The sequence below is a fragment of the Lupinus angustifolius genome, chromosome LG10 (genome assembly GCF_001865875.1).
Source record: "Lupinus angustifolius cultivar Tanjil chromosome LG10, LupAngTanjil_v1.0, whole genome shotgun sequence".
In the NCBI taxonomy this organism is placed as follows: domain Eukaryota; kingdom Viridiplantae; phylum Streptophyta; class Magnoliopsida; order Fabales; family Fabaceae; genus Lupinus; species Lupinus angustifolius.
Window position 1 is genome coordinate 3513432 of NC_032018.1, and position 104024 is coordinate 3617455.

The 104024-nt window shown below is 31.5% G+C and overlaps 6 protein-coding genes and 1 pseudogene across 12 annotated transcripts; 2 read left to right on the plus strand and 5 right to left on the minus strand.

The window, feature by feature from the left end:
* LOC109358104 (probable auxin efflux carrier component 1c) lies at positions 16139-19951 on the plus strand. Its single transcript, XM_019602180.1, has 6 exons — positions 16139-17239; positions 17366-17576; positions 17693-17778; positions 18019-18176; positions 19596-19672; positions 19791-19951. Exons 1-6 carry the CDS (start codon positions 16177-16179, stop codon positions 19855-19857), a joined length of 1662 nt encoding a protein of 553 aa, XP_019457725.1. The 5' UTR covers positions 16139-16176; the 3' UTR covers positions 19858-19951.
* LOC109358257 (aldose 1-epimerase-like) lies at positions 42674-45601 on the minus strand. The gene is made up of 4 exons (XM_019602390.1): positions 45372-45601; positions 44291-44417; positions 43499-43603; positions 42674-43427 (listed from the first exon to the last, which is right to left on the minus strand). Exons 1-4 carry the CDS (start codon positions 45528-45530, stop codon positions 42805-42807), a joined length of 1014 nt encoding a protein of 337 aa, XP_019457935.1. The 5' UTR covers positions 45531-45601; the 3' UTR covers positions 42674-42804.
* LOC109358255 lies at positions 46759-65998 on the minus strand. Its single transcript, XM_019602383.1, has 43 exons — positions 65880-65998; positions 65629-65779; positions 63457-63532; positions 62545-62625; positions 62382-62462; positions 62103-62179; positions 61926-61980; positions 61767-61815; positions 61412-61549; positions 61006-61084; positions 60467-60545; positions 60296-60354; positions 59989-60183; positions 58841-58916; positions 58170-58250; positions 58008-58088; positions 57669-57745; positions 57530-57584; positions 57375-57423; positions 57096-57233; positions 56425-56506; positions 56238-56316; positions 55497-55543; positions 54697-54908; positions 54416-54503; positions 52629-52748; positions 52423-52541; positions 52259-52331; positions 52037-52156; positions 51683-51751; positions 51419-51589; positions 51286-51333; positions 50969-51110; positions 50674-50771; positions 50006-50150; positions 49768-49856; positions 49581-49691; positions 49361-49435; positions 48805-48870; positions 48472-48660; positions 48275-48385; positions 47401-47481; positions 46759-47149 (listed from the first exon to the last, which is right to left on the minus strand). The coding sequence occupies exons 2-43, from the start codon at positions 65728-65730 to the stop codon at positions 46970-46972; spliced, it is 4143 nt and encodes a 1380-aa protein (XP_019457928.1). The 5' UTR covers positions 65731-65779; positions 65880-65998; the 3' UTR covers positions 46759-46969.
* Positions 67792-70573, minus strand: LOC109358259 (annotated as a pseudogene).
* LOC109358258 (non-specific lipid-transfer protein-like protein At2g13820) lies at positions 71309-72907 on the minus strand. 2 transcript variants are annotated; one of them, XM_019602392.1, is made up of 3 exons: positions 72493-72907; positions 72172-72204; positions 71309-71619 (listed from the first exon to the last, which is right to left on the minus strand). In XM_019602392.1, exons 1-3 carry the CDS (start codon positions 72857-72859, stop codon positions 71495-71497), a joined length of 525 nt encoding a protein of 174 aa, XP_019457937.1. In that variant the 5' UTR covers positions 72860-72907; the 3' UTR covers positions 71309-71494. The 2 variants fall into 2 exon arrangements, with proteins under 2 accessions (XP_019457937.1, XP_019457936.1); XM_019602391.1 differs by having other exon boundaries at positions 71309-71643.
* LOC109358256 (protein TIFY 6B-like) lies at positions 74526-77725 on the minus strand. 5 transcript variants are annotated; one of them, XM_019602388.1, is made up of 8 exons: positions 77624-77725; positions 76996-77186; positions 76422-76425; positions 76142-76391; positions 75961-76051; positions 75544-75856; positions 75376-75439; positions 74526-74906 (listed from the first exon to the last, which is right to left on the minus strand). In XM_019602388.1, the coding sequence occupies exons 1-8, from the start codon at positions 77709-77711 to the stop codon at positions 74783-74785; spliced, it is 1125 nt and encodes a 374-aa protein (XP_019457933.1). In that variant the 5' UTR covers positions 77712-77725; the 3' UTR covers positions 74526-74782. The 5 variants fall into 5 exon arrangements, with proteins under 5 accessions (XP_019457933.1, XP_019457932.1, XP_019457930.1 ...); XM_019602387.1 differs by having other exon boundaries at positions 76990-77186; XM_019602385.1 differs by having other exon boundaries at positions 76142-76425.
* On the plus strand, positions 87633-100802 carry LOC109358410 (probable serine/threonine protein kinase IREH1). 2 transcript variants are annotated; one of them, XM_019602613.1, is made up of 19 exons: positions 87633-88173; positions 90196-90409; positions 91505-91569; positions 91701-91883; positions 91975-93345; positions 94438-94610; positions 95293-95539; positions 96118-96210; positions 96295-96435; positions 96534-96626; positions 97232-97436; positions 97760-97845; positions 97966-98054; positions 99050-99101; positions 99221-99277; positions 99391-99564; positions 99661-99738; positions 100287-100469; positions 100555-100802. In XM_019602613.1, the coding sequence occupies exons 1-18, from the start codon at positions 87805-87807 to the stop codon at positions 100368-100370; spliced, it is 3774 nt and encodes a 1257-aa protein (XP_019458158.1). In that variant the 5' UTR covers positions 87633-87804; the 3' UTR covers positions 100371-100469; positions 100555-100802. The 2 variants fall into 2 exon arrangements, with proteins under 2 accessions (XP_019458158.1, XP_019458159.1); XM_019602614.1 differs by lacking the exons at positions 90196-90409; positions 91505-91569; positions 91701-91883 and adding exons at positions 89483-89547; positions 89679-89861 and having other exon boundaries at positions 87633-88387.

Below are 104024 nucleotides of genomic sequence, written 5' to 3' on the forward strand. Positions count from 1 at the left end.
GGGTAAAGTCAATGGTTTTCAAAAAGTAGTTTGTGTAAGAGATAGGTGAGTGATTTTATGGATTTTGTGTAAGAGAATATGTACTTTTGATTGTTCCACAAGCAAGCCTCTTACATGGAAGCGATGTGACCTATTCGGTGACACATTCGCGAATAAACCATGCTTGATTATTGTCGGCTAATATTCGTTCAGATATTAAAAATCTCCCGACTTCCGTTTACGGTTAGAACTTCGAAACACGGAATTCGGAGTGAAAAATATTTAGAAATATGTTCTAGACAAACTTGATGTCTGTCTTGACTCGAAATAATATTTCGAAGCCAATGGCGCAATCGGAAATCGATTCCGAGTTAACGAACTTAAAAATACATTATAGGGCCGAATTCGGGCGAATTTGGGCCCGACAGTAGCTCAAAAACTTTAAGTCACATAAAATTACGAAAATTTACCAAAAAATAGGAAACCACAAAAAAAGACTAACACTAAACTACAGTTTAGTCTAATTCAATACCGATTAAGTTCTAAAATTAATTGTTGTTAAAATAAATAATTAATAAAACATACATAGAAAATTCACGGTGTTACAGGACTTGCCAAGTTCTCCTTTAAAAGTAGATTATTTTACCAATACAACAATCAATACTGAGCATTTGAAAATGGATGATACACTATCTTCTCAAGAAAAGCATATTCACTCTGATTTACCAAAAGAATGGAGAACTTATCGAGATCATCCTATTGACAACATCATTGACGACATAAGTAAGGGTGTCACTACTCGTTTGAAACTAAATGATGCTTGTTTAAACATGGCATTTGTTTCTCAAATAGAATCTTCAAAGATTGATTATGCAATCGATGATGAACACTAGATTTTTGCCATGCAGGAAAGGTTAAACTAGTTTGAGAGAAATGAAGTTTGGGAACTTATTCCTAGACTTGAAAATAGACATGTTATAGGAACTCGTTGGGTATTCTATAATAAATCGGATGAAAATATAAATATTGTTAGAAATAAAGCTAGACTAGTAGCATAAGGATACAATCAGGAAAAGGAATAGATTTTGATGAAACATTTCCTCTTGTTCTTAGACTTGAAGCTATTCGATTGTTACTTGCACATGTTTGCTCTTTAAATTTTCAGTTATATCAAATGGATGTAAAGAGTGCATTCATTAATGGTTATATACAAGAAGAAGTGTTTGTAGAACAACCTTCAGGCTTTGAAGACTACAAACATCATTCTCATGTGTATAAACTAAAGAAAGCTCTCTATGACTTAAAGCAAGCTCTCTATGACTTAAAGCAAGCTCCTCGTGTTTAGTACGATCGTCTAACAAAATTTCTACTTGAAAAAAGGTTTTACCAAAGGAAAGGTCAATACTACACTTTTTATTAAGAAAATAAATCATCATACTCTTGTTTTTCAAATATATGTAGATGATATTATTTTTGGTTCTACTAATGAGATTTTGTGTAGTGATTTTGGCCAAATGATGCACGGGGAATTTGAAATGTCTATGATGGGGAATTTAAATTACTTCATTCGATTGCAAATCAAACAACTCAAGGATTATATTTTTGTAAGACAATCCAAATACTTCGGAGATTTGTTGAAAAGATTTGAAATGGATGACTGCAAGCAAATTGTCGCTCCTATGGGTTCTGGTACATACATTGATATAAATGAAGCTGGAAAATGCATTGACATATCAAAGTATCGAGGTACAATTGGTTCCCTACTTTATTTAACTGCTAGTAGACCTAATATAATAATAGTGTCTGTTTGTGTGCATGGTATCAATCAAAACTAAAAGAATCACATTTAGTTGTTGTCAAAAGAATCACATTTAGTTGTTGTTAAAAGAATCATTAAATATCTAAAAGGCACAATTGACGTTGGATTATCGTATCCAAAAGGAAGTATATGTGATTTGGTAGGATATTCAGATTCAGATTTTGATGGATGCAAAACTGAGAGAAAACGTACAAGTGATACATGTCATATATTAGAAAATGCACTAGTATCATGGTCATGCAAGAAACAAGCATGTGTTATCCTAAGTACTGCTGAGGCAGAATACATAGCGGCAGATAGATGTTGTGCCCAAATGTTGTGGCTTAAACAACAATTGTGAGATTATGGATTAGACTTAGGCTGCATTCCCCTAAAATGTGACAATACTAGTACTATAAATCTCATAAAGATCCAATAATGCATTTGAGAACCAAACACATAGATATAAGACATCACTTCCTTAGGGACCATGTCCAAAAGAAATATGTGTCTGCATAATTTGTTGATACTCATGACCAACTAGCATATATATTTACTAAACCTTTGGCAAAATAACATTTCTATAAAATTAGACGAGAATTAGGCATACTTGATGAAGTTTACTTATCTTAAATGCTTTTTCATGATTATATGTTTGCTTCATTGTGTTTATATTATGCCTACTTATACTTAAAATTGCTTAATTTTATTCAAAATTTTCAAATTCTTGGGTGTGTAATCGATTACATATGTTCAGTAACCGATTATCAGGCATTAGTATGCCTGAAATTTGAAAGGTTGGGGACAATAACCGATTACTCTAGAGAGTAACCGATTACAACATGGAGTGGGAACTTTCAGTAACCGATTACCCGCCTATGTAATTGATTACCTAAGATGACTGTTTGAAATCTAGGAATTTTTTATGTTGAGTAACTGATTACTCACTTGGAGTAATCGATTACTCTGACCAGTATTTAAGTTTCCCTCGTCATTTTTCAAACACCTCTTCCTCGTCCTCAAACCTCTATTTTCATGTTTACCCTAGTGTTTCTCTAAAAACCTCATTTTTTATGTGATTTGCATGATTTTTGAGTCGTTTCATATCACGTTTTCAATTCTAAACACTTCTATTCCATAAATTTCATGTTTAGTGGCCTTAATAAAAAAAATCCCCAAATCTTTCAAACCTCAAACCTAACTTTTTTAAAACTTCCATCAATGGTTTCATCATCAAGGGCTAAGAAGCAACATACCAATGTGTCTCAAAAGAAGCAAGGTACTTCATATTCTAAAGCTAACCCTCTGGATTTGGCATGCCTTCTTGCCAATGATGAACAACACAATGTTTCCTCAAAGCATTTCCTTGGACACTCCATATTTGCTCCCAAGTATGGCAATGTAAGTAACTTTCAGTTTGATGATTTCCATTTCCCTACTCTACTAAGACAACAAGATCTTTTTGATTTTTGTGAGAAATCAAATGCTTATTATCCTGAACTTGTTAAAGTATTTTACTGCAACTTGAACTTTAGGAAAAATCGTCTAACATCCTATGTGAAAGGAAAATAAATTGTTTTATATGTAAAGACATTCAGTTCAATATGTTGTAATATACATTCTCAAGATAGCGTAAAAGATTTCGGTCTTGCGTGTGAATGAGATAATTATGATAGAAAATAGTTCTACTACTCTATGTGTAAATTCTCTAAAAACGAAATCGAAATGCGTAAGCAACTGGCTTTAGTGAAACTGTAAAGAGTAGAGATATCCTTGCTGTAGGAAATCTCAATCTCGAAGATTGTTTGCTTCATTACTTTCTGAGCCATGTCCTTCTTCCAAAATTTTCAAACCATTCTCAAATTAATGACATGGAACTACAATTGATGTATGCTCTTAATCATAACCTTTCAATCAATTAGGCTAACACAGTAATGAGACATATGTGGTCTATTCGAGATATTCACAGCTCTTTGCCTTATGCAATCTTTATAACCAACATACTTGAGTATTTTGGTATATCCACTGCTAGTGAATCCAAAGTCACACTTGATGCACGCGACTGCAAAATCGATGTGGATGTGATCCAAAAAATGGGCTTCTTTTGAGATCCATTGATAGACTTTATAAGCATCAAAGTGATAGACAGGTTGCACCTGCTAATCCAACTACAAATGTCTCTACTAACCCTCCTGAATATCAACCTTCTGAGTTTCATGTTGAGTCTTCTTCATCTGTTGCCATGCCTACCAATCAGATGATCATGGATGAGTTATTCTCTCTTCAAGGCTATATCTCTAATCGGATGGATGCTCTTGATGCTCAGAATCAATAAGTCCAATTCGAGCTTCAACGTATTTCTTATAAGATCAATATTATGGATCTTGATGACGATAACACTGAGCTTGAGTCTTAGAATATTTGTTGTCTAGGATTTATCATTGTAATGTTGCATGATTGTTGACATTTGTTGTCTTGTTTTTTCTGATTATGTTTTGAACAATGTTTGAACATCTTTTAATTTTATGTTATACTATGTTCCTTTTATGTTTCTTATATACATATTGTATGTGTGTTGGACTATTGGCTTTTCTTATTTTTGATGAAGTCAAAAGGGGGAGAAAAGTTGGGAGAAGTGTATTTTCAGTTTAAAATTCTTTCAGGAACATAACTCCAAATCAAATGGGATCATACAAAATAGGGGGAGCATACTCAAGACAAGTCAGAATATCACAAAGTATGCTACTCTCAGAAAACTACATTGTCAAAAAGATATTGGTTTGTCATCATCAAAACGGGGGAGATTGTGAAGAAGATCTTGCTCCTGACCTTGACACGGTTTTGATGAAGATATCAACATAACATAAAGAAGAAAATGAAGAATACTTATGAAGACAATGAAGATAAAGTTGCGCTTCAAGGATTTAGAATCTAAGTCTTTAGGTACTTCTATCCTTATACTCTATTATATACAAATAGTAGTAATGCCCAAAAGTATTTTAAAAGAAAATTGAAAAATACAAGTATAAATAAAAACAATTTTCAAAATATTGTGTAACAGGTTACTGTGACTAAGTAAGAGGTTACCAGAACTAAGTAATAGGTTACATGAGTGAGAAACAAGTTATCCAATAAAAATTGATCAGGGTAATCGATTACACCTCTTTGAGTAACTGATTACACAATACGATAAACAATTACTCTTTTAGACAGAACAATTGGGTAATCGATTACAACCTGTGAGTAATCGTTTACAGCATGTGAGTAATCGTTTACAACCTGTGAAAATCAATTACTCAGTTGGATGAAATGTTTGGGTAATCGATTACTGAGAGTTGTTGAACTAGTTTTCATAGTCAAACTACGCAACTTTCACCCCAAACGAAATGATTTCATTCCAATCAATTCCTACGTTTTCGTATAGGTGGTATGGCTGATTGGAAAGCCTATTTAAAGGCATTGAAACTCATAATTCATAAGATATAATTTACATACACAATCTGTACTTTTCTGAAATACTTGCTCTACACTTCTTGCAACTTGTTCTTAACTTTCATAATATATTTTCTGAAGTTGCCTTAAGTGTTGTTTCAAAGTTATTCAAACCTTTGAGCATTAGTACTAAAGTTTATGAAGAGTTATTGGATTGCAAGAGTTCATAGTCTCAAATCTTGTAAAGACAACCCTTGCCATAGTTAAAGTTTTCTTCATTCAATTTGTTGAATTACTTTCTTTCACAAGCGTGTTATAAGAAAGGGGATAAAGTCACTTGGAAATGGTGTTTTCCAAAAAGTGATATAGGTATTAGAGAGTGAGTAAGGTACAAGGAAATCTCGGGGTGAGAATTTGTAATTACTACTCTTAATATCTAGTGAAGAAATATCTTGTGCTGCAAGAGTACAAGACGTAACCTTTAGTGGACAAGAAGGTAAACCAGTATAAAATCTCTGAGTACTCTCTTCTCCCTTAACTCCTTAAACTTACTTGATATTTTCTGCATAATTTTTCCACTGCTATTAACTATTGAATTTTGTAGAAAACATTGTCCTAGTTTTTAAACAACTAATTCATCCCCCCCTCCCTCTTAGTTGCAATTTCAGTCTTACATCATCATATTTTTTGAACATATATTCTTGAGCAGGGACAGTGCCATGTGATGGTTGCAAATGCACACCCTGATTTTTTTAAAACGTATACATGTTTAAGAGAAAATATATACATTAATAGTGTAAGAGTTTTATACATTGTTAGTACACTATACACCATTCATTTTTAATCATTATTGATTCTTCGAAAAAAGTAAATCGAATGAATAGTGGATGATGCAGTGTATATAAATCTTTACACTAACAATGGATAAATATTGTATTATATTTTGTAATCCTTAGTATTATACATTATTACCCATATAATTTTTTTTTTAAATTATATATTGCCTACATATAAGAAATTTACTCAGGAAAAGAAAGGTCAACATAAATTAGTAGTTAAAACTTTGAATAACACACAAATGTTAGAGTTTTATTTCATACACATATCAAGTATTGCTTTCAAACGCTATTTTATTTCTTAGCTAGTTGGTTTTTTATATAGCTCTTTAGCATTTTTCATTTATTGTTTCTATTCTACATTTCATTTTTTTTATTATCGTAACATTGTTTCTATTTCATTGTTTCAATTTTATTGTTTCTATTTGTTACATTCAAATAAATCTATTTATTTTTATTATTTGCTTGTTTCATTAAATTTTCATTTCATTGTTTGGATATATATTTAACATTATTTTCATTTCACTATTTCTATTTATTGCCTTCAAACGGTGTTTCATTGCTTTTATTCTTTGTTTGCTTCATTGTTTCTATTATGTTTTATTTTGTTTGTAAGGATTTTAGATGTTGTCACAATAACTGTAGAAAGATAGTTTTTAACTATGAAGATTACGAAAATAGGTAGCATAACTGAATAGGATATGTATGGATGAATGATTTCTTATTGATTTGTATTGAGTGGTAAGTGTTTAACAAACTTAACATTAATTTATATGGAGTGTTTAATTTATTTTAATAGTTATATTTAAATTTTAGTGATTTTGATATTAATGTTTTCATGTTTATATGTATAGGGAGTTACACAAGTGAGAATAATTCTCATATAAAAATTGTGAGAACAATAAATCTGTTTGGTGGTTTTGATATTAATGTTTTCATGTTATATATATATATATATATATAATTTTAGAAGATTAAAATGTTTTTTTGTGTTGAATGTATTTTATGTTATAATTTTTTTATTTATGATAATCTTCAATTTATAGCGGGATAAATGGTTATTGTGTTAAGGGTAGCTACCTATGATCATATGGTTTTTTTAGAAATTAAAAAATGTTAAGAGTAAAATAGAAAATTGGAAATTAGTCTAGAGTGGTAGTTAAAACATGTTTTGCTTTAATATGGTATAAAAATATATATGATATTTAATATTTTAATTTTTAATATATATTGTACACCCTACTCTTGGATCTTAGAATCGTCACTATTCTCGAGTCGCATCCTATCAAGAGTTATATCAATATTGTATTTATATTTATTGACATAAACAACATGTGTTTCCTTGAAACATTGAATATGAGAATATTTAAGACGCATGTACCAAGTGGTGACAACTCTAACCGGTTAGGCTTTCTTTAAAGAAATACTATAAACTTATTATCTTTGATATATGAAGTCATTTTCCTAGTATACATTAGGGGTGAGCATGGGTCAGGTCAGGACGGGTTATGATTTGTTCTTACTTGATCCTAAATGTTGATTGAGTCATTTTTTGAACCCAAGCGTGACCCTAAACTCGAATGTAACCCGGTCCTAAATATGGACTAAGTCACCCTTTAAACCCAAATTCGACCCTAGACCAGATTAAATATAATGCATACTCATTTTAGATAAAGTTTTCTTAATATTATTTATTATTATGAATATGTAATTTGACATATAAAATAATATATATTTATTTATTTATATGATAAAAAAAATAGAGAATCAGTGATACTTTCTACCAAAAAAGTAACATTATTATGTATACATTTGAATAGAAGCACATACAAATATGATGAGTGAGTGACTATGGGGCAAGATGGGACAGGTCATGCCTTGAATCGCATCTGGAAAAGATACAGATTCTTTCTAACACCGTGAATTTTACGAATTTGAATTATAAGATTTTACTAATATTTTCATTAATTATATATTCGAAAATGAATTTCTGGGAATTTTCGGTAAAGCATTAGACGAAAATCTAGATGAGTTTTAGTCTTGTAATTTTATTTCCGATTTTGTGGTAAATTTTGGTAATTTTCGGAGACAGACGGATTTGAACCACTGTCGGGGCCAAAATACACCCGGTACGGCTTAAAAAGCGTGGCCGAAATCCGCACGGTACGGCTCAAAACGTGTCTTTTTGAGTTCCGTAACTCGGAATCGAATTCCGGTCGCGCCATTGGATTCGTAATTTAATTTTGAGTCCATATAGACCCTGAATACAGTCATACCTATTTTCTAAATATTTTTCACTCGGAATGCCGAAATCCGAAATTCTAATCGGATATTAGGATCGGGCGATTTAAAATACCCGATCGAGTATTGGCCTATAATACTCGGGCATGGGTATCACACGTGTTCACGAGTTGATCATTTCGCATTGGGATGAGATATTTGACTTCCATAAAGCAAATCTCCCATCACTTTCACCATATCTCATGAGCTCATCATTAGCCACCCTAGGAGATTTGTCATTATTGCCTAGAGGAAATCTGATTTCCCTCTCTCCTTAAACCCTCACACTCCACACTTCACTCACTCACTCTTGCATTTTCAAAGAAGAGGTAAATCCTCTCTCAATTTTTCTCTCATTTTTCTCATGTCTTCTTCCATCTTCAATCTTTGATCTCTCAACATTCAACCAATGGATGTTGATGAGATTTAAGTATGTTGTTCATGAGTATGTCAAGAACATATTCAACCGTTGAAATTTTCTAAAACGCTTTCTAACTCATTTTCTTCTCAAAGCCGAAAATGACGATGTTCTTGAACTTATGAAAATATTTTGTTGAAACCATGAACAACTTGTGTTCATGGAGTTGTTATAATGTTATATTACATACATTTTGTTGTTTTAGCCAAAGGGGTGATGATAAAATCAAAGGAACCTTTAGGAAGTATTTTGGAAAAATAAGAATGTATGTATTCTATTTGTTTTAGCCTTAAAACCATGGCTTGGAACAAGTTGGAAAAGTGGAAATCTTTGCTAAAAATGATGTTAAATTTTATGAGTATATGAATGCCTCATAAAACTCTTAAAGGATACTTTGAATAACTTACTTTAAAGTGGTAAGATTATCGAAGGATGTCTTAAAGCGGAATATGTAGTTTTACTAAAAACTGTACGTTTAAAATGACTTCATTAAGGTGAGAGAGAACACATCGTGACATAGTGGTGTCCGAATATGACACCCGGATCTCCTAAACCATCTCAAAGGTTTTGGAGTTAACTTGGATTTTAAGAAACCCAATATTTTTATGTTTGGATGTTTGTAAAGATATATGATTGTTGATGAAATGTGTTGAATATTGTATATGAATGTTGTTGGGAACTTTTCTGGGTGCAGGTGTTTGAAAAACCATGTTTAAATGTGTTTCAGTTGTCAAAAAGGGCAAAAATTGGCATTCTGTCCAAGTCCTTGTTGCTTGGGCGCGCAAGGCGTCGCCCGGGCGAGCAAAAGCCCGATTGGGCGAAAAAAAAAGAAAAAAAAATCTCCTGGGCGAGCAAAAACCCGCTTCGGCAAAAAAAAAAGAAAAATCCAGAATTTAATGACTTTCTAGAACTCTCTCGCCTGGGCGAGAAGAGACCTCGCTTGGGCGATAATACCTTCGCTTGGGCGATAATACCTTCGCCTGGGCGAGGAAAGCTTCAGTTTATTTGAGACTTAAAGACGAACCGTCACTTGAGCGACTAGTCCCCGCTTGGGCGAGGGACAGTATGGGAAGATTGGAATAAAATGATGTTGTGAAAAATGTGATGAACCCAGGTAGGGTGTGTTGCAATATAAAGGTTGTGGAATGAGATCATGGCTTAGATGTGAAGCATGACTCCACAAAGGTATGAAAGCGTTGTTTGTGTTTATGCCTTGTTGGGCAAGTATCCGACTTGAGGTCGTGAACTAGGGGGTACCCTAGTAACGATACATGCTATCACTGAACAACGATCGACCAACTGTAAGAGGCTTGGTCATGTGACCGTCCAGGAGTATTCGGTGATGGGTTGTTGTGATTGAGATGTTACCTGGAGCATGTACGGTTGACGTACTATCGGGTCCCACGAGAAGCATTCCTTGTCGGGAGATGGCTTAAGGATGGGCCGATCATGTGTTTGATTAATACATTTGCATTTGATTCTGATTAAGAATGCATTGCATTGTGACCATGAAGTAGTGGAGAGGAAATAGACGGGACGACTTATAGCACCATGATGTAAGTAGGGACGTCACTGATTGGGCGGTGATTCGCCAACAATGTCTTGAGGGAGAGTCTGGGTGAGACGAGTCCCTTGTATTCCTGGGGAGGTACCCTGTTGGATCGGACAGTTCTCACAGGCCAAACTAGGTAATCTCTGACAACCCCTGGATTGCATTCGAGATCGATGAGAGGGATGCCCAGAAAGCGTTTGTACGACCTAGGTCCGAGTAGGGCTGTTCCTGAGGGAACCGATCGATCTATTTTTAATTCCTTGCGAGGATATGTTATTTCGGGTGGTACAAAACGGCTTGGTACGGGACCTGTACTCTCGATTATTTCTGATTAGGATGTTGGATGGATATTGGTGTAAGGTGGATAATCATGACATATCATGCATACATTATCATTGTGAAAGCGAATTCCCATATGTGAGCTACAATTATTGTATACTCCTACGTTTATGTATGTGATGTGCTTATGAGTAGAATGTCAATTATATTACTTGATATATATGTTGGAATAATTGGTAAGTTATATATTACTTCATGATGTTGATGATAACTGATGATTTATATGTTTAAATATATTTTATGTCTGAGTGTGATATTCTGAGTAAGTCCACGCCGTTAATGAATTTATGTTCATTAGATGTCTTACTCTCTCTGTTGTATTGTTTCTTGTTTTGTATATGTTTACTATGCAGATGGCCTACAACAGCACCCACATTCGCGGCTACCACTTCACGATGTCCCCGGCGGGACAATGGGTCAGTGATGGGCACCGATACACTTACACAGGCCCCTGCGGTCTGTCGTTGCACATGGAGTGCAATGGGTCATCGATGATGATCCCTCATCCCGACGCTTACATTGATGCTTCCTTCACATTACCGCCAAAGGGACTGATGTCTCCAGATGTAGGACTCCGACACCCGCCAGTCAGAAGTGATGGCGCGGTTCCCTCCCACAGTCATAGGACGTGGGCAGATGGTTTGGATGCTCCGTCATCCAGCAGAGCCCAGAGGAGCCGGGTTCTTGGAGGAGGTCCTTGCAAGAAGACTCCGAGTCTAAGAATGTCATCTCCACCAAATTATGCCGCTGGGTTATGGCATAACGAAGTGGAGGAAGAGAGGAGGAGGACGAGGTCATTGAACTCGTAAGATCAACCTCGTGTCGGACTCAGAAGAGGAGGAGGACCCGAGTGAGGGGTCCAGCATTCCTGGAATCTTCTGAGTCAGCTTGGGGGCCAGCCGATGTCCTCTTTTTGGTTTTTGATGGGGGCTGTGTATCTGGTGATTTTGTACATGTAGTGGCGATGTAGATTACGCCTTTGATGATGTAGTTTGTATGAACTAATTTTGACTTAACTGATTATATGCATTGTGTTATTCAGGAAATTGTGAATCAGGTTAAGTTATCATTCGATAACGATAAGTTGATTTTCCGCATTCGAGTTACTTAAAGTGATGTCCCGGAAAAGGAAGGTTTTAAAAAGGAAACAATTTTAGACATCACCATTTCAAAAAAAAAATTTACCCATTTTTCCGCAATGTTTTTGAGAAGTATTTTTCGGGGCGTTACACTTGGTCCATACTCACTCCTAAATATTGATTGGATTTAATATTTAAAACTGAACCTAGTCTTAGACCCGATGAGACCTGATCCTATTTGGACTCAATCATGAGTTCATATCAGGTGAGCATATAGGGTCGGGTCATGCTCACCCATAGTATACATAGTCAAATGATTTTTGGGACAAGTTCTGTCTCGGTATTAGTCAAACACAATCACCTTGAGGTTTGATGTAAACACTACATTTGAGACTAAACATATGTCTCTAACATCCTTCAAACCATAGGAACTTGCTTCCTCATTAACTTTGATTCTTTTATCTATGGCATTTGTTATCTCTTGATCATGAGGATTCACATCATTACATGGAGTGGAAGAGGGGTTGGGATTGACTTGGAAAAGTGAGGTTTTCATATGAGAGTAATTTTTCAAACTAGTCTCTAGTTAATCTGAGGTATGAGACAATGTATCATCCTATGCGACAGACTTAGCCCCTATGGTCTTGGTCGCAAAAAAAAATCCTTATAATTGGGCTCCTATATACCCTCATGTATTACTTCAATTTCAACTTGATTGCCTTCGGTTGAGTATAATAATAGTGCCTTCAAAATCAACCTTCAATTGATGAGTATCTTTGGTAATGCATCATTAAATGTACATCTAGCAAATGATTTTTGTTTACGAATTAGGGCATGAAATTGTCGGAATTCCTCTATTTTTTATCAATGTTGCATGGATTGAAATGCAACCAGCAGTTTGAATGATGCATTAAATACATGAAAGGCTAACTCTAAGCATATACTACTTTGAAAATGCATGACATACATCTTAAGAATCATTTGATTTGATTATGGACGTTTGGATTAAATGATACTTTCCTTTGTTTACCTATATGATGCATGGAATTGCATGATCAGCTAAAGAATGCATATAATTTTTTCTTCTTTTTTGAATGCATAAGACTGTTTCAATATGATGTATGTGATTTGAAATGCATTCCTTAGTTGCCTAACTTTGTGTTACCCATATTTTTAAAACAAAAAATAAATAACATATATTAAAAATTATAAAAAATATATAATAAAAAATGGGATCACTTTATTAACAAAAGTAGGATTTTAAGATTTGATATTCATAAAAGAATTTCAAGATCTGGATTTGAAAATATAATCTTATAAAGTAAATAATTTACATTTCAAATTTCTCATTCATATAAAAAATGGTTTAAGTAACTTAATGAGTGTATATTGGATTAATAATGACGATATATTATTTCAAAGTCAATTTATCCCCTCCATTATCATTTTAAAGTAAAAAGGTTTCTAAGTGTCTTAATGGACACTTATTAACTTTAATGGAGAGATTTCATTTCAAACAACATGTATCCCTTTAATTTTTGTGAAACAAAAAAATAATCTAGTCATTTTCTGTGACATTATGAAAGCCAAATAAATTTTACCCATTTGGGGATAATAAAATAATTGTTTGAATTTTATATAGTTGTTAGTGAATTTCTTTCAAAAAAATTTCAAGATCTGGATTTGAAAAAATAATTTTATAAAGTAAATAATTTATATTTCAAATTTCTCACTCATATAAAAAATGGTTTAAGTGACTTAATGAGCATATATTGGATAATAATGATATACTATTTTAAAGTCAATTTATCCCCTCCATTATCATTTTAAAGTAAAAAGGGTTGTAAGTAGTATTTTGAGAACCAGACTGTATTGGATGGTCTGACCGATTTGATCGCTGACCGGACTTGAAAACGGTTCTGGTTTACCGTCTTAACCGAGTGAGGATTGGACTGCTTTGAACCGAAGAAATTCCGGTCCGACCATGTTAAACTCAGTTAAACCGAATTAACCCGGGAAGTAAACTGGATGATTCACTTAAAAATTTAAAAAATGGAACACTACTCTAATCTTTTGTTTCACTTCAGTCCAAAAAAATAAAGAGACATTACTTACTTCAAAGTAATTATACATGATTATTAATTATATAAAATTTAACATTTATAAATAATTATATATCTATAGATAAAAAGTATTAATTATGTATAAGATCATCTGGTCAGACCAAACAGTTTAACCGGATAAACTTATTATCATACATCTTCTGGTTTGACGTTTGGCTCGGGTTTCACAATATTGATTGTAAGTAGATTAATGGACATTTATTAACTCTAATGGAGAGATTTCATTTCAAACAATATGTCCCTCTAATATTTGTGAAACAAAAAAGTAGTTAGTCATTTTCTATGACATTACGAAAGACAAATAATTTTTAACCATTCGCTGATAATGAAATAATTGTTTGAATTTTATATTAGTTGTTAGTAAATTTCTTTCAAAAATGAGCGTCGTGAGTACTTCAAGTAAAATAATTATTTTTATAAACTATAATAACTTTTGCAGCTTTATAAAAATTATTAATTTATTTTTATAACAAATGCATTTTTCATGTCGTCGAACCAATATGATAATAAATTTTAAACATAAAAGCAAAATAGAATGGAAAACGACTGAGTCTAACTCTCTTTAAAATATACTGAGTGGAGTGTTGTGCCTTGGCTTTTGGTTGAACATCGATTATAAGACTTGTGAGGAGGAAGGAGGGAGATTATATCCTCTTCTTAATGAGTTGATATCACCACCACATTTTTTAAGTCAAACCTTTGAAAATATTCATTATGCTCATTGTTGGAAGACATTGGTCTTTAATTTAGATATATAAACTCGAGAGTAATTATAGATCAAAAAATATATTAGGACATTGTCCACTCGTACCATACAAAATCTGCACTAATTATATGGACTAATTTAAACTCTAAAGTTGTTTGATTGTTTATTTATTTATAAAGAACAATCTTATTTTATTTTATTTTTGTGTCTAACAAGATTTTATCTTGTTCCAGTTATCTCTTGAGCAATGAGGAATTAAGACTTTATAGTACTAAGTATTTTTTTTTTGTTCATTGTGGTGATTTTTGTTATGTAAAGAGTAAGAGCTAACAAACAATGATTAATCATAATTGGTCATCCTCACCTTAAGAGAGTGAAGAATGAGCCCTATGTGTGTTGTTATTTCAATCTTTAAATATTTTTATTATAGAGGAGGGATCCACTTACTCCAAGATTAAGTTATTTAAACTTACTCTCAATCTTAGTCATTAATTCTATAGATATCTAATAGTTTAGATTTACTTACTAATTCAAACCATTTGATTTCCGTAGAGTTGATAACTATGATGAAGAAAATTTTTACTCTTAAAGTATTTAAAAAATTTACTCTTAAAATAAGTTTAAAAATTTTACTGAGTAAGTGGATATCTCCCCTTTATTATAAGCTTAAACAAAAATATATTGATTTCCGTAGAGTTGATAACTATGATGAAGAAAAAATTTACTCTTAAAGTATTTAAAAATTTACTCTTAAAGTATTTAAAAAATTTACTCTTAAAATAAGTTTAAAAAATTTACTGAATAAGTAGATATCTCCCATTTATTATAAGCTTAAACAAAAATCTAACATTTATCATCATCATGCTTGAAATATTTATCATTGAAGCTACCATGTCTCAAATTGAAAGATATTACCTTAGTGGTTATAGTTATTTTAATCTTTATTGCGTTAAATAGTAAAAAGAAGATATGCAACATTAACCTTGAATCATGTTTTTAATTTTTATTAGTTAATATTTTATTTTTTACTATTTAAATATGATGTATTTACTTAATTATATAAAATACTAAAATTATTACATTTTTATTGTATATGTAAAAAATATTTATTTATTTTTAAATGGAAATTTACTTAATTAGTTAGTATTTATAATAAAATAAGTACTATTTAATTATATAATTAAAATAATCTGTATAATTATCTATATAAAAAATGAAATTTTAATTAAAATTCCTAAAATAAATAAAAAGAGAATTTTTATATAAAATGCGTTTCTACATTCCTGTCACTATGTTTGAATGAAAGTAAGAGAAATTGTTGAATGAAGAAGAGAAATAATACAAATTTAGAAATAGCCCTTTTGGACTCTTGTGTTTCTCTATGGTGCTTCTTCTTGGTGTGTTTTTTTTTAATTTACGTTATAAGATTATTATGTAAGATTTCAAAATATTTCTTTCTTTACATAGTATGAGACCTCATAACAAAATATTTCCTTATTAAGATGTTATTCCCTCAAAATCCCAATTCACCTTTCTATATATTCTTCACGGGTCCTTCATCAATCTCATTCTGCTGTTGCTACTATTTATGTTTCTCCTAGTTAGGTTCTCATAAATAACAAACCTTAGCAAACATGATCACAGGAAAAGACTTCTACAATGTCATGACAGCAATGGTGCCACTTTATGTGGCTATGGTCTTAGCCTATGGCTCAATAAAATGGTGGAGAATCTTCTCACCTGAGCAATGCGCTGGCATAAACCGTTTTGTGGCAACCTTTGCAGTGCCACTCCTTTCTTTCAACTTCATTGCCTCAAACAACCCTTACAAGATGAACCTTCGGTTCATAGGTGCAGATACCTTACAAAAGGCAATAATTCTTGTTGTTTTAGCCATTTGGAGCAACGTGACCAAAAGAGGCTGTTTGGAATGGGCCATAACACTCTTCTCTCTATCTACCCTACCAAATACCCTTGTTATGGGCATCCCTTTATTCAAAGGGATGTATGGTGATTCCTCAGGGACTTTAATGGTACAAATTGTGTTCTTTCAAGGCATCGTTTGGTACACTCTGCTGCTCTTTTTGTTTGAGCTTAGAACAGCTAGAATGTTATTCTCTGAACAGTTTCCTGACACTGCTGACTCCATTGTCTCAATCCACGTTGATTCTGATGTCATTTCATTAGATGGAAGACAAGAACCTATAGAAACTGAAACTGATATCAAAGAAGACGGGAAACTTCATGTCACTGTGAGAAGGTCCAGTTCTTCAAGAAGGTTTAGGAATCTTTCTTTCATAACTACAGTACCTTCAAACCTTAGCAATAATGTAGAGATATACTCTTTGCATCATTCCACTAGGAACCCTATGCAAAGAGTTTCTAGTTCAAACTACCCTGATTTTTATTCAACCACGGCTTCTGGTGGTGGAAGAAACTCTAACTTTGGTGCCTTGAATGTTTTTGGTCGCTCAGCATCAGTTGGTGGTAACCCTAGGTTAAATTATCAAGGTGGAACTGGAATAGGAGATTACCCTTCACCAAACCCTGAAATGTTCTCTCACACTAGTGCTATGCCCAAAAATGTTGCTTCTAATGTTATTGTTGATGGTCAATCACAGCAGAAACAAGAGGACCTTCGTATACATGGAGCCCATGATCACAAAGAAATTGAATTGACAGTGTCTCCACGAAAAGGTTGGTTTCTATTTTCTTTCTTTCCCTTGTTTTTTTTTAAATTGGTTTTCTTTTCTACATCTTATTCTTTTTTTCAATTTTCATTTTCATTTTAAACATTCCTTGTGGTGTTTGATGATTAACCAGTGGAGAGTAATAGAAAAACTTTAGTCGAGTGCCAAGAGAAAGATAATGAACATGAAGAAGGAGAGAAAGTTATAGAGGAGAAGCCAAAAACTAATCCACGGGCAAGTGTAATGATAAGGGTTTTATTGACTATGGTGTGGAGAAAACTCATCAGAAACCCAAACACCTACGCTAGCATAATTGGCCTCATTTGGTCTCTTGTTTCATACAGGTATATGTCATTTCTTGGAAAAAGGTTACATTTCAAATACAATTCATTCTTGTTTCTAGTGGGTTTTTTTCCTTCATTTTGATTGAATATGGTTTCGGTGGTGTTGTTCCTTGCAGGTGGAATGTTAAGATGCCTGCCATAATAGCACAGTCTATTTCCATAATGTCAAATACAGGGCTTGGCATGTCGATGTTTAGTCTAGGTCAGTATAATCTATTAAAACTTATGACCAATGTCCACAACTAACTCAACAGACAAGTTTGTCGGGTGATAATTGTTTGCCAAGTTTGTGTTACTTGGTGGTGCTAATAATGAAAGGTCTTTCACATTGGGTGATTTACTATGATATAGAGATCATATGGGCATGCTTGTTTGCACACTTTGTTCTGCTTTGCTTTTGCATATTTTGATGGATGATGATGTTGCTTTTGATGAATGACAGGTCTTTTCATGGCTTTGCAACCAAGGATCATATCATGTGGAAAGAGGGTAGCAGTTTCTGCTATGGCTGTTAAATTCCTTCTAGGTCCAGGTGTCATGGCTGCTGCTTCCTTTGCTGTTGGGCTCAGAGGTGTTATCTTACAGATTGCCATTGTTCAGGTAACAAACATTTTCTTCCCTCTCAATAGTCATGGGTACTCATGATAATTACATAATTCATCTCTCACTTTTCTATACCTATACTAACATTTCCTAGTTTTTATATTTTGATTATACTGACCAAAGTTAAGTAAAACATGGTATATTGTGGAGACAAATCTAAATAATATACAAATCAATGTATCTTTATTAATAAAGAGATATTGACTCATATATTATTTGGACTTGTCTCCACAACATATCATATTTTGTTTAACTTAATTGCATTTATCACATCTTTTGTTTAAAATATTACACTTATTTTTTATGCAGAGTTTGTGTAAGTGTAAAAAAAGTATGGATAATTTGCATAATTTTACTAAAACTAAGTATTGGATACTCACTATCCATTGTTATACTTCTTGTTCAGTAACAACAATCTTATAAAAATAAAAATTAAAGTGCGATAACCTTATTGCATTACATGGAGTCTCATCTTTAAAAATGAAAAAAAAACGAGTAATTGGAGTAAATATGAATAATTAATTGAGATTGTGGATAATTTTTCTTAAATGGTTGATGGTCTATGGAAATACCATTAATTGTCTAAGAAATAAAGAAGTACCTCGTAACTGAACTCTATTTGGTGGGGGAAAGGGTGCCTATGTTGCCTTTTAATTTTTTATTTTAGAATACAATTAGGGATGACAATAAAAACCGAACCCGTGGATACCCGTCCGAACCGAACTCGAATTTAATGGGAGAAACCCAATGTGATTGGGTTCGGGTTCAGGTTTTATCCGGGTTTAAATTTTGGGTTCAGGTTTGGTATAGCAAAGACCATAACCCGCCCCCGCCCCGAAGTAAGGTAATTCAATTTAAAATTGAAATTTCTATTATTTGTCATTTGTTTTTAATTTCTAATTTTACTTTACATACTTTTGGATCTTCAAACATAACAGAAATGAAATAGTACAGGAGAAAATAGAAATTTTAGAGTAAAATTACACGAAAATAATATCATATTTTCCTTAATACTTTATCATTTTCAGGATTTTTTCGGGTTACCCGAAACCCGACGGTTTCGGGGTTGATATTTTTATTTTCAACTCCGTTGAGTTTGGGTTCGGATTCAGGTTTTGAATTCCGGGTTCGGGTTTGGATATGTGCAAACCCGACCTCGACCCGCCCTGTTGCCATTCCTAAATACAATTCATGAAAGAGATAGTTGAAGTTAATATATTCATTAACTAATACAGTACATCTTATAAAAATGATAAGAGAATATTGAGAAATAAATGACAATAAGCAAATTGAAAAACAATTATAGATACAAATGATCTTAATATTAATATTGAGAAATTTATCTCATTTATTTTTTTATTGTACAACAAACATTTGAAACCACAATTGACATGTCTATTTGGAATAAAATTACAGGCAGCTCTTCCACTAGGAATTGTCCCATTTGTCTTTGCCAAGGAGTACAATCTACATCCTGAAATACTTAGTACATCGTGAGTATTTATAATTCTTCTTGCTAAAATAAGACTTTTATTTTAGCACTCTTCTTTTTCTTCATTCAATTTCTTCTCTTTCAACGCTAACAAATGTAACTTCTTTAATTTAATGCAGTGTTATTTTTGGTATGGTGGTTACATTGCCCGTAACACTTATCTACTACATCTTGTTAGGGCTATGAATTAAATGTTATATGGATAATACAGAAGATTCACATTAGCATGATCCATAAAGGCAAGCATGGTTGAAGCTTTAAAATGTTCAAAGAAATACAACCAAAAAAACATCACATGAATTTTTGGACTACGTTTCTCAATTATTTGACAACTGGGATGATAGGGTGATATAGATGTTTTGAGTGATAAAGTATAAACTTGTGAAACTTAAAATAAAAATGATGTTACAATACATCTAGCAGCCAAAATTATCAAGAGTCCTAACACACTATAGACTAATTATAACAAAAAATAATAATTGTAATGCATCATAAGTGTAGAAGTTTTTGACAGTCTGAACCGATCACGATGACATAATGGGTGCATACTTGAATATTCTAAAAAAGAGTATGCACTATAAGATAGTAAACAAAATTAATTAAATGTGTATTATATTATGTTATTTAATATATTAGGATTAGATATTTAATAACACACTTTATATTAAATTTATACCTCTTAGGACATAAGTACATAGATTAACATAACTAGTTTACATAGATGCCACTTATTTTCCTTATAGCTGATTGCTTTTGTCCTTTTTCATTTAATTTCAAATATCTTAATATTTTAAAAGGAAAATACTTAATTATAGATTTTTTTCAACTATATCATTACTTATTAAATTTCTTTTTCAAAATAATACTTATCTTTTTCTCTTAAGAAAAAATAGATAAAAATTAGATGAGTGTATTTCAGTCAAGATGTGCCAAGATATCATTTAGATATTTCTTAATCTATGTACAGTTATCAATGTTGTTGGGCATAATTAATTATGGTATGACATGAGTATTTTTATTTTAATAAAGGTTGTATGATATGTTCGAAATGACTAAATATGTAATTATAACTAACAAAATGGTTTTGGTAATCACAAAAAATAAAATGGTTTGATTAGAAACCAACTTGGAGATCATACAATTTCCAAAAATAAAAAGTTAGTGAGATAACTTAGATCATGATTAGCAAATCTCATATAATCTAATTACTGTTTAATAATAGTGTTTAAGTGGGTGGTAGCAAATATAAGAGTATTTTTATGTCCACTCACATGTATGTTTCATAGGATAGGATCCTTTTCAAGGCATTCAGTTTAATATTTATGTATTATTGTATAATTTTTTTAGAGTAAGTCATTGATAGCATTTAACATATGGATCATGCATAAACAATATAACAAACTCTTATAATATTATTATATAAATATTAAACTCTTGATAATATGACCAAACAAGCTCTCCCAATTATAATTTCATCCATATATATAACATTTCAACCCATGGGGTCTACTTAATAAGTAAGAGTAATATTATATTATCTTACTAAATTCTCTTAATAATCTTTTTACATATAAAAAAATGACATATGTTATTATAAACAAATCACTAATGAATAAAGTATTATCTTATAGCATTTATCAATTTCTTGTGAGTAAAAAGATTAGTAAGGGAATGTATAATTTTTCTAATAGAAACAAGCATGTAGTAGTTGAAAACAAAGTCCACTCATACAAATATTAAAAAGGTAATAATTTATTTGTCTTAAAATTAACAATTTTTATATTAATTATCGTTACTTAAAATGAGATTATTTTAAACAAATAAAGTATTGTTCAAAATTCACATTCAATAACATATCATGATGATTTATGCTACTTAAAATAAAGATCACATCAACGTTCAAAAATCTTCTATCAAATGAGTGGTAAATAACAGATGTCCCTATGAAAATTTTGATTCCACAAAGTATCAGCTACATATATGTTATTCATATATTTTTTATTCAGGGGGTAAGAAATTATCATTTGTGTATATTATTTAAGGAGTTTTTTCGCCAGGGATGTTCTCACAACAAAGATTAATCAGAAATAAATAAAAACGCATTTGATCTCTTCCAACAATTATTTGATGGTCAGGCTTAATATTTTCTATGAAAAGGAAAGTTGATCTAATTTGTACAAAATCAGCTCATAATTACTTATAAGGATATAAATTTAAATGTAGCTGTTAATGTGAGTATCTCAGTGGTAGGTAATTTTTAAATATACTTATATAAACAGTTAAAGTTTAAGGGATCTGCCTTGACATAAAGAGGCTTAACAACCATCTCAAAAAAAAATCTGTTCTAAAATAATTAAAAGAAATCTCTAAGCAATCATTTAGTCTAAAAGGTCTAAAAGAAATCTTATTTTATCTTGATTCATTAATTATACACGTTATGGATCTGATATCTAGATTCCCACTATTAAAAAATTAATATCGAAAAGACCCCCCTTTATTACCTTATAAAAAAATACTATAAATCAAGAAAGTGCTTTTTAAAATTTTGGTAAGGTTCTATTTGATCTCAAAAAGATTAAAAGATCAATAGTGAAATGTTTGATTCATGTGAATGATATTTGCTGAGAAAGATAAACACAAATGTTGAAAAAAAGATTAATTTCTTACTTAGAAGGTGTAAAGATACCTTATAGTAAAAAAAAACTTTGAGCAAATAACTGCTCGGGCTTAATTTAGCAACATACATCCTTTTCTAATTAATTTCTTAACGAGAAAGATATTCACAGGATCATATCTAGTGACTGATGTTATTATCTAAAAGTGCTGAGAAGCAGTTCAGCACATAGCCTGATATAGTATCATATGATTAAAACGATTCAAATATCATATTGAATTGCGTTGATTGATTGAAACTTTCATTATGTTAGAGTTATAATATTTAAATGACTGTAGGCAAAGATTACGCGCTTGCCTTAGCCAAAAAATAAATAAAGGGTTAAATATGTTTTTAATACACGAGTCAAAATGAATTCTCTCAAATTTAAAATTAACATTATGTGGTCAAGATTATGCTTTCACTGATTATTTATTTAGATCTCATTTTAAAAATAGAAATATATTGTATTATCATACAACAAAATATAAATTATGTAAAGGACGTGATTTTATTCTAAAATCATTTAGAGAATCTTAATCAAGACATAACTCTAAATGTGTTACTATTATATTTCTTTTTTATCCCTTCCTTTGAACCTGAGGTGTAGTTGCACCTTTGCTTAACAAAAAAAAATGTGTTACTTTACTTTATATGCATGTATTTTATGAATCTTTCTTTTTTATTCTTTGTAGTTCGTTTGCATCTTCTGATTTGGAATTCAACATCAACAAAGACAAAATAAGTAATATATTTCATTTATCTAACCCCTTTCATAAATAAGCTTTTTCGACCAACAATATTATCTCTTTTTTATAAATAAAATTCCCGTTTTTGATTTTTTGTTTGTATCTTTTGAGTTAACTTTTGATTCTTTATAGTCTCTATTTCTTCATACCCAATAACAAATAATCAAATCTTTTAAGTGACTTTCTCTTTATTTTTCTATGAGTTGCTTTTATTTCTTTGATTTCTAGTGAAAAACATGGTTTCCTAACCAAAAGTTAATATTTTCAAATAAGTGTCAAAACAGATTAAAAATTATTGACTTATTCTTTATGGTAATCTAATTATTTTGTAAGAATTTCGAGCATATAATGACTGACTTATTTCTAAGTGATAAGAATGTGAGTTGTCTCATGGTTAAGAACACATATTACACGTTTATTCATATGGTTAAGAACACACATATTATCCATACATTTTGTATGGTTAAAACATACATGTTACTCATACATTCATATTAAGAACAAACATGTGACATGTTCATTTTAATGGTTAAAACATATATGTTATCCGTACATTTGCATTGCTACAAAAATACATATTACATCTACATTCGCATAGTTAAAGCACACATACATATTACTCATACATTCGCATTATTAAGAACACATGTGTTACCCGTATTACCAATACAAGTCTAATTTTATAAAATAATTACATTTTTATCAATAAAACTATTCAACTCCAATGACCAATATTAATTATATTCATCAGACAAAGTAAAAGATAACATTTTGAAATAGACCCGCTTGAGAAAAAAAGGTATATCAGTCTAAATAACCGTGTCAACATCCATGCATGATGTTATATTTTGGTGAACTTTTTCAATATAATATTTTGAATGAAATTGAACACATTTCATTATCAAAAAATATATTCATGATGAGCATTGTCTCAAATTTATACTCATAATGAGTATTGCCTGAAATTAAGCAAGCATAAATAAATCAAAAAATATATTTAAACCAAATACAAAACAAATCAATTCATTATTACAATCAAATCAAATTAAATATATTATTTTTAAGCCATAAATACAGGTAGAAGAATAATATGATTGCAAAATAATTTTATTCCTTTAGACATATGTAACTCTTTTATCACAATAAAATCAATTCTCATAGTGTTACTCATTTAGACAACTCATTTTGTTGTGATTTGAACAAATTAATAAATAAAAAATATTAATATACATAGTTGCAATAATAATATAAAAATATTATCATCTAATAGATATAATATTATTATCTTTAATTTTATTCACTAATTTTATTTTTAAGTCAAACTGAATATCAATAGATTTCCTTGTTAATTGTAACATCATAGTTCACTTATTCGTAATAAGAATGAATTCCTACTATTTAAGTTTTAAAAATAATTAAATAATATGATTGAGAACTTTTTAAGATTTATTTAAATAATTAGTATTAAAAAAAGATTATTTTAAAATAAATTCATTGTCTATCATTTTTCAAGCGATTTAAAATATCAACAAAATTCCTTATTAATTGTAATATCATAGTCCATTCTATTAATAATAACAATGAATTCTTAATATTAAGTTTAAAAATGATTACTTGAGAACGTTTCAATATTTACTATTTAAATGTGTAATTACTACACATTACTTGAGAACGTTTCAAGATTTACTATTTAAATAATTATTATTAAAAATGATTATTTTGAAATAATTCATTGTCTATTATTTTTTAACCGATATAGAATATCAACAGAATTATTTATTCATTCTAATATCATAGCTCAGTCTATTAAAAATAACAATGACTTCCTACTATTTAAGTTTTAAAAAATAAATAAATGATATTAACTGAGAACATTTTAATATGTACAATTTAAGTACGCAATTACTATTACCCTATTTAGTGTTTTAAAATTTTAAAAATGATTAGATGATATTAATTGAGAATATCTTAATGAGATTGAATTTCTACTTTTTAGTTTTAAAACTAATAAAATTATACTAATTGAGAACATTTTAATATCTATTTAAATAATTAGTATTAAAAATGATTATATTTAAATAAATTCATTGTATATTATTTTTTAAGCAATGTAAAATATCAAGATATTTCCTTATTATTTGTAATATCATAGTCTATTCTATTAATAGTAACAATGAATTTCTACTATTTAAGTTTTTAAAGAAGATTAAATCTACTATTTAAAATTTTAAATACACAATTTCTACATACCCTATTTAGAATTTTAAAATTTGAAAAAAAATGTTTAGATGATATTAACTGAGAATATTTTAATAAGATTGAATTCATACTATTTAAGTTTTAAAAATAATTAAATAATATTAATTGAGAAAATTTTAAGATCTATTTAAATGATTATTATTAAAAATGATTATTTTGAAATAAATTCATTGTCTCTTATTTTTTAAGCAAAATTGAATATCAACATATTTCTTTATTAATTATAATATTATAGCTCATTCTATTAATAATAACAATTGGTTCATACTATTTAAGTTTTAAAAATGGATAAATGATATTAATTGAGAAAATTTTAAGATCTACTATTTAAATGCGTAATTACTATATATTCTATTTAGCGTTTTAAAATTTTAAAGATAAATAATGATATTAATTGAGAATGTTTTGATAAGATTGAAATCCTATTATTTAAGTTTTAAAAAAATTTAATAATATTAATTCAGAACATTTTAAGATCTATTTAAATAATTAATATAAAAATGATTATTTTGAAATAAATTCTCTGTCAATCATTTTTCAAGCGATATAGAATATTAACAGAATTCTTTATTAATTGTAATATCATAGCCCATTCTATTAATAATAATCTATGAAGCATGAATTCGTCAAACACTTTTACGTATCGGTGTCCGACACGTATCTGACACGGATACGTTCAGATTCGCGAAGGATACGTATCTAAAGAGTATCCAAAAATTTAAAAAATAAAATAAAATAAATAAATTTAAGACACGTATCCGATTCATTTTCAATAAAATATAGGATATATGGATTCGTTTTCAGTCAAGTATAGGATATATAGATTCGTCTCCAATAAAACATGATAAGATAGATTTGTTCGTTTTCAACAAAACATGATAAGATAGATTCGTTTCCAATAAAACATGATAAGATAGATTCGTTTTCATTAAAATATGATAAAATATATTTGTTATGGAGGGCAATGATTTTAGGATAGATTTGTTTTCATTAAAATAAGATAAGATAGATTTGTTATGGAGGGCAATGATTTTAAATTTCCATTATATTTTTTTACTTTGGATATTTTGATTTACACTTATAATTTTATCATATTTTATGTATTTTTATTATTTTATACGCGTATCCCTGAATGTATCGTATCCTTTATTTTGGAAAAAATGCGTGTCAATGTATCAGATACGTATTGTACCCGACACACTATCAGTATTTGTGCTTCATAGATAATAATAATAATGACTTCCTAATATTTAAGTTTAAAAAAATAATTAAATTATATTAATTGAGAATGTTTTAATATGTACTTTTTAAAAGTGCAATTACTATATATTTTATTTAGTGTTATAAAATCTAAAAAATGATTAGATGATATTAATTGAGAATATCTTAATAAGATTTAATTCCTATTATTTCAGTTCTAAAAATAATAAAATTATATTAATTGAGAACATTTCAAGATCTATTGAAATAATTAGTATTAAAAATGATTATTTTTAACATAACTCATTGGATATTATTTTTTAAGCAATGTAGAATATCAAGAGATTTCCTGATTATTTGTAATATCATAACTAATTCAATTAATAATAAAAATTGATTCATACTATTTAAGTTTTAAAAAATGGATAAATGATATTAAATTATAAATATTTAAGATCTACTATTTAAATGCGTAATTATTGCATATTCTATTTAGCGTTTTAAAATTTTAAAGATGATTAAATTATATTAATTGAGAATGTTTTAATAAACTGAATCACTACTATTTAAGTTTTACAAATAATTAAATAATATTAATTGAGAACGTTTTAAGATCTATTTAAATAATTAGTATAAAATAAACAAATTAGATATATTTAAGTCATAAAATATAAATACAATGGAAACCTTGTTGGGTTGATCCAGCCTAATGAAGCAAGTTGGAATATAGATATATGTCCAAGGCAAAAGATTAGCAGTCAAATCACAACCACATGGAAAAAGTGAATTATTTAACTGTATGCATATGAGTTTATAGTATAATTATATGTGAAAGTCTAAAATAACTGTAGCTAACGTTATTTTGAAGTCAGTTCAATGAATAGAACTATATGAATGTGAAAAACACACCAACATACTATCCTATCCCTCAAATCCTTGTGGGATTGAGGGGGGAAACACAAACTTGGTTGACAATGTATTTCTTACCAATTTAACGCATCTATCTATTTTTAGGCATCAAATTAGTTTTTTAATTAAAATAAAAATTCAATCCTTATTTTTAATTGTTTTTTAAAGACGTAGAATAAATTGTTAGAAAATTTAGGGTTAACTCCATAAAAAAATCAATTTATGAGGTGAGTAACAGATATATAAAAAAATCAACTCCTATTGATGTAAGAGATATATTTAACATCTTAAAATTTGTCAACGAGAGATCCATTAGTAATATAGTATTGTGATAAGTTCTAATATCATAATGTTATACGTAATTTTTAATTGATTTATTTATTCAATAAATATGAACTCGATAAATAGAACTCTTTCACCCCAAAGAGTAAAACCTACTAGGGTAGGAGTTGTTAAAGGGTGAGTATGGATTAGGTAAGAATTGTCTTTTATCTGACCTATATGTTAATCAGTTTATGTTTTTTAATATGAATCCAACCCTAAATTTGAAAGATAATCCGACCCTAAATATCAATCGAAATAGTTTTTAAACTTAAACTCAACTCTAGATCTGATTAAATATAATACATACTTTTTTAGATAAAAAAATTATGAATATTACTTATTATTGATATGTAATAAAATATATGTTACTTATTAATATTGCTGTGTAAATATTTTGTTCATCAGTTACATATATATGCAACTCATATGATAGAAAAAATTATAAAATCAATGATGTATTAAATGATATACATATTGTGACAATAAATCATTTGTACAAAAATGTCCTAAAAACTAGCAAAGATTAAAAAAACAATTAAAAATATGAAAGTATGTTAATAGATAAATTGTTATAACAAAATTCATTATCTACTTTGGGTCAAAAAGATGTCAGTATTCTGTATACAATTGAATATGTATATACAAACATGAATAGTGAGTCACCATGAATAGGGATATAAGTGGTTCTAGTTTAAATAACCAAATTGGTATGACCGAACTGAAAAATATGGTTCGATTTCAATGTTCGGTTCAATTCCTTTTTGAATGAATCATTTAAGATTGGTTCGGTTTGTGGTTCTATAGATTCAGGAACCACTCAAATCAAACCACATATTTAAAAAACATTCCCATTATTTCATATAAGGTAAATGAATAAAGGAATTGTTATATTCTAGATTTAGAGGTTGACTTCATAAGATGTTTTGATATTATTATTGGTGCATAATATGAAAGCTTTGATTTATCACAAGTTAGTTTTGTTGTTGTCTTGTAGTTATAAAAACTGAATTTGATATCACGATTATCATTACATGTGACTCCTTAGTTATATGATTTTGTTCTTGTGAGATGTAAAGAATTTTCATTTTTTTCTAGAATAATTATGTTTATGATCATGAGTTTGCTTACTTCCTAAAAAAAAGTATACATGATTGATTTAGTATATTATATAATTTTTTTCCTATAATTCGAGCAAGGTTAATCTTCTTTACTTTTCACATATAATTATTTATTTGATTTGAAATTTTTATATTGCAAACTTAAAATTAGTATTCACCCATATTATGAAGTATAATAGCCAAACATATTAATAATTAGAGTATCTTATATTTGTGAACACTCATTTTTGTCCGGCCCAGAAAAAGCCCAAAACTTTTTAAATAAAAAATAATAGAATTCTGAAAATGGTTTTCTAAAATTAATAAAACTAAATCAGTTCTTAAGGTTCCTAAATCTAAGCGATTAGGATAACCACAATAACAAAGCCAAAATAAGAAGATCAAATCAATGTTGTTAAGGTTCCTAAACCTAAGTGATTGGGTTAAACAAAAATTCAAAAAATAATAATACTAAATCTATGTTGATAAGGTTCCTAAATTTAAGTGATTGAGTTAACTGAAAATTAAAAAATAATAATAAATAAATCAAGGTTGTTAGGGTTCCTAAATCTAAGCGATTAGGTTAACCAAATGTTCAAAACTAAATTAAATTAATTCACAAAAATAATTTTTTAGAAAATAAAATTTTGAATTAGGAATGGGCCAATATGAGCCCACATTCTTTTTCTCAAAAAGAAAGGAAAAAAATGTTTTTCTACTTATTTATTTCGATTTCTCAAAATTTTGAATATTAAATGTGTAAAAATAATTAAATTTTATTTTATCCATTTTTTATAAAGATTTTCGGATTAATTAAAATAACTAAATAAGTAATATACAATAACAACCTAATTTGAATTTGAAACATAAAAATTATTAAAATAACATTAAAATAGGATGGTCAAATCATTTATGTTAAGATCTCTTAAATTAAGTGATTAGATTTATCCAGAGTTGAAAATTTGTTAACTTAAGTTTAGGTATTAGTGGTTAAATTTCATTATAAATAGATCCTAGGGTGAACATAAGAAACAACACTGTAAATACACTTAAAACATTGCAAACACTGAAACACACTACGTAACACTCCAGCCCTGACATGCGACCTTCCAGGCCCATGAATATACTAAGTGTGTCATCCCCAAGCTTAAATACCCCATGCAGTATTTTATTCCCCTCCTAGGGGAGCCTTCCGTAACTCGAACTCGTGACCTTAGGGATAAATAATCACTATACCACTGAGTCGCCACAACTCAATGGTAGCAACTCAGTGGTATAGTGACTATTTATCCCTGAGGTCACGAGTTCGAGTGACGGAAGGCTCCCCTAGGAGGAGAATAAAATACTGCATAGGGTATTTAAGTTTGGGGGTGACACGCTCAGTATATTTATAGGTCTGGGAGGTCGCATGTCATAATTGGGGTGTTACAAAAAAGGCACAGGGAGCCTTCCCCGCTTAATGGTAGCGACTCAATGGTATAATGACTATTTGTCCTTGAGGTCACGGGTTCGAGTCGCAGAAGGCTCCCCTAGGAGGGGAATAAAATAATGTAGAGTGTATTTAAGCTTAATAAGTGGCACGCTCAGTATATTCATGGGCCTGAAAGGTCGCATGTCAGAACTGAGGTGTTACACACTGTAAGAATGCATTTTGTTTGAGAAAATACGTTGGGACTCAAACACGTTGGGAGAGAGAAAGTGCAAAGCTTAGAGATATAGTGTGGATGAGAGCAGTTTGGCTCTACGCATTCGTTTTGACAGCAATCCAGAACCATGGATTTTGCATATTTTTTCATGCCATCACGTTGACTCCACTCTGTCCAATCATAAGGCGAAACACGTCCCAGTTACACTGCACCCAACTCTACTGGATCTACCCTCCTTCTTCTGGTGCATTATTCCATGTGGACATGCCTACAACTGGCTCGATGCATCCTTTCTTTCAACCAGTCCCACAGTGGCACGTGTCCCAATCAACATTGCATCACTTTTAAGCCATTAAGAAGCAGACACATGACTTTTCATATCTGCATTTTTTTTTTCATTGGACCATTGCTCTCACCAGATTTTATTTTTCTTCTCTTTTTTCATAATGTTTCTATTTGCATGTTATAAAATTAACACCATTTAGTAAATAAAAATGTAATTTTTTTAATATCAAACAAAGGTTCAATCACATAAATAAAAATAAATAAATAATTTTTTATATGGAATAAATAACTAATAACAAAATGATCATTTTTAGCAATTAATTCACAAACTTTTTCTTAATAAATAACAAAAAAAGATCAAAATCCCTTTAATATAGCTAATAATTAACAAATATTTTTATGATTTTTTAGCAATTAACTAATCTTTTATTTTCTGGAAATAATTAAAAAGTTTCAATAATAAAAGTAATTACATTATGTCCATTATAAAAAAGATTATTAATAAAATTACATGAAACTCATTATAATGAAATAATTTTAGGACTTAATCAAAGATGGAGAGACGGTCGCCTTGTAGACTTCTTTCTTCTCAACTCATCTTCGAAATGTCACGTTACGCTGCTTTCTTTCACTGGATTCCCAAAATCAATAAAAAACACCATTTTCAATTAAATTAACAATTAATTAAAACATTTTTTCACTAATAATAACTATCAAAATAAATATTTTTTGCAAGAAATAAAATTCGCCAAACACATAAAGGATGGACGGACAGTCACCCTGGAGGCTTCTTTCTTCTCAATTCATCCTTCGGACGGTCACGCTAAGCCGCTTCTATCCTTAATTAAAATACCCAACCAACAAACATTTTTCTACTAAAGAACTACGTAGCCTTGATTCTCCATCTAAAAGTGGGATACGTAGGACCAAGGTTCATCTTGTCAAGCACAATAATAAAAATAAATAAAATTTTCCCTTTCAATAATTAATTAAATAACCAAATAAATATAAAAATATAATAAAGTCATATAATTTAATGAAGGGTACCACCTAAGGCGGACAGGTAGGGTGCTAATACATTCCCTACTCTATAACCGAATCCCGAGCATGGATATCAAAAATCAAAGCCAAATGTTATTGGGCTTAAAATATTTTTCTACATTTTTAACTATAAAATGTAGTGGCGACTCTAATAAAATCGTGTAGCTGAAAATCGGGGAGCGACAATTGACGATTCTGTTGAGGACTTTTTTTAGAGAGTCCGACCCATAATAAATTAATGTGTGACTGCTTGTTTATTATTATTTTTTTCTATTTGGTTAATTAGTTAATTTTCAACAACACGAAAATTGCATGCTTAATTATTAATCGTATGTTATGATATCAATATGAATTACATGCTTAATTGTATGTTATAAATATGAATCGTATGCTTAATTATTAATTGTATGTTATAGATATGAATTGCATGCTTAATTAATAATTATATGTTGTATGTATGAAATATATGTTATAAATATTAAGTGTAAGTTTTATGTATGTATTATTTTTATTATTTGGTGATATATCATGTACACATTTTAGGCACACACATATGCCCTACACCTGAGTATTAGTAATACCTTTTTTGAATAGAAGGGACACTAGCCTCACTGGTCACAGTCTTTGCCGCTTCTAAGTGTTGGTGATGTGGACCACTCATATTATTACCTCTTATTATGAGTAAGCTGCTCGAGCTGATCTCCTGTTTCTGACATCATAACATTTGAGTTTCTTTATTGGAGAGAAATGCAATATGAAAACTATAGAGGAAGTCTAGAACTTGTCAAGGACGTTCATTGTACGTTAGAATCCTATTCTAGAAAGTTGTACTTGTTGTGAATCTTGTGATTTGTACCATGTTTGTATTACAACATATTATTTGGAATTTTGTCATCATGTAAAATATCGCACCCTTGAGGGGAAGTGTTGTTCCCCTACCAAGGGGATTGTTACAAAGATAAATAGGGCAATGCATTTTTCCCCTAAGTTAGCCAAAATGATAGAAAATCATTTTTAAAAAATATATCTTTACTCATTAATCGCAATGATGACTAAACCAGCCCTAAGATAGGGTCCATTATCCTAAAGGGCATATATTTTGCGTTGTAAACATTTCATTCATCATGTATTAATAAAAACATATCATTAAAAAAACATTAATGGACGCATAAACATAAAAAGTACATATTCAAACATTCATTTATGCATTCGAAAAATAAAAATCTTCAGTGATTGACTTATGCATTAAAAAATAAAAATTCCTATTGATTGACAATGCATTCATTCATGCATCTCAAAAGAAATTTTTATTCATTGACTTATACATATATACACACATAGATATATGGAAATCTCATTCACTATTTATGCATACATTCATTCGTTCATTCATCATAAATATATACATTAAAAAACATATCATTCAAATAAATTCATTTCATCCATGCATACGCTAACTCAAAAAATAATATCATTCACAATAATTCATTCTTGCATACATTACTCATACATTCTTTTAATTAGCTATTCATATATGTATTTTAAAAAATAAAAATAAAAAATACATCATTCATACATTCTCTTATTTATTCACATATTTATCCATTCACTCATGCATAAAAAAAATCATGCATTCATTCGTTCATTCAATTATCCATGCATACATTATTCATACATTCCTCTACTTATTCATTCATTAATTCATGCTTACATGCATTTAAAATAAATAAATAAATTATACATCATTCATACACTCATTTAAAAAATAAAAATACAATGATCATACATTCATCTACGTTTTTATTCATTCACTCAATCATTCTAAAAAAATTTCATTCATGTATTCAAAAAGAAAAGTAATCATTCATTGACTTAGGCATTCACTCATGTATACATGCAATTTAAAAAATAAACATGTTACTCATACATACATTCACTTATGCATACATTCCTAAAAAATATAAAAAAAATCATTCAAAATCTTATATTTCACGTATTATCATATCATACATTTTAATTTTGTTGCATTCATTATCGCAAACCTTCTCATCTCATCATAAAAAGAAAAAAATATTTCATATATATTCACATAGTCTTCATGCATTCAAAGTCATATACATCATAAATTGCATTTTCTAAGAGTCCTATGCACTAAAAAAAGAAAACTACATGCATTCCATAGTTGCATCCCATGTGCTTTCATACGAATTTGCATTTCTCACATCATTTATACATCCCAAATCAATCAAATACATCCTCATATGCACGTCATGCATTTTAAGGTAGTATGAGCTCAAAGTTAGCATACTTGCATTCCACGAATATTTCGAGTTATAGGTTCCATTTCATCCATATAACATAAAGAAAAAGAAGGTTCACTTCATGCATATCATGTATAAATAAGATGATTTTTCTGCATGCATTTCTTGATCCCACTGCTAAGGACACTCATCAATTGAAGATTGGTTTTAACAACAATACTGTTAGACTCGACTGAAAGCAATCAATATTGAAACTGAAGAAATTTAAGCAGATAGAGAACTCCCAGTTTGTGGTTGAGTCCATACTCGATAGTGCATTATCTTCAACCCCAGAAAAGTTGGAGACCAATTTGAAAAATTCTCTTCAATTGAGGATCGCAGTTAAGGTTAAACCATTCAAGCATTCACTCGGAAAGATTTACTTTCACATGCATATCTTTTTAACAAGTATATACTAATGTATTGATCATGCAAATTTCAACATCTCATACATCACCCTAACATCTCACACTAAACTTTACCAATCATATTTACCTGAAAAAGAGAACATAACCCAAATAAAATTAACCAATGAATTAATATGAGATATTTGATCAAAAAATGATTCAAAAATAAAATGAGGATGATGCAAATGTAAGAACCAAAAAAATAATGTACATCTTCAAGCAAATTTTTCTAATGACACAAGGCATTTTTTTGTAATTCCTAAACATCTTGGAGATATCCCTAGTCACCTCAGTTGAGCACAGACATCATAAAATGAGATAATTTTTAAATAACCCTCAATATTTTAATAGTCCGAGGAGGGTAGTTTTTTTAACAGTTTTCATTGACATTTAATTATTAAAGAAAAATATTCTTTTACATCAATCATTTGACTAAAGGATAAGAAAATACAAAGAATGTTCCTTGCTAAAAAAACAAAACAAAAAAAAGAAGTAAAAAAAGTCCGATGAGAATCCTCAATTAATATCTCAGTCAAAAGTTAGAGCAAAAGTGCAATATCAATGACCACAATAGGAACCCTTCATGAAAAATTATCGCCTTAATCATAGGTCATCCTTATCAAAACTTGAAAAATTCTTTTAGTAGTTGAATGTCATGTTTGAAAAATGTTGAAAATAGGATAAAAAAGAAAGGTGAATGGTGGGTATGGGAAACACAAGTTTTGAGCCTTATATCCTTTTCTTGAAAACCCTAGCCAAACCACGATACAAGCTTAAAAAGACCTTGTCGATGACTTATTTGCCTAAGATGTGCATCATGACCAAAAAATGATGACTCCACAAATCTCGTAAAATTTTGATAAAATGTCGCATCTTTAATGCATAAGTTAAAATTCATTATCACCATCATCATATCAACACAAGCCAAAACACAAATTAAATGTCATCAACAAAAATCAAAGCTCAACCCTCTATCCTTCATAACTTCACCATCACTCATAAGCCAAACTCAAATTCAATTCTATAATAGCCACCACCACATCTACTATTAGTCAAATCCAAATTGAGTTCTATCATAGCCACCGCCACATCTACTATTAGCAAAACCCAAATTGAATTCTATCATCACCATCATGTCTACTCAAGCCAAACCCAAATTCAATTTTATTATCACTATCATATCATCACTCATAGCCCAAACACTTACCAAAATTTGCATGATCATGGTTTTATAAAAAGTTATGCATGAAATAAAGAACACTAAGAGCAAAGGAAAATTGGAAGCCTCAAACTAGGGCATGTTTTAAGATGATTCATGGTCTAGAGTCTTACAATCTAAGCTTACCAAATCAATATGGATATAAGAATGACTTGGATAATCTCATACTAGGGCAGTGGAAAGTCATAAGAAGACCAAACTAGGGCAAATTTTGGGGTTGATCATATTTTCTAGTGGAAAGTCACAATAAGCCCAAATTGAGGCAGTTTTTGGGTTGATCCCATTTTTCTTGCAGAAATTTAAAAAGAGCCCAAACCTGGAGCAATGCCGAAATGATTTCTCATGGTTGTATTAGTTGAATCAATCACAAGAAGTTAAAATCTCTCAATCAGACACAAGAAACGATTACCAAGCATCTTGAAGAAAGAACGACTCATTATTCAAGGCTTCTACTTTCCATCGAATCAAGACAACTAAGGGTGTTAAAAGAAAAGATCAAAATAAAAAAATAAAAAAAAATAAAAAACCAAAAGAAGAAGAGAAAAAGAGAGTGTTAGATTGAAAACCCACATGGGCAGCCTAGGAAAAGGAGAGTGGTCCTAAGTTGAAAACCTGCAACGACGACTTGGGATCATAATAAAATGAGAGAATATTCGACATATGCCTACATAAGATATTATGGGCAAAAATTAGAGAAAATTAAATGAACACCCTCAATGTTAAGACTTACTACCATAAATCCTCAATCACCCAAACAATGGCAGCTTTTTGGAGAATCTAAATTGTAGTCTTTTAGGTGAAGAAAAATAGGCACACTGGGCAATTTTTGCTGTTCCAAAAAGCATTAACACTTTTGAGAAAAATTATATGCAAACCTACACTATGGCATCAATCATCATCAAGTAACAAAGGTCGCTTCAGTCGAGTTTATAAAAAATGATTAGTGTCATCTGGAAAAATGTTGTAACATTTGTGCATGGGTCTTACTCATCATTCCATTACATTCAAACAAAACATATAGTACTCATATCATACACGACACATATACATTAAAACATAACTATATCTATCAATGCATAGTCACATTCATACACTAATCATTATAGCACAACAAACAAAACATTGTATAACCATTAATTGCATATAACCAAGTATTCAAACATATATGTCTACAGTATTCTTCCAATAAACACAAACAAGACATTGCATTGCATATAACCAAACATTCTAACATATATCTCTACATTATTCTTTCAATAAGCACAAACAAGATATTGCATTTCATATAATAAAACATTCAAACATGAATCTCTACATTACTCTTCCAATAAGAAAAAACAAACAAACAAACAAACAAAATATTGCATCACATATAACCATGCATTCAAACATACATCTCTACATTACCCTTCTAATAAACATATACAAACAAACTAGAAGTTGCATAGCATATAACCATGCATTCGAACATGCATTTTCTACACCATGTCTTCATAAACAATCACTGCAGAACATTCTATTTCACAAGTGAATTTTATAGCCTCACCATGATTCCTTATGGCAACACGAATGCCTCAGCAAATCCATGATTCCTTTTGGCAGCACGGGTGCCTCAGCAAATCCCTGATCATTTATGGCAGCAAGGGTGCCTAATCAAATCCATGATCCTTTATGGCAGCACGGGTGCCTCAACAAATTCCTTATCCTTTATGACAACATGGGTACCTCAGCAAATCCCTGATCCTTTATGGCAGCACAGGTGTCTCAGCAAATCCCTGATCCTTTATGGCAGCAAGGGTGCCTCACCAAATCCCTGATCTTTTATAGCAGCACGGATGCCTCAGCAAATTCCTGATCCTTTATGGCAGCATGGGTACCTCAGCAAATCCATGACCCTTTATGACAGCATAGATGTTTCAGCAAATTCCTGATCCTTTATGGCAGCACGAATGCCTCAACAAATCCTTGATCCTATATGGCAATATGAGTGCCTTAGAAAATCTCTGATCCTTTACAGCAGTATGGGTGCCTCAGCAAATCCCTAATCCTTTATGGTAGCATGAGTGCCTCAGCATATCCCTGATCCTTTGTGACAGCACGGATGCCTCAGCAACTCCATAATCCTTTATGGCAGTACGGGTGCCACAGCAAATCCCAAAAAAATTTCAATAAAAAATAGTAGAGTTCCGAAGATGGTTTTCTAAAAATAATAAAACTAAATCAGTTGTTAAGGTTCCTAATTCTAAGCGATTATGTTAACCAAAATAAGAAGGTCAAATAAATGTTGTTAAGGTTCCTAAATCTAAGTGATTGGGTTAAATAAAAATTCAAAAAATAATAATACTAAATCTATGTTAATAAGGTTCCCAAATCTAAGTGATTGGGTTAACCGAAAATTCAATAATAATAATAAATAAATCAAGATTGTTAAGGTTCCTAATCTAAGTGATTAGGTTAACCAAAAGTTCAAAACTAAATTAAATTAATTCACAAAAAATGATTTTTTAGAAAATCAAAATTAGAATTAGGAATGGGCCATTATGAGTCCACATTCTTTTTCTTAAAAAAAGAGAGAGAAAAAGAGGAAAAAATGTTTTTCTACTTATTTATTTCGATTTTTTTGAAATTTTGAATATTAAATTTGTAAAAAATAATTATATTTTATTTTATCCATTTTTCATAAAGATTTTTGGATTAATTAAAATAACTAAATAAGTAATAACAATAACAATCTAATTTGAATTTGAAAATGAGTTAACAGAAAAATTATTAAAATAACATTAAAATAGGAAGATTAAATCATTTTCTGTTAAGATCTCTTAAATTAAGTGATTATATTTTTCGAGAGTTGAAATTTAGTTAACTTAAACTTAGAGATTAAATGGTTGAAATTTCACTGTAAATAGAGCATCGGGTGAACATAAGATACATCATTGTAAATACACTGGAAACACTGCAGACACTGAAAGTGCAAAGCTTAGAGATCTAGTATGGATGATAGCACTTTTGGCTCTATGCATTCGTTTTGATAGCAATCCAGAACCATGGATTCTGCCTACTTTTTTCTGCCATCATGTTGACTCCACTCTATCCGATCACAAGGCGAAACACGTTTACACTGCACCCAACTGCACTAGATCTACCCTCATTCTTCTGGTGCATTATTCTCTGCGGACGTGCCTACAACTGGCTTGGTGCATCCTTTCTTTCAACCAGTCCCACAACAACACGTGTCCCAGTCAACATTGCATCACTTTCAAGCTATTAAGAAGCTGACATATGGCTTTTCATATATGCATTTGTTTTCACTGGATCATTGCTCTCACCGGGTTTTATTTTTATTCTTTTTTTGCATTATGTTTTTATATACATGTTATAAAATCACATTATTTAGTAAATAAAAATGTAATTTTTTTAATATCAAACAGATGTTCAATCACATAAATAAATAATATTTTATATGGAATAAATAACTAATAACAAAATGATTCTTTTAGCAATTAATTAACAAACTTTTTCTTAATAAATAACAAAAAATATCAAAATCCCTTTAATATGGCTAATAATTAACAAACATTTTTATGATTTTTTAGCAATTAACTAATCTTTTATTTTCTGTAAATAATTAAAAAGTTTCAATAATAAAAGTAATTAGCTTATGTCCATTATAAAAAGGATTATTAATAAAATTACATGAAACTCATTATAATGAAATAATTTTAGGAATTAATCAAAGATAGAGAGAATGTCGCATTGTAGGCTTTTTTCTTCTCAATTCATCTTCGAAAGGTCGTACTATGTCACTTCCTTTCACTCGATTCCCAAAATCAATAACAAAAATATCATTTTCAATTAAATTAACAATCAATTAAAACATTTTTTCATTAATAAATAACTACCAAAATAAATACTTTTCACAAGAAATAAAATTTGTCAACCACATCAAGCATGGAGGGACGGTCGCCTTATGGGCTTCTTTCTTCTCAACTCATCATTCGGACGGTCGCGCTACGTCGCTTCTATCCTTAATTAAAATATCCAACCAACAAATGTTTTTCTACTAAAGAACTATGTAACTTTGATTTCCTATTTAAAAGAGGAATACGTAAGATCAAAGTTCATCTTGTCAGATACAATAATAAAAATAAAAAAATTTGTTCCTTTCAATAATTAATTAAATAACTAAATAAATATAAAAATATAATAAAGTCATATAATTTAATGAAGGGTACCGCCTAAGGCGGGCGAGTAGGGTACTAATTTCTTCCTATCCTGTAGCCGGCTCCCGAACCTAGATATCAAAAATCCAAAGCCCAATGTAATTGGGCTTAAAATATTTTTTTACATTTTAATTATAAAATGTAGTGGTAACTCTAATAAAGTCGTGCAGCCAAAAATCGGGGCGTGATAATAATCAATAGTGTACAAAATATATTAATAATCAAAAGTTTATCTTTTATTATAATGAAAATATTGACGATTTTGCTGAAAAATATTTCAACTATGAATACTTGTAAACTTTATATTAATTCTTTAATATTTGTTAGTTTCTTCTGAAAACATATATTTATTTTTATAAAATATCTATGATGATACTACATTTGAGATGTTATATAAGTGGTCCAATTTTTCTTTTAGACAATTTAAGAAGTAAGAATATATTACTAATTACATGACTTTACTAAAATAATTAAGCATATAAGAACACCATGTTGGTATTTCAATATTATTTTATCATTTTCATTGTACTAGTCTTTTGTTACTTTTGTTAATTAAGCATATAAGCATATCAATTGTGTTTTAAATTTTGGAGTATGTATGTTAGTTTGAAAAAAGAGAATATTATTTATAACATAAATATTTATAAATTACAATAATGTTATAAAGTGAAGCGTGATATTATTCGTCATATTTTGCTGGATGTCCTTTTAAGCACAAAAACAATGTCATATATCAAATCAAATAAAAAGAAACATTAAACCATTTAGACTTCAGGTTTCATTTCTTAATTCTATATTTATTTAGGTTTAATTTTCACAAAAAAATAATAAAGAAGAATAACTTTTACAAAAAAAACTAAAAAACAACATAATTATTTACCATATAACTCTATACAACCAAATTTTACTAGTACCAGATTACAATAAATATGTAGATAATAAGCATACAAAAGATCTCTTTATAGAAAGTGAAGAATGATGATCATATATTATGATGATAATTATACTTTGACATATATAGTTTCTTTTGAATTTGAGTCTATAGTATCATTACTATAAAACTAAATTAACATGATATTATTCTTGATAGTGTTCAAATATTTATAAATTAAAGTGAAACTATAAATTATGTTGTGTTAGAAAGTGATAGTCCAATAGGAATGATAGATTTAATAAATGAGATATTTTTAAAATTATATAAGTGAATTTGACATTACATCTTAATTAATACATAAGGCATTAAATATATGAGTTTAGTTGAATTGAGATAAACAATGTTTTAAAATAATTTATACATTAATATCAAATTACATATATTTTTAAAAATAAATTAAATAAGTTACACTTCAAATAACTTTTTTAATATTAAATGGACCTACCTATCATAAGCCACAATCCAATATTTGAGTTACAATTTGATATATAAAATTATATCCCGATTTTTTAGCCTAATCTAGTAGCTCAAACTCTATATGAGCTAATTCAAGTCCATTTTAACAGGTCTTGATTGGTGACAAAACAATTGTGTACTGAATTGATTAAATAATTAAAATACCTATGATTTAATTTGAAGGAAAGGTGGTCAATGCACCTCACTTTAAAAAGTCATACTCTAGTTATTGGTGATTCTAGCATTACAATACAACTCATATTCAATATTGAGTACGGAGAGGAGAGGAGATTATTGAAACTCATAGACAACTTTTTTATGATAATTATTTTGAAAGAGTGAGTGAACAAAAATAAAAAACTGCCTTATTAAAATCTATATGTTAGTTTTCCAACATTAAATGACCTTTTTATAACAAACCTAGGGAGAAAGTCAATAAATTTCAAAACCGCCTAATAATAAAAAAATATTTGGGTACTTTACTTCAAACTATTACTTGTAAATAGGTAAGAACGACTGGTTCTCATTGAAACAACCATACTTCTGATTTTAATGACACCTTTATTATTATGATTTTCAGTTCTAGTGGCATCCCTACAAATAGCTATATTTTATATTCTTAATTGAATGAAAGTTAGACTCTTTTGAATTAGAGATATTTTGGTTCAACTATGTTAAATCTGATTAAACCGGAATAACTTAAGAAGTAAATTGAACGGTTCACTTAAAATCTATATAATTATACATAATCATAAATTTATATATAATTACATATTTATAGATAAAAATTATTAACTATATATAAAATCATCCAGTTCAATCGAACATAACCACTTAAATCAATTAAGCCTAATACGAGACCTCTTCCTGTTTAACGTGCTGCTGAAGTTTCACATTGCTTAAAATATATGATTTCATATCATAATATTTTATTCTCACTCTCCCTAATTTTGTATGTGATATATAATAGAAATGCTTAAGCAATGAGTTTTTATGGTTGAAATTTTACAACAAAATGTACAAAAAAACAGACATCTAGCAGCTAAAAATGGAAACAGATTCCTCAAAGGAGATGTTTTTTCTCTTGGTTTTAATGATACATTTGTCATATCATTATATTTAAGAGGTAGAAGTATTACAGCACATCGTTTTTCTTTTTCTTTTGCTTTCAATGCTCTATAGTTTCATAGCAAAATCCTTAGGAAAAATATTGAGGATTTGACATCTTTCATAAAGTGGGATACTTTATATGTTTTGCATTTTAATCTCTACATTTAGGAGTGATAAAAAATAGCTCATAATGTGAAAAGAAGCAATGATTTAAACACAAACGTTTATTTGTTTTAGGAGACACCAAAGTTCTGGCTCAGAATCTTAGTATGCAAAAAACAAAAAGTCTACTTCATTGCAAAGCCACTCCAAACAATATTAACTTCACTCAATAGAAAACTCATACAACATTGAATGCTGATATCTCTCACCAGGTCTAACCACAATAGATGGGAAATTTGGCTGGTTTATAGAATTGGGGAACCCCTGTGTCTCCAGACACAACCCAGCATGCTTTTCATAGACAGCACCTCCCTTTCCCACAACGCCGTTAACGTAATTCGCAGTGTAAAACTGCATGCCAGGGGCAGTTGTCCACAAGTTTAGCACCCTCGAACTTGATGGATCTCTCACTTTTGCAGCATGTCTCAAGCCTGCTTTCTCCTCTCCACAATCAATGACATAATTGTGGTCATATCCTAGTCCAACCTCATTGATTGTGTTGCCTATTCTCTTTTCAGAAGTGAAATCAAAGGGGGTACCCTTCACAGGCATAATTTCACCAGTTGGCACAGTATTCTGATCAACAGGAGTTACGTGATTAGCCGGTATCCGAATCGAATGGTCGAGTATGTTCCCTTTGTCGTGGCCGGCTAAGTTCCAGTATGTATGCTGAGCTAAGTTGATTATGATTGGTTTGTCCTTTGGCACACCTTCCATGTCAAGCCTCAGGGTTGTGCTTGAGGTGAGTGTGTAAGTTGCAGTAACAGTTATATCCCCAGGATAACCTTACATAATAGAAAACATAAATCGGATAAAGATCATGGAAGAGCAAAAATGAGATGAGAATAATCAGTACCTTCCTCTCCATCATGACTGTGATACTTGAAAGTGATTGATGGGGTTTCACCTTTCCTATATTCAACTACCTCCCATACCTTCTTATCATACCCAACATGTCCACCTAAATTTGAGAGAGGGATATGAGATCATAGAAGAATAACAGCAAAGCAAATCATATTATATAGTTGCAACAATGTTCATCAGTAAATTCCCTTGGTATACAATAGTGTTATTTGTACCTCTGTTTTGTACACCTCACCCTATACGTACCACTTTGGGTAAGGAAAATATTGAAAAATGATTTCTCATTCTTGCTATTTCCCTTTTTCTTTCCCAAAAAGGTAAATAAAGGGTTAGTGAACAAACCGGGTGTACAATTAACATTATTGGGTTAAGAAGATTTCAAATTCTTATTAGTTTGCAGTTACTTTTGTCAAGTTTTGATGGAATGGAAGAGACAGTCATATATATTTGTTAGAGAATAACATATCTGCTCATACCAGAAGATAATTTATCTTCTTAAATTCACTAAATATACATGTGTCTTATTTTTTTTTTTTATGATATATTTTAAAATGAAAACTTTTTGAAGGAAGGGAAACAAGACATGTTAAATACTGAATGAACTTAAGGAGATAAATTATCTTCTGGTATGAGAAAATACTTTATTTAAAGTCACATAATTTATAACCATATAGTATGACTCTAATCAAATGCATGTGTTTGAATCTATAGATTTCATGATTTCATTAACATACTATACATGTTTAGCACAACATAAAGACTAAACAAAAAGCAGAATTGATACCATGGAGACTGTTTGGAGGCCTGTTGATAGGTAAAGAGTATTCAACCCCATCAAGTGTAAACTTCCCATCCTTGATTCGATTTGCAACACGACCAACAATGCAGCCAAAATAAGGAGCAAGACCTTTCTACTTGCAAGCAACATAAACTAAGAAAATCAATCATCACAGTTAAACTGAAAACTATATATATTTAGCCAGAATTTTTGCCAAATTAAACTGACATTACATTTAACCATTGGATCAATGAATGGTTTCACTTGAACTATTTCCACTTACAAAACTATCATTCTACCTTGAATCTTAGTAAATCGTGATATATATATATATATATATATATATATATTATACACAATATAAAGCATAGATTCACCATTTTGGAACTGTGTATGCATGGTACACATGTATCTGACATGACACACTTACAGCACGTGTCAAATACACGTCCATACATATCTAATTTGTCATTTTTTTTCTCCTGCTGATACAAGCTACAACAAAAGGGGGCACAACATATTTTGAGGGGGAAAATGTTGTTTGTGTTTGGCTACCATAATTGGAGTATGAAAATCTGATTGGTTTAAAATAATTACAAACATATTTCAAATAAGCTTCAAAATATAAAAGTGATTCTTTTATCTATCTCATAAGAAATTATCTTAAAATCACCTATCAGCTAACACATCCAGACATTAAATTGATTATATTATAATTGATTATTGAAACCTTATCAAAAAAATTGATTATTGAAACAATGTATTTTTAGCAGCTAATCCAAACATATGAATTATGAATCTATTATACATCAAATATAAATCCCGTTCCTTAAATTTTCAATCATATAATAATATCTGTCGCATCCTGTTCCAACAATTTTGCGGAATTTGATTTGTGCATGTGCTCCAAAGTATATATAAAACATAATAAAACCAAAATTTCTCAAATGCATGCATTACAAATGATTGCCATTGTTTTGAAAAAACACAGAACATAAATTACAAATTCAGAACGTTTGAGATGAGATAATTGAAATAAAAAAGGGTTAGTTATTGTGATGGGGTAAATTAATGAAAATAATAATACCTGATAAGAATCAAGAGAGTCGAGACCAAGAACAACATCGGATAATACCCCATCTTTGTCGGGTACAGATAATGAGGTAATTATGCAGCCAAGATTGGAAACGAGAACTTGCATGGTTCCATTGTTGAGCTCAAAGATCTCTGGTTTCAGATTCGCCATTGCAATGCACTTGAATAGAAGAGAGAGAAAGAGTGCAGAATGCGATTTGATTGAAGTGAATCAGCGGTTTTTGTTTTATCTTATGTGGTGTGTTGTTGTTGTAGTAATGAGTCAGCGGTGACTGTTATTTGTAACTGTTGCTCTATCTTCACTTCTTATATTTTACTTCTTAGATAGGATTGCATATGGAAATTAGATAGGATTGCATTGGAAACTATCATACCCGTACGACAGTATAGTATAGAAGTTTTATTCATGTAATTAATTGTATCATTTTTCATTCATATTTAAATTTAACCATTATTGTTTCATTAGAAAATGTAATACAAGTAAATAAATAATGATGTATTTTTTGTACTACCAATGATATTCTTTCACTATTTTAAGTAATAAATTAATTTCTCTCAAATTGTGAAGTTTCTCTTGTCAATAAGTGATACTCATAAGAATGAAATCTTTAATCTACTGACCGTACAAATATATTACACTCAAAGCTATATGTGTAATTTTAAAATTGTTCACATATTTATTTTTATGAAAATTGATGACTTTTGTTATAATATTGAAATAATACATGTGTCACTTTTGTTATAATAACCGCACCATGGTATTCCACCAGAAGCTCCATTTTGATTTTTGAGACATTTGATTGATTGACACATCCAAGATCCAACATTAAGAGTGAGGGACTCAAGTTAACCTAATTGTCTTACTCTTATAAATTACTTTAATTTTAATTTCTTGTTTCTTTCATTTTTATAATTTAATTATGGATATTTTAAATTTGGGAGGAATCTACTTATTCTCACTGTCCTATGCATCAATTCTAGAAAAATCAAATGGTTTAAATTAGTGAATAAATCTAAACTATTAGATATTCACAGAATTGATGACTAAGATAGATAATAAGTTCGGAGTAAGTGGATTCCCACGTTTTAAATTTATATATTATATTAAGTCATTAGATGGATCTAATAACAGCACAATTATTATTGGCTTATAGTTAGATCTAATTTTAATTGGACACAACTTATATTTTATTAAGTACTAACAGAAGAAAATTATTTTTTGGACTACATATTTTTAAATCCGGACCCTAATTTTTTTTTTTGAAAGATCCCTTACTGCCCCTAAAACAAAATACATTTCGATATGCATACCTCTGAATGAAAAAATATTCTAACATGTATATGTCTGATAGTAAAAAAAATACATTGCAACATATACCTTATTGTTGGGAACCATATTCCCTTAAGTGTTATTATTGGGAATATTATATCCTGAATATTTTCTAAAACATGTTTGATTGATAGTCAATAATTTAAATCTAACAACTTCTCTTAGCCTTATACAATTTATTGACTATCAGAAGATAACATAACACTAAAATCATACATAATTTATAGTCACCATAATCCAAGCTGATAAATATGCAGAAATCATGCCCTTCCTGCTGAGCCAAAGAGATGAATCTTTTCTGCAACCACAGCTTTCATGGCATCCTTGGCAGAAGCCATAACATGAACTAGATCACTCTTGGGAGTAATGAGAGAGTCCATGTATGCCTTTCTCACTTCAGTGTTGACATTGAACTTTCTAACACCAAGGTTTATGCATTCCTGTTAATAATCAAGAAGCTCTTGTCTTGTGAGGTTAGCAATATAAACTGCAAAAACTACTAAACTTCATTGTACATTACATACATGTGTAATGATAAGAAGTTCAAATATAAATGATAACATCCTATATGTGTAATGTATTAAAACTTTACCTTGAGCTCAATGCACATAACTTGTACATCTTATTTTGAAGGACAAAACATTAAGGGTAAGGTCCATAATCTGTGATGTATTAGAACTGCAAACTGTACCTTAATAAGCTCTTTGGACAAGCCTGACGCACCGTGAAGCACCAGAAAAACTCCTTTCTTCAAGCTCAAGGCATGCAGTTCCTAAACACAGTAGAATGTCAAAATTACACATTGAGATTGGTAATTGCAACTCAGTATCACCATGTTGTTATTTCACAAATTCATATTCATGTTAAATTGAACTAACACCATATTGATTAGAACATTAATTTATCTGAGAATTTAGGTTACCACGAGCTAGGAAGCACCGACAACTATGTTGATTGACATGCCAAAGTGTTAAACACGACACTGACATCTCTAAGACAAGTGTCTTGGCTCATACACTTAACCGAGACTGGAAAATGGCTAGTCATCTTAGAAGACAACAATATAGGAAATTCACAAAATAACTAATTTCCAAAAGTTAACAAGGGGAAAAGGCTTAAATAGACTAGATATTTTCTTAATATTTTGGTTGCACAGGAAAGGATTAAGAGTCAATATTAGGAATCCCACATTGAGTAGAATAGCAAACTCAATGTGGTACTTAAGCCATGAAGCTCTTTCACCTAATAGACTAGTCTTTTGGTTGGGCTCTCCTCACGTGCTTAAGTCCTAACAATTGGTGTCTTTCATTGAGAGTTGTGTCACGGAAAGGGCTACCATCGGGTCAGTGCCGCTAGAGGGAAAGCCATTATGGACGTCAACCCTTAAAGGAGGCGGCAATGTTAGGAGTCCCACATTGAGGAGAATAGCAAACTCAATGTGGTACTTAAGCTATAAGGCTCTCCTACCTAATTGACTAGTCTTTTGGGTTGAGCTCTCCTCATGTGCTTAAGTAAGAAAGTATCTACCAAATGAATAAAGAATACAAAGAGAAAAGTATTGTCACCTTAAGCAAATCAAGCCTGAGTTTTGGACCACTTGCCGGGTATTTTCCATGCACATTTCCAATACAGACTGCCAAAGCATCTATGCCAGTCTCATCAATGAATTTCTGTGCCTGAAATGAATGAGACCATTGTTAATATATTTACCACTGGCAAGCATACAAGAAAAGTGAGTTTTTAGCATAGAAGAGATGGCAACCAAATTTGCATCAGTTAGCTTGGCTTCATATTCTTCAACCGTTAAATCATCTTCCGTCCCTGACAGTCTCCCGAGCTCAGCTTCGACCAAAATATCTTTGGAGTGAGCCACTGATGATATAAATTTTGTGTAGCTAGCATTTTCATTGAAAGATAGATGTGAACCATCAACCATCACAGAACTGAATCCCTGGGATTGTAGCATTGATTGCAGTTTCACTTTAGAGAAATGTGGATAATAAAGCAATAACTAACCACAAATGCTGGCGGAATCATATTTGAGATTGGATATTATCTATAAGTGCAATAATTTGCAAGTAAAAAAGCAAAATACCAGCTCAAGAGCTTCCACAAGATCTTGCTTTGAAGTTCCATGATCAAAGTGAACAGTAATGGGAACCTGCCACATGTTTATAAGATACTCAGTAACATACATGTTGTATTAGTCTATAAATAAATATAGGAATTAATATGCTTTCAGCATTGAAGATGTTTAAGTGATGCTTGTTAATATCTTACAAAAACTGGTTAAATAGAGGCTGAAAACATTCAGCTCATAGAGATTACTAGAAGCTTTCTCTAATGACTCTACTCAAAACACACTATTAACTTAATGACAATGGCTATGGTTTTTCCCAACACAACATCCTCATTTGTTTTATTCAATGATACTTCTTTCGTGTTGACATCATTGTGAACACCGGGATTTCAAGCTATACATATTCAATTTTATAGATTTTCAAACACAACCCAAATCAGTCTTGAAGTTCAGAGATAATATTTTTCAGCTTTGTCAAACATACTCTATTCCAGATTGACAAAAAACTTTGCATTCTTATGTACTTATATTATATATCTCCATTTGCTTCAAATAACATTTTTCCACTTACACTGGCTTGCTCTGCAGCAGAAATGCAACAAGCAACCAAGGGAATTCCGCCTTGCTTCAAGGCACCAGGATGGATCTGAAAATTATGTAAGTAATTAACAACTACTTTAGAGGAACCAAACCTTTGTATGAGAAAATAAAAATAAAAGGTAATATCAGGTTATATATGTTCACAATACTGAAAAGGGGTGTATAACATTTTGAACTGTCTTGTTTCAGACCTGTAATATAGCAGGGCTTTGTTCTTCCTCTGCAGCAGAAACAACAGCCTCAACACCTTCCAAATTATAGACGTTAAATGCTCCAACAGCATATCCACCCTTTTCTGCATTCTTCAATCCAAAAAAGAGATAAAAGTCAGTATCAAAGGAGAACAATTTGATAAACCTTAAACCAGATGATCCTTACGTTAAGAATATCTTTTGTTGAAGAAAGTCTGGTTGGACGAGTCCAAGACCTCACAACTTCTGCCAATGCTCTGCTGTCACCAACATTACCTATCAAAGGCAGATTATCTTTATAATTAAATAAGAAATCTACCGAAGACAGGAGGATATAGATTTACAGCACCAGATACTCAAGTTCAGTCAGGAAACTGTAATTAATATTAAGATAGAGGGGGAAGCCAAAAGTTACTTAATTTTACCCGGGAAAACAATGTACGGAACTCCAGGATGTCTACTTTCAGTGCCTAATTGCCACAAGGGAATGCCGGCAAGTGCTTGTCCAACTATCTTGGCACATTTCACACCAAGGGCTTTTGTAGCAAGGTCTGAAGAGGTAATACCACCCTAGAAAAGGTAGTATTTGTCAGTGTTTAATTAAAGTCTCGGTTGCATGAAATTTCATTTTTTTTCTGACTTATAAAAAGGAGGAAGGTTGGTGGATAAGTAATAAAGGTGTTGTTTTATTATTTTGGTACATGATGAATAAGTTTTAAATATTAACTCTGATCCAAACTCAAGAAACAAATTAAAAAACATAATTTTTTTTAAAGGAACAAATTTCTTGCATTTTTTATCATGCTAGCTTGTGTCAACTTGAGTTTGAGTCCCTGTAGGATTTATTTTTATAAATGAACCTATTAGGCTATGACTAACAATACAATTCTCAAGTCTATCTTCCAAAGGTCCATATAGCTAACAACATGATCTTGTAGTGAACAGGGTCATGATGATCAGCCTAAAAAGTATAATTATACTGGTAAATGTTTACAACACTGACCATATATAAAGTACTGCCTATTTTTAAAAAGATGACAAGACAATGGAAAGATCACATTTTCCACATCAAAATGCAGGTTTGATAAAGTACCTTTGCTAGTATATAGCGAGGTTTTGTAGTTATTCTTTTCACTATTTCCACCAAAGCAGAACTGACTTTGAAGTTTATGTCCAAACTTTCAGAGGCAGCTGCACATTCGAAAATAAACTGGCAGATTAAATTGAGGGACAAAATTATGTTTCCACCATTTAAATACATATACTATTCTTTAAATGTTCAAAAGAAGAATATCAAAGCTATCTTCAGATGATAGTGAATGCTTAAACAATTTTAACCCAGCTAAGCAAGAGGTGGAAAGAAAAGGAAGCAAAGTGCAGAAAGTCACTTTTCCCAGTTATGAGATTCCGGCTAGTCAATATAAGAGTGTCTTTATGAGCTTTAAGATATACATCTGCCAATTGAGCTGTTTTACTGATTTCTTCCTCCCTTTCCTCAATAGGCTGCATGACAAGTTTTTCAACTGATACCTATTACCAGGAAGCCCTTATCAGAACAGAAATAAACACTTTAAAAGAAATTTATTTTCATTACGCATAAAAGTTAATGCGTTTTGCTAAAAAAACAAATTTGTTTTCATTTTCTTCATCAGAGGATTAACAGCTAAAATGAAAATGATGAAGATAAATTTAGGATGCTGTTCACCTCAATGCTTCTTAAAAACTGACCACAGTGTAATTTAAGCTCTTCAACCTGCAGATTACTAGAGTGAGTGAAAACAAAATGGGTATACTAAGGAGTTTTGATTTCATTAGCTTATCTCAATTTCTTTTTTCACCTGCTTGGTTGTTTTTGGAACATATGATCCCACAACTATCAAACCACCATTCCTTTCTCTAGCTATTCCAAGATCCTTTGGCAATATTGGAGGCTTAGAGATGATTCCGATGCGGGAAGAAACAAAACTAGCAGCAGTACGACTTAAGAAACGCTTCTTCTTCAATTCTGCCTGTTAATAAAACAAAACCATAAAAGAACATTTGCATCTGAAACAAGACATGCCAAAAGGGCCAAAAATGCTCAACAGAGAAAGAAGTTTTGCCTTGATCATTCCAAGTGCAAATACAGCCATATCTCTTTCACTAGCAGAATTAACTATACATATTGATCCCTGCTTCATACAATAGACACAATGATAGTAAGTAAGTTGATTGATTAGACCTACTAATTACAAATGTCTTACACATACATAATAAAGCCACCAGTTTACTTCATAAAAAAGGGTGGCGCACAAGGCTCCCAACCTGGGAAGGATAGATCTACGAAGAGACCGTTTCCAGGATTTGAAGTTTTGAACCCATGACCTCCACGTCACAAGGCAAACAACCTTAACATTGCGTTGAGGCTCACCCTCTCACCAGTTCGCTTCATAAAACTTAAAAGATGAAACTTATACCTTCTTCAAATTGCATAGTTGCTGACAAACTGCATCTGGTCCCCCTTTCCTCAAAAGTTGGATAGAAATGGATTCAACAGCACTTGCAGGTATTCGCCCATCAGTCTTCTCCTCTACCCACTATATGTGAATAAAAAGCATTCCATAAATTTATTATATTTACTAAAAATTTGTAATATAAATCACCACAACCAATTTGGAAAAACTGATCAAATTGTTTACATTGCGCAGATTTGAAGATTTGTAGCCAAAGGCAGCATCTTTAGCAAACTCTGTGTCCCCAGCAGGAAGAAGGCTGCATACAAAAAGTTAAATAATGCATGACCTAATGTAGTGTTCATGCATAATTCTTTACAGCTCGATCATGAATGGGAAGACATACGTACATATCAGAATCAGCAACATAGTGTATGTCTTCGATAGTGTAACGGCCACCTTGAAGGAAAAAGGGACAAATTATCCATGCATCCATTTCACCCAATACTGAAACAGCAGCATCCGCTTCCTGTAGACAACAGTCGAGTGTCACTTTGCAAATTGACGCTCAAGTCTCCATATCATTGATTAGAAAGTTAAAAATTATCATCCTTGCCTCTGGAAAATGACCACGCAAAGTTGAATCTCCCCTCAAAACTACAGTATAATCAATGTTGTCAATTGATTTTGCTGCAGTAGCTAGATTTCTGCAAATTTCTCTTATCAATTCACTTGCCTGTCAAAGATCAAACTTGAATTTACAATAATTATACAAGTCCGTATTTCTGACCATTGAAATATCCAATAACTTGGAAGTTTTGATCATCAGTGAACAAAAGAAAGCTATCAGATGAGGAATCTGTTTTTCCTATTTATATGAATAAAAGATTTATGGATTTATTGGTACATGTAGGTAAAGATATTTACCTTCTCAGAACTCAGTGACCTGGAGTTTGTCAAAATGAAAAAGCATTTTGGACTTTTTCTAAACTGCTCGTTCAGTGACTCAATACTCCTGCAGAGGAACATGTTCAACCGAGTAACTTGAGATATTTCTTCAGGCAGAGATCTTACTTTCAGTTCCAATCTCATGATGAAGGTTGAACGTGTTACTAATAGAGAATGTGACTAATAATTGAAGTTCAATTGGAAGTTTGGATTGATTCTGACAAGAAATTGGAAATGACAAGAAAATAAAGTACACTTACCATTCTGTTAATACCTCAATATCATGAACAGTTTGTGTTCCTGTTGGATCATCGTCTAGAACAATTAAAACCTTTGAGCTTATTTCGTTTAGTCTCTTTATATCAGGAAGAGGATCTTGTGGCCACTCGGGTGGAAGAGAATGCAACACAACATCTTTCTTAAGAGCTTGTGGTTTTCCTTCAACTCTAACACCAGTTAATGTTTCATAAACCTATATAAAAGTTCAGAAAGCCCTTTATAATCATTCCTGTCGCAAATTTAGATGTAAAAAATGGTTTTCAGAGACTTAAGATCAGGGGAGAAGGCTAGAACAGGAACATGGAATAATAACTGTTGGCAAAATCACAAAATCATCTTAGAATTTCAGATTTTAAGGTTTAGAACAGGAACATGGAATAATAACTGATGACTGTTACTTGTTAATGCCAATGCAGACCTGGACGAAATGGAGGATTAGGAGGGAGCAGAGGAGATGGAAGAAAAGAGAGGGAACCAAAAAATAGACAAACCAAAATAGAGTAACATGGTGTCTTTGTATCAGCAAGTATTGTACTCATATCATTACTAATACTGTGAACATAATTTCATTCAGAACAGAATCATTAGTATCCTATTTCTTTTCCTCTATGTAATGATTAAAATTACAATTTCAAATTGGAAGGATGTATGTTTTTCATTATTTTGTGAGGACCACAATACACAAGCTGCATCATAGTTGAAATATAAGAAATCTCAAATCAACAATGAAATAGAAACATAAGATGCAGAAATCTATGCGATTTGCTAGCAGAGTGTTTACCTTCACCACACCAGCATCATCTTGACGTCCCCAACCAGCAGCAGAACCTTCACAGTTGCATAACAAGTTTGACATCATTTATTTGTATAGTTTTATAAAATTCATTTTTTTCTTCCCTGCTTCTATCTTGTATCATTTTCTGAAAACTACACAGTTATTTTTGGTAGCTAGATTTCTGCAAATTTCTCTTATCAATTCACTTGCCTGTCAAAGATCAAACTTGAATTTACAATAATTATACAAGTCCGTATTTCTGACCATTGAAATATCCAATAACTTGGAAGTTTTGATCATCAGTGAACAAAAGAAAGCTATCAGATGAGGAATCTGTTTTTCCTATTTATATGAATAAAAGATTTATGGATTTATTGGTACATGTAGGTAAAGATATTTACCTTCTCAGAACTCAGTGACCTGGAGTTTGTCAAAATGAAAAAGCATTTTGGACTTTTTCTAAACTGCTCGTTCAGTGACTCAATACTCCTGCAGAGGAACATGTTCAACCGAGTAACTTGAGATATTTCTTCAGGCAGAGATCTTACTTTCAGTTCCAATCTCATGATGAAGGTTGAACGTGTTACTAATAGAGAATGTGACTAATAATTGAAGTTCAATTGGAAGTTTGGATTGATTCTGACAAGAAATTGGAAATGACAAGAAAATAAAGTACACTTACCATTCTGTTAATACCTCAATATCATGAACAGTTTGTGTTCCTGTTGGATCATCGTCTAGAACAATTAAAACCTTTGAGCTTATTTCGTTTAGTCTCTTTATATCAGGAAGAGGATCTTGTGGCCACTCGGGTGGAAGAGAATGCAACACAACATCTTTCTTAAGAGCTTGTGGTTTTCCTTCAACTCTAACACCAGTTAATGTTTCATAAACCTATATAAAAGTTCAGAAAGCCCTTTATAATCATTCCTGTCGCAAATTTAGATGTAAAAAATGGTTTTCAGAGACTTAAGATCAGGGGAGAAGGCTAGAACAGGAACATGGAATAATAACTGTTGGCAAAATCACAAAATCATCTTAGAATTTCAGATTTTAAGGTTTAGAACAGGAACATGGAATAATAACTGATGACTGTTACTTGTTAATGCCAATGCAGACCTGGACGAAATGGAGGATTAGGAGGGAGCAGAGGAGATGGAAGAAAAGAGAGGGAACCAAAAAATAGACAAACCAAAATAGAGTAACATGGTGTCTTTGTATCAGCAAGTATTGTACTCATATCATTACTAATACTGTGAACATAATTTCATTCAGAACAGAATCATTAGTATCCTATTTCTTTTCCTCTATGTAATGATTAAAATTACAATTTCAAATTGGAAGGATGTATGTTTTTCATTATTTTGTGAGGACCACAATACACAAGCTGCATCATAGTTGAAATATAAGAAATCTCAAATCAACAATGAAATAGAAACATAAGATGCAGAAATCTATGCGATTTGCTAGCAGAGTGTTTACCTTCACCACACCAGCATCATCTTGACGTCCCCAACCAGCAGCAGAACCTTCACAGTTGCATAACAAGTTTGACATCATTTATTTGTATAGTTTTATAAAATTCATTTTTTTCTTCCCTGCTTCTATCTTGTATCATTTTCTGAAAACTACACAGTTATTTTTGGTACAATGAGGCTTGAATCTATGATCCCGTACAAACTCCCCCCCCCCCCAACTGAAAACTACATAGATAACTTCTACCATTTACATTTGTCTGGGCACAATAACAACATGGACATTTAATATAAGGCCTCTAGTGAACTACTCAAATCCATTACAAGTACTACACTCCTATGGCTTACTATTTACACATCAAAATATATATCCTCTGGCATATTGAGATTTTCATTACAGAAATTTTAACCTCCTAGAATTGTTCAACTGTTTCAGAGACCATGACCTCAATTTAAGTAATAGAGGGTCTTTCACAATAAGAGTATGAATAAATAGATTCTACATGCATTACCCTTCATCCATAAGACATTATGTCAGATGGACAAGCTTTACTCCGTCTCTCTTTTCTTCCTCTAGTTTAATATGATTTAAATTAAGGGTTCCAATCTCCTTCCCCAGTCCCAAAATGTAACAAGGCTTTATTGGATCTTTTGGTCATTAAAAAGTATGTAATAGGGAAGACCAAGTTGAAGTGAAGAAAACATATGACCATATGTATCATAAGGATTCAAAGTAAATATAGAACACCTGATAGATATAGTTGGTGAGCAGTAGCTGATAGGTGAAGTGGTACTTTCCAAGAAGATGATTCACGGGTAACAATTCCCTGTACATGAAAATAGATATTAAATGCATAAAATTATGATGATTTATTTAAATACTGTTTCCACAATGTTTCCGCTAAACATAGAATAAACAATATCCTTATTTTTACCAGGTCCTTAACAAAGATATCAAGTGCTGAATATGGTGTGTAATCATTGTCTAGCATGTGCGGGACACGATTTTCAAACATCCTGCAACATAACATGTCTTTTAAGCCTAGCAATAACACTTTCTATTCATATCAATAATGTGCTTTTGTATAAAAGAATAATGTATTCAGAGAAAGAAAGACAAGCAAGGGCAACTGGGTGTGGATAAGAAACTCTAGATAGAGTATGGACAGCTGTACTGCTGAGTGCTGATGTGTAAAGTTAGTTAAAGATTCATTTAAGACTCGGTAGCTTAAGTCCTAGAATGTTCTGGCCTTGTGTATATGAACTGAAATCAGAATCAGTCGATGAAAGACAGTTACAGTTTTCTCTCTCACTTTCCGACTCTTTCCCTCACTTTCTCATTCTTTCTCCGAGATCATCATTTGTAATAGAGAATTCCAAAAATGATTGATGAAAAAAAACAGCAAGCTATGACAAAAAAATTTAATATCCATGAGTAGAGCATCAGAGAAATTCCGTAAGTACAACCATAACCATGAAAGATAGATTACAAAAATCAAAATTGTTCAAAACTTAACCAAAAAAGAAAATCAGCAGCTTTGTTTTATTTTTCTTGTTTGGTCTGGGGAAGAGGGGGGTAGGAGATTACTTTGTGGAAGACACGTACCAGGATGTTCCCCCACTTATGGTTATATAATCAAACAGCGTTCTCGTATTCAGACCCAATCGTGCTGCAAAAGCCATTGCCTCAGCTGCTGATGCTATATGAACTCCAGCAAGCAATTGGTTGACCATCTTTATTCCACTAAAAACAAAACAAACAAAAATAATATACAATTTCATTGTTGGAATCAGAATACATTGCATGACTTGTTTCATGCATACAGAACAGCTAAAGGACAAAAAATCAATAAAGAATAATTGACTTAAAAACTCAAAAAAATACCTTCCAGAACCACAACCATCTTTGATAACATAAAGCTTCTCACTCAAGGCTGATTATAAAGAATCGATGTCAATCAAGTAGAAAGTTTTTTCTGAAACCATTTAACTCCAAAATTGTAATTAATATTATTCACTTCTACGCTTAGTACTTCTTACCTGCTAAGACTAAACCAGCATCCTTAAGGGCAGCATTGGATCCCGAAGCCATTATCTGAGAAATATACATGACTTCAATGGCACAGTACACAAAATAAAAAGAGCAATTTCAATAAAAACCCAAATACATATTTCACACCGTAAGTGTTCCCAATGAGGCCCTCTTAACACCGCCAGAAACAGGGGCATCCACCAGCTTCAAATTCTTACCTTCATCTGTAATATTTTCATGTCAATGGTTACATAGTCACATCTTTATTGAAGTAAAAAAAATGTAATAGAGAAAATGAGAAAGGAATTGAAGATGAAGGATGAAGGAATAATATTCCATACGAGCATCATAAATGTACAGGCCCAAAATTAAAGAGATTTTATAACATCAACAAATTAACAGGCCCAAATTTGATTTGAAAGAAAAAAAGAAATTCAGATATCACAACACAGATTAGCTAACCATATTACTGGAGTAGTGACATACTATGTAATCTGCGCTCTAGCTGACTCACATATGCAGGAGAAACAGTAGAAGAAAGAATGACAGATGCTCCCGGTGGAAGAACTGCATTGTTCAGAAAGAAGGATCAGTTCAGTACAGATAAAAAGACACAATAATATAGGTAGTTGACATACTCGTGTGTACCTGAAACTGCACCATATTCTCCATATAAAGCACTCTCTGCTTGAGCTTCGTTTGTGACCATGATTATGAGAACATCAACATCTGGAAGAAATAATATGTAAATACTTTCTTCATGCACTGGATCCCAATGAGCCTGAGATATTTTTATTTGTAGGAATCTAGCACATTCTCTTATACAATCAAAACTTAGCATTATAACTAGTACACACAAGAAGGACATATACAAGATCAAGAACATAAAAACTTTACAACAACTCCTAATGACATCCTTAATCCTTACAAACTCAAATTCCAAATAAAACAAAATGGTATAATTATTCCTGTATTCAATAATATGATTATTGAACTTACATACCAAAAGAGTTGAGAACTTTTCACCAAATCATAAATTTTGCAATTCATCATGGCATGGGAATCAATAGTTGTCTATGTTTAAAGAGTAGAGAGTACCCTCATAAGTCATAACAAAAATCATGTTAAACTATGACTTATTTTACATTATGTACAACTTTAGGAAATCAAGTTCTAGTGCCATGACCAAAATCTCAGGCAATTTCATTTTTACACTAGGTAAGACTTCAACCAAGAAATGGGTTGAAAGCCATAATGTTTTCATCTTGTTCACTGCTTTATCAGCTTATTTTTATGTCTACATGTATGTATCAATTTACCTTTACCCACTTCTTCTGGAGAATTTCCAATCAAGCCACCAGCATTTGCAAATCGAATTAGAGTTGGTTTATACACCTAGAAACAAAAACAAAATACATATTGAAAAGATGCTTATGGTGGACATTTCAGCTTTCTGCCATGATATACTACAAGTAATATTTTGATATTCTTACTGTAACTGCCAGATTCTAGCCCATGCACAAATATGCTGCCCATTATACACATTGATGTCTACATAAGTATCCATATACCGGCATAAATACAACAGAAGAGAAAAATTAAAGAGACATGGAGTGCATACAGATACCACACTTTTAGGCCCATAACTAAAACTTATTCTGTGAAATTGAAGCATGGCATTAGGAGGGAGAACAGTGGGAATGCAGGATCCATTACTGACATGGAAACTGACAACATATTAATTGCAGACCAATTTGAGAATAATGAAACTATTGAATTCACAGAATGTGAAAGATAAGAGTAGAAGACATGAAGGTAGAATGGGAGGACAGAGGCTTTTAAAAAGAGTTTCAAAAGAAATTCAGAAAAGGGGAATTGTGAAATCTGATTCTTGGTTTTAGGGTAGACCTTTCTATGGGGCTCAATGTTACAATGAGTAATTTTCATTTCCTCATTTCTATTCTGTTATTTCATCTTGTGTTTTGGATTCAATCAAAACCAGACCAGAATTTACAAGTCTGAGCAGAATATTGCAAAGTCTTTTTCGCAGGTGCTCTGGTTTCCTTATCTTAATTTTATCCATTTTAAAGTACACAACACAAATTATCCTTGTAAACTGAATAAGGTGAGGAACAACTTAATATTGAATTTTGATGCAAATCATGCTACCAGCTCATTTCTTTTAATTGGTGATTGAAATTTTTTGCCACTATCTTGTTATTTTCAGTCAAATCAGTATAAATATATATTCTAAGGGCTTCTAAAAGATTATACTTTTGTCGGACTTTTGATTTTCCAATTCCAGATAGAAAACAGAAATTTTACAAGTGGATATCAGTGCTATCTATCTATCATGTGGACAAAATTTTGCATTAGCTCAGTAGTGTGATACTATTATCAAATCCCATGCAAATTTACCATTTGCTATATGCGATATAGATTAAAATTGAAAAGAGAGAGAAATTACATCATAACCAACTACGCTGAAATTTGAACTCAGCAAGTGAGTTGCCATGCCAAATCCCATCGCTCCAAGGCCAATAAAACCAACCCGTCTTACACTCTTAGAATCAGCTGTAATTTCAGATGCCAGTTTTTCAGGGCTGTATGCATCTGCATTTGCAGCATCTGAAAATTTCACCCCATAAATGCTTTCCCAAACCTGTCAAGAAAAAGATAATGTCAAATGCATAAAAAAACGCATCTAATAGAACTAATCTAAAAAACATTTTCTTGTTATTGAAACTACTTAAACAGATGCCCATGAGATTAACCTTAATCAGCGCTGTACCATCATCATCATCTTCACAACAAACAGTTGAAACTGAAACACCTGAAACATGAATTTCTAATCTTTGTGAGCCTCAAACAGGTTGCATTTAATAATCTGGAGAATTACTGAGTGTATGAATATTTTATAGTTTACTGAAATTTTTATTTTGTACCTTGAATAAGTTGTTGATGAGTAGCAGCCAAAAGTGGAAGTGGAAAAGTAAGTAACTTGGCCATATCCAAAATGATTTCCTTTAAGAAAGCAAAGTTTTCAATTTCCAACATTAAATGTTGCAAAAGAATAATGGCAACAACAATAAGAATAAAAAGCAATACTATAAGCCAAACAAAATGTCAATTTTGAAATCAAGAGTCACATGGGACTCTTTTCCAACGAAAAAGAAATATGTTAATATATTTTTTAAGTCGGACTCTATACTTAAAAAACATTTTAAGTGAGTCATCCAATTTGTTAATGTTATCAAAGTAGTCACTGCTGCCAGGATTTGATTGTTATTTAGTTATAAATACCCTATAAATACATGATGTAATATATGACCTTTTACTTCAAGCATGGAGTTGCTTGTTTATCCTTGAGGTTTAGTCAAGTGCAAGGCTTGTTTACCATACTTAACTCATTGGACCAATTAGACAAGCCAAAACACAGTGCATATAGGAAGACTTAATTGCTACAGATGTTTATAGATCTTACCAGCTCCTTAACAAGAGATTTTAGAATGTGATGCTTAACCTCTCCCTTTAACAATAGAGGAACATTATTCTTGAATACCCTACAATGTAAATTTAAGTGTCATCATCCTGGGGGGGTGGGCGGAAGTTAAATTAGAAAAGGTTTGAACTAATCCTAGGTAGCAAATTTTGATATTAGCATTTGGTTGGTGTAAAAGCAAGAACATCTGAGTTATAGACCACGAACAACATATGTGATCATACCAGCCTCCTACAATATTTTAGTTAATTCCATGCCTTCAGAATAATTCTTTTTTTAAGTGAATAAATATCTTAAGTGTCAAGGCGTCCACAAGAATATGTATGAGTGCAAGGATATTTTTATTGTAGATTAGCTAATTAATATTAAATAAACAGTAAAGACGCACCACGAATTTCCAGCAGCATTGGAAATTATATCATAGATTATCCACGGATGAATACCAGCTCTAGTACCAAGAGAAAGAGCCTCCACAGAAGCAATGAAGTGAATGGCCTCTAGCAGCTCAGTAACCATTTTAACCTTACTGCAATGCAAAAGGTGGAAACATTTAATAAGCTCAATACACCTGACAGTGGTTGATATCGATAATAGTAACAGAGGATAACTATCTGAGTTAATTATGAAGCATGTAGTTTTACACTTCATGAATAGAACTTGAGAGGCTTTGTCGAATTGAAATGGTGAATTTAAAGAAATTAATCTAATGGTAAAATTAAGACTAGCAAGAGAAAGAAGTAAACCTGGCACCACCAATTTCACCATCAAAAGTGAAAAGCTTTTCACACATTGCTGTCAACAAAAGCAACACAATTAACTATGAAAAAACAAAAAACTGACATTTTCATTAAGACATAAATCAAGTTCAAGTACTGTATAACTAATAGATCCCAAAACTATACCAGAAAGCAAAGGCCTTGCTCTTGCGATGGCATCTGGTCTTCCGGACGATGCAATCTATGTTGTTCAAGCATCAATTATCAATGCAAGGTTAGTGCTAATCATAAACAGGGGGTTTGTTCAAAGTCAACAACTGAGCAAGATATTATACATGCAACAATATTAAGACAATAACTTACAATAACTTTTCCATTCATAGCATCAGAACTCCCCTGAGAGACATATGCGTCAACAATATAAGCTATCTCATGAATTTCTACAAGATAAACAAATATGGTTATGGGACCCCCTATCACTACATTCCTGGGAAAGGTAAAAACAGAAGTCCAAAGATATTCATTCTAGAATATATGTATATGAGCGCACAAAAGATATAGTACCCAGATGGAGAATAAGCATGGTTTGTCAGGAATTCCTTTTACAAATATAAAGCTAAAAATGTGGAAAGCATTTGTTACCTGCCAGATCCTTCTCCAGTTTATGGAGAGCTGATGGTAATATGGTTGAACGGAGAATAAGAACTGTATCCGATTTTAGGGCTGCATATTAAAAAATGAATTTTACATGAACCAAGAACCTAGGAAATAAATTATGTCGAGTTTCAACAAGGTTTGTACAAACCTTTCAAAACACCCTCATCACCAAAAATTAGATCTTTAATTTGATCCACGTGAGAAATTAGGACAACTAAAGCAGCAACGTCTACAAGTGAGAAAGAGGAAATTTTGCATTAATTTATATAAACTGAGAAGTAAGAACCACACACACATCAGAATTTTAACTGCTTTAATGCAAGACAGATGTAGAGTACAAGGTACTACGCCTGTTTTAGCTTTGCAGTTCAACAAACTTGAGAGGCAAGCTGTCAATAAAAAAAATTTGTGAAACCAAATTAAGGGGGTAGATGTTGTCAAAAATGTTCTATTTCAATTCAGTCTACCTATGCAGTTTCAAGTCTATAACATAGTCACATGGTTATCCCATTTAGCCTATATACTGTGTATTACTTATCGGGTGCCTTATAAAAGAAGTTTTGTAATAATAATGTAAAAAGTGAAAAACCGTATAGAACCGGATACCACCTACCAGAACCATTACCGTGGAGGCATGGACCATGTAACTATGATCTAAAAGCTTGATAAGCATCCTGACAGAGTGTTCACTAATAAATTCCCCAACTATTCCACACATACAAGACTCACCTTTTGTTGGTTATGACCTCCAATCAATCAAAAAAAATTCTACAACATGAAATTTTTAGGTTGAGACTGGTGACATGTTCTGAACAGTGACATACCTTAATCCCTCAAATGATGTTTTATGAATTTTGATATGATAACAAACATTTGATTACAAAATTTCAAAAGTACATAAGTTATTGAATTTGAACGACATCACATACTGCAACTATTTTAACACAAATTAAATAGTGTATTGCAACAAACCAAAGCAGAGGTTATCTTGCCATGTAGGCCATGACTATAGTTTATGCCTTTATGAATGGTCAAGCAGATAGCTGAAATGCCAATTTACCTCTCCCTGCTTCACAAGGGCTTGAACATCTAGTTCCACCAAGCTTCAAGAGTTCTTCTATCGTGGGATCACTTATCTACATAAAAATCCATTCCATTTGAACAAATTATTAGTAAACACTAAACACTACATTGGCATGAAACAAAAGTCCAAAAATAGTCTCTATAAAGAAGTCGAAAGCAGAAACAAACTGGAGGGAATAATCATAAAGGATGACTGATTTATTGACACAAGTTAGCAGGTCATTATCTCATGGCTAATAATTCATTTTTCCTAGACAAGAATTACATTCGTCTTATCACATTCTAACATATTTTCATAATCAAGATAGTATTCAATTTGGATCCTTTGACAATTAAAAGCTTGAGAGTCAACAGATGCAATTGTGTTAACCTGGATGGTTAATCCTTCTAAATTGTCTGCATTAAATTAAAAACTATCTAATAATCAGATTATTTTTTAATCTGAATCAAACACATCCCACTAAGAAAACATCATTTACATGCTGTGGCTATTAGAAGTGACTTCTGAGTTCTGTCCAAAACAAAATTTAGAAATTCAGCCACTTGGATGGGTTGGTCCAGTACTATTACAATGCTACATTAAAATCAATATATTTTGGATAATTTTCTAATGTTCAGTCACCTTATTGAAATAAAAATTACTTAAATAAGTTACGAGATATTTAATGCTTATACAATTTTCTTTTTAAAAATCTCGAGTTCTTGATTTTATAATTTTAGCAAGTTATTTATTAAACTGTACTTGGTTTTAATTTTTAAAGTGATAATATATTTTTTATCCATTGGCCATCAGTAAAGTTTTTGTATAATATCCTTTTTAATTTTTATGGTTCAAATCATATCATTTGATTATACAACAATAAAAGCATTTTCTCATTACGTCCTAGGTCTAATTTATTTCTAGTGGTTTCAGTTCCAGACTTTTATTTCCTTTTAAATACCTTCCTTCGCCCCAAAAAATCTTCCTATATGTTGTAATATATCTACATAAGTTAAACCCATTGAGCTATTATTTGTGTCTTAAATTTGAAGTACTTTTATGGTATTGATATATAGTGTAGGATATTTTTTATGTTAATGTTAATACTCTTGTATATGTTTACTTTAGCCCCTGCTAACTTTTTTATTTATTGACAAGTTCAATAGAACCAGATCAACTTCTCTTATTTTTTTGTCCGTACAAACTTCTAAATTGTGTTAGAAAACAATTATAATAAATTATAATTGTACTAATAATGTTCATGATATTAGTACGTTAACATTTAATATTTTTTAAGATTCGGTAATGAAGTGCCTTCAAAAAACTAATTAAATAATCAAATAGATTAATTAAAAATTAAATTATTTTATATACAAAAAAACCCAGATCAAGATCACAAGTGATTTTGACTATAAATTGATCTAGAAAGAGTTTAGATTTCAGAATTTGGTGCATTTATATCCCATTATTATTCACCCCTAAAGTGGAACAAGCATCAGGACGGGTTGTGGTTACTTTACTCATAGTTATGAGAAAAACTTGTATGGAGACGCATGTAACACATTACACATTTGGAGACAAGTATATTCTATGGTTTTTCATACTATTATTTAAGATTAAATTTAATCAGATTAAAATATTAATATGTTATCAAAATCTTATTAGTTGTCTCTACATGGTTTCATCTCTACAAAAGTCTTTCTCCATAGCACATCTATATCCACACAAATAATGGATATTTATGATAATGATCAAGTTTATGTATAATATTTATACATTTTATAATAATTAATATAAAAAACTAATTATTATATGAATAATACATATGTGGTCAAGTTAATCACTAAAATTAGCATAAATTTATAATTATAGGGTTAGTTGTAGCCATAGGGAAGTAGACACTTATAAACTATTATGGATGTCCATGTATTCACTCATAGATAGTTTTGACATCCATGGACTTGAATAGAAATCATATATTAGATTAATTTGTATCACTCCTCTTTTACTTTGTTAAAAATTATGATAAGTAAGTTATTTCAATGAAAGTTAATATATTTTTTTCACAATTGTTAGTAGATTGAGTGATATATTAGTGTACAGAGAATTTTTATATTAGTGTTAAAAAAGAATATGGGTAGAAAGAAAAATAATAAATAAAAAAAGAACCTCAAAAGCTTGGAGAGCATAGCCATGGGAAATGAGCGATGACGCCATGTTGAGGCTTAATTGATCCAACCCAACGAACCCAACCACTTTCCCAGACTCCATTGCAGCCACTCTTCAGGACTCAAACACTTTCTAATTTTTTGGAATCTCTCTGAGATTAAGAAATAGAAACAAGTGAATCAAAACTTGAGCAATCAAATCTATAATCTATGCAAAAATAGGAATAAATAAAGGTGAGAGTGAGGGGGCACCGGAAGGAAAGAGTAATGGAATTACGTCTTCTTGATCTGATTGCCAAATTTGTGTCGTGTTCTTACACAACTCCTTCTCCTTTCTATTTCTTCTTATTTCAATCTCAATACTTTCTAACTCTTCAATTTTCAAATATTATCCATACGTATATATCTGATGTTGTGAATACTGATCTTAATGTTGTACCTCTTTCAATTATCATAAATTCATAATTCTAATTCTACTTTTCAAAATTGATTAAATCAAACCGGAATGAAGAATTAGTCTTATATTTTGTTTATTCCAATAAATATAGAGAGATATTAGTCTAATATTATTACACATAATTAACAATTTTACAGTATTATATTTTATATAATTATTAAGTATACATGACCTCAATCTATTCAACCCGAGAGTTTAATATGATAAAACCTAATATGAATTGTGGTTTGGTGACTGGAGTTTCATAACCTTGATTGTTATGGTAGTAATATTCATAATTATCATTATTAAAATTATAAAGTAAAATAATATTTATCAATTGTCAATGCATAAAATAAATTAAAGAGTATTCTACTGCACCTATTTGTCCCAAAAAATAAAATAGAAACTAATAATCAAAGATTTCAAATATGACCAAGTTAATCATTCGTGAGTGTAGCACCATATAAATAATCAAACTTCACAAACCATTTTCTGAGATAAAGGCTTATTATACTAAAAAAAAAGTCTTGTAAAAGACTAATATACATATATTTAAATAGACTAATTGATTTACTCTTAACTACGTTCATCAACTCTAATAATTGAATTATATTATATATATACTTTTATATTAAAATTATATATATAAATAATATTATTTATATTAAAATAACTAGCATGTTGACAGACACTCTCGTGCCTGTCAACCCGCTTTCCTATTATTTATAAGGTATAATTTATATGCTATAAATATCAAATGTAATAATTTATATGCAACAATTTCTTTGAATGTGATAGTTTTTGAAAAAATAACTAACATGCAGTTTTTTTTAAATTAATTTAAATGGGAGGTTTTAAAATGTTCTCAAAAAAAATGTGGTTAAAAAGTAATAAATATGACAATTTTTGAAAACTAAATAATAATGTGAATGAAGGGAACATTGTGTATATAGTTTTTTTGGTAGAAAATAGAAAATAATGAGGGTAAAATAGGGAACTATAAATTACACCATGAATAGTTAGTTATTTTATGTTTTTGTTTTATAAGTAGTATAGATATAACATGAATATTATTATATAATATAATTAAATAGTTCAATCTAATATATTTAATAGACCTTTTATATCGGTAAAGTATGACTTGTTAAGTTAAATATGTTGTAGTGAAACAAAGTAATTGTAAGAGGTTACACACTTCTTTCTTTCATAAATTATTATGAGAAAATGACAATGACACATAACAATTTAAAAGATGTGATGATAATGATGTTGAGTCATTCCTGTGTCATCCAAACTCACTTGCTCATTGCTTAGTCATGCATCCACGTGTCTCACCAATAGCCCCTTACAATATTAGACTATTATATCGTGTTTCAAAATCCATGAAACAAATTCTCATATATGAAAACTGAATCAACCCAACCACACCATGCCAAATAAACGTAAAAAAAAGTCCTTCCCACTCAATAGTATTGAATCTCCTTCTTCACATATCCATCACAATCTATAGCTTCCTCGTCCTTCCCACTCAATAGTATATAATTGAATCTCCTCTTCAATTATATACTATTAGCAGTATCATTTTAATAGCAAACTAATTACTATTAAACAACCATAGCTAGGTACCATAAATACTACAACTACAGTTTGTTTTAAGGTGTGGGAAAATGACAAGAGGCAGAGACAACCTCAATGATAACAGACTTTTGAGACCAAAACTTCCACCAAGATTTAGTTCCATCAGCCTGTGTAGGGGAAGGTAGAGCATCTGCAAACTGGAAAACACAGACTGGAAGAAACAATACACAGTATAAAAATTAAACAAACTAAAAAAAACAACACAATTAACCTAATAAACCGGTAAGTTATGAAAAAGTAGTAATTGATTCCTTATGATAAAGATAAAATTCATGTTCATACAACTGTATAGAGTTTTACACCTGCATTGGGTGAAATGTAAGCTCTAACAATAAACACAAGCTAAAACTTACAAGACAATGTAACAAAATAAAATTCAAATAACTTGATGTATTACTTTCATTCATAAAGCTACTAATGCTTACGCTTTACCTGTCCGGATAATTGTGAACCGGCATAAGAGGTGTTATAACATAGTAACCATTTTCAGTAACCCCTGAAATGCTTCTTGTGCGTGGCCCGACAAAGATTGATTTTTTATCATCGAAAACTCCTTGACAGACCACCTTCCTAAATTCCAGAGAATCTAATTCCTCACTTGATGGATTAGCACTGCTGAATTTTAGAGGTTCCATTTGCAACCTCTTCTCTCGATATTCCAACATTTTAATCTGTAACATTAGAGACAGTAGGACTCTTCAATGAACTTGATCAATATCTAAGTAGTGAATCCCAGATGACCACAAAAATGGGATAGTGGAATGGCCAGGATAGGGATGTTAGAGAAACAAAATAAAAAATTTAGACTACACGCATATAAATTATAATACACAAAATTAAAGACCAAAGCTCAAGATCAATGACATAACTCAAATATAATAAAAGTAAGTACTAAGTACTAGGTATTAGATTACTAGTCTATTCTAAGCATTCAAAATAATATAGTGAGTAAGGTTGGTGGCTCAAATGGTAGTGGCTGAGATGATGCCATGGTTGATGGCTCACAATGTTGCAAGGGTCAAAGAGGAAGAAGTCGCAGGGTTGAGGAAGGAGAAATAGTACGAGCTAGTCACTGGAAAATGAAGCTTGCCGCAATGCCGCTGGAAGGAGAAGTATTTGGGGGTTGAGAGCTGCTAATCCAAGGTCCAGTTGTTCGAAAGGGTTGAGAGTTGCTCACTCAGGTCCTTCTGTTCGAATTAGGTTTAGGGGTTTGTCGAAATGACCAAAAGGAACCAAAAATAGGGGACACAACATTTTAAAAATGAGGGCAAATGGGATTTTAGCCCCGTCGTCCCTTTCCCAATGAGATCCCACTGGGAAACTGTGTGGGATGGAATAGCAAACCACATCTCAGCGCCATGCCAAACTGGGATAGGATCCCAGGATTGCATGGGACCTCATTGGGATCGACAATGAAGATCAGTATATCTGATACCGAAACATAAAATAAACTCAATCCCCTAATTATTTACAAATATTTATAACAAACCAGGTTGAACATGAACAAGACCAACACCTTCTAAATCTTCAATATCTAATACATGCTACCTACTATAGTCTATAATACATAACGAGATTAACTCCTGTTACCTTGAAATTGTCAACCCTATGCATTTATTCAATCTATCCACTAACCATGGAGATGGAAAATGAAGAAGGCAGAATCTAGAACATGAGCCTGTCATTAGAAGTCTTTTTGATGCCAATGGGTTTGGATAGTGAGTGAACAGAGAGACATAAAAGTACTAACTCAATGACAAGTAAAATGCAGTTATGTTTTTATTGCTTAATGCATCAAACTCATTTTAAGTTACCTAGACAGTTAATATCAACAGAAAATTATTCAGAGTTTCACATAGTGGACATTCACAAACAATTGAAACACTTTCGGCTACAGAAGTTAATTGAAATAAGTTTAAAAAAGTTTATATAGGAGGACAATAAACTATTTTTATCAATGATTTACATAAGCCCAAATAACTCTGAATGCCCCATCAATACATATGTCCAAGGCTCAACTACAATAGCACCCTATATCCAAATTCGCATTTTAAGATAAAATACCAAACTTGTAATTTTTTAAACTGAGCCCTTGATCCTCATCACATAGCACAAATTTTCATTTTCCTGATTAACTTCCCAATTCCAGCATTCAGTTGCAAAAACAATACTACTATAAATAACTATGAAATCAATGCCAAAAGGATAAACATGAGATCACAATTAGCTAGTAGAATTGCAAATCAAATAGCATCACAACTCAAGACAAATTTATAAGTTAATAAACCCCTCAAAAAAAGTCATCACCTTTTCTTGTCTTCTGAAAATCTGCCAAGTGCCAAGGCCAAATGTGATTGCCCCAGGTAGAAACAGCAACCATTTAGATGCTTTTCCTTTCATATACCAAATAAATAAAACATCAATGAAGTTTGGATTTTTATGAAAAGAGATTCAGCATTGCAAAAAACAAGAGTGACCCAGATTGAGAATCAATGGAAGGAACATTAATTCATACCCTATGATTCAGAAGAAGGGGAAACAGTAGGGTGGGAATCAGACGCAGACGAAGTGGCAACTGCGGCGGAGGAGCTGAAAGGCCGGACTGAAAGTAGATAGGCGGAGTTCATACCGCCGCGAGTGGCGGGGGCGCGCCGGAGCTCTGATAGTGTTCTTGCGGGGGAAGGCATTGAGAAAGGTGATGTGAGAAAAGCAAAGAGATTATGAAGAATTGAAGATGAAGAAGAAGGGTTTATGGGCCATGATCTAGTGCGTGCGGGTGAACCTATCCTTGGTGGAATTTCTATGAACAATCCATTACCAAATTGTTAAATAATACAAGTAGGATTACGCTAGGATTTTTCATTGTGTTTTTTTTTTTTGTTACTAAACAGTCCTCACCTGTTCTATACTCTCTTTTAGAATCGAATATTTTAGCCATCTTATAAATTTAGTGGACTTTATACTATTAGACAAAGCAAAAATAAATGGATTATAAGTTCATCTTTTCCAATTTTTATTTTATCTTTTCATCTTAATTTACATCCTGTTTTCTATACCTTAAACTGCATATATAACTCTAACCATCTAATCTTTCTTACAAATATTTAATAGATTATTTGCCCATAAACAAGTCTATAGCCTCTATTTCATTGGCAAAAAAATAATGAGTTTATAAGTGTTTGAAATGTTAATTAAATTGGCTTGTGTATGAGTTATTGATTTTTCTTTTACATTGTAACTCCATTTTTCAATCTCTTAACATCTATATTCTTCACAACTAAAGAGAGAGTTTCCAGAAAACAACTCAGTTAATGTTTTCCTAAAAAGTTCTTGAGTGATCTCTTACTCTTATATGTTACAATGATATAATATCTTGTATTTTTAATATTGTAATCCATCACTCTTTCTACCTCATCGATTGATATTTCCCCATTAAGCTAAACATAAGGAGGATTCAGTGTAAAAGACACCCTAATAATATATATAGTTTTAAATTGCTTCTAATAAAAAGATGTTCATATTATTGATAATAACTCAGTATTCAGTAAACAGAATTTAGAAGGAACAACCTTCAAAAACTACTTAATAAAATTTGGATTTGATCAATCAGAAAATGTCAGTAAACATCTGCTAATGCAAAATAGGAAATCAGAATACATTACACTTTGATAGTTCTACATTCATGCTCATTTTGTAATTCATGGCATGGAATTTCATTGAACCAAATCCCAAGAGAAATTTAAATAAACAAAACTCTTACATCAGACTAGTTTTTATTAGAATCTTAAGCCTAGTATGCAGAAAATACAAGAGCAGTCCACAATGTAACAAAACCAGGTACACAAAAATGAATGCTTTCATATGGAGTAACCATTTTTGTTGAACTTTTAGAATCTTCAGCTGGAGGAGCTTTGTCTGCAGGGACTGTGGGGGTTAAATCTGGAAGTAGCAAATATAGTGCTAGTTACATGTTCATGTCACTAATTCACAATAACAAATCTAGGTGCAAGGTATATATTGATAGATTCATGAACTAGCATAATTCATATTATGGATGTATTTAATAAAATAGTGTAAAAATTTATATGAATATATCATTTACCATTCATTTGTATTACTTAAATTTAAAAATCAATGATTATTATAACTTGTCTTCATTGTCATCTTTTCCAGGTAATGCTTAACAACTGTTTACAAAATCATACATACCTAACTTTTGGATTAAATTAATCTATATTTCAGCTAGCATATCTATCATAAACTTAGTACTCCAACCACAACTAGCAGAACAAACTTTTCCATTAGCTTCTCTGGTTTGAATTAATTTGGTATCAAATAAATACTTCAAAGCATATTTACTGATAATTTATTCCAAATTTTATTTAACTTGATCTAGATTATAATTTTTCATCAATTTTATATGTTCTAGTTGTGGTCATGAGAACAATCTATTAGGTGGTGATTTACCTGCTGATGTAGGGCTTGGTGATGAACTTGATTCTGCAATGAAAAGGAACAAATACAAGTTAAAAGTTAACACAAAGATTTGGCAACCAAAGTTATCAAAAACAGTTCAAACTCATGAAATAGTACACAAATCGTAAATAATTAACAATCATGATTTTCACAACACATTTTTCCTCACCTTTTATTTCTCATAGTTTATAACTATTCATAGACTATTGATGAGTAAAAAGCGGTGAATAATAGATACTTAGGGTTCAGATGTAAAAAGTGATTTAACAAAAAAAGTGATAAAATTATAATTATTGAAGAATCAATTATTACCTTTGTCACATATAGAAATGTCAGCCTTTAAACCACAAGAATCAGGAAGTTTCAAAAGATCATCCTTGGTAACATTCATGGACGCAAGTAGCTTAGGGTTATTAATGAAACTACATAGACATTCAGTATTATTGGTTAAGATCTCATTCAATGGAATACAACATGTAGGAGAAGGGTTGATAATTGTTGAAGAATTCATAGCTGTTTTGCATGGAATCAGTTTCTGCATGCATTGTGCATCATGTAGAGCAGAAATTTGTTTAAGGCCCCCCAAAAGCTGATCAAGATCATTGGAGTCAGAAGAGAATGCTTGATGAATATATGAAGAGAAGATGATGCAGATTGAAAAGAGGGTCTTGGAAGCCATGATCTTTTCACCAAAAAAGGAAAGAAAGGAAAAAGGCTTGGTTTGTTATATTTCCTTCTATTTTTAAAATATATATATATATATATATATATATTTATTTTGGTCTACATCTATGTGATGTACCACAAGAAAGAAGTGTGTTACTTCTTGTGACATTTCCTCTAATTGGCTATAAAACATATATTTCAGTTTAAAATTTAATAATAAAATAACTTTTTGACTATTCAGAGAAAGTGATTCATGAAATGACACATTTTTTAGACAGAAGATTTGCTCCCCATATATATAAAGGAAATTGACAAGATCACATATCCCAAAAAAACATGTCTCCTAATTGGGAAAGGATCCTCTCAAGTAACAAAGAGACATATTATCACTTTTGTATATAGAGAGGATAATGTTTCATTCTAGCCAATAAAAACTAACAAATAATACAAAAATATTAGTTTATATTTTTATAATTTTTATTTTAATTGGATAAAATATAAAGGTGATAAAAAATTGGTTCATTGTCTCTACATTTTCAAATTATGTTGTTGTTGTCATTAAGACTATAATTATAAGAAATATTAAATGAGAATAAAAGTGTGATATTATTTTAAAACATTAATAAAATATGTTAGTTAAAAATATTTTATAAATAGGACGAAAGAGAATAAAGGGAATATTATATATGTTAGCTCTCAAATTCTCTATTCATCTGGCCATGCCAAGCTATTGTTATGTAAGGATGTGGTTGATGGATAAAGATCTCTTGTAATTATTGGTATCTTTAATAATGTACCAAATTAATTGAAATCTATTATTTAATTGGAATAAATTATAAAAAATATAAATTAATATTTTATATTATTTTGAAAAATGTTATTGGCTAAGAATATGAGAAAAAATCTTTTTAAAACCGATGATATTTTTCTATGGTTGATAGTATGTTATGTCAATCTCATCCCATGGCAGCCAATCACAACAACTGATACCACATGTTTATTCATGTGATTTTTACATATTTTTTAATATGTGCATTTAAAATTTATACATAATTAATATATTATTCATTATTTATTTGTATTATTTTTTAGTTGAATTAATAATAATTAAAAATAAATAGTAGATGATAGACTATATTATATATAATTCTTCCATATATTTATATTTTCTCATTTTCTTAACAAAAAAAAATTCCATTGCTATAGTATTTTCTATTCCACTGTATTTTTCCCATGTTTTATAAATAAATTCACGTGCCATTGATTATCGTGGGTGCCACGTGACTACACCGAAGTGGCACATCCTCTGTTATATTATTATCACTTGACCATAAATTTTGGATGAAAGAATCTAACATCTTAAACTTTATCGGAATAAAATAGTCCCAAAAAAACTTACATGGATTACTCAAAAAAGTTGTCCTATTTTTATAAGTACAAAAAAAGTTATTTAATCCTTAAGTTATAACTTATAACCATACATGGAGGAGAAGGAATGAGATGAAGGGAGAAAGAATATTTGAGAGTTATACATGACTCTGAAGTTTTTTTTTTCTTTTTCATTTCATTGTAAAGCTGAACTCATAAACAGAATATAAATGTGGAACTTAAATATATTAACCAAATTTGTACTATGCAATTATGCAAGTCTAAATTTGAATTGAACACCAACAACATAATGAATCAGAAGATTATTCATTGCCATTGTTATCCTATAATAGAAGTAGTAATTATACAAGATATGAAAGTAATAAGTGATAATGACTTGCAAGATCTTATAAACAAAAGTAGAATACCACAAAAAAGTAATAACTTTCTAAAAGATAAAGGAACAAAGAAAATATTGAAAACAAAAAAACTTGAAAAAAATGCATAGGAAATTGATCTAAAGATCAAAAGAATTAATCTTACAATTTCAAAAGTAACATCATAAGGGCTAGTTAATGGCCGGTAGAGGACAAGAATCAGAGGAAGTGATTGAGAAACTAAAACCACTTGATCCATTATTGCTGCATTCAGGTGATTTCTTGTTCATATAATATGGAGATGTGATAATCACCCTGATCAAATACAAAAGCATGAATCAGCCTAAGAAACTTGCATTATCATAGAATTGAATAAAGTAGATGCCATGAAGTTACTGAATTTTGTAAACACATGCTTGTTCATGTGGGTTTGTGTACTTTCCAACTACAGATAACTCATTTGGCACTAACAAAGCTGACAAAAGTATAAAACATAACTAATGAAGAACATGGAAACACCTAGTCAATGAAAAGAAAGAACTAGGGTAGTATTCGTCTATTCGATATGCGGATAGAATAAGATGGAACAACATGACAGAACGGGATGTTCTTTGGTTTCACCCATTTCGGTGAAACCAAAATATTTTTCATTCAGTCATTTGTCATGTTCTATTTTGTTTATAACTTTAATATTACAATGTATATACATATAACAAAATTCATTTTCAGTCCAATTCTGACATGTCTATCAAATGTTAGCAAGAAGTTTACACGTTTTCTATACCTTTCCTTTCGCTTCTCCAAAAATCGAGCTAAAGATGCTTTTCGTGCCTGAGGCAAGCCACCAACTGAAAATACAACAATACTTTGTTATTAATACATACCTTATGTACCTAGAAGTTATTATTTACAAAAATACTTAGAGACCAAGCATATATACATTAACACATACCTTGTTGAACCATTTTTGTAGCTGCAGAACCAACAACTTTAGGAGATTGCAAATGGTTACTAGGGGTAGTTGAAGGTCCTGTTGGTCTTAGCATTGTGAGTTCATTGCTGCTAGAAGATCCAACACATGGCCGAGAAGCGGCGCGAGAGGTCAATGGGAGAGGGCTTGGCAGGGGTGAGGGAAAGGATTGGCCTATAATGATACAATCATCATTGGAGTGAGTGGTGATTTCTGATTGCAATTTCGGTGTGGAAAGTGTCATGTTCTGAATTGGTTTTGTACCATTTCCAGCTAGTAACATGATAGCTTGAGCCTGAAGGAAAGTGAAAATCAGAAAACTATAGAAATATATATTTCACTAATAAGGGCTAGCTTAGAAATTTGCACAGAATTCAGAGATATTTAGAGAAAAGATACCTTCTCAGGCGATACATCATCATAAACACATACAGAACCACCATAGAAAATGGTCAGCTGAGCAGGTGTGACAGAGGATTTGGAAGAATTCCTATAAGGAAACTCAGATTTTAGTACATTACACAATATTTTAGGCGAAATCGAAAATTACAACACCTCAGATGTTTTAAATTTATAATACCTTAAGTCAGTAGAGCCAACAATGCAGCCTATAGATGGAAGGGCAGATACAGGTGTGGCAGAGGATTTGGAACCAAAAGGTTGTGGTTTTATGGCTGAATTGATCATTTTCGATCCGGTATTAGTAAGACTAGATTGAAGAACAGGACTAGCTTGATTTGATTGGTTTGAAACTGAAAAGATTACTGATTCCTGATGGCTAGATGAATGTGCATCAAAACATTGTTGTGGATAGACTGTGATTCCATGTTGGTTTCCTGTTTGCTTTCCTATGGAAAAGTTTCTCTACAAAAAATCAAGGTAAGAAGGGAAAGTTAGTTGCAAACAGCATAAAATTTGTCTGTCACCTTTTCCAATTCACACTTCACTTATAACAAAAGTGATTATAAGATACCTTGCACAATTATAAGGCAAGGGATAAAACATTCAAATGTTCTACTTGAAGGTGAAAGTTTTTTTGCTATATGTGACTAAGCCATTTTTAGTAATAAAAGCTAGTCTTCTCAAATTAAACTTTAAAGCTTCTTTTTTTTGTGTGCATTAAGTTATGCTATGATGATTGTTTTAGGCCTTATTGTTGGACCTAGTTGCGATCCAAGCCTCAAACCACTAGGGAGTTTCATTATTAGTAGAAATACACTTGTGAGATGACTTCCAAGTCTTCTTTTTCCTTTCATTCCCCTCCAAAATTCAACTCTCAAACAAACTCTAAGACAATGGTTTCACTAGTCTTTTCCATTGATAATTTTTTTCACTCATCCCCTCATATACAACACGAGACTTCACACTTCAATAACCCAACTCCGACACTTATTGTACTTAAAGCATGTGCTTGAAGAAGAAACAAACCTGGACCACACTAGAGAATGGTTTCTGGGTAGACATAAAAGCATCCTTATTTGATGATATGGTCATATATCCAGATGAAGCTATTGAATCAAGAACAGTCTTTCTTTGTCTATCTTCCTGAATGCCCTTTAGTGACAAATGTTGAGAAAGGCCTGAGCCCTTGTTTGAGAATGACCACTGCATTTCTGAACCCCTCACTGCATCAAATCAAGGACAAAATGGTGTGTAACAAAACATGAAAATCATGCAACAGAAAAGGCCATCATTGAGTAAAGATAAACTGATATAGGTACCTTAAAAGATAAAGAAGTTTAGCACTTGGGTATGATATATGTCACAAAACAAAATACGTTCATTAACTCCTTTCCAAACTATGAAACAATGTTTCAGAATAATTATTGCCTTTAAGGTTATGTAAACTACTACAATAGATTCTCACTATGACCTCAAAGTTATTATGCAAATTCAAACAAACTATGTTAGAAAAACTCAGGTTGTTTCAAAACCACAATCAAAGCATGTAGATGCCATATAAAGGATATGTCTTATAACCTATACTTCAACTATGGTCCCCATAAGAAATATTAAAAGTAAAAATATATATTATAAAATAATAAAGGTAACAGCTAATGACCTGAATGGCTTCTAAAAACTTCAGCAAGAGCATTGAAACACTTAAAGAATAATCTCCAAAATGAACCTATTTCTAGCCCTTTCATCATAAGAAGCCAAAGTCCATGTACTATTCACAATATTATAATTATATCACATGTGATCATGTTAGTTTATTTTAAAGTCGGCAAAAGCAACAAAAAAGTATATCATCACCTTTTGAAATTTAACATTATTTAATCATACCCCACCATTTAAATAAAGGAACACTATGTGCGGTACTATTATTTTTTATTAAGTTATAGTATTTTATGCTGTCACACTCTGCTTATTTTATTAAACTATTCCCTTGTGTAAGTATATTTTATGTTCACATAGCTACTGAATTAAGCAAGTCAAATATATTTATTTCTTATGGCCATTCAAAGAAGTTGAATCATGCATGCATGCCCATGTTCATCTTACCTTTAGCGTGAGAAATGCTAAATGATTAATGATTGTACGTGAGTACCAAATAAAAATACGTATTCTTATCTTTTTAAATGTTAGCCACATACATCAAGATCCACAATATTAATAGAAAAAATACGTTTGATATTCCCCATCATTTAAATATTGCACATCGGTCTAAAACGCCAAGGCAAGGCATAAAGTAGCACATTTTACAGTGGAATAAAGAAATGAAGAAAAGTAGCACCAGACAATGACCACGTTTCTACTATATAAGCACCAACCATTCAAGATCCAACGTGAGAGGCCTATAATATTTAGAATAATGCATCACATCACTTTTCACTATGTGACAATAATGGTAAGGAGGAGTTGTGTGGTCTTAATTGGACTCCCATATAATTCTAATCTTATGAGTTTATGATTAGATTTACATTTAAAAATTAACATCGGTCAATATTTAGAATTACGTAAGGGATAAGTCTTATCTAACTTAAGTATTTTTTGTTCAACCATTTTGTATTTGTTTATGATATTCATGCATGGATGTTGACAACATTTGTATGTATACATTCCATTTGGTGATTGTTTTCTCTGCCCAAAAAAATGTCTTTTTGCTTTTGACGTGTATATTTTCTTCCCATTTTAAATTGAGTTGATTCATTACACATTTCTTATATGTGAAAATTTAACTTTCACTAATCTACATGTTCTATATGAACTGAACATGGCATTGCAGTTGTGTAGAGGAAGCAAGACAGAGTAACTTGAGAGAAAGAAGAATTATAGCTTATTCCTAAGTCACCATCATTGTGTTGTCCCAATAAGTTAATAACTTAGCCTATTATTTCCTTTTTAGTGACGCTTATGTCATTTTTCCATCGAAAGTGTCTTATCTTGTTTGATTACTTGATTTGATTTGACTTATATATGATCAGGTTTTATCGAGTTAAAATTAGTTTCATGTTAAATAGTGGGGTGAAAACAAATATAAATACATAGATAGTAATAATAAATTATTGTCATATATACTAGAAAAGTAGAAACTTTCCCAAGTTGAGACACTTGCTTACCCAACCTCTAAGCTAGAATCATCCCTAATTGGCCCCCAATTTTTTTTATTGATGAATGACCTAAGTAGTAATGTGATTGTTATCGTGAATGAATGTATTATGTATACACTAATATGTAAGATATTTTTACATTGTCGTTCTATCATATATTATTTATATTTTATCATTATTAACTCGAAATAAAAGTAATACAAATAAATGATAGATGATGCAGTAACTATGTATAAATTTTTACACTATAAATATATAGATATTATACTTTTATACTTATATTCACCGCTTTTGTGAAGCATTTTCTTTTTATATATATATAGGGAGGAAGTGAGAACAATTATATATATATATATAAACAACAGTTTACTTTATAGTGTAAGATCTTCTTTCGTATAAGCTTCTTTTAGTAAATTTGCAAAAGGAAATTATGAAAAAAGTTTTTCTAACTTGTTTGAAAAAATAAAATAAAAATACTTAATTATGCTAGTTACCTAATCATGCATTCATAAACAAATGTATGTAACACATTTCTCTCTCCTCCAAGGAAAGGTTAAATCCTTATATTTAAGAATAAAAAATTTCTTCATTAATAATAGAGAGACAAATATCATATAAATAACATATAAAAGACAACATATAATAATACTTTTATCTTTTGTTTGTCACATTATTGTCATTTAAAATATGAGTAACAATTTATTATTTCTCCATTAATTAACATGATCCATTTCTTATTTTAACCCTCTCACACGGTCACACCGACATAGACGAAGGAGATTTCAAGTTGATAACCATGGTCCCATTTTTCAGATTTTTGGTTGCATGCATGGAGGTATATAACTCTGATAGATACTTCACCCTTATTAATGGTGTATACTAAGTTGCAACTTGCATTACCTCAATTTACGTTGAAACCTTGTTCTTATCCATTTCAATGAAAAAACCAAAAGCAAACCAACAAAAGCTCCCATCAAACAAACAGTTACATCTTCTTTATTAATGGAAACACAATTATCACACAATAAAATATAAAATGCAACATGTAATAATATTTTTATTATTTTATTTACATAAAATCACATTTTTATCATTAAAAATATGAGGAAAAAAATTATCTTTTCATTAATGGAGATGATCATTTCCTCATCAATAACCTCAAAATTCCCTTTCACTCATTGATGAAGCACGTGTTGCACACCTAGGAACCAAGACTAGTCATCCTTCATATACAAAATATCTTATGGACTCTCTTGTGGTCCCTTTTTCCTTCATAATTCATATTATACTTTTACCAATGCCACATTATTACATGACTCACAAGTTTTAAACTAATAACTTTCAGTTCTTCTTCGTTTTCCTTCATCTAAACGTGGGAGCTCACATGATGCACTACTTAAAAAGTGGCGTGTCCTGTTCACATTTTTTCTGAAATCCTTAGGTTTATTAATAGAAAATATTAATAAGTATAACACTATCTTCTCAATTAATTTTATCAAATAATTTTAATTCAATCAGAGAGCTTTCAATTTTAAGCTCTTAACTTATAAATTGTCAATCAAATTATAAGGATCCATTAATTTATAAGTTTTGTGGCAAATTTATCCTTATGGTGATGATTTATTAGTATCTATTGTCTTACACGGATTCTATAAAAGAACAAGAAGATACTCAACAAAATCAAGTTTATAAATTCTCCTTAATAGTAAAAAATAAAAAGTTTATAAATATCTGCTAAGTTACTTACAAGTCAATTTATATATGGCCTACTTATAAAAGGATGGCTTAAGTGGTTTTTTTAAAATGTCCTTGTGTGTAAACTACAAAAAATGAAGGGGTTTTCTTTTCCATGTTTGAGTGATTATTACTATCATGGTAAACAACAACATTTGTACAAATTATGATGAAGAAAGTGATAAATAAAAAAGAAAAATAGTGAGTCATGCTTGAGGCAAGGTGGATAAGAATTGGGTATTGAAGGATAAACATGACTTGCCCAACAAGGAATTGAAGGCCATTTGCATTGCTCAAGTTAATAATACACGGTCAGCACATGACCGAGGAAACTTGGCTTTGACTCATGGAATTGACCGAGACAGATTGCCCTTGGTGCACAAACATGACCAAAGCAACATAGGTGTAGCCTTGGAACTTGACCGAGACAGACTGAGCTTGGCACACATAAATAGCCGAAGCAGTATGTGCATGACGCAGGAACCTGACCGAAGCAGCATGGGCGTGGCGCATGAACCTGACCGAGACAGACTAAGCTTGGCGCATGAAACTGACCAAGAAAACACAAGCATGGTGCACAAACCTAACCAAGAAAATCTAGCAAAGTTGGTCGAGGCTGATACACTAGACTGACCCAGACATAAATCAACCATGGGTCATCTTAAGCATAATTCATAACCTTTAAATTGTAATTGAGCACAAATGTCCTTTTTAGTAAATTGATCATAGGGATGAATTCTCATCAAAAGTTGGTTAAATTAGTTAAACCCTTCTGAGTTTGCTTGTTTTCCAAGCAATTACTTTTGTACTATAAAAATACACTTGGATGCTATAATTCAATAAGAGAAGAATTATTCATTGTAAAATCGCTTTAATGGGCAAAGTACATGATGATTTAGAATCATTTTCAGTACCAAAGACACAAGTACATTCAAAACAATAGAAAAAATAACATAACCTAGCTAATACTTGTATCATTGAAATATAATAAAATTGTATTTTCATCCTTAAGTATAAATACAAAAGTAATAACTTAGATCTTTTTTCGGCTGGTAATATGAGTGTGAGTTCTAAATTCTAATGTGGACTATATCCTAAAATGCGAAGCCAGTGAGTTGGACTTGTTATGCCTAATTGTATTTGGGTGGTTGTTTTCCCGCTACATTTTTTCCCTTTCGAGTTACTTTTTTCCCATAAATATATTTTTGGTGTCACAAAAATAGCTTTGAAAAACATGTTTTCCAAAAACTCCTTTCCAATTTTTTCAAAAAGATAACCCAAGCTGTTTATGAACGCTCTCAGCTAATAAAACATACTTCCTATTATTCTAAATTGGGGATTCATCCATAATGAATGTTAATATGTAATCTATATATTGTTATTGTAAAGATTTATACACGATCACTTACCATATATTATTTATTTAGATTTTCTTAAAAGTGAATGATAATTAAATATGAATGATAAATTAAACAATAATAATATATTAAACTCATATACTGTTAATATATATATATATTTCCTCTAAAAATTACAATGCAACCCAATGGTTAGTCGACTCCATATAACATTAGGCTAATTATGTATTTACCATAAACATGGAAGAATTTGGATATATGGATCAGTAACAAGCCCAAAGCCTTGGCAATGAGTAGAAGAAAAAGGCCCAATTTGAATCTCATTTAAATTTAGGAAAAAGAATACGCAGCTCATGATTCTACATCCAATCATTTGATGGTGAGTAGTTCTGCAATCCCACAAAATGTTTCATTCTAAATAGAGATCCTTTAAGGTTATGTCTCTAATATTATCTCTATCAATTGTAATGTGTTATTTAATTAAATAAAAAATCATAAAATTATAATTATATTAATTAGTGTAATTGATTAGATAGAGATAGGAAAAGATAAAGTTTTTTGGGACGTGAGATCTCTCTTCATTTCACATCATGTGTTATTATTTTTGATTAGTTAAAAAAAAATGTATTTAAGTTATAAATTTAATAATTCAATATTTTTTTAACTAATCACAAATAATGATGAATGAAGTAATACATGATTTGAAATAGAAGATACCGTAATGTGTTTTGATTTAATTTTGAGAGGTTAAAATTTAAGCTACCCAATTTTTTTTAACGGTTTACATCAACTAAAGTCAGAGAACTTTCTCGTCTCAGAATGATAACATATTATCCAAAAACAATATTAACCTCAGTCTACTAATTAACAATTTATCTGAATTTGACTTCAAGTATTTTTATGAGCATTTGACTTTAACTATATTTCTTATTTACAAATAGAAATAAAATAAATATCAGTTTTTAGTGAACCATTTTTCCTTTTATGATACCAGCATTTGCAGAATTAATGAATATCATTTTAAGCCTAGACAATTAGGCTCACCTAAAAAGTTTGTTTGCCTACCATATATAGTAATAATGCAAATCAATAATATATATGTGAATCTCCATTGTTACTTTTATTGTGTATTCAACATCATTTTTTATTTATTATTTATTTCTAACTGAAATAATTCAAATCAATAATAAAAAATATAATTTTTTTAACAACAATCAATATAATAAGGGCATATAACAATGTACTATCATTTTATTTATTCATTAGCATGTACTCTCAATTTGTCAACTGTAAGAATCTTCCACAGCATGACAACCGAGAAAAGAAATATTCCAAGTAGATAAATTTGTATATATACATACTTTATCCCACCTTTTATATAATACTTGTAGCTGACTTTTATAACAAGTCAACAACCTATTTTTTACTTGTAGATGACTTTTTTTAACCAGGCAAAACCCTATTTCTTCATTACTCTTATATGAGGTTTTCAATATAACTTTTACATAAGCATGCCACATTCTTTTCATTACTCTTATATTAATACATACATAGTTAGTCACACGAAAAGGTTAATGTATAAGAAAATAATGTTTCTCCTTGTAAGGAGATAACTTATCTCTTCTATCCAGTAAAAATGTGACATGTGTGCTATTTTGTTTATTTTTAAAAATATTTTTATAGAAAATGATAAAACATGACACATGTCATGATTTCACTAGCATGGGGAGATAACTTATCTTCTTATACCAGGAGATATTCCATTCCCAATGTATAATCCAATAGATAAAGATTTACCAAACAAACTTTTCAATTATTTTTTTAATGAGATATAATTAATGGGATATACAAGTAATATTTAATTAAATAAAAAATAGAAAATTATTATTTAAATGCTAAAGGAAAATTTAATTTAGCACAAAAAACATCATTATTACATTTCCATATGTGCTTTATATAAAATCCAACTTCAGGGTAGTAGTGTAGTGCAAGAAATAAGAAGTTAGATCTACAACCTTATTATCACAAACAAATAAATTTTTAATAGTTAAGGTCACAATAAAGTATCTTAAGTTTGCACTGGATCACCCTCTTTATATAAAACTCAGTGGACAAATAAAATTATAACATATATATTTTAAATTATAGATTCAACCTAACAAATTCATTAAACACCCACCCCAATTATTTAATGTCAAATTTTCAATATCCAACTCATTACCAAAATAACTTTCAATATCCAACTCCAAAGATCAATATCCAACATAACTCATTACCAAAATAACTTTCAATATACAAAATTGTGAACATCAATGAAATTTGGAACAATAACCGAAGATGAGATTGCGCATGGCAAAAGGGTGGACAAGAGTAGTGTTTTTCGTTAATCACACACATAATATTTACGATTATCCATATATGCGGATACTCAATAGATTTTTATATTTAAGTATATATTGATATATTTTATAATGATTAATATGTATAAAATAATTACTACATGAGTAATAAAATTTATGTATATACTAAATTTATTATCATATTTTAATCACTAAAATTTATTATAAAATATTTATAAATTGATATTGCATAATTATAAAATAATAAAAAGATATAATATATATAAAAAGTAATTAAAAATAAATTTATAAATATATGAGTATCTCCGGATAAATATCATGATATTCATTTTCATTCATCAATTGTAGATATCTTAGAAAACAAAACCTCATTGATATATCTTGAATGCAAGAGATGAAGAAAGGAAGAAGAAGTTTATGGAAAGGGAACGAAAAGCTAAACTTTCATTATGTTGCAATGCTTGAAGTGTTACAATGTGAAGGGAAATAACAAGCATATATAAGTTGATTTACAACAACCTATCTAACTAACTATAACAAGTGAAGAAAGATTACACAAAAAATGCAAAGCAATAAGATCCCTATTGTATAAACTCGGGTTGCTTGGTATTTAAGTAACAACTGTCCAACAACTCTCTTTAGGCTTTGAACTGCTGATTGTTGATCACATTCGATCCAAGGAATAAGGGTATAGCATTTGTCCATATGCTTGAATTCATGACTGAGTTTTGGTCCTCCATGATGCTCCAAGGATGTGTTAATGCATTGAGACATAGGAACCAAGTTAAGTTCATGCTGATCTATCAAGCCTTTTGTCTTGGTGGAGGGATCTGTTGTCATGATTCATCGAGTTGGCTGAGATGGCCAAGCTTCCAACCAATGCTGCTACCTCATGCTTCCATGGCTTGTCCAAAGAGCCTAATTTGGAGTCTGCAACAATTGAACCATCATGCAAGAAATCAATTCGTGAGAATGAATTAAGTTTAACAAGATACTTATTGTAGATACCCACAAGACAGATATTTATGTCACCATTAAATACCATCTAAAATCAAAACCACATTAAAAAATAAAAGCAAAAACTCGAAGGGAAATGCAATGTGATGAATATGGTGCTTACCATAGAAGAAAGAACAAATTAAATTATGAAGAATAGTTTATATAATATAGTGTAAGAGTTTTTTAAACTTCAATCTTTCATCATATAAAAGTATAACAAATAAGGGCGATGAATATTAAACTCAATTTGTGTTTGGTTTTGAAAAGCCTTTTATTACTAAAGAAAGTGACAATCACATATTTGATTATCGTCTCTAAATTTTTGTGTTTGAGAAGAAAAGAAAATGAAGCTTTGTTTCTTGCGCTTCCTGAAGCTTCACAGATATAAGTTTGAAGAGTTTTTGTTTTGATTGTATATGGATGGGTGTGTTTAACGAAGAAGATTAGAAAAGGAAAGCGTGTAGAAATGCTAATGCTGACGAGAGCGTGGAAAACATGCTTCTGTGTTGAGTAACATGATTTGCGTTTGATCAAACTTCTCAAACAAACTCCTCTAATCATTAAGCTAAAACAATTGACCTTCACTTTTGGGCACTCAATTTCGGATAATGTTTGTTGTTTTAATATATTTATTTTTTTAAATTGATAATATATGTTTTCATTAATTCATAATATTGTTTAAAGAGTATAAAACGTGTAAAGATTTATATACATGTACTTTATCACCCACTATTCATTTGTATTATTTTTTCTGAAAAGTCAACAACAATTAAAAATCAATGATGACCATACTGACCGGGAGCCTCCCATCGTGATAACATACCTATAAGGTTCACCAACCGAGACTTCGGTGAGCCAACCGTTGGCTTCTATATGTCTAAAGGTCCGACTACTCTTATATAACATGTTACCACAATAGGCAGGACCGTAGCATGAATCTAAGTCAGATGTCTTTTCTGATGCACAAGATCCTCATAGAGGCAAGTGCAGAGCATACTAACATCTCTGTACATGGTTATGGTATAAACATTATAGCTTTGACTTTTAGAAATTTGAGAAAGATAGAAAGCTTAGAAGGAAGACATGGATATGATAAAACACAAGTTTTATTTTGTTCTTGTTCGGAGTACAATGTGGTCTAAGCATTCCTATTTATAGAAGGAAGCAGACCTCTATCTCTATCTCTATCACAAGAATCTTAATGGGCAAAAGCTCTTATAAACAATATATGAATCCATGAAATGATTTAATATTTATACACCAATAATATAATATTTTTATATTATCTATACTAGCGTGTCGATAAGCATTATCGTGTCTGTCAACCCACTTTCCTATCATTTATAATGCGTAGTTTGTATATTATAAATGTCAAATATAATATTTGTAATCTACAATTGAATTTATTTGATTGATGTTTAAATTGAACATTCATATTCTACATTAAAAAACTGATAGTTATAATGTAAGGAAAAATATATAATTAACCAATTAATTTGAAACATATATTACGTGAATATAAACATTGAGTTATATATGATATTTTTGGTACAAATTAGAAAATAGTGAAGACAAAATAAAGAGAGCTATAAATTATACCATAGTGAGTAGTTATTTTGGGTTTTGCCTTTATAAGTAGTATAAAATATATATAAATAATCTATTAATAATTATTGATTTTTAAATAAAAATGATATATTTAAGTCAATGATTGAATTAATACCTTTAAGTCAAATATATCCCATATGAATCACACATCCTGTATTGTTAAAAGATGTGATTTAAAAATTTATACATAAATAATATTATTTACCATTCATTTATATTAATTATATAGTTTAAAATCTGTATACTGTCAGTACGTCATTTGTCATTAATTTGTATTATGGTTATTTGAAAGACAATAATAATTAATATATGAATGATAGATAATTTGTTAACATATACATATTAAATCCTTAATTATATTTAAAGTTGTACATTATTAGATGAAATCACTTCATTTTTTTGTTGCAATCTTTCCCCCTTTAATCCGTGTGATCTGTTAACTTCTTTGTGAAGTCTATAGTCGTGTTTTTCTTAACAAAAAGTCCACTCCACAATCAAACTTGTCTATCTCTGTTCACATACTACCTTCATTTCAATTCAATTCAATTCTCTTATTTCCAAAACCACAATCATCAACACCAATGTTGCAATTACAATTGAAACAGCGATGCTAGGGTTCCATCACCGATCATGGTATTCAAGGGTAGATTCTTCTCTTCCAAAAAATCCGATTCCTCTAATTCAAGCCCTGATGCTTCATCCACCAACAATAGTCCTCGATCATTCACCTCCAATTCCCCTCCCGCTAAAACCTTACCAACCGCCGCCGCAGGCGCTGCGTCGTCGCGGAGGACGCTCCTGAAGGATGGAGCATGGAACAAGGATGTGATCAGAGGAAAAGAAACTCAAAATCAGGTGATGGAGTCTCGTTCGAAGAAGTTAACGGCGGCGACGGCGGAAGGTAAGGAATCATCTCCGTCGTTGTCGTTCTCGCCGATTCTGGCGTCGTCGTTGGGGTTGAATAAGATAAAGACGAGATCAGGGCCGTTGCCGCGGGAGGGTTTTTTCGGGTTTAGGAGCGATGACAAGCTCGGTGCAAGTAATCTCTCTAGGAATGATGGAAAGAAGAAGGAGAACAGAGTAGGGTTTCAGGAGAGCGGAGCTTCGGTTGGTGACTGTGATCACATGCCCACGGGGAGTGTACATTTCAGGGAACAGAGTCCGATTGTATCACCGCCACAGGGCAGTGAATTATCTGCGGAGGCTGAAGCAGGTATCTGTGCGACTCTTATGAACAAATGCAATGATATTTTGCATGAACATGACTATGGATATTTAGTAAAGTTGATTGCATTGTTTCTGATGTTTTTTAATCAGTTATAGGAAGTTTGATTAAAACTTTGCTGGAAAAGTATTATTTAAGGACTAGGAAATAGGGACACCACACGAACACTGATTCAATAATGCTACCGGATGTGATAAATTTTAGAAATGGTAAGATATGGCACGGCTATGGTACGGGATGTAAAATTAGTATACAATTAAGTGATTAACAAAGACACCAATATTAAATTAAAAGCGGGAAATAATATTTTAAAAGTTAGTGCAAGTCATTGTAAGGAAAATAAAATGCTAATATGTGTCTAATTATCTAGCATTTCCATGTATAATGGTACAAGAACTCAAAAGGTAAAAACAGCAACAAAAAAAAAAAATTATAAGATACACATGAGTACCCGTTATGGACATTTGTGCTTCATAGTAAACCAGTCATTTTTAATATAAACCCAGCTCATACTTGTAATCATTCAACAATTGAGAAATATAATTTACAGATTCAAGCTTTCTTCTCTGCTTTTCTCTCGTTCTATTTCTATTCCTTACAACTGTTTCCATACATTCTCCACATGACAAAATGTATTTTTGAAAATAATATTTTGAAAGGAACCATATTGCTGCTGTTGATTTAGATTTCTGAAAATCTTTGGCCCAAATTTAGATTTATGAAAAAACCTTATGACTAATGATCACAGTTAATTCCAACATCAACATTAATCCCAACAAGTGAGGTCTCTGGATCCTTAAACATGACTTTCAGATATACTGCCGCCTGAATACCACTGGTCGCATGTTTGCACTATGCAAGTGGCTGGCTATAGGAGCCAATCAGACTTTGTATCAAGTGCAAACACTTGGGGTGTTTGTGGATAGTGTTGAGTTGATATCATTATTTGTTCAGTTGTACGCACTGCCAATCAACGAATTTGTGCAAACTATTTCTGTGTTTATTTATACTGAAGTTTTTGGTAAAACTGTGTTGTTTCTTTCCCAAAATGTCACGTTTTCATCATGATATCACTTTAAACAGGGAAGCAGGCATCATCAATGGCTCAGAATGGAGGTTTAGGAAGTGCAGATGTTTGCACTCCAGAGGTACCATCGGGTGTGGAGTGTGTGTGTGTGATATGCCTTGTTATTACTTTGATTAACTCAACTTTTGTCTGAACTAGTTGTTGCATTCTGTTTATTCATTCATTATGGAAGAAATTCTGTTTTTTCCCCAGACAACATATGATTATGAAAACCCGAAGGAGTCTGAATCTCCTCGTTTTCAAGCTATATTACGTGTCACAAGTGCACCTAGGAAGAGGTTTCCTGCAGACATCAAGAGTTTTTCCCATGAGTTGAATTCAAAAGGTGTCCGACCTTTTCCTTTTTGGAAGCCTCGAGGGCTAAATAACCTGCAGGTACATCAGTTTCCACTTCATATTATATTGTGGACTTGATTGTTTTTGTCACAGGGGCATTACTTCATAATTGCTTTGCATTGTTATGCAGGAGATATTGGTTGTTATCAAGGCAAAATTTGATAAAGCAAAGGAAGAGGTTAACTCTGACCTGGCTGTTTTTGCAGCAGACCTGGTTGGAATTCTTGAAAAAAATGCAGATATTCTTCCTGACTGGCAAGTGACAATTGAAGACTTGCTAATTTTGGCTAGGAGGTGTTCTATGACTTCATCTGGGGAATTTTGGCTTCAGTGTGAAGGCATAGTTCAGGATTTGGATGATATGCCGCGGGAGGGTTTTTTCGGGTTTAGGAGCGATGACAAGCTCGGTGCAAGTAATCTCTCTAGGAATGATGGAAAGAAGAAGGAGAACAGAGTAGGGTTTCAGGAGAGCGGAGCTTCGGTTGGTGACTGTGATCACATGCCCACGGGGAGTGTACATTTCAGGGAACAGAGTCCGATTGTATCACCGCCACAGGGCAGTGAATTATCTGCGGAGGCTGAAGCAGGTATCTGTGCGACTCTTATGAACAAATGCAATGATATTTTGCATGAACATGACTATGGATATTTAGTAAAGTTGATTGCATTGTTTCTGATGTTTTTTAATCAGTTATAGGAAGTTTGATTAAAACTTTGCTGGAAAAGTATTATTTAAGGACTAGGAAATAGGGACACCACACGAACACTGATTCAATAATGCTACCGGATGTGATAAATTTTAGAAATGGTAAGATATGGCACGGCTATGGTACGGGATGTAAAATTAGTATACAATTAAGTGATTAACAAAGACACCAATATTAAATTAAAAGCGGGAAATAATATTTTAAAAGTTAGTGCAAGTCATTGTAAGGAAAATAAAATGCTAATATGTGTCTAATTATCTAGCATTTCCATGTATAATGGTACAAGAACTCAAAAGGTAAAAACAGCAACAAAAAAAAAAAATTATAAGATACACATGAGTACCCGTTATGGACATTTGTGCTTCATAGTAAACCAGTCATTTTTAATATAAACCCAGCTCATACTTGTAATCATTCAACAATTGAGAAATATAATTTACAGATTCAAGCTTTCTTCTCTGCTTTTCTCTCGTTCTATTTCTATTCCTTACAACTGTTTCCATACATTCTCCACATGACAAAATGTATTTTTGAAAATAATATTTTGAAAGGAACCATATTGCTGCTGTTGATTTAGATTTCTGAAAATCTTTGGCCCAAATTTAGATTTATGAAAAAACCTTATGACTAATGATCACAGTTAATTCCAACATCAACATTAATCCCAACAAGTGAGGTCTCTGGATCCTTAAACATGACTTTCAGATATACTGCCGCCTGAATACCACTGGTCGCATGTTTGCACTATGCAAGTGGCTGGCTATAGGAGCCAATCAGACTTTGTATCAAGTGCAAACACTTGGGGTGTTTGTGGATAGTGTTGAGTTGATATCATTATTTGTTCAGTTGTACGCACTGCCAATCAACGAATTTGTGCAAACTATTTCTGTGTTTATTTATACTGAAGTTTTTGGTAAAACTGTGTTGTTTCTTTCCCAAAATGTCACGTTTTCATCATGATATCACTTTAAACAGGGAAGCAGGCATCATCAATGGCTCAGAATGGAGGTTTAGGAAGTGCAGATGTTTGCACTCCAGAGGTACCATCGGGTGTGGAGTGTGTGTGTGTGATATGCCTTGTTATTACTTTGATTAACTCAACTTTTGTCTGAACTAGTTGTTGCATTCTGTTTATTCATTCATTATGGAAGAAATTCTGTTTTTTCCCCAGACAACATATGATTATGAAAACCCGAAGGAGTCTGAATCTCCTCGTTTTCAAGCTATATTACGTGTCACAAGTGCACCTAGGAAGAGGTTTCCTGCAGACATCAAGAGTTTTTCCCATGAGTTGAATTCAAAAGGTGTCCGACCTTTTCCTTTTTGGAAGCCTCGAGGGCTAAATAACCTGCAGGTACATCAGTTTCCACTTCATATTATATTGTGGACTTGATTGTTTTTGTCACAGGGGCATTACTTCATAATTGCTTTGCATTGTTATGCAGGAGATATTGGTTGTTATCAAGGCAAAATTTGATAAAGCAAAGGAAGAGGTTAACTCTGACCTGGCTGTTTTTGCAGCAGACCTGGTTGGAATTCTTGAAAAAAATGCAGATATTCTTCCTGACTGGCAAGTGACAATTGAAGACTTGCTAATTTTGGCTAGGAGGTGTTCTATGACTTCATCTGGGGAATTTTGGCTTCAGTGTGAAGGCATAGTTCAGGATTTGGATGATAGGCGTCAAGAGCATCCTCCAGGGATGCTAAAGCAGCTTCACACTCGAATGCTTTTCATTCTCACAAGGTGTACCAGATTATTGCAGTTCCACAAGGAAAGTGGTTTGGCTGAGGATGAACATGTTTTCAATCTTCACCAATCCAGAGTCTTGCATTCTGCTGAAAGAGGTATTCCTCCTGGTTTGGGAAGGGATGCTAAAAGTTCAAGTGCTGCAAGGGCCTTGAAAACTCCAACAAAAAAAGCATATAGTCAAGAGCAGAGTAGTGCCTTGGGATGGAAGAAAGATGTTGTGCAACCAAAAAAGCTATCACTTCCTGCTGCTGATGAAACTTCGAAACACTCGAAGTCTCCTTCTGGAAGGAACCGAATGGCTTCTTGGAAGAAATTTCCATCGCCATCAGGAAAAAGCCCAAAAGAAGCTGTACAGTTGACGGACCAAAATAATAGGAGACTTGAACCTTCAAAGACACCAAATAATAATAGATGCACTTCTGATGTGGATCTCTCTGCTGCTAAGCCATCTGAGGTTCTTCCCATCAAAGATTTCCAGGACCATGGTCCCAAGCATCAACGCAAAGTTTCCTGGGGCTACTGGGGTGATCAGCAGAAAAATAATGAAGAGAGCTCAATAATTTGTCGTATATGCGAGGAGGAAGTACCTACTTCACATCTTGAAGATCATTCAAGGACTTGTGCAGTTGCTGATAGATGTGATCGGAAGGGTCTAAGTGTTAATGAGCGGCTTGTCAGAATTGCGGAAACACTAGAAAAGATTATGGAATTATGTACACAAAAGGATACTCAACAGATAGTGGGAAGTCCTGATGTTGCAAAAGTGTCAAATTCAAGTATGACAGAAGAATCTGAGATTCTTTCCCCTAAACTTAGTGATTGGTCTCACAGAGGCTCAGAAGATATGGTAGATTGTTTCCCTGAATCTGATAATCTGGTTTGCATGGATGGATTATCACTTATATCATGTAAAACTCGTCTTGGTCCAAAGTCTGACCAAGGTATGACGACATCATCTGGAGGGAGCATGACTCCTAGGTCTCCTTTAATGACACCAAGGACAAGTCAGTTTGACTTACTATTGGCAGGGAAGGGTGCTTATTCTGAGCATGATGATCTGCCACAGGCATGCCCTTTTAATCTCTTTTTTAAAATACTTATATTTCTAATCTGTTTCCAGTCCTTATGTCATGTCTGGCATTGTCAATTCAGTTCAGCATTTTGTATCAAATGGTGTTTCCGATGCGTTCATTACTTCATTTATGAAGTCTCGTGATACATGATCCATTAATCATAAACTGCCCTTAAAATATCTTTGCTTTCTAATTTCTATAGTAAACATGTTATTAAAATAAGTACAGCATGATAGATATAAAATGATTTACAGAAAAAGTCTGTTCTGATTTTTTGAACTGATGATGCACATCTATCAAATTTAATCAAGGAAAGCTCGTATTTGCTACAGAGTGTTTTTGGCATAAACATATTATCTTTGACCTTTTGTGGCAATGTTCCTTCCTATTTTGTTTTAGAAGATAATCACTTATTGTAATTACTTTTTGATTTTAAAAATCTGGTTCGATTATTTGGTAATCAAAATTATTTATTTGACTATTATTTAATTTTCTACTTTTGATGAGGTAATACTGAAAGCAAGACCTAAAAATCCTTCCATAAAATGGTGAATGATATGGGTACAAATGGCGAGCGTAAATAGTGTTTATTTGGTTCTGCCTTTAAATTTGTCTTTAAAACACTGGTTTTAAAAAAATGAGGTGAATAGGAAAATATCAAAGTCAGAGGAAGCACATTGAAATTTTAACTTGGGTAGAAGAGTAATGATTGGGTGTCAGCGGGGGATTAAGTTTGTTAGGTACGGTCATGTGAGCCACTGAACTCCACATTGGGGGCAGTTTCTATTTATTTATTTATTATCATTATTATTATTTTTAACTCACCACCAGCTATATGTTATCCAAAAGGTGCTTTTGTGCTGTACATCGAAGGCATAGTGGTTGCAAAATGATATTTATGCTAAGAGAAGATAAATTCTAGAAGAGGTTGGTTTGTAAATTAAGAGAAAGAAGTGCTTTCTTTCATTTGGCACGTTGGATATAATATCACTATACTCAAAACCTCACGCTTTTTCATTCTCAACTGTGAGTTATTAAGTTCATTGTTGATCATGTCAAGCTATTTTTTGTATGGGATATTGTAGATGAATGATCTTGCTGATATAGCACGATGTGTAGCAAGCACACATCTGGATGATGATCGATCAACGTCATACTTATTAACTTGTCTTGATGACTTGCGGGCTGTTGTGGAACGAAGGAAGTTTAATGCACTAACCGTTGAGACCTTTGGAACACGAATTGAGAAGCTTATACGGTTAGTACTTTGCTGCTATATATGTTATAACACTTCCCTATAATTTGGAAACCACTACAAGTAAACATTGAACATCAGTGGATTGATTCTTAATAATAACTATTAGTAAGTTCTTCATAACAACACTTCGCTACAAAAGATTTATAACTTTATAATTGGATACAGAATACTAGATACCATAATGATATTTCTTATGCTTCCATGTCTGTATCTTCATAATCAGATCTCGATAACTCCAAATTTTCAACTTGACAAATTAAAGGAAACTTTTCAAGTATTGAAATATTATTTAATGGACGAAAACGATAGAATTTATAAGCCCGATCTATACAATAACATCGTTTTAAATCCATTCCATTTGAATTGGCATTTTCCCCATCATAATTATTGTGGAAAAATGTTTACAATAATTAGTCTTGGACAATTTCTTTGGGAAAATGTATGTATAGCTCAAACGAAAAATGCACCACATCTAAAATCGGGTCAAGTTCTAAGCGTTCAAATTGATTCTGTAGTAATAAGATCGGCTAACCCTTATTTGGCGATCTTTGGCATTACTTGTCGGTAGTTCCCTCAAGTTCATCTAATATATTTTTCTCATTGGTCTGTAATCGTGTTTTCTAAGTTGTTCTTTGCAATATTTAGGTAATTATTCTAAATAAGTCATGATTTGGTTTGGCAGGGAGAAGTATTTGCAGCTTACTGAGATGGTGGATGTCGAAAAGGTAGATATAGAGAGCACTGTAATTGATGATGATGTTCTCATGGAAGATGATGTGGTTCGTAGCTTGAGAACAACTCCGGTGCATTCTTCGAGGGATCGTACCTCTATTGATGACTTTGAGATTATAAAGCCTATCAGTCGTGGGGCATTTGGACGTGTGTTCTTGGCTAAAAAGAGAACAACCGGTGATCTTTTTGCAATTAAGGTAATCACATTTCATCCCTTATGTGCATGCTCATTTATCTGGCTTGTGGAAGAGTTGTTTAATAATGTTGGGTTACCCAATGTTTAACTTTTTCGAGTCTTAATAATGTTGTCACTTTATGTTTAGAGCCTTAATAATGTTGGGTACCCAAGGTTGTACTAACTGTTTCAAAAGTTTAATCTTTACCACACAAAAAAACATTATCACTTTCAATATGACTATTTATTTTATCTTCATGTATTTCTCTATTTGTATCTCTCATAACATTTACATATGAAATTTAAATTTACATCGAATTCTTGTATATCTGACTTAGTATTTCAATTATTTTCTTTGACAAATTCTTTTCTTATTCAGCCTAGTTAAAAAATCTTCTCTGAGCTCTTCTAAATTATTTCTTTGATTGTTTATACCCTATCCTATTTGTATCTTTCCATGGTTCTATGCTTCCAAGGATTTAATGCACCAAGTTTTGGTGACAGCTTTGTTGGGAAATTGTGATTTACTGTGTTGTAATTTTGTCTCTCTTTCCTTTGTTGGGAAATTGTGATTTACCACATTGAACTATTTTATAACAGGTTCTGAGGAAGGCGGATATGGTCCGTAAGAATGCTGTGGAAAGTATATTGGCAGAACGTGATATTTTAATTACAGTCCGCAATCCTTTTGTGGTGAGCTGGTCTAAGTTGCTAATTATGCGATGTTGCTTTTGAGAATTGGTGACCTTGTTCTAACATTAGTCTGAACTTAATCAGGTTCGGTTCTTCTATTCTTTTACATGTCGTGAGAACTTGTATCTTGTTATGGAGTATCTTAATGGAGGTGACCTGTATTCATTACTAAGAAATTTAGGTTGCCTAGATGAGGAAGTTGTGCGTGTATATATCGCTGAAGTGGTAATCATTCTCTCTCTCTCTCTCTCTCTCTCTCTCGGTAATCTAGAGAAAAGTGATAAATTAGATTATCTAAAACTTATGTTTCTGTCCCATGGTAGGTGCTCGCATTAGAATATTTGCATTCACTGCGTGTGGTTCATCGTGACTTGAAGCCGGACAATTTATTGATTGCACATGATGGTCACATTAAGGTAACAACATAGTAGTATTTCCCCTCTCTCTTTTGATTAATGCCATCAATATTGTATTTCACCCCTATAAGTTGTGTTTAATAACAAGATAAAAAACAGTACATATTTTCATCAGGAAGGTAGCGGTCAAAAGGTCTTCCTGCTAGTGTGTGTTCGTGGGAGCTTTATTGTTTCCTAGAGTGGATGTGCTTTCCTTGTTCTTTTTATAAAAAAAAAGTTTTTGTAATAAAAACTTACTTTTGTTATATTTAAGATTGTTTGGATGAGAATTGTCTTTAAAAAAAACTGAAGTAATGTTTGTGATATTAATTTCCTTTTTTCAAGCTCAATTTTTCTGCTTATAAAGAAAATATTTTTTGTAAGTGAGAGCTGTTCAAATATAAAAGTTCTTGTCAAATTTACATTCCAAACGTAAAATAACTTTGACTTTTTAGCTAGTGCACAATTATATAAAATTTATTCAAGAGATTTGTAAATATTTGAAACTCAAACATGCAATTCTTTACCTAGTCATAGCTGACCTCACCTTGCGGACTAAGGTTTGATTGTTGTAATTGTTTAGCAAGGGAACTTGTTGAAACTTTTTTTTGGATCTATTAATGCAGCTAACAGACTTTGGGCTTTCAAAAGTTGGTCTCATCAACAGCACAGATGATTTGTCTGGTCCAGCAGTAAGAGGGACATCCCTTCTTGGTGAGGACGAGCCTCACTTTCCTACATCTGAGCATAAAAGGGAGCTGAGGAAGAAACGTTCTGCTGTGGGAACACCTGATTATTTGGCACCAGAGATACTCTTAGGAACTGGACATGGTTCGTATAGATCTATTTTTATGTTTTAATGTGATTTGATTTCTATTTTTTTCCCTCTTTTAAATATAGATAATACTTTTGTCATTATTAGGGTTTTTTTCTTAAAAATAAAATCATTACAGAAACATTACTCCCTGCTGTTTAGAGTTACATTCTTAATGATGCTGAAAAATTCTGGAATTATCTGTACAGTGAAATCAAATGAAAGTTTTTCAACTATTGTAATTATATGCTGGTGAATTTTTGTGTCATTGCATTTTTTTTGTCACGTGAATTTATCATATCAAACATGACATGAACACATATTTCTTCAAATGTTACAGGGTATACAGCAGATTGGTGGTCTGTTGGGGTCATCTTATTTGAGTTGCTTGTTGGCCTTCCACCCTTCAATGCAGAGCATCCTCAGGTTTATATCCAGCTTCTTTGTGTGATTAATATTTATATGTGGTTTTAAGTTTCTGTTTATATTTGCTTTGCCTTTGTATGGTTGAGTTCTGACTGACAGATGTTACTTTTGAATATGTAGAGCATATTTGATAATATTCTTAATCGTAAGATACCTTGGCCTGCAGTTCCTGATGAAATGAGTCCTGAAGCTCAAGATCTTATTGATCGGTAATAGACATGTTATTTCTTAGTATAAGCATTAGGAGAGTATTTGTTTTGAGAAACATGTTCTACAATATCGATCTCTTGTTTGCTGTTCTTAAAACCTGTGTATTTTTTGCTGCTTGTTAGCAATCTTGGTCCTATATTTGTAATGTTCAGGAGAGCCAATAATGTTCTGGTGACTTCAACTGCTAATGGGTTCTTTATTTTTTGTCTGCAGTTCTGAAGTTTCAAGGGCTAAATTTAGAAATTTTAGGGTCTGTTTATGAAAGTGTTGCACTGATATTTCTTCAAGGGGTCTTGACTCTTGATTACTTATCTTCTCTTCAAAATAAAGGATCCAAGTACAAACCCTAGTCTGTTTTTAATTTAACTTTCTCTGTAAGTACCCTTAGCTGGGTACTGATCAGTCTTGAGGCATTGTTACCTTGCCCTGTCTGTCTTAGGATCTATCATCAATTATGACATGTTTTTCCAAACCATCTTGAGATACCCATAGGAGTTTTGTTGTCCTAGCTGATTCATAGAAGTCCTATATAATTGCTCAATACTTCCATTTTTTATTCATATGTTTTAATTCATCTCCCATTAACTTGCATTTTTCACGTAAGTTACTTTGCTATATATTAGATATTTCAGTGTTAATAAATAATAACAAAATATACTGCCTTATGGCATAATACCTCGATGAGATATGACAGAATAGCATGATATGCTTACTCAGTATCTGTTATTGTTAGTCTCTCTGCACTGTTTAAATTAGTATATTTAGTTTTGTTCAAAAGAATTGCAAAAACATTTTTCTTCATAAGGGCTTTTGAGATTGAGGCTCTAGTACAATAATAATGACATTGATCCTTTAAGAAAAAGAATAATATGATGACATTAAATTTGATATGATTTACTCTCATGGGGTGTTATTCTCAGCTAATGCACTCACATAATTAAGATAAATAGATAGATGTTTATTCCATGGAGTGCCTGACATTTTCAGTTTTCAGGTTGTTGACTGAAGATCCTGATCTAAGACTGGGAGCCAGAGGGGCATCTGAGGTGATCTAATCCCTCATAAGTTATAATCATTTAGATGCTTGTTTTCCATTTTTATGATAATTTTTTCTATTTTCTTTTCCATTCAAATGTGTGAAACTGATAGACGCTTAATAATCCAGGTGAAGCAACATGTTTTCTTCAAGGATATTAACTGGGATACACTTGCCAGGCAGAAGGTATGTATGTATTATTTAACTCGAGTCAAGGATGTTAGTGTTAATTGTACAGCCTGTAAATGTAGATCAGTACATTTTTTGTGCTGAACAAAATACATTTGTTGGTTTTGCAGGCTGCATTTGTTCCTGCTTCTGAGAGTGCTCTAGATACCAGTTACTTCACTTCTCGCTACTCGTGGAATACTTCTGAAGGGCTTGTGTATCCAACAAGTGATGCAGAGGATTCTAGTGATGCTGATAGCTCAAGTGGCAGCAGTGGTTGCTTGAGCAATCGCCATGATGAAGTGGTACAACATTTATCAACATGTTAAATGTAAATACTAACTGTTAAATTTACTTGAAGTATCGTGGGCTGACTTCCTCTTGGCAAAATCTATGAACAGGGAGATGAATGTGGGGGTCTTGCCGAGTTTGATTCTGGTCCATCTGTCAATTACTCTTTTAGTAATTTCTCCTTTAAGGTGAGTCTGAAATTATATTCTGTTTCTTCATGTTATATATTTATTTATAGGCATTCTGTTTCTTTATAATTTAACCAGAAATTTAATGTCTCTTTCATGAATGATGTGTACTGTATTATTCTTGTTTTCTTGTCACTTAGACTGGGATTAAACATATTAGGATGAAGAAAGGCTTCTCTCCGAGCTTACTATTATATTTTGGGCATTTTTATCCTTGGTCTTTAGGTCTTAACTCTACAGCTTAAGACAACCCCATGTGCTCGTAGGACCCTCCAAAATTTGCTTACCCATTCCCCTTGCACCACATCACTGGGTAGTCCTTTCGAGGAGTCTGAAGTTGAATCTTAACAATGGGGTGTGGTGTAAAGTCGGAAGAATCTCAGGGATAACAATTGTAGGAGCAACCTAACAGTTTCCCCCTGTTTGTGTAGTACTATATACTTTATTGAGATTGAGTTTGATTTTTTTACCAAGTTTTCTTCTTGGGCTTATGCCTATACCTTTTCAATATATGCCTTTTCTGCTTAATATTTCATTTTGGTTTTCAGAATCTCTCCCAGCTTGCATCAATCAACTATGATCTTCTTACAAAGGGTTGGAAAGATGATCCATCAACAAATTGTAGTACATAACTGCCATTATCCTCTGTTAAAAGCCCATAATTTGGTTTTCTACATGTGATCCAAGCTTTTTTGGGGGCATAAGCACCTTTACTTGTATACCTTGTACATGTATGATTCTGCAAAATTCGTGTCATATATCATGTCTTATTTATGTTTTCTCCCTGTTCTAATTAACATTACTATGTTTCTGCAGATATTTAGAGACTCAAATCGGTTCAGGATGTACTCTTTTCTTAATAGGTTACAGGACCACATTGGGGGTTTCAATCTTTCGGTTTATTGTGTCTGAATTGAGGACCTTAATTTAAAAAATGCTCACCTCACTTGTTCACATTGTTCTGTGATGTACTCCTAGCAATGTAAATACACCCCTTTTTGTTCAAGCGACTAATATAATACTTAAAAATTTGAGACATCGTGAAGTCCTTTTGGATGTGAACAAATCCGTGCATTTTCGTGATTGATGCCTAACAATCATCAAACCATATTATTGTAAGGTTTTTTAAGTGTAAGTGTAATACTTATGCATTGTCATTGTAAAGATTCATACACAATCAATATATCATCTGCCATTTATTTGTATTACTTTTTTAAAGAGAGTAAATAATAATTAAACATGAATAATGGATGAAGTGATGACAACGAATGAAACTCATACTATCAATGTATCAGCTTTCCTCAAAAAAGGGAAATTGCACTTATTTGAGGTTGGTTACTATGACTGCAGCCTGCATAGTTTGAAAAATGACAGTGACCTCTTCATTTTACAATTTGATTCACTTTCATATTAATTCTGACCTCACAATCCTTTGAAAATTAATGATTTTTTTAGCATGTGTTAAGAGGAGTGGGGGATGACAAGATTTTTTTGCTAATGTTATTGAGTTTTTTTGTCTTAAGTGGTGAGTATAACACTGACCGGCCAGAAGTTATTGGATTTTATGGAATTGGTACTAAAAATATCGATGCTATTTAGTACAGATTCAGAAATAATGGTGTGGCGATATATAATGTCAAATTTCAATTTCATTCATTCCATTGGGAGGTTTTTTTTATTTAACATTCAATGAAAATATACGTGAAAAGTAGCCCAACAAAAAAAACAGCTTATTGTTTACATTAAATTAAAAGAAAAAATATATGCAATGATAACATATGAGTTTTACATATTGTATTATATCATTCACCATTTATGTATTATTATTGATCTTTAAAAGTAATGCAAATGAATGGTGAAAAAATATAATAATTATATATAAACTTTTACATTAACAATATATAAATATTACACTCTTTTAATATACCAATTCCTACTTTGTTCAAGTGGAATATGTTTGTTTCTCCCGGTGTTTGAATTTTGCATATGGATAAACCACCGAAGAATTAAGGAGTTCCATCCTATACTAATGAGTCTAATATTGTTTACAGATGTGACATATTACCAAAATATTTATATGTGCTCTGACTTTAATTTATTTTTAAATTAAAAATTACAATAAACTTTAAATCCTCACATTCATGATGTATTATTGAAGAGAATTTCAATTCAAATTAAAAATGTTTGCAACTCAAATAGATTTGTCTCATGTGGAGTATACAAGTGGTTAGATAAAAAAGAATCATTCAAGTGTTAAGAAAAACAACTCTTAATATCATGCAATGCATAAGGAGCTTGTTCGAATAAGAGAGGTGGTCAATTTCAATCAGAAATGTTTATCAAGTTTTGCAGAATAGAGATGGAAGAAGTGACCACACTTTTTTCAAGAGACTTTGGGCAAGCAACGCCCCATCAAAGATGAATCATTTAGTATCTTGGATGGAATACCAACAAAAATAAATCTTACTAAGAGAGGTGTATTAGGTGCAATAGACTATCAACAATGTACTATTTGTGGGGAGCTATAAAATTCTTCAAACCATTTATTTTTTTACTTGTTCAACATCTTATAAGGTGTGGCAAATTTTTTATTCTAGTCTTGGTTTTATATCCATTATCCATAATGATGTGAAGACTAATTTTTTTGCCCATGCAAATATGGGGAGCAATAAAAAATAAATATGGATGTTCATTTGGTTCGTAACTATTTAGACTATTTGACATATTAGGAATACAATTATCTTTGAGAAGACAGGACTTCACCTAGATGAAATAATGAAACTTATTTTTTTGTATTCTTGGAGTCTTCTAAATTTCCACTTTCATAGCTTCTCTTACTCTTTCATAGAGTGGGTGTGACAATTCCTTCACAATGCCTCCTTCTCTTTGTTAATTTTTGAGATTGAGTAGATATGAGTATCACTTGATTTCTTAATTTCATTATTAATAAATTTCCATAAAAAAAATAGCATGGAAGGAAAAAGGCTTATTTATTCATTTTTGTAATGTGTGCCTCGAACATATTTTAAGTAATCTATAGAGGTATAAATCTTCAATGAGAATTGTAAAATGTATAGTATTGATGCACATTTTATAAATGAGCAACATATGGTTAAGGTTGCTTCATTAGTTGCTCAAGAGTTGGTTGTTCTATTTTGAAGAACACAATGGCCATATTGGATAAGGAAAGGTGAAGTCAAAGCTCACGCTCCTCTGGTTGTGGGAAGAGCATGCCCTATGCATCAAAAAGATCTTTGAGGTCAATCTACTCGAGAGAGTCTTTCTATCTACTTACTACTTAGTCATTGTCTTGAAAATGCAAACCCCATTAATAAAGATCAAACTCTTCTTGATCAGAAAGATGACAAATAGAAACAATATGGAAAAAATACTCACTGAACTTTATTGATTAAGAATTGAATTATGAAATACAATGCAAGGGTTAATATATATACCCCTGGAAATAACAAACTTAACAAAATAAAACTAACAACTAACTACTAATCAAAACAGAAAAAGCAGAATTATTGATCCTAACACAAAGCTAAGAATGATAGCTTGTATTACAAGAAATCATTGGCCTTTTAAATAATCATAAAGGAGTACATCACAAGTCTTTAAATTCTTATGATGTGTGATTCCATAATTGGCCCAAGTAACTTTGTAACCATGAGATTCATCGTGATGATGAATCTGACTTAGATGAGCGTGGTTGTGATTAGTCTGATGCACCATGGCCTCTTCTGACCGAGACAGATCCAACTGACGCACCTTGCCCGTGTGCATCTGATGCATCATTACTGACTGGGACAGATCCAGCTGATGCGCCTTGCCCGTGTGTACCTGATGCAACATTGTTGACCGAGACATATCTAGCTGATGTGGAAATCCTGACCGAGGATGGTGCACTAGCTGATGCACTTTGCCTGTGTGCACCTGATGCATCCTGTCTTGGTCAATCTGATGCATGTTCCCTGTCCCTTCTGGTTTGTAGCAATGTGCCACAAGACCAACCAAGCCAATTTTGTAACGCCCCGAAAAATACTCTTTATTTATTACGCGGAAAAGTAGGTAAATTTTTTTTTTGAATTGGTGATATAAAATTGTTTCCTTTTAAAAACCTTTCTTTTCCGGGATATCACTTTAAGTAACAAATAACGCGAAAATCAAAACCGGTTACCTAACGGTAACTGAAATGATACAACATTTCCTGAGTATACATCTTCATAGATATAAAAGATCATAAGTACTTAATATACATATCCAACAAGAAAGGGCGGAAATAT

Excerpts from the sequence above, each read along its gene's own strand:
- LOC109358104 (XM_019602180.1), top strand. The coding sequence starts at position 16,177 with ATGATCACAGGAAAAGACTTCTACAATGTCATGACAGCAATGGTGCCA. Across the intron at positions 17,577-17,692 it reads TGGTCTCTTGTTTCATACAG|GTGGAATGTTAAGATGCCTG; the intron begins GTATATGTCATT and ends TGTTCCTTGCAG. Across the intron at positions 19,673-19,790 it reads CCTGAAATACTTAGTACATC|TGTTATTTTTGGTATGGTGG; the intron begins GTGAGTATTTAT and ends AATTTAATGCAG.
- LOC109358257 (XM_019602390.1), bottom strand. The coding sequence starts at position 45,530 with ATGGCGAATCTGAAACCAGAGATCTTTGAGCTCAACAATGGAACCATG. Across the intron at positions 44,418-45,371 it reads ACTCTCTTGATTCTTATCAG|AAAGGTCTTGCTCCTTATTT; the intron begins GTATTATTATTT and ends GCTTGCAAGTAG. Across the intron at positions 43,428-43,498 it reads CAGTCATGATGGAGAGGAAG|GTTATCCTGGGGATATAACT; the intron begins GTACTGATTATT and ends CTATTATGTAAG.
- LOC109358255 (XM_019602383.1), bottom strand. The coding sequence starts at position 65,730 with ATGGAGTCTGGGAAAGTGGTTGGGTTCGTTGGGTTGGATCAATTAAGC. Across the intron at positions 52,542-52,628 it reads TGCGTGGTCATTTTCCAGAG|GAAGCGGATGCTGCTGTTTC; the intron begins GCAAGGATGATA and ends TGTTGTCTACAG. Across the intron at positions 52,332-52,422 it reads TATGTTGCTGATTCTGATAT|CCTTCTTCCTGCTGGGGACA; the intron begins GTACGTATGTCT and ends TTTTGTATGCAG.
- LOC109358258 (XM_019602391.1), bottom strand. The coding sequence starts at position 72,859 with ATGGCTTCCAAGACCCTCTTTTCAATCTGCATCATCTTCTCTTCATAT. Across the intron at positions 72,205-72,492 it reads CATTTCTATATGTGACAAAG|AATCAAGTTCATCACCAAGC; the intron begins GTAATAATTGAT and ends TTTTCATTGCAG. Across the intron at positions 71,644-72,171 it reads ACCAAGCCCTACATCAGCAG|ATTTAACCCCCACAGTCCCT; the intron begins GTAAATCACCAC and ends TGCTACTTCCAG.
- LOC109358256 (XM_019602384.1), bottom strand. The coding sequence starts at position 77,711 with ATGATGAAAGGGCTAGAAATAGGTTCATTTTGGAGATTATTCTTTAAG. Across the intron at positions 75,440-75,543 it reads TACAAAAATGGTTCAACAAG|TTGGTGGCTTGCCTCAGGCA; the intron begins GTATGTGTTAAT and ends TTGTATTTTCAG. Across the intron at positions 74,907-75,375 it reads TTGGAGAAGCGAAAGGAAAG|GGTGATTATCACATCTCCAT; the intron begins GTATAGAAAACG and ends GTATTTGATCAG.
- LOC109358410 (XM_019602614.1), top strand. The coding sequence starts at position 87,805 with ATGGTATTCAAGGGTAGATTCTTCTCTTCCAAAAAATCCGATTCCTCT. Across the intron at positions 97,846-97,965 it reads TCAATGCAGAGCATCCTCAG|AGCATATTTGATAATATTCT; the intron begins GTTTATATCCAG and ends TTGAATATGTAG. Across the intron at positions 98,055-99,049 it reads GCTCAAGATCTTATTGATCG|GTTGTTGACTGAAGATCCTG; the intron begins GTAATAGACATG and ends TTCAGTTTTCAG.